The sequence below is a fragment of the Xiphophorus couchianus genome, chromosome 18, assembly GCF_001444195.1.
Source record: "Xiphophorus couchianus chromosome 18, X_couchianus-1.0, whole genome shotgun sequence".
In the NCBI taxonomy this organism is placed as follows: Eukaryota; Metazoa; Chordata; class Actinopteri; order Cyprinodontiformes; family Poeciliidae; genus Xiphophorus; species Xiphophorus couchianus.
In genome coordinates this window covers 21,860,215-22,004,393 of record NC_040245.1, presented here as the reverse complement: position 1 = coordinate 22,004,393, position 144,179 = coordinate 21,860,215, and the positions used below count along the sequence as shown (strand labels likewise).

At 39.6% G+C, this 144,179-nt stretch overlaps 3 protein-coding genes and 3 long non-coding RNA genes across 7 annotated transcripts; 3 read left to right on the top strand and 3 right to left on the bottom strand.

Annotated features, from left to right (window-relative positions):
* The first annotated feature begins 27,493 nt into the window (after positions 1-27,493).
* Positions 27,494-84,400, top strand: npas1 (neuronal PAS domain protein 1). The gene is made up of 13 exons (XM_028044612.1): positions 27,494-28,029; positions 38,877-39,046; positions 42,833-43,071; positions 58,115-58,182; positions 60,779-60,868; positions 72,645-72,804; positions 72,961-73,073; positions 75,174-75,370; positions 75,624-75,730; positions 75,875-76,022; positions 78,400-78,512; positions 79,723-83,809; positions 83,843-84,400. Exons 2-12 carry the CDS (start codon positions 38,952-38,954, stop codon positions 80,784-80,786), a joined length of 2,394 nt encoding a protein of 797 aa, XP_027900413.1. The 5' UTR covers positions 27,494-28,029; positions 38,877-38,951; the 3' UTR covers positions 80,787-83,809; positions 83,843-84,400.
* On the bottom strand, positions 72,030-95,577 carry tmem160 (transmembrane protein 160). 2 transcript variants are annotated; one of them, XM_028044625.1, is made up of 5 exons: positions 95,234-95,577; positions 95,115-95,139; positions 91,830-91,922; positions 90,315-90,672; positions 72,030-72,071 (listed from the first exon to the last, which is right to left on the bottom strand). In XM_028044625.1, the coding sequence occupies exons 1-4, from the start codon at positions 95,462-95,464 to the stop codon at positions 90,347-90,349; spliced, it is 675 nt and encodes a 224-aa protein (XP_027900426.1). In that variant the 5' UTR covers positions 95,465-95,577; the 3' UTR covers positions 72,030-72,071; positions 90,315-90,346. The 2 variants fall into 2 exon arrangements, with proteins under 2 accessions (XP_027900426.1, XP_027900425.1); XM_028044624.1 differs by lacking the exon at positions 72,030-72,071 and having other exon boundaries at positions 89,476-90,672; positions 95,234-95,576.
* On the bottom strand, positions 75,760-100,339 carry LOC114161380 (uncharacterized). The gene is made up of 5 exons (XR_003599004.1): positions 100,136-100,339; positions 96,337-96,343; positions 90,200-90,206; positions 76,744-76,747; positions 75,760-75,770 (listed from the first exon to the last, which is right to left on the bottom strand). It is a non-coding gene; the product is annotated as an uncharacterized LOC114161380 (long non-coding RNA).
* A 4,481-nt stretch (positions 100,340-104,820) lies between these two features.
* On the top strand, positions 104,821-124,835 carry egln2 (egl-9 family hypoxia-inducible factor 2). Its single transcript, XM_028044614.1, has 6 exons — positions 104,821-105,151; positions 107,035-108,435; positions 120,287-120,406; positions 120,603-120,739; positions 122,485-122,552; positions 122,632-124,835. The coding sequence occupies exons 2-6, from the start codon at positions 107,236-107,238 to the stop codon at positions 122,682-122,684; spliced, it is 1,578 nt and encodes a 525-aa protein (XP_027900415.1). The 5' UTR covers positions 104,821-105,151; positions 107,035-107,235; the 3' UTR covers positions 122,685-124,835.
* A 4,949-nt stretch (positions 124,836-129,784) lies between these two features.
* Positions 129,785-130,490, top strand: LOC114161531 (uncharacterized). Its single transcript, XR_003599040.1, has 4 exons — positions 129,785-129,857; positions 129,929-129,991; positions 130,061-130,120; positions 130,208-130,490. It is a non-coding gene; the product is annotated as an uncharacterized LOC114161531 (long non-coding RNA).
* Positions 130,491-137,437: 6,947 nt separating this feature from the next.
* On the bottom strand, positions 137,438-140,789 carry LOC114161518 (uncharacterized). The gene is made up of 2 exons (XR_003599034.1): positions 139,068-140,789; positions 137,438-137,843 (listed from the first exon to the last, which is right to left on the bottom strand). It is a non-coding gene; the product is annotated as an uncharacterized LOC114161518 (long non-coding RNA).
* Positions 140,790-144,179: the final 3,390 nt, after the last annotated feature.

Sequence of the window (144,179 nt, the reverse complement as noted above, 5' to 3'; positions counted from 1 at the left end):
TTCTCAATTAGATTTAAGTCCCAACATTAACAGGGTCACTCGAACACATGAATATGCTTTGATCTAAACCAGCCTATTGTAGCTCTGACTGAGTGTTTAGGGTTGTGTTCTTGCTTGAAGATGAAGCTCTGCCCACATCTCAAGTTTTTTGTGGTGTTAAATAGGTTTTCTTCCAAGATCACTTTGTATTTGGCTCCATCCATCAATCTCTCCGTTAACGCAGACCGTTTTTTCCTGTCCTTGTAAAACACAAATATTCCCGCGGCATGATTCTGCCACCACCATGGTTCACCTTTGCAAGGATTTTGTTTTTTTTTTGTTTTTGTCTCAGTGTATTTTAAATGTAGGCCAAAAGTTTCATTGTGATCTATTTCAATCAGAGCTCAGTTGTCCTTGTTTGCTCTATGGAAGAGACTTCTTATGATTTTTCTTTTCAAAAGTATCTTTCTTCTTGCCATTATTCAGTAAAGTTCTACTACTCTTTCTTGTTTTGGAGCATGAATTGAGCAGTGCCCCATAAGTTTTATTCTTAACCCTGCTATAAATTTCTCCATTACTATATCCCTGACCTATCCGATGTGATTTTTGGTCTCTGTTTTACTGTTTGTTTACTAATGTTCTCTTATAAGCCTCAAAGGCCTTCACAGAACAGATATATTTATATTGAGATTAGATTAAACACAGGTGGGCTCTGTTTACTAACTTAGATTCTTAACGAAGATGGTTGCTGTAGATTTTTTTTAGGGGTGTCAGGGTAAGGCGGACTGAACGCAAGCAAACAACCCACTTTCAAATTATTACTTGTAAACTATTTTAGGAGCCATGTACATCTGAAATTCTCTCGCTGGACATTTCTTTAAATCATCCATAACCCAGCAGCGCAGCAGTACACTGCCTGACTTCATTATATTTTATTCTTTTCTTCTGATTCCTAAACACGTCATTTACATTGTGTCTATATGATTGTCAGGTCGAATTAATAAATGTCAGTTTTTCCTCCACAAAACGTTTGTCAGCTTTCCCCCACACGTCGCTGACAGGCATACGTGTACCGTGTCATTTCTACTGATACCTGCGCCTTCCCTGCACTTGTCGGTACCAGACATATATGAGTTGAACACGCCTCGTGTTTGTGTTTGCATTAGCGATGCGTTTCAGGGCTGTGTCTGAGACGCAGCTCAGGTGTCTGCTGAAACGACCTCGCTGCAGGGAACAGGCTATCAGGCTGAGAGGGAGGCTATCATGTTAATTACTTTACACACACCCTGCCAGCCAAGCGTGCAACACAACCACTGAGCTCACTCACTCACTCACTCATCCTCCTGCACCCACACACACACCCACCCGCATCAACCGTCTTTCTTTCATTTTGTCGTCTCTCTGTCTTCCTGCTCTCTCTGTTTGAAGGCCTTGGACATCAATTCCCCTTTGCTTTCAAGAAAGATTGTTTTATATTCTAATAAATTCAACTCCGTCCCGTGAAATTAATTGACATTCATTCAATGATTTTTAAATTCCTCTGAGGCCATTCTTTTGTTTCGGGCTGTCAGTGAGCTGCAAAGTGAGATCGGACTAAATGTTTTGTCATCTCACACTCCAGGGTAAGCTGCTCCAAAGCGCCGGCGCCTGAGGTCAACTTAACCTCCTCTCTCATTCTCTGTAGAGCACTGGGAGGAAGGGATGGGAGCGGTGGAGGGAAAGAATCATGATCAGAAACTTTGGTAAAGGAAATTCTTCTCCGGCAGCCTTCATATGTTTCATTTGGACCATTCTTTAATGTGTCAGAGTCAGGAGAAGTCCGACACTCTCAGGCCGGAGAGGCAGGGGAGCCGTATTGGCTGGGGCAGACTGCTGCCTTTAGTTAAATGATGCTGGCACGCAGAGGGATTGCTTTGGGAAGTTGTCATCCATCAGGATTTTTAGAATGACTCTAAGCAGCTCTCTGCATTTGGGGTTATGGTCTGGGATCTTTGATTGATGCATGAGGGTTGTTGTGTGTGTTGGGAGGGAGGAGTGAAAAGAAGACAGCGTGTGCGCTTCTTGGCTGAAAATAAGTAATGATCGGCCTGCAGTGAAGACTCATCCTCTGGAGAAGTTTGCTTAATTTTCCCTCTGATCCTTCTTGTGGAAGCTAATGAACAATCTGCAGATTAAAGTCCACTTGGCATTACTGACCAGTGTTTGTGGGTTTTGCATGGGGCTGGATATTTGTACTTGTTTATCTTTAAACCTAGATTTCTCACAAGTGACTGCATGCATCCATTTTGTTTAGTTCAGCTTGCTGTTTCCACTAAGTACTCATGAAAGCTCACGAAGGAGCCATTTACAATCAAGGATTGCTGTTGCAATGAGAAAATTTCTCAGAACTCTAGCTCTTTAGCAAAGCTAGTACTTTACTAAAGAACCCACTACATCAAATCCTATACTTGTCCTCTGCCGTGTGTAGTAGGATCGAAGTACCACATGTAGCCGATGCCAAATTCATTTATCATGAAAGTTGGCCTCATACACCTTCTAAGAAGCAGTATTTTCATAGATTTCCAAGTCCTCCTTTTGATTAGTTACAGGATTTACTAGGTTTAATTTTTATTATATGTTACAAAATAGACTGGAAAACATAAATGCCTGAACTAAGACTTGTCTGTATGAGAAAGAAAAAAAATATTTTGATCAGGATATGTGAGCTCAAGGTCATGAAATGATGGTCCATCTGTCCAGTTGTTTTAAATGAAAATGTGTGACCAGATTGTCCACTCTTATCTCAGTACTTTGAATATTTTTCTTGATGTTGAACCATGAACCTTGACTTCAACTGCAGCAAGTTAGGCCAGGCAATCCGGGGAAGGTTCACCACTGTTCTGTTTGCTCCATCTTGCTGTGGTATGTTAGAAAAACAGCATTAGAAATGACATTGTAACCCTTTCCTCACAGATATGTCTTTGTGTCTTATCTGTTCTGATTTTCTTTTTAAAAAGGGCAGGATGTGTTGCTTTCTGAGCATTCTCAGCCTACTTCATGTTGTCAAACTGGTGCTATTTAGATAGTTCCTTGCTTCTACACATCTGGTGAAATTGAACTCATCTATAAAATGTGTTTAATTCATCATTTAGCAAAACGTTTTGTAACTTTTTCCACAGCAGGCCAGTTTGATTTGATTATCAGTTTTCCTGTTATAAATGAAATCATCATTTAAATATTCCCTGTTGTATTTACCCTCAGTATGATTGATTGCAAAATTAGCTTGACAATTTGAAACATTTAAATGTGACAAAAAACTGAAACACAGGCAATGAAGCAAATATTTTTCACAAGGGTGTATATTCAACACATTCTCTGGAAAAATGTAAATGAAGGTGTAGTCCTAAAAACTGTTCTACTATACAGTTTTTTTTTCTTTTTTTTTTTTTTTTACAATGCCAAATATTTTTGCTCAGCGAAATCTGGCATATGAAATATATCAAAAAGAAAATAGCAGTTTCAAGAATTAGTGTTTTGATTAAAGAATCCATTAAAAAAGTTACATTTTTAAATAACAGAATTGTTGCACCTTTATTTCCTGTATTAAGTGTTAAAGAATTAGAGCAACAGATGGAATCTGAATAACAGAGGTGAAAGATGAAAAGATGGCACCAAGAAAGAAGCCGGGGCCTTGAAGTGGGTGGACGTGAGCAGGGAGTGTCTGGGTCCGAGGAGGTGGGGTGTCGGTGTTACATGCTCAATCAAGCTGTGTGAGGACGGTGTAATTAATCCATTGAAGATGTCTGATTGCAGATGACTTTGGGAATACCATAGTGAGGGCCGGGACCTGAGGGGAAAGCAGGGGGGGGAGGGCAGCCAGGAACAAGATGGATGCAAGGAAGCAAGGAGAAGGAAAAGCAGGAAGGGCGAATGGAGGGAGAAAGTGAGATTAATTGAGACAAGGGAGATGCAGTACCTTTTAAATGAGAAGAATGAATTTCAGTGACAATGTTGGGGGGGGAAAAAAACAAAAAAACGGGGGAAAGCAAAAGAATTGATCATGCCCAGGTTAGGTTGGACCATCCCTCACAGCATTGTGGGGATAAAGACCACCAGCAGAAATTATAACATGATGCTGCTAAGTCATCCTCTGGTTCTTTCTGTTAAAACGCTTCACTGCTAGATAAATGGTTGTCTAAGCTGCTCTAATGCTAACATGCTTTTAAGGCTCTATCAGCTGGCTGAGGTTTGCCTTTATTTAATGGACTATTAATTTGTTTGAATGCATTTGCTTCCTTTGAAGCTACAGTAGAGCTTTGTTGTGGCTCCACCTCAGCTCCGGGACCATGTCTTTTTTCCTTTTATTACAGTTTTGGAGGATAATCATTAACAATCTAATTAAATTTGATAAAGCCAAGCACTCATCAGGGTATTTAGGGATGTACTCATTGGATTGATATGGTGATTTATTTAGATTTTTTTTTTTTTCCTGTTTGTCAACAGTTTTATTCACTTTGTTGCTTTGGTGTGTTTGATAGCAATTCGAGAGTTTGTGTTTTTTCCTGGAAGAAAGTAAACTGCATCAGGCTTTCACAGGATGTCGCATCTCACACATGCAGGTGGAAACTGCTGACAATAGTTTGACTCCTTAAACGTTTCACTTCTTTCATGGTAGAGAAGACAGACGGTAGAGACAAAAAGCGCTTTTCCTCTTTTTATAGCTCAATTCATATGGGTGAGCTCTCCCTTTGAAACGGCACTGTTTTGGCAACTTGCTTTTTTTTTTTTTTTTACACGTTTCTTCCTTGCTTTTAATGTAAAGCACCTTCTGATGTCTGGATTGAGAAGGGCTAAATTGAACATAGGCTACTTGATTGAGCAAAGTGGATTCTAAATAAGAACAATTATGATCTGATTAAAACCTGCTTTCAAGTTTAATTTAAGTGTTTACATTCATAATATATAAACCGTCTGACAATTACAACAATTATTATAAATGCAAGTCTACATACATACATATTGAGAGACAGAAGGAGAAAAAAGATAATTAAAACCACATTTTTGCAGTTTGTTTTTTAATTGAAGAAGTTCAATTATCTTCTTGTAATTACTATAGTTTTTGGTGTTTCCCTTTGGTTTAGAGCGTTGGCGACGGAGAGTGTTTGCAAACAGACACCGACTCTGCTTTTCTCTCTTTCTGTTTACAATTTCAACAGAACATCACAGAAAAGGAAAACTAAACCATGGTAAGTTTTCCTTGTGTGTGTATTTATACACATTTTAAACAAAATGGTTGAACCCAATTTAAATGTTTTTAATTAAGCCACAAAAGGCCCAGTAAATGTTTTTCAGTTAAAATAACCTAACATGTTGATTATTGTGTTGTTATAATAAGGTAATCTAAAAAACATTAATAAAACACATTGATAGTCACTGTTTAACGTTAGAATCACTCATGACAGGTATGATCCTGGTGTTGATTTTCATTTGTGTTTGTTTTGATTATGTCTTGAGTTTATTTTTTTATTATTGCTTTAAAAATCTTACTGTAATCATTTTATTTCTCTATGTTCATTATTGCTAGAAAGATGTGGCCGTATTAGTTAATTCCTTAGTTTATTCTCTTATATCAGTGTTACTCATTTACCCCTTGGATTGTACTTTCCTTTGTGTCTAGTTTAGTTCCCTCTGTGTTTGCTCTCCTCCACAGCTGTTCCTAATCTCCTGATAAGCTCACCTCGAGCCAACGTCCTTCTCCACTTTTCTCTTAATACATAACCTCAGTGGTTTTCATTTCTTCTTCACTGGTTCCTCTGCTGCACTGCCTTTGCTAAACGTCCTGCTCTTCCAACGATTCGCTCTTTAGTCTTTATTGTTAAATAACTGTGACAATGATGAAGAGGTTTATACAAATCAAGAATTAAATTAACTTCATTCAAATTAAATTTGAAATAAGTTTTTAAAAAAAAAACTACTATGCAGTATTAGGGCCATGCTAAGAAAAAAAAGTAAAACAAAATTGTGACAGCAAAGTAATAAAATTATGAGAATAAAGTCAGAAAATTAAGTGAATAAAGTTAAGACATTGTAAGAATAAACTTCTACTAGAATAAAGTTGAAATAATATGAAAATAAAGTCATAATATGACAAGAATAAACTCGTAATATTACAAAAAATAACAAAAATAAAGTCATATTATCTGAATAAAGTTGTATTATTATGTGACGATGTTGTGGTAATCATATGATTTTATTTTCATATTGGTTTCACGTTATTCTCATAGGAGTTTATTCTCGTACGAGATCTACCATGACTTTATTCTCGCAATATTATGACTTTAGTCTCGTAATTTGATTATTGCTTTTTCTTAGCATGGCGTTATACTTTGTTGTAAAAAATAATAGATCTTTTAATCTTTTTTTTTTTTATCAGGGGTTGTAATCTAAAGTAAATTATATAGTATCTGCTGAATTTAGAAAATGTTTTTTAAGTAAATGTGTTTGTTACACAGAACATTATTGCTTTTTGTCACCTTTCTGTTTATGGAGTAGTACTGGGAGCTCAACAAATTAATATAAGCAGGCCATTTTAATATTTAATACGTGATTAAAAAGAACACACTTAGGTATTCCAATAGCAGCGGGGGCCGTGTTCGGTGTTCTGATGGCCTAAGGGTAAAAACTGTGCTTCAGACGGTTAGTTCTGCTTCTCAGAGACTCGAGCCTCTTCCCTGATGGTAATAGGTTCCAAAGCAGCTGGCCAGGGTGGGAGGTGTCTGTGCAGATGTGCAGAGCTCTGGGCAGCTGATGATCTTCTCTGCAGTCCCAGTTACTCTCTGCAGAGTCTTCCTGTCAGCTGCTGAACAAGCAGCAAACCACACGGTGAAACAGTGATTAGTGAAAAGAAGCCCACCAGTTTCTCTCCTAGTTGGTTCCTCCACAGCACCCAGAGGAAGTGGAGTCTCTGCCAGGCCATTTTTCACCAACTCTGTTGTATTGGTCATCCAGGGGAGGTCCTCTGTTATATGTGTCCCCAGGAACTTGAAGGAAGCATTCTCACCTCACATGCCCCACAAATGGTCAGTAAAGCCCGGTTCCCTTCTGAAATCAGTGACCAATCTTCTGGTCTTCGATCTGTCCAGCTCAGGATTGTTCTTGGTGCTCCACTCTGCCAGCTTCTATTTTTCCTATCTCTGTGTCTTCTCATTTTCACATATTACTTTTTTAGCAGTGTCGCTTTGCCAGGTGTGCACCTTGTAGATGGCTTTGGACTTCATAAAACGCCAGTGGACCAATACCAGCAAATGACCTGATCCACCAAATCATCACTGAAAACTCATCACTGAATATCAAACAGTGAAATTCTTTCAGGCTGTCCATACTTCCTCCAGATTCTAAGACCTATATTTTTAAAGGAAGTGCATTGAGTCACTGACTTTGCAGCAATCCCTCTTCCTCTTGAACAAAGTTGGATCCGGCAAAGAGCCGGTATGAGGTATTTAAGAAGGGGCCATCATTACCTAATAAGGAGCAAGTAACTGGCTGTAGCTTAACGTAAAGAACCAGGACACAGAATGACACTAAATTAATACAGGGGTAAAAGGAAAGCTAAGTAGATTGAGCTCAAAATGATCTGCTAAATGTAAAACTCAACCAAACAGAAGGGAAGCACTGGGGGAAACAATTATAGAACACTAAGGTTATCTGAAAACAAAACATTTCTTAAAATTACACCCTGTTTATTTCAAACATCCTTGAAAGCTCAGAGCTGAAGGTCAACACTTGGACCTCATTTAAAATCCAATTTCCAGAACAGATCCAAACCAATGTAGTCACTGTCTGATTACTTATGGACTGCACAGTACATTTGTCCACTCTCTGTCATCTTCCAGTAAAGATAAGGCAGAGAATGAACATCTTTTCTTTCCACTCAGATAAAAGTTAGAGGTTTGCTGTGCGCCTGCATTTCCCTTCCTCTATTCATTTACAGCATGAATTAGGATTAATAATTGATGCAAAAATGCAACCTTTAATAGATTCAATGAATAATTGAGAATGAATATGATACGATTTAGAGAGTTGCCTTTTTATGCATCTGCATGCAGGGAACGGTCAAGGTGTATTGAAATTACCATGAGGAGAGAGTGCAAAAGCTTAACTGTAATATAGACTTGCGTAGCAAAACTTAGGCCCCTGTAACTTACTGCAAAAATCACAGAGGTGCAAGATGATACGATGTGCAAATCACATTCAAATTTTATTGTTTCGCTTAGATTTCCAGTAATATTTATTTGTGAATGTAAATGATTTTGTATGAAATTGAGATTTCAAGATTTATGAATTTCAGCAATATAGAGAAAAAGTAATGCTTTTTATAAAATATTGAGAATTAAATCAATCAGTAAAAAGTTAAGGCAGCAATATTCAACAGGTAATTTTAGGGATTTTATTCAAATGTGTTGAGTAGGGACTTAACCCGCAAAACAAGGACAAGAGTTAACAGCTATGGAGTTGACGTTTGGATGAAATGCAAAGAGACTATTTTGAATCATGGTACCGATTTTAAAAAGAGGAGGAAAAAAGCTTACTTGAAGCAGTCGGCTCTCTTTAGGCTTAAACTATTTGCAGTTCTCATTTCTGCACCAGGAAGTTCCCCACTTTTGCAATTACTAACTTAAGTAATTGACCCGAAGTTGATGAATGTGTAATGTATGTTTCTTTTTGCATGACAAAAATGATTTTAGACGGATCCAATGTTAGGTTCGGCTGTCTCATTGCTTTTTTTTTCGTGTTAAATTAAGCTGGTTAAAGTTAAGTATCGTTTACTTCTCAGACGTATAGAGGAGCACAGAGGTTTAAATTTGTGAGGTCTCTCTGTATGAAGACAACATTTCATTGCATGGATTTTCTGCAGTTACTCTGATTTCCTCCTGCAGCCTAAACATAAGCAAATTATATTATTTGGTCACCCTAAGTTTCTGTAGGGTGTGAAATTGGATGTGAGACACAGATATCCAAAACAATCTGGACCAATGTAAAAAAAAAATAGTTGCTCACTTGTTAGACATAGTTTTTGTTAAATAAACTTTTCTGACAACATGAAGCAGGCTAAAATGTCTCAAAAAGTGACACATTCTGTCCTGATATAACAACATTCAATAACAGATGAGACACAAAGTCCACACAATTAATAGAAATATTGCTTGTTCTTAATTTGGCGTTCTAATTTTCAAAATGGCCCAAATGTGAGGAGATCAATTTGAACATTTTCATTTAGGAAGTCTAAACATGGAAGTTATTCATAGGACAATGGTTCAGTCGATTTCAAATACTAAACAAAAATAACATGTAGAAATTTAAAGGGGTTTTAAAAGGTTACATTTTTGTATTTAAGAGACATAAAAGTAAACAGAATTGTTAGGAAGCAAGTGCAGAACGCTTGTTTACTGTACGACTATAAAAAACACTAAGAGCCAGTTAAGATTATCTGTGTTTACACAGAAACATTTTGTATTAATCTGAGGATTTTGTTTCTATTTAAAGTTATTTCTTGACTCATACAACATTCTTTACTTGCAACTGATTGATTTTGAATCAGGCTTTTGACTCCGTGACTCCAAACTTTCCATCAGTTTAACCGGTGGGCCTGAATTGGCTGTGATAACCTAATTTCTAGACGGGCAGAATTGTAGACACATGGGAAACAAAGGTGAACAGAAAGGGGGCAAAATAGAAATTAGTGGGGAGAGAAAGATAAACAGAAAGATGACAGGCGGGAGACGGAGCGATAGAGAGATACGAGAAGATTGCGGAGGAAATTGTTCAGAAAGGAGAAGAAACAGTGACAGGCGAGGAGCGGCGTGGAGTTAGAAATGTAACAGACAGACTTGGGGAGAGGCGTCGGAGAGAGCGAGACAGGCGGAGACAGACAGAGGGAGAGATAGACAGTGACAGAGGGAGAGATAGACGAGCTGTGTGAGGATGCAGAGAGTGTCCCCCTCTTCTCGGCTGCTGCCAGAGGCAAACAGACAGCCTCTCTGCTGGCGGAATGCTAATGCAACAAGCTGCTCCTCTCTTGTCTTCCCGCCCTTCTGTACCTTTCTTCTTCTTAAATCTCCTCTGTGCAGAAAAGTTTAGAGACTGCATAGACTTTGATAATGGAGACCCCGACTCTTTCATGTTATTTGCACTTTGTACTGTTCTGTAAATTGGGGGTATTCTCGTCGGCCGATTTAAAAAAAAAACAAAAAAAAAACACCCCTACGATTCCGGAGATCAGCTGCGTGCGAATATGAGTGTATGTTTAACAGAATAAGAATTTTATTATCTGGCCTCTCCTCTGCTCCCCTCCAGCCTTTGCCCCGACATTGAGCCTGTTTGTAGCTCAGTTGCATCAGATGCCAACTGCGGGTCAATCAGCCGACCTCACTCTGTCTGTGTCAGAGTGGGCCGACTCCTGACCTCAGACTCAAAGCCTCGGCCAAAGCGAGACAAAAAAAGGCACTTGTTCTGAGTTGATAAATGTCTCCTGACTTTAAAGTCCAGTCAGGCCTCTCCTCCATTATATAGGAGCATCAAATGCAGAAATGCCAGCGGGTAAAGACAACGACTATTCTTCCTGCTTGCCGCAACGCTCATTGCTCCAGAGCTTCAGGTAGCCCTGACACAACCTTGAATGGCAAAAACACGCAATCCAACTGCTTGTTTGTCTGTCTGCGTGCACATGTCAGCCTCTGAGAAATCGCTGCACACTCCTGAGCTGCGATCCATTTAGATAGCAGCAAGGGTTTGCTTCTGCTACACGTTTGTGCGCCCTGAGCCTGACGCAACAAACAGATGCAGACGGGACTCTACGTGCGCTAGCGAAGACACGAAAGCGTGCTCGTCGGCACCAGGAGACAGAAACGGATCACTCTTTCCTCTCCACACGCACACATGAAGCTCCGTCTCTTGGTGCACACTTACTTGGTTGACAAGTCATCTCAGATAAGCCTGAGTGGCAGGTAGGGAGCGTTGACTACTAGTGTGTGGAAGATTCTCCCGGATATCACCACTTTATGATTATTGTGTCATATATTTTTAATCGGATTTGAATTCTTCTTTTTTTTTTTTTTCCAGGAAAAACCCTGAATTGATTTCTAACAGCTTAGGAGAAACTCTGTTTTTCCATGTTGCGCTTTCTTTTAAGATCATTTCTTTTCAGATCTTCTTATAAGACACTTCTATCCTCCATTTTGTCTCAGTTGTTAATTTTCCTGCCACCGTTTTCTATCTCTGCTCAAATATATTGCACCAGCTCTGTCATCGAGTGGGAATCTCATCAGCTTTTTGGCAGCAGATGTATTCTGAAGCTATATTTTTTGGGAGGATTCAGGCCTTGTATACACACTCGTTTACACTCAGCTCCTCTACTTCTATATCCCTAGGCCTCCCCTTGCTCCATTTCTCTATTTTCTTATCTTCTTTCTTCTCCTGCTTGCTCCTCCATGTCATTGCCGAATCTCTCCTGTCTGCTTCTTTTTTTCCCCTGCCTTCTCCCCTATTTCTTTCACGCTTCCTCTTCTCTCTATCAGCCTCTCTATTCTGTTACTGCGCTGACTGCCCCCTCCCCAAGTGGCACACCGTGTCGTGTCCCTAATTTATTTATAATTAGTGCTCTTTGTCAGGATGCGCAGGGAATGTTAAAGTACACGCCACCTCGCTCTGGGTACAAATGGGCTGGTGTTCCTTCATCCTTCCCGCGTGCCCCTGCTGCCCGGACGACACGGCCGCTGGGATGGTCGGACCTTACATCTCGAAATCCAGAAATGAAAAATGATTCGATAAAGAAAGAGCCTGGAAATTGAAAAAAATAATTTCTGTTAAACAATTTGCTTACAGTTCTTTGCAAAGGCATGCATTGTAATTGAACTTGCTTTAGGTATTGTACAGCTACAACCCAACATTACAGTGAATTTTGTTGGGGTTTTATGAGACAGGCCAGCACAATGCGCGGCATAATTATGAAGTGGAAGGAAAAGAACATGTGGATTTAAAATTTTTCATAAAGATCTAAAAAGTGTGGCATGTTTTGTATTTAGCTACATACAATCTTGCATAACCAATCACTCTCATCTATTTAAAAATAATCTACCTGTGTTTTATTTATTCAGAGAAGGAACACAGCTGTAAAGCTCTCAGAAGTTTTGTTAGTGGATACCGTCATTAATGACAAAGAAACACAGCAGGCAGGTCAGATGTAACGTTTCATAGAATGTCTTCGACCTAAACCCCTAGAGCACAGGTGTCAAACTCCCGTCCTCGAGGGCCGCTGTCCTGCAGTTTTTAGATGTGTCACAGGTACAAAACACTGGAATTTAATGGCTTAATTACCTCCTCCTTGTGTAGATCAGTTCTCCAGAGCCTTGCTAATGACCCAATTATTCTATTCAGGTGTGGTGCAGCAGAGGCACATCTAAAAGTTGCAGGACACCGGCCCTTGAGGAATGAAGTTTGACACCCCTGCCATAGAGCGAGGAGAGGAGGGAAGTAATAGAATAGAATAGAATAGAATAGAATAGAATAAATTTATTCATCCCAGCAGGGAAATTATTTCGCAGTTACAGCAGCATAGAGACAAGACACACAACAACCACCACTGAGTAGCAATGTAGACAAAATAAAAATAAAATATAACATGCTGTCAATATAAAAAGCACCTTAGAGCAGTCCTTGCAAAGATTCAAAAAATGCAGATACAGTATGTATATGTAAATATATGTACAGCAGTGTGCCACAGTGCAGTTGTGCAAAATTGGACTGATTAGTGCAGAACAATGATTTGGCTTTTATTGTACAGTGAGCTGGCATGTGGCAGGAAGGATTTCCTGTATCAGGATGTAATCAGAGAAATGGTGAAGGGCTCCTGGTATATGTAGAGAACCAACACTGACCTACAGCTCAGGTGGAAGAATGTGTTTGCAGGACAACTGCACTCCACAAATATTGTCTTTATGCAGAAAAATGTGTGACATGTAACACACAATCCTGAACACATATCTGCAGCGGCGTGCTATGGGGGACACTTTTGATTAACGCGCACAGGGAAGGAAGTCAGAGTGGATGGGAACAAATTAAATACCTGATGATACTGGAAAAACCTGTTGGAGGAAACAAAAGACCTCAAACATATACTGAAGTTCACCCTCCAGCCAGGCGATTACTCTACACACAATCACACTGGAATGGTTTTGATCAAGTGTTAGAATTACCCTATCAAAGGAAACCTTTTTACTAGCTGAGGTTTACTCATTTTACCCACTCACTCATGGTGTAAAGGTCAGCATAACATTATATCTTGTAACCTGTTTTTATGATTTCTACTTGCTTTGTATATTTTTATTCTCTGCTATTCTTTTTGGAAAAAATAACAACAATAAATGGCCCAGACCTGAATCCAATTGAGAATCTGCAGTAAGACTTGAAAACTGATCATTATTTAGCAAAGACGGCGTGGCAACAATTTCAGTCTATCTACCTTATTCCTAGCCCCCATGAGGCTTTGTGTGATTCATGGGCGCGACTTGCGCCGCAAACCGGAACTGCCATTTGTTTACATGTTAGCAACTCGCTAACTGGCTTTCCACAGAGGCTTTAGGCTATAAAATATGTGGGATGACCAGCTGTAAGAGCTTAAACGTGGCAATATTGTTTTACCGCTATTGCGGGAGAGGGATGGCGACTTGGAGAATGGGCCGCAAGTAACCTGCACGACCATATTTAGATACTTCATTGACTCAGTTGCTTCAGATAACAATGCGGGTTTTCTTCCGTTGGCTTTTTATCCACACAATGAAACAAGCACACATAAAGCATTTTGGGTTCTCTCTTCAAGTTTTGAATTTTTAGCCAAATTCTTTTTGTTTCCTTATCTGTCGGAAGGCGATGAAAACTACCCCTTTTATTCCTGAGCACGGTCAAGACACACCTGTTGCTGCCACAAATTAAACTGATTTTCTGATTATTGGAGTACAGCCACGAACAGCACAACAGTTACCCGAGGTCCACAAGGGGAGACGCCTTCCAGTGGCAAGTTGCTCTCTATAACAGGTTAATGTGTGATTCGGTTCGGTTCTAGTTGGGAGATTCTCCATATTGCGGTCTGGAGCGCAACAGCTGCGGTCATTTCTCCGTTGATTTGCAGCGACATTCAGCAACGGAGAACCTCGAGATTCTGATTGTGATGGACTAAATGAATCCATTTATTTATTTTTTGTCTTATAAAAAATTTCCCTGGCCCAAACATAATGATAAAGACTCAGATCACAAACTTTATTATTTTTTAAATACAAACGAAAAATACAATTCATCTCACACCAAGCTAATATTTTGTAGTTCTGGTGTTTTACACTGTCGGCGCAGAACGGCAGCTCAGAACTCTGACCAGCTTCTCTGCTTTTCTCTTCTTTATTACTGTCAACTCTTCAGAGGAACGAGCTGCTAGCAGCGCTGCTAATTCACGGTTACAAAAGTTAACGATCATGTTCCTGACGCTCCCCGTGATTAGACTCCTGTACTGAGCAGCTCTCTGATAGCAGATGGAGTGTCCGTAAACACGTTTTACTAAATATTGTACAATAACTGAAAAGAGAGATGTAACTTCTATCATGAATATAGACCAGCAAAAAACCCTACAAATTACAATGAAATACTGCTACTTCCGGTGGGCGCCGGAAGTAAGACCCATAATCATTTCCCCGGTAAGCCTCCCAGGAATAAGATGTATAGAAGTGTAAAATTGTTTGAGACAATACAGCAGAAGACATGGAGACTCCACACCACACTTTTCAGATTTTTACTTTTAAACATTTTTAAAGCCTTTTTCTGCCTCCCATTTCACAGCCATCATCTACTTTGTGTTTATCTATACATGAACGTCAAAGAAAAAGACATTGTAGTTTTTAGACATTACAGTGTGGAAATAAAATTAAGAGTTAGAAATACTTGGCAAGGCACTGTGAGGTGTGACTAGTTTATAAATAAATTGGGTTTCTAAAAAAAAAAAATTAAAAAACTGTTCAAGTAGAGGTATTTCAACACACTTGTTTGAAGAAAATGCAACTAAACGACCGCATCTGCTGAGACCCAGCGCTCCCACTTTCGGCTGTGCTGGAACACAGCGCCTAAAGTTAACAGGATGGGACAACATGTAATCTAAGGGTGTGATTTATTCAACATACTGCTGAATTTTAATGCCCATCACTTATGACAAAGGCTTGTTTTCCAGTTGCAGGAGAAAATATATTTTATTTCTTATCACGCCACCTTAACGTCAGTTTGGTTGTCACACATATCGTACATGACCGGGAATGACGCCGCTGACAGAACTCGCATCGAGAGAGATCAGCGAGGAAGAGCTTTTGTCCTTGGGCTGAGAGGGCACCTGGCTCCTCTTCCTGTCCTTGTGATCTCTCTGTTCCCCTCTCTCTCATGCCGCTCTATCCTTTCTCTATCCATCTCTTCCTCTCTTCTCTCAGCTCAGATCCCTTCATCCCTCCCCTCCACCCCCACCACCTTCCCGCGCTCTCCCTCTTCTCTGCCCAAGGCGATGCCGTCCTGCAGGCTTTGATCAGGGGGCCAGGGAGGAGAGAGGAAGTGGGTCAGAAAGTTGTGTTGGAGACTGCAGGAGAACAAGGCTGGAATATCGAGTAGGTGAGGCTGGGAGAGGAGAAGGGGGGAGGTAACGGGAGAGAAGGGGGTAATCTAAAGTGATAGAGTGAGGGAGGGTGAAATGGGGCAACGAGAACTAAACGAGTAGAGGGAGATAAAAAGAAAATGAAGAAAGCAACAGGAGGAGATAGAGGAGAAGGACGTGGGAAAGAAGAGGAGTCTTCATTTACCAGGAGGAAAAAAAACAGACAACACATTTGTCTTGGACGTGACGTTCAGCATTTAAACAGCAGGTTGGCGGATAAGGCCCTGTTTTAACTAATCTACACAGTGCAGGACAGATAGTCCAGCTCTGTGGATGTGTGCATTTCTGCAAAAGTATGTGTGTATCAAGGCAGTATAGTCCTGGAGGTGGCTCTTTGTTTTTTTTTCTCTCTCTCTCTCTCTTTTAATACATCATTAAGATGCACAGTTTATTAATATTCAGCCCAAACCATTAATATTCGCGGTGTGTTTTTGCTCTCCTTGTGTCGTCAGCTCACCTGGGACTGAGGAGGGCAGAGGGGGGAAGAATGGGTTTGAAAAAAAAAGGGGAAAAAGAGGAGGTGGGGTAGAGGGGCAGACGTTAGAGGCGAAGGTAAGGGTGAGGGCGAAAAAAAAGTCAAAGGGGTAAATGAAGGAGGGGAACGACAAGATCACTGCAGAGGAGGGACAAAGTGGAAGCGATGGTGATAATTGAGGAGGACGTTTGAAGATGAGGGGAGCAGAAGGAACAGCGGAGGTCCTGGAGAGGGGTCGGGGCGATTGTGATGGACAATCTGGCAGTGCACAGAGCTGCTGGGGAGGCCGGGGAGAGGGGGCTGTTTGTACGGTCCACCGCTGGGACTGTGAGGTGAAAGGGGTGAGGGATTTTAGCAGAGAGATGGAGAGCTGTGGGCTTTTGGTTCTGGAGTAATTGGGCCAAAGGGAGAGAAACCATAAACACACACACGTAAATTAAAAGCACAAAAACACACATGTCCACTTTGTTTCATTTATATTTAAAACAAAAATTCACCTATTTGCATGCACACAGCAAGCTTTTCAGCGCACCATTAATACCTGCAGATACCAGTTTGTGTTTTGGAGCTGCAAATGGTGATTAATTATTCCTTTAATGAGAAAATTAACATTTTTCACATTAGAAATGTCACAAATTATTGTGCTCTAGTTTTGTTGTTGTTTTTTTTTTCTCATCCATACACATTCAGATAAGAACAAAGACATGGAGCAAATAATCACATTCGACATGCAAGAATCCAGGTCTGTATGTTTATTTCTGGTTGATAAATTAGCAATTAGTTAATTAGCCGCAATTAATTATGCGAAGGCGTCCACATTATTATCTCCACTATGCATACAAGGACCCACGCATGTTGCCAGCACTCCAGTCAGATACACTGAGGCACAAAAGCGGACAGCAAATTAAAGTGGTAATTACTTTTAAGCCCAGAAAGGTGAGGGATTGTATGGCAGGGAGCAATGGGTCACTGTTGAATGGAGAATAGCAGCGCAGGCAGACAGTGTGAGAGACAGATATGCATCTCAATGAAATATGGAGGAGCACACTCAACAAAAGGGGAAATGGCTCCATAATAGCAACATGCCCTCAAAGAGTTATTGTCTGATAGATTTTGGAATATTATCTGCCACCCCTGCCAGTTATCTTTAAACAACCTTTTATGCTTATCGTTCATGTGAGCCACTGTAGGGGTGGATGCAGAAAATGCAAGTTGATAATGTCTTGTAGGTCCAACAAATGCTTTTCAACAGCAGTGCTCGGGTCTTCATAAGCAGAACAGACAGAAATTTACTGCAACCAACATGGACTAGTTATCAAAAAAACCCTCCTGATTAAGGCGTCTTACAAAAATATTCATAGCTCGTTACCTTGAGTCACATTACAGCCAAAAAGCTCAATGCATTTTATTGGACGCTTTGGTGGTACACCAACAAAAGCATGTAATTGAGAACAAAAGCGCCTCTTTGGAACTATGGCTGTATGTTCTACTGCATGAAAAGGTTAGAGTTCAAACTCCTGCATTGCTTTGCATTTATCTCCATCCAGCTTCCCATCAGCTTTCCCTGCTCAAGAATTTAAAAAGCTTCGCACATATCTACTTTAGGTAAGAGTCTTTGAATGTTTGGATATTCAGGAGACCATGCTATTTTGAAAAATATTAATCCTTCAATCTGGAGCTGGATAATAACTAGTTACATTTACTTGAGTAACATTTTGAAGAAAAAAAAAGAACTTCAAGGAGTAGTTTTACTGAACCGTACATTTTAATTTTTTACTTATGTAATATTATTGTACTTCAATCGAGTAAAATTTCTGGCGACTCTACTGACTGCAAGTAATTTCACTTATGAAGAAGCAAACATGTTTTAGCTGAAAATACAGCAAACAAACAGAGACACACATACAGTTGACTTTTTTTTTTTTCTACCCCTCCAGGGTTTTGTGGGCTCTAGTGTCCCTTATATGAAAGTAGGCTGACAGGAAAGGGGGAAGAAGAGGGAGGAAGACATGGGGCAAATATCGTCGGGTCCGGGAGTCGAACCTGCGACGAGGACTCAAGGCCTCCAAACGTGGGTCACGCTGTCCCCTACGCCACCATGGCATGCCGTACACTTCTCGTTTTTAAGGAAAGCTTCATTGTTCTTATGTTGTTTCTTAGCCTGCTTTGTCATTCGAAGATCAAGTGTATATAGTGCAGCGTATATATTGTTCCTCAAAGTACTTTACGCTGTTTTAACCTACTGCAAATACCTGATTTGTGTTAAAAAAAAAAAAGTTTATTTTGCCTTGATTTATTTTGTACTCATTATTTATATATATATATATTTTTTAATTAAATCCTTTAAATGCCAGATGTTGCACTGAATTTTATATTTTTATCTATTTAAGTCATTTTTAAATATCAAATTAATTGTCCTGGCAAAAGTTACTCAGTGCTTAAGAAGCTGCTTTTTTCTTGGAAACCATTTTTTTCACTTTTACTTGAGTAAATATGTGTTGAAGTTGTGCTACTTTTAATTGAGGGCGAGCTTTGGCTACTCTGCCCACCTCTGTTTAAATCCCACATTTCTACAACACACCATCATCCCCCAAAGTTAGCTTGTTGTTTTTTAAATCTACTGTTGCAGTATTTTCAGCATTTGGTGCATCTGCATCGTCTTAAACCCTCCCAATGTCGCTTCCCGTTTAATGGTAACTGTGTGTTCGAGCCTGTGGAGAGATTTTTTATGTCCTGCCACCCAGAGGCCTGGAAATCAAGCATCCGGCGCTGGTTTTCAGCATTTCCTTTTGCGTAGCAATTTTGATTATTTCTTTATTTCATTCTTTTAACCTCTTGAACTATTTACCCGTGGAGTCTTTAAGAAAGCTCCATATATGTTGACCAAAGCTGCTTCAAAAATGACGTCCTTATGAAGTTGCAGCCCTTCGCCCTCAGCAATACACACAGGCTGCATAAAGGCGACTCATTACTGCATCGGTGTGTGCTTATACACAGCAACCCTGTGTTGAGAAGGCAATAAAAAGACAACAGCTGTGCTGGTTGGAATTGCTTGGGACCCCACTCCTCTCTGTTCACACACTGATGCCAGTTCGGCTCTGTGTATGCTTGTGTTGCTGGCTCAGAGGCACATCAAACAGAGATCAACTTTAATCTGTAATTTTGCCTCTGGACTCTCAGATGCTCTGTTTTTTTTTTTTTTTTGCTTCTGACTCGTATTCAATTAACCTTCCCAGTTGTGAACTATTTATGTTAATTTGCTGTATTCTCCTACAGTTTTGCTGATGTTTTTCAATGGGTTATAGTCCGGGTAAATACAAAAAGCAGTTTTCAAATGATGCTTTAATTTATTAAGAGAAAATAAGCAATCCATCCCAATTGGGCCCTATGCAAAAAGCAATTACCAGAAAATTCGCACCAGGCATTTGTGATTGCTCTCTGTTGGTCTTTTCCAGGACTGTGGAGGAATTTTGGCCTGCTCTTCCTTTCATCATTGCTGGAATTGAGTCCCATTTGAGGAATTTCTAGCACAAATACCCAGTTTAAGGACATGTCACAGCATCACAACTGGATTTAAGTCCAGACGTGTATATAGCACTTTAAAATAGATTTTTTCAGCAGTGGAGTTACTGCAGTACCTATGTTCATTGTCGTGCTATATAATCCATGTGCATTTGAGCTTAAGATCATAAGCTATTGAAGGATTTTCTCTTTTAGGATTTTCTCGTGTAGAACAAAATTTGTATTTTTCTCACCTCAGGTTTTAGCTTCAGGCTTCATGTAACTTGGTGTGTATTTTCCAAAAAAAATTTCACTATTGTCTTATTGATCCATTGAATATTTCCTGAAAAGTCTTGGGGATCACCTTAATGTTTTATTTTTTCTCTCAAATGTGATATGGGCCTTTGTGTACTTTTTAAAGAGCACTAACCTTAACTAAATAAAGTGAGGCCATCTTGGTTTCAGATGTAGGACTGACTGTGACCATCCAGATGTGTCCTCAATGCACTTTTGGGGTAATTGTAATAGACAGTCATTCTTGGGAAGGTTCACCACTGTTCCATGTTTTCTCCAGTTGTGGATAACATTTAAGACTGACAAAAAATAAATAAATAACTGAAGAAATTTTTCAGGAAGCAAATACTATTTCACAGCACTATGCTTCCCATGTAGACGTGATGTCTTTCTATATTTAACAGAGCAACTTAATTTTCATTCACTGCACAAACACTGTTGGTTTTAACTATAAAAAATCAGGAATTTTCATTGTGTTTACTTCCCACACAAGATGCGGTGGGTCAGAGGACACATTATAAATTGAATCAGTCTTGAACATAAAACTGCCAGATGCTTTCCCCCTTTGTGCAGTGACTTGTGCCTAAACGGCTCCTATAAATTCTCAGCGTTTTTGTCTTTGAGTAAATAGTCGTCCCCTGTGATCTCAGAGTGAACTTAACTTCAAATGCATGCAGGTCCGGCTGTTGATCTCTAGCTCGGCATTTCTGTTGCGACTGGTGCATGAACTGTGAGGTACGCGCCGTCTGTCAGCCATGTGTTTCTCTTTGCCTTGATGCCAAGACTTTGCATAAGACTTGTTTCATATGGTAGGGTTTGGAACAGATAGCACTGTTTTTGGTGGCTAAGAGGCGCACTCTTTCAACTCTCAAACTGTTGTTGCACAGCCATCTCCTATGCTAAAGGCCAATGGATCCTTTAATGTCTTGATGCAGTAAGTAGCTAAGCATCTAGTTTTAGATTTTCTTTTAAGAAAGGCATCAGGCATTTGTGATCACTGTCAATCAGTCTTTAACATAACTAGGGAGGAAATGCGGCCTGCCCTTCCTTGCAGAATTGCTGGAATTCAGACCCATTGGAGCATTTTAGAGCACAAACACCCAGTTTAAGGCTGTCACAACATCACTTACCTCATAACATTAGTCTTAGCTATCATGAGTCGAGTCAAGCCAAACTCCTGGGCATACTCTCTTGAGAGTTTTATTGAATTTACATCTACTTCATTCCTGAACTTGTCTCTTGCTCTCGGTGCTTCTCAGGTTTAATTTTGGTGGTTTCTGCACCTCACTGGGTCCAGTCCTCCAAGCCTTACCTCTCTCTGGATTTCCTCTGGATTCTTTGTGTTCCTCGATTGTTCTCCTCACATTCGCTTCCTTCAGCTATCTTCCACCTGCCTGCTCTCTGACATACACTGTTCAGGAAAGAAAAGAATCACACACCTATCAACCCACTTCAGCCACTTTCCTTCGCTGCACCAAAGTCTCACTGTTGAAGTGTAAGACCATACCACTCATGCAAAGTTCTGCATCCCCTTCATAACATTACCATTTCTAATTGCTTCTGTCTTCCCCTCCAGACAATGCTGAAAGCATTAGAATCCCAGTCTCGTTGTCATTTGGACATTTTTGTTTTGCTCTGTAAATAAACCCTTTTACCTTTTAAGAAATGCTTCCAACTTTTATTCCGCATGCGGGTCAAAAAAAATTCCTGAAATCATGACTCCATCAGGATTTTCTGCTACAGAACAAAATTCATGTTTCCATCAGTTGCTGCAATTTGTCCAGATCCTTAAGCAGCAAAGTCGCCCTGAGTCATCACAAAACAACTCTACCGTATGGCTTTGATGTCTGCGATGTCTTACTGCAGTAAGTAGCGAAACATCTGTTTAAAAATAAAAAAAGTTTTATTACATTCTTGGTATGTTATTATTTACAGGCTTTATTACATGTAAAATGGCTGACATTATGTTACCTGCTGTTATTGGTTGCTACAAGGGGTTTGTGATAAATTGCACAAGATTTCAAATAGTTGTAACGAATATTTCAGGGACGGTGTTCAAATCCAGATAAGCCTTATGTTCCATGACTTATGCAGTCTCAAACTTATTCAACCTTCTGAATAGATTTCTTAAGAGCAGACATTTGCAAATTAGGTGTGGTCTTACGCAAACCTGATGTAACCGATCCAGGGCTTCAGTAACTGCACCAGGTGTCCTTGAGGGTAGAGCACCTTGAATATCTGGACTGTTGACAGTAACGCTATTCTGCAGGTTAGAAATGCCACTAATGTGACTCCTCAGAAGCGCTGCCAGAAGCTTGTGTCTTGCGATGAACCACGTTTCGTAGCAGGCAGCTCATCTGCTTTGACAAACAATGCTAAGGTCAATTATGAGTTATACTTTGAATTTCTATAGGTTTTGCGGCCCTAAAATACGCGTGCTGCTTAAGGATGAGGATATTTCTTCTTCCTCCGGTGTTTGCATCGCTTCTCGAGGAGCACCAGCGTCCTGTCACGACATCGGACTGACCACAGTCGATAGCATGTGTAGACAGGCGGAGAAACAAGGTCAGACATGGGTGTGACTATCCTGCTGACTGCAACAGACAGTTACGAGCAACTTCAGGAGAGTGTGTATGCACACAAACACACACGCGCAGAAATAAACTGACTCATGATTTTATCTAACCATTGGATTTAATTACATTACTTATTCATTAAGCTGGGTGATTTTTTTTTTTTCCAGCTCTGTGGTTTTTTGTTACTTGAGGAGCGCCGTGGCTTGTGAAGGGAACACCTGTAGTACAGCTCCGCGAGGCAAGCCTCGGGTACTGAACTGAGCCTGCAAGAGCTCAAACAATGTCTCACACACACACACACACACGCACACACACACAGAAGCACACACGGAGTCAAATATTCTCCGTAAGTCTCCTTCAAGGATGCCTGGGGAAGACTTGGAGGACAAAATCACACACTCCCTCTCCCAGCGTCTCAGACGTGCTGCACTTCTATTGTAGACAGAAAGCCTCCTCCAAAGAGACTATAGTCACACACACTTACTCACACTTAAATACACAAACAACAAAAAAAAGGCCCTGCCACCTTTCCATCTGTGTGAGGAAAGTGAGGCGTTTTTGCCTGTGTTTCTCTCGTTTCCGCTCACTCCTGCTCTCAAACATTGCAGGGTTTATTCAGTGTGTGTAAAGTAAAGGGGGCTCACTGGGATTCTTTGACAACCTCATTCACTTCCTTCTTACCCCCAACCCCACCCCCGTCCGTGGCAATGGCTAACAATGGGGCGGGAGGGTGGAAATTGGACCAAAAAAAAAAAAGAAAAGGAAAAAAAAAACAGTGACTGTGTCTTCATTTGCCTCCACTTTTCACACATCGTTTCTCTTTTTGTCGCTGGCTGCCAGTTCACCACAGCGCTACAAGCACTTCGGCCAGTTTCCGCTGGCAAGACTTTTTCTCCTCCCTACTCTGTCGCCCCCTCTCCCCCGCCCGCCACATTTTCCACAATGTTAAGCCCATTTTTAGCTTGACATAATCTGAAATGGTACTTAAGTGAATTTATGTCTACCTCAGTGCATTAACTTCTGCTATTTCTTCCTTTATGTTGCTGGGGATTTTTTGTGTGTGTGTGTATAGCGAGTGTAGCGTCACAGGGAGCAAAGAGGGAGGGAGAGATTTGAAACTCAGACCACGAAGTAGACAGCCTATCAGTATTCAGTAGAGAAAGTGAGTGATGGAGGGAGAGAGAGACGGAGACAGGAGAGAGAAAGGAGGAGGGGGTGATGTATCAATATTCTGAGTAGTGTTTGAGGGCAAGGGGAACGAATAGAGGAGAGGGGGGATGGAGGGAGGGAGAGAGTACTTGAGTGAGTCTCTGAGTGTGATTATTTGTTCACGTATAAGCCAGCATGTGTGTGCATCCTTGATCTCGTCCATGCGTTACATTTCATACTTTTGGGTGTGGAAAATACCAAAGCGCATTTATTTAAGTTCATGCACAACCAGAGCGCCTTTAAAACCAATTTAAAGTGGGAAGGCTGCAGCTCCTGAAGGGTCTCCAGCAGAAGTCATTTCATCTTAAAAAGCTGCGCCATAAATTGAATCACCTCGTTAAGAGGAGTAAAACCATTTTGTTGTTTCCAGAAGCCAGAGATACCTAAAAGGAAAACTCAGTATTGCTCACGTTTCACCATACACTAATGGTGTGTTCAGTGTTTTTTCTTTTTAATCAATTTTTTTTTCCCATTATAAATCTGTTTGATTGCAGATTCTTTTTCTAAACCTTCTAATTCAGCATTATACCAGTAAAAAGCGACTGCTGGATTATGTGCCTGAATGGCAGGTGCAGGCCCTCTCAATGAGAGCCTCTCAATTGCAATCCCTCTGGTGGCTGGTGGACAAAATGCACACTTCAGTCACTCCTTTACTCGTGTCAAAGGGAAGGAAAATGTCATCTTGTCCACGATGTAGCAGATATCTGCTACTTTAAATTACTGTTCAAAACTCGATCAGCCTCATAACTTGTCAAAACCATTACTCCATCTATAACCTAAATGACCTTATCTGTCCATTGACGTAACAGCTACATTCACAAACAGGGAGAAATGACTTTTACTGTCTATTAAAACAGATGAATTAAAAGACAAAAAACATGAGACAAAAGTAAAGTGTTTTTTTCCCAAACAAATCTGATTCTCAGCTGCATGCAACCTGTATTGGAAAGCAATCAAAAAAGGAATACCTTTTTGTTTTAAAAAAATTAAGAACTAAAAGACAATCATTTCTTTATGTCTCACAAGTATTCAAACTAATTAATCTAATTCAGACTTTTATGACCTCTTTAAATCATAGAAAAGGGATTAAACCCCCAACTGAGGAGGTAATTTTGCTGTCAGAAACACACAAATCATCAACCAAATAAGGACCAAATTTGCTGATAAGTTTTTATATCTTACCTAATTGAAATGTATGTCTTAATAAAAAAAAAATATATACAGTATATACCGTATATATGTGTGTGTGTGTGTAATGTGCTTCAGTTTAATCAATGGATATCAGAACATCTTCATAGTAGATTAGCAGGGCAATGCTGTTCTTGCTTCAAATTTCACAAAAAAGGATTCTCTTTGACCATGAAAATGTTATTGAATGCCCTTGGTTGCGTCCTATTAGTACATGAGATAACATCAAAATGTGAAACTGCACATCTGCTGAGCTTATCATGCAAACTACTCCAATGCTCCTGAGAACTGTTTTAAACAGCATAGTGGGAAGCATTGTTGTGATGACGTTCTGAAGACGGCGTGTCGGAAACTGTAGGAGTAATTTAACACCAGTACCAAGGCCTTAAATCACAAAATCTAATTTATTTTAAGTCATGTTTAATGTTCAGCATTTTTATAGCAACTGAAGGTAACATAGATACTTGATTGTGCTATAAAGTTGCATTATGTGAAAATGCATAAACAATTTGTTTGCTTCATTGCTTTCTGTACATTTATTCACTAGAAACTTTTCTAGCTGTGTACCATAAGACTGAGATTCGTTTTGGCTAAAGAGATCCCAAATGCTATTTGAATGTAATGAATAATTCAGCTATTTAAAGGACTGATCTTAAGTTGGTTTTTTCCCCCCTACTTGTTAAAGTTGATTACTTTTTGAACGTTTCTGTTAAACTCGCATTCCACCTGGCAATGGTGTGCTCTGCAGGCTGTGCAGGTTCCCTCAGACATGACATTTTATAATTTCTCGTTTCTGGTAACCTAAGTTAGTTCAGCTCTGAACAGTGTTCTTGTCTGACCACATGAATATCCATTTTGGCCACAGTCCCCTGTCTGGGCATGATTGGCTGGTCGCAGACTTTGCGGACACAGATTGCTCAGAGCTATGGGCATTAATGTGATTGGCAGTGGAGGAGCACGGTGAATTACAAACAGCAGAACCAATCAACAGCAGTTAAAAAGTTGGCCACATAATGAAACAGTTTGACAGGGATGCTACCTATCTGTCCCTGAAGATGGTACGTAACAAAATTACTTATACTTTCAATAAATGGGTTTAATACTAAAATAAAATATACAGAGCCCTGCAAAATTCCCATTGAACATTTTCACAGTGATTAGCTGTAAACTCTGAAGTATTTTGTTGGCACTTTATGTGATAGAACAACACAAAGTAGAACATAATTAAGTGTAAGAAAAAATATACATGATTCATTTAACTTCAGTCAGATTGGATGGAAAGTGTACATGTAGTTTCAAGTCTTGCTTCACATTCGACTGCGCCCCTGTAACACATGAAGATATCTTTATATCTTCATGTGTCGCTAATCTCTGTCCCAGTCCTAAGGCTTTTGCAGCCCTGACCAATTTTCTTTTGAGATTTATTTCTATTCATCTTCCCCTCAAGGCATTCCCACATCATGATGCTACCACCACCATGTTTCACAGTGGGGATGTTGTGTTTAGGGTACAGTGCAGTGTCAGTTTTGTTTCATACGTAGCAATTTCCTCTAAAATGTTTAATTTTTGTCTCATAAGCCTGGCATACTTTTTCAGATTTGTATTTGAACCGTTCCCTACCTAAAAAATGCAAATCATTTAGTTTTGGCTGTAGTTTTGTGATAAGATGTGGAAAAATGTGAAGAACCTATGAACATTTTTAAAGTCAGTGTATTTGGATATAATTTACACTGTTATTGGTACTTGTTACTTTGATTGATTTTTTTTTTTTCGTTCACGTAAATTTTGAACTGAAACAGGGATCAAAAATCAGAAAATAAATGAATCATCCTCATGTCTTGAATTTTAAAGTGGTCAAAACCGATAGCAGACCCTAAGAAAAAGTTTTAGATGAGAAGATTTTGACACTGGAAAATGTTGAAATAAAATAAAGTCATTTTAATTCAGAATCTTTTTGATGTTTGATTGAAATGTTGGATACAGATAAGTTTCCAAAGAGAGGGAATCTTAAATTTTCAGAGCAAAATGTCCTCGTAATTCATTTTGATGCTCTAGCAAGTGTCCAGTCAGTGTGGAAGCCCCCCTACAGTGACAAAAACAAGTGTTTACAGAACGCCAGTCACATTGTGCAATCTGTTTGAATGTGATGGAATCTCCCACTTGTTTCAGGCATCCTCTCTCCTTCCTTGTGTGTGTCTCTCTCTCTCTCTTTTTTTGCTGCTAATCAGCATTTGAAAGGCAGCTTTGACAGTGAGAAAGAAACTGAGAAAGGGGAAAAGGAGAGGGGGAGAGCTCGTGGAGGTGGGGGTAAACGAAAGCATGAGACACAGAGAGTTAGGGAGGGAGAGTCAGAGGGAAGCCGAGGCGAGGGGCTGTACAAGCATGCCTTTTATATTTACTAGTGACTGAGAGGGAGGGAGGCAGGGAGCAGCTGAAGGCAGAGACAACTGGTGTGCACGGCTTTCCCAAGAGGAAATGAAAAGAAAGAAGCTCAGCGAGGAGAGTGAATGAGTGAGCGGCGGAGAGGAAGGGTGGGAGGGAGCGCGCCGGCTGGAAGAAGGCAGGGTGGGAGGGAGTTAGACAGAGAGAAAGAGATTCTCACACTGGCTGTGTCCTAATCCGAGTCCATCTCCAAGACGCAGCGGAGCAGAGTGTTAGTGAAGTGATTCCGAGAGCCGGGGAGAGCCGCATCAGCTCGTCACACACACACACACACACACACACACGCCTCCACACAGTCTCCTTCCTCCGCTGTCACAGGCACACACTCTTGCAACGGGATGCGTCCGGCTGCGCGGCCACGGCTTTTGTGAAAGTGAGGGGATTGACGGTGCCCACCCCTTCCTGACTGTCCCAGCCGGCCCCCCTTTGGCTCACACACACCGCGTCTGTTTGCTGTGTCTAAGCTCGGGGCGCTGCTGCTTCTGCTGCTGGAGGAGGAGGAGGAGGTGGTGGTGGTGTCGGAGGTGGGGTGGGCACTGCCAGGGCAGAGAAGGGGGCACCTTAGAGGAAAGGGGGAGGGGGAGGGGGAGGAGAAAGAGGAAGACAACAAAGTGGATCAGATCAACCGCACGCGGACTGGAAATGCCCGTCAGGTGAGTAGATAATGGATCTAACAACTTACAGTCCACACACACACGCATGCAGGCGTGCGGCTGTGCGCACACCGTTGCCGGATGCGCACAGTTGGACACATACTTGCAAAGTTATTCTCATCCTTAAACTTTCAGTTTCAGTCAGAAATGTGTTTTGATCTACTGATTTGTTGTTTTATCCAACTAGATAAAGGTTTGTGAAAACTTTCAGGCATCAACAAAGTTCTTTTTTCTTCTCAAATGAGAAAAACTTGTGAGCACAAAACTTTTTGATGGATTTTGTGAATAAATTGTAGAAATTTTAACAACTATGACCTTAATGTTAAAAAGTTTGACATTCTTTCCATATAACTGAGTGAGAGGATGGGACTTATTATGTACAATTTAACCAAACTGTCGTCCCTTGGAGGCACAACATCCATTTTTCTTTCTTTACTCTCTATTTTTATTTCTATTTTTTTTACATAAACTTCTTTGTGTGTTTCATCAGTTTAAACTAGCAAACCAAATTCAATGCTGTTCAGATAAGCCAAATAATCGCGTACTTTTATATTCGCCGTGCTTGTTTGAATGCGTCTGCTATTTGGAGATAGGAAGGCTCAGAGTGAACGGCATGTGTGCCCGTCTCCACCTGCAGAGGCTGAATTGGTCACAGCTTACTGGCTCGGTAGCATTCGCTGCCTTCGGGGTGTTTTGCAGCAGGTGGTCCAAATTGGCAGAATGACTGTGACAAACAGGCAGCATTTCACTGCTGCTGTAAAGTAAATAACAGCATCAAACCATCACATAGGAAACCCATGTTTTCATTTTTTTCCCCCGCCCCTCTCTATGTCTTTTTAAATATTATTTCTCTTTGATAAGTGAAGCAAAAGTCAAACTCGATTACATTTAGGTAACGTTTTCAATCCGATTCTGTTTAAGCCTATGCGTCGATCTAAATGTAAATATGTGCACGCCCATCCGAAAATTTATGTGGTGGGTTTTGTGTAAATTGTGCTCTGTTTCAAGCACCGCCGACAAGTTCATTTGCATCCACACCTGCTGAGGATGCAGGTGCTTTGCAGATATATTCCCCCACAACATAAACTCGCTCAGATGTATGTGGATGAGGTGTCAAAAATGTTTGGAGACAAAAAGGAATTTCAGAACAAGTATCCTTTTTTTTTTTTTTTTCAGTACCTAACCCCGTTGAAGAAATATGTACTTTAAGATTCATTACACTGTGAATGTTTCCACTTTAAGGATTGTAATTGCTTGAGCACAGATTGGCTCCAAAAGGAGCCAGAGTCCAAAGCGAATCATTGCATGGTACGGTTTATACCCCAGCCTCCTGAGCCGCTGAGCCTCTCCATCCGTTTCAGAAACTGCATGTGCAGGATGTTTTGCTTGCGACCTCTCTTAGGCCCTTTTTATGAGAGCCAGACACAAGTTTATTTCCTTAGTTTTTTTTTTTGTATTTAAGGAGGTGCAGGTTTGTGCCAAAGGCAGAAGAAGTGAACTCGGGTTAAGCTCGCGAAAGATAAAATATATCCTGACTACGCATGGAGTATGAGAATCACATGGGATGATGCCCTTGAATAAAAATACCAAGGCCTGACGGTACAAAATTGGAAAAACCAGGATGTTTGACATGATGCTGCTTTATTTTTGATCATTGGTATAATAATGCTATCCAGGACATTATCCAGAGTGATGGATTGTACTCCTTCAGTTTCAATATCATGACTGTTATTTTTGTAAGCAAGAAAAATGTGTAAAAGTAATCTTTTAGCCAGCTGATCAGCAGTGTGCAGCATCAGGTGAAGGAGGGACAGGACTGTTCTGCACCCACTTTTTCTGGCATTCCATTGAAAGGACTTTAACAAGAAGAAGTGAAGGGGTATGATGGAAGATTGTAGCTGTTTTAGAAAAGTAACTTTTTTTGTTTGTGGTAATTGGTCTTCAACGGTTACCTGCTGCGGCTGTTAGGAGACGAAATGGGATTTAATGCCATTTGTAAGCTTGTTTCTTTCTTTTCTGGCCTAATTTTTCAAATGCTCGCTTTTCGTGACTTATAATCGCCGTCTTCAGCTCGGCAGGTAAACACCCTGTCTCCTGCTCTCCGTCTGTTTCTTTTATCTCTTGATATTTTCTCCTCTCTCTGCTGCTCTCTTAGAAACACACACTCTGAGGTGGTCAGTGTGTTGACAGACAGTCGCTCGCACACTTCTTTGCTCGCACACTTCTTTTCTTCTTGCCGTGCAAGAGATTGTGTGTGTGCGTGTTGGGGTGTGTGTGTGTGTGTGAAGAGCGCTGACAGACAGTGTGTGGGTCTGTGACAGAGGGTGTCAGCGCGGTGTCAGGGAGATGTGTTTAGTGTCACACTCTGCTGACCTGATCTCCGGTTGGACTGTCCACTCCGGCCCCGCTGTGGCTCCTTACATAACCCCCGCTGTCATTCACACAGACGCCTGAAGGGATCTGTGCACGCTCAAACACACGCATGCATTTGGAGATTACAGGAAATGTAAAGGCATGCAGATTCCCCCTTTAAAGTCCAATATCAGTTTTGCGGCTTGTTTGAGTTTTTGACATTTTCATGATTCCGCAGCTTAAAACAGAAATTAAAATATTCAAACAAAGCAACAAGTTTCAAACACTTTTCTTTCAAAGACAGTTTTGCTTTCCAGAAGTGAACACCCACACAACTTGTGCAGCTATCATCAGGCTTTCTGACATGTTTATCACACTCATCAGCATGTTCGCTTAAGCATGTGTGCTTCTTCACAGTGTGTACTTTTACTCCTGAGTTAGTGGCCTTGTGTGGCGTTCTTTGGCCTGTGGTTATTTAGAGGTCAGCGCTGTTATAGTGAAGTCTTGCAAGAGTGGATTTACAATCTACTGCCCTGGATAGAGGGTTGAATCCATTCGGCTGACTCCTCCACAGTCAGAAAGGAGACTTTTCTGTTAACTTTCTTATTTTTTCCATGTTTGTTTGCTTTTATAGAAGCTCTAAAATGTTCTTGACCTCTCTTTATTGTCACTTGTCATGACAAGCTCCACACACTGGGACGTCCATGGATATTTTCTTTTATGGCTGAGTAAGTTCGGCCAGACCTCATAATTTTTGTTGCCCAGACAAAAAAGATTTTGAAAATTAGTTTGTTTTTTTTTATCAGTCATATCCAACAGAGCTCTTGGACGCTACTTGAACTCATGATGAAATATTTAACTGAGCAGCTCCTCATAAAGTTTCACCAGAGTGTGTGCACATCCTTAAAAAAATTCATCTATCTAAAATTAAGCCCCTAAAAAACTTTGCCTTTAATATGTTAATTACAGATCTTAAATTTTATCTTAGCAGAACAATTCAGTCTCATATTTTCTATATGTATTTTTTTTTCTCGCGGGGCTTTTCTGTCATGCAAATGTTTGAATTGCACACATACTGTACATCTTTATTGCTTTCTTTGACTTGAGGTTACTGGTAACTCATTGCTAACATACCTTTGCTAGCTAGTTAGATTTTTTGTGTCTGTAGTGGTTAAGTGCAAATTTATCTCCAGTTGGCTGGATGAAATTTGTACATTTCCTTGGAAATGCAGGTCTTAAATTTCATTCATAGTAGTTTTAAAAAGTCTTAAATTTGAGTTGGTAAAACCTGCAGAATCCCTGTTAACTGTATCAAAACCTTAATCATTAAATATTGACAAACAGCCTAATTCTTTTTTTTGTAAGTTGAATGTTTAGAAGTTTTTGCAGCCAGCTGACTGGCAGTGTATGGCAATAGGTGGGGGGAAAGGCAGCACTCCATCCCTTTATGCCACCAAAGAAAACTTTTGTCACTGTTAGTTTCTCTTTTACCCACTGAAAGGACAGTAAGCAAACAGTATGACTCATGAAATATAGTCATACAATTATTAATAACTGTACAACTCTTATTTCCATAAAACATCCATCGTGAGACAAAGTTCGCCCTCTTTTAGTCCACCTCTTTTTAAGTTTTGAAACACGTGAGGCATTTTTTGAGATTAAGACAAAAAAGCTATTCTGCACACTTATTGTTTCGGCCTCGTAGTTTATGTGTGCAGGTACAGCTGGGGATATCTTATGTGTGTCCTGGGCTGTAGAGGACGATAATTATGACATTCGGTGTTGCCGCACGCCTGTGAGGAGCGAACATCAAAGACGCACACCAAAGCTCTCCGTAATAAAAGAAGAGGCGGGAATAGATATTGATTACAGAAGGTGAACATTAACAAATCTCTTTCTCTCTACTTATTTGCCAGCGTCCTCATCTGTTCATCATTTCCTTTCCTGTGTTTCTTTTTTCTCCTTACGCTTCCCCCATCCCCTGTGTGCTCTCCGTCCACCCCTCTATCCCTCTTTAATCATTTATTTATTTGCTGATCTCTTTATTTTGCGCTCCTTCAGTTTTAGGGATGCTGCTCCTTGTGCTGGCTGTTATCATCATTCCTTCACACCCAGCCCAGAGCAGCTCCTCCTTTGCTCATCACTGCAGAGATACCTGGGGGCGGGCGGGGTCACGCTGGTCAAATCTAACGGCGTATTGATTCCATTAGATAATTAATGACCCAAGCAAGGGCCGCGGAGGAGCAAAAAAGAAGGGGGAGGGGAAGAGGGCGAAGGATGGTGGGGCGGGGATGCGGATTGTAGATGATGGGAGTGTGAGACGTTCTTCTGGGGAGGGGGTGGCGGACGCCGGGGCCCCTGAGAGTTGAAGAGAACCTTGGGTTGGGAATCAACCAGTACTGTCAAGGTCAAGAGCAACCGAAGCTTCACTACGGAAGCGGAATGCCGAGCGAGTCGGAATAGCGGGAGGGAAGGTGGAAGGGGGGTAGATCTTCATGTCCAGCAGCTGTTGATTGATCAGCGGCTGAAAAATTGTACATTAAAAAGTGTTTTGACTTCCAAATCCTCAGGTCCAACCGCGGCCGTAATGCATGATAAGTAGTTTTCAAGCCCTCCAACCAGAATACCAAACTTCATCTCCCCGGACGCTCCAGACACTCATTTACAAGCACTCAACAACATGAAAGGCAAAGATAGAAAACTAAGTACATCAAATATTCTGCTCATGTTACAGCCAACCATGTTTTCAACATCTTCCATGATATTGAGCGCTCTGTATTTGATAAGAAATTATTCAAGGGAATATCTCACACTGCTGTTGCATGTGTGTGCCATTTTCACCTTTTACGTTTGATGTAATTAAAGAGGAATGGGCTACAGAGAACTAGGGGAGAGCTGTCTGCAGATACTTAGCAATGAAATGTTTCTATAATGATGAGAATTTGAACAATGCTTTTTTGTTTATTTATGCTGGTACAGAAACAAAGAAAAAGTACCACTATATCAACCACAATTACCCACTGTTTTGAAAAGAAAATTGAAGTTCATATCACCCATACCTATACAGCATGCGATAAATGGATAAAAAAAAGTTGAATAGAATATTTTTGATGAATAATTCTGCAGAATTTTGACAAAAAATTAAAAGCAGAAACCTTCAGAAACGAAATCCTTGTTATTTTCTGCAAACTATTGGCTTGCTCAGACTTGTTTCTGCTCTTCACCTTCGCATGACTGCAGTGTGCATGTAATCTCTAGTGGGCAATGAGAGCTCCTGTGCCTCTGCATTCGCAGTCTTGGCCAGACTCGGTATTGGGCCCCAGGGGTTGTGGAGATGAGGCATAAAACAACCATGCCCCTACCTAGGGGAGCTGGTGGCAAGGCGGCGGGGCTGTTGTCTGTCGGCGTGCTGTTTGACTTAAATGTGTTCATTTGCCTTAACTCCTGACTCCCTACGGGGAGGGGCAGCTTGGGGAAGAGGAGGGGCGCGCTAACGAACCTCTGACAGCTGGAGGCCCTAATTAAACGTCCCCGCTGAAAATAAACAGAGCCGGAGCCAAGCGGGCAGCAAAGAGCTGCTTGCGAACGAACGTTCGCTCGCGGTGCCCTCCTCTCTGTTGCTGTTGACACATTGCCAAGAGAGCATGACTTTATAGGGTGGGGGTCTCAAAGGCACCCTCACATATATACACATACGCAACACTAACGAGTATATAGTACAGCAGCAACACATTTCGAGCACCTGCGGTCACACTTGATGGTAGTTGATCTCCACAGCTGTGAACACAGTATATTTTTTTTTACTCCTGGTGCTTACAGGAATCGCACCTTGCTTGTCCTATATGTTTCCCGCTGCGCAGCGGCAGCATAAAGCCTGGCTCGATTGGGGGGGTTTCACACTCCGTCTAGCTGAATGACATGTCTGACATTCAGCCTGTTGTGCTGCAACGGCTAGCCCGAGCATTAGCAGTCAATGTGGCGGGGTCCATTTGAGCGAGTGCATTAATGGGCCGCCCAACCTGCGACAAGGTTATGAGGCTGATTGAATAATTACTGTGGAGGCTCCTGTCCATTACGGCCCTGTGTCCGCTCAGATAGAGGCAGACTCAGTGAGAGATGCAGAGATAGTTTGAGACAGAAAGATGGGGAGGGCAGATTAGATAAGCACAGATAGGGTCAATTAAGAGATAAACACACAGGTATGGGCTGGAGGCTGGCTGCGTATGTGTGTGTGAGCGTGAGGCTGTGAAAACGGTTTCCTGTCTGTGTCTCCTTTTGATCCCTCCGTCCAGCCCCACACAGCCTAATTTGGCATGAAGAGCATTTATCCAGGTGAGGCAGAAAAGGTGGCAAAGGTGAAGTTGTTAGACAGAGGTGCACTGCCCTCCGCTTGACCCTGTCTACTCTCCCAGATTCCCAAGGAAGAGATCTGTCGGCTTTCCACTTATGGGATTAAAATATATAGGTCCGCTGTAGGTGAATGAATATGATGGCAGTGGGAATACTTTAAAAGGGGCTTAACATCAGGCTGGAAAATTAACCACGTTTGTCAAACAGTTGTACCAACATGACATAGGCCATTGTGAAATTGTTTCTGTACAATAGCATTGGTTTATAGTACTTTTTATGCCTTAGAACAAACCAAAAATGTAGGATCAAACACCAAATAAATTGAGTAGTTAATTTCCAGTGTTTATTGTGCAGAACATTTAATTTTATTTTCTAAAGCTTTGCAAATATGCCAAAATGTTATTAATTGAGGTATCTGCCTGTATAGCCGAGTTGCTAAAACAGCGTTGTTCTAATAGCAGTGATTGGTTTCACTGCGTTAGTTTCCAGACCATGCCTATCTCTGTTTTATCATTGTCACATTTTTGTCCAGACAGCAAAATTTTGTTTTTCTTGTAAGCAAGGGAATATTGAAGCACTGGCAGGACCCAGCAGCAGATGAGGGAGAGCGCTTCCTCACTGTGAACTACACAAAGTTGTAGAAAACTTCATCTGGTCGGTCTGGCTCTCTTTTTTTCAACTCATTGAAAGGCATTTAAGTCGACTTTTTAAAACCTTAATATACCTCGGTTCTGAACCTGACACGATTAAATTTTATATATTTTTTACAAGATACTAAATGTAATTTCAAAGAGAAACAGCACAAACACCAATCATTTATTATTCAACTTTAAAAATATCTAAAGAATATTGTGATTACTTTGCAGAGCTTTTCATAATTTTCAAAACTTGGATTAATTGCTAAAATTTAAATTACAACCTGGTACGAGCCGTTATGAGACTTTCTCTGGATGCTAATGGTGAAATTAACAGCTTAATATTATTTACAAAAAAAGCAAAAATGTAGAATACTGATCAGCTTAATTTACTCGTCATTTCCATACCTTTTTTGTGATTCTGCTCTTCACAGAGTAACGTAGCTATAATTAGCTGGTTAATTGGTTGAGCTATCTGCTGTGGTAGTCAGCCTGCAGTCACTCCACCAGTCAGTTGGAGTGATTGGTGGTGGAGCCAGAAACATTTGCAAACAACTAATTCTTTTTTTCTTGCGAGGAGCTTAAAGTGTAAGATTGTTGTTCCTGCCAGCTGAGTGCCAGTGCGCAGCAACAAGTGGTGGAGGGGCGTGCCACCCAAATGAACTCCAGAATTTTCTCCGTTATCTCACATGTTGCCATTTCTTTTTTTCTTATATGTAGTCGTGTGCCACAGAGATCCAGGTTTATTATGCAACTTTTTCAGCCAGATTGTAAATGAACAGCAAGTCTCTTCATTGTAAAATAACCAAACTAAAGTCAGGAAAAACTGACTACCTCGCTCAGGTAGTCAACTTCTCTCTGTATTTTGTGGATTAAGCTCTGTTACTGTATGTCGTTCATATGCTGAAGTTTTTAAATATTTATGTGAACGCATACAACATCTGTGCCCACAAAGGCCAGCTTTTACATGGCTGACCTCGGATCATGTTAGAAATAGACATCCTACTTTTCTGCTCTTCGCTTTAGCTGCTTAAAGACAGAATAAAACAATGAAAGATGACCCGATCTCTGTCTTTCTTTGTGAAACTGATTATTGACTTGTCTGCCTTTGAAATCTGTCCAAGAAGATTTCTCGCTTGCATTTAATGTTGGCTGTTTAAGGTCAGATTTGTGAAATGATATCTGCCAAACCTGCCCGGCTTCTGCTGACCCCTCTTAGCCGAGGTCAGCATAGCCATGCTCGAACTCGAGACATAATCCATTTTCCTTTGCCCTGGCAAAGCTCTACTGACGTGATTGTGCTGATCCATCCAGCCTGAAGGAAGAGGGAGATAGATATGGAGAGGCAGAGAGAGAGAAAGGGGGCATGTGAGGCCCAAGGGCATGACACTGAGGTGCTGGGGGCCACAGCAGCCCTTTAAATGTCAACACAGCACAGAGGGGAGGCAAACTGTTGAGGAGCAGAGCGGTGTTTGAAGACCACAGAGAAAACTGGCAGATTCTATGACAGGAGTTTTGAACGTTGGCACAATACAGCAAATAGAGGAAGTGGACAATGTGTTTTGTCCGTAGAGATATTTGGTTGAAACCACAGTCACTAGTTTGCAAACTTTTTTTCTGTGAATGGGGCATTTAGTGAGGTCATTCTATGCATATTTGTGAACGCTTTTGTCACTTTGGAAATGTATACGTATTCTATTTTACTTTAGAGTTGGTAAATCAACACAAAGTAGTGCGTAAATGTGAAGTGGGAGGAAAATCATGCTTTGTTGGCTGGGTTTTTTTTTTACAATTAAAACTCTGGAAAAGGGTTGAAGACAAAATCTATTGTTGAAAGAAAGACAATAAGTCCAATTTTCACTTTGTCATAAGCCAGGAAAAACGGCAAACACATGGAAGAAGGTGCTCTGGTCAGATAAGAGTGTTTTGGCCTACATGCAAAGTGCTATGTGTAGCAGAAAACCAACACTACACTTTACCCTGAACGCACCATAATTATGGGAAACATGGTGGTGGTAGCATCCTAGTGTAGAGATAAGGTTTCTTAACTACAGACAGGAACGTCGTTTATAGTTGATGCAATGTGCAACCATTACACTTCTTTCTCTCTCTTTTTGTCTCTCGTTCTCTCTTTCTTCTCCAAGATTAGCCCCATCTATCATTTCCATCATATGACCATGCCCTTTATCTGATGTTTATGAAATTCAAAACATTCTGCATGAAGATCCAAACACAGACCAAATAAAGTATGGATGAGTTTTCCAATTGCATTTGATGAAAATGTGGAAAATAAATGTTTATTTTATTATTCCACTTCCAGAACAACAGCTAGAACTGATGAGAGTAAAACCCATCTCTAATCACAGATCAATTTATTGATGCATCACAACTGTAATACATTTTGTCGACCAGCTGCCCATAACCTTCAGATGTTTATTAGTTGATAAGTCACAAGCATGCATACATAAAGAATGTATCGCTTCACGTAGATGTAGCCACGGTGCTTTTTGAGAAAAACCGAAAATATGTGTATTTCAATAGAATATTTACAAAAGTAAAGACAAAGTTCTCTTTTTTGTTATGTCATTTGTTGCACAGGCCATCTGACATTGTTTCAACCTTTATGTTTGTTTAAATGTATAGATGTTCAGTCAAGTTCTTGAACATCTTAAAGAAAACTTATTATGTTTCTGTGAACAAATTAAGATAGGTCTATTCACTGTACAGGACATGTTCTTTACCATTGTTTGCTAACATTTCTCAGATCCTGTTTGGTGCTATGACTCTTTCTAGAAGCAGTAAAGACCCAAATGAAAGTACAAGAATATACAAAAATAAAAATTTTGCATAATAGGTCCCCTTTAAAATAATCACTGCAAACATGATGAATCTTGGGAGATCTTGCAATAACGTCCAGGAAAAATAACCAAAAGAAAAGAAAAAGGGAAAAACATCAGGCCTAGAAAAGACTGTCTCCAGCAGACGAACTGTATTTTAAAGAGATTTCCCTAAGGAATAGCAGGGAAAAAATATAGTGAAGACCTGAGACAGGACCTAAGACATGCACCTGGCCCTTCACTTCATCCATCTACTGTATGCCAAGTTTCCAGCAAAGAGTCCTTCGGGAATCACCTTGTAGGTGCAAAAATCCAACCTCCACGTCTGTCAAACTGTTATTTTGGGTATTTTCTATAGACTCAGCAATAAAAATTAGGACAAAATGTATATTTTTGTTATTAGTAACATGCCAAAAGATCCAAGTAAGTGTCAGTTCTTCCCTGAATTGATAATACTTTGGACTACTATACAAAAATATCAGACACATTTTTAGACAAAAACACAAAAGCTTACAGTACGTAATAAATTTCAGATCCTCAAACTCGAATGTGTGCTCTCTGCTCATAAACTTTAAGTAGATCATGAGGATTTTATGGCAAATATTGATGACTGAACCAAGGCCACCTGGTTAATTTACTTCTTACACTTTACCCGTTTCTCTTGAATTTCCAGGTCTGAGTCTGTCGCAATCCGAACCGACCGCAGCCTTCGTTAAGGAGCAGCGCCAGGCGCTGGATTGGTGCAAGCATGGCGAGCATGCCGTTTGTCAGCGAGGGGAAATGTGTGAGTGTGGAGTGGGATTTCCTTCAAGGACTTCTCGCCAAACCTCCTACACTACCCTGGTAAGACCCTCCAACCCACACTCACACACACGTAGTATATCTATTTATATATTTCTATCTTCACTCTCTGCAAAAGCATAAGATCTTACCAAGTGTTTTAGTTTCTAGTGCAGTTATCTTTGTAGATTTTAAATAAGACATAACTAATTTAGAAGTAACTTTTCAGAAGGTTTATGGGTTCTTGTTTTAAGTCAATATTTTTTTAATATAGATGTAAAAGTACTAGTTCAACTGGCAGATTATTTTACTCATTATATGTTCCACTGGCTCATAACTAGTACTTTTTCATCTTCATTAAGAAATTATTGACTAAAAACAAGCTCCTATATTTTGCTGAGAAGATACTTGTAAGTTAGTTTTGTCTTATTTTAAGTGTTTTAAGCTATTTGTCCACCAGAAACTGTACCAAAAGTACTCAGTAAGAGTTTGTGTTTTTGCAGTGAAGGACTTTGCATTGACTTCCACTAATTTTTAATTAATTTCTGTAGCCCAACCCTGGCCCAAGCCCCAAACCTAACAATTACAAGTACATGCCTAACTCTAAAGATCACCTAAACTTAATTTGTCATAGACCTAACCCTCAACCCAAAAACAGCACCTCACAATGTAAGTATTTGTTGGACAAATGGGCTTTGCAAGATGAGAAATGCTAACACACACACACATACGCATACACGCCCACACAGACCAATATAAGCCTGGGAGCATGCCCATGAATTAATCTCCACAAGGTGAAATCCATGGGTTGACACCCTTGCACATACTGACAGCCTGATAAAGAGTTCCCCTTCAGTGAAACACAATACAGAAGACGTAAGTCTGTTCTGCTCAGCGCTACATTTCACCTGCGCCGGTGCTCACCTGCCAGTCCTGTCAGACACGGGACCCCCTGCACCTTCCCCTTAAAGGAGATTAAGTAAATTTGGCAGGAATTATTAATGGGCAGTCATTTACAGGCGGATATAAAAACTAAGCAGAATCAATGTGTGCGTATTGATTGTTCTCGGTGGCTGGGGTCGAGGCAGTATAATAATGAGATGTTACACGGGCTGGCAGCATGAGTCCACACACACTGCAGGGAGACACACCGATTTCACTTGTTATGGGGGCGAAAAATACAGCAGCTGTGCCACCTGATTAAGATATAACCATATCTGCACACACAAATTTAACACACTTTTTATTGCACACGCACGCTGGAAATCTCGGCGCGAAAACCCCATAGACTCAAAAGAGAATATCACACCCGTGTACACACAAACACTTTATTCCAGCGCTGCACTGACACAAATTGTGAAGTGGCTGTGACAACATAATTCCACCACTCAGGCCCCATTGAGGAGAGTCAATACCCAATCACAGAGACAGGGTACCTGAGGCCCAGCTCCCTCCGCCCAACCCCCCGCTCTCTGTCACTCTGCCCCTCCCTCCACTATTGATCCCTCAATCACAGCTACAGCTCACTAGCCCGGGACCAGATGAGGGAGAGGCAGAGGATTTAGACGGAGGGAGGGAGGGAAGGGAAAGGAGCGATAGGCAGGGGAGAAATTGTGTGCACAGGTTCACATATGGATTTTAGAGCAAATAGTATTATTAGGACTCTGGCTGAGTGGATAAAAGAAGAGGAGAGTTTGTAATTATCAGGCTCGTCTTCAGGTGATTGTTTCTCTGCAGCAGCTGGATCCAATAAAACTCTTTGTCTTAATTATATTTTGTTTAGTACAAATGTGGACATTTGTCACACTGATTCATTCATTCATCAAACTTGTGCCAGTACTAAACCGAAACCTTGGAAAACTTTTTAAGATTTTTCAAATCTTTTTTACAACTAATGTTGGTTGATAAGAGTTGACATCAAAATCTGATGTGTTTTGTTAGCTAAAACTTTTATTGCAGGCAACTACAGTATTTCAGGTTTAAAATGAATACTGTACAACCAGGCTGGAAGTGTTGTTGAATGATCCATAACACACATTATGTGCCATGAAAAAACTGCTCTAAATAAACACTGACACAGACTGGAAGACATCAGAAAAAAAAAATCCTGCAAAAAACCAACTTTTTCAGTTTTTGCTATGTTTTGTTACTGAAAACCTACAAAGTTTAAAATAAATTCTGTACAAGGTAACCCACAGCTTCAATAGAAATAGAAATCAAAGACTGACTAAAAAATAGCCGCACAGAGATTAGAATAAAAGCCATTTCACAAAGATGAACAAATCGCTTTCCACCAAATGACTCACTTTTTTAGACTTCAGTAGATTGTATTGAACACTTCATAGACAAGAGAGAGAAGGGTAAGACATGCAGCCAATGGGCCGAGACCAGGAATCAAACAGGACACCCCCGTCCAGGACTACAGCCCCTCAACATGGTGCACACATGCTGTCAGCTGAGCCGCCCAGCACCAAAAGTTAGTCAATCTTTGACAAAGACAGCAAAGTAAAAGTTCATCCATCTTTTGTCAGTTTATCAGTTAAATTGTAGCTTTCACAAATCCAGTTTTGATATCACAATATCTAATCCATAATGACTCTGAACTAAAAGTTCATTTCATACAGTACCTCTTTGTTTTCTGATCATTGTGACTTGATTGTCAATTTATAGCACATCTGACTCAAATGAAATACATTTTCTGCGTTGTTTTAGAATTGTAGTCCTACTGTAGTTTTGCAATAGCAGTGGAAGGTGTGAACAAAGCCGTTCAGTGGATATTGAATTTACATTAGCAGTAAGCTTCTTGGCCTCAAGCGCATTACATACGTCACAGGCAAACATTAGTGACTGGGTAAAATTTAAAACCTCAACACAGTCCACGCCACGAGGAAGCAATCATTTCTCAACAGCCGAGAGCCTAGACCCTCTGGACGAAGCAAAGTGTAGTACAGGAGGGTTGGTCATTACCAGGCTACTGTTAAGTCCATCATCCAAAAATAAAAGCAACTCCCATAATCTTTATATGAATCTGCAAACAGGTGGAAGACGTTTTTAACTTCTCCAGATTACGTGTAAAGCACTATATGTGATGAAAACAATAACATAAAGTCGTCTGAACAACCCACCCTGTTGGTGAAAGATTATCCTGGAGGGATGCTTTTCTTCATCAGGGACACAGAGGCCAGCCAGAGCTAATGGGGAGCTAACTGCAAGACAGTTCTTGAAGAAAGCCTTTGAAAGTGGTCAAACAGATCGAGGTTGAAGTTCATTTTTCTGCTGGAGACCAACCCTAGACGCACGACAGATGAAAGTAAATGTGTGTGTTAGAATGTCTGCCCAAAGTCCTGACCTAAAACCAAGTGGGATTCTGCAGGAAGACTTGTTCACAGATACTCTGCACTCAATTTACTGAGCTTAGGCTATTTTACAAAGAAGAATTGGTAATAATTTCAGTCTCGCTACAGTATGTGCACAGCTGGTGTAGACATATCGCTAAACACTTGCAGCTGTATTTGCAGAAAAAAGGAGCTCTGTAAATTATTGACTTTGAGAGCCTGACAAAATGCATACCACACTTATCAGCTTTTGTGTACAATGAAACCAAACTGTTATACAAAATAATGGACTACAAGTTCAAAAGCCTTATGCTACCAGATCTAAAACTCAAACCATGTGGTTGGAAAACCATATAAATGGCCAAAAAGAGATATTCACGCTAGTTGCTCAGATTTTGAACATCAGTTTATAAATTTTTATGTTTTTTTTCCTCTTGATGCATTTATTTGTCCATTAAGTTTTCTTTAGTCTCTTGCTCAATCTACTTGTAATACACTTGTGTTTATTTCTCAGTCTCCAGAACCTGCGTAAAGAGAAATCTCGCAATGCAGCTCGTTCTCGACGGGGGAAGGAGAACTTTGAGTTCTTTGAGCTGGCTAAGATGCTGCCTTTGCCAGGGGCCATCACGAGTCAGCTCGACAAAGCGTCAGTCATTCGGCTGACTATCAGCTATCTACACATGCGCACCTTTGCAAGTCAAGGAGACCCACCATGGAGCCCTCTGCTGGAGGGAGACAACAACTGCAACAAAGGTAAGTTAGAAACCAAGAAACCTAGATTAATCCCAGACTTAGTCGTGTTACAGTTGCAAGTTTTGAAACTGAAAGGATTTATTAGTTCATCAAGCGCCACTATCCAGCCAATTTTGGATGTGTCTCCAACACAACTGAATCAAATGAATGGTTAATGACCAGGACTTTGCAAAGCTTGCTGACATGCTGCAGTTCAGCCATTTGATTCATGGTTAGAGCAGAAAAAGTTACAGGACACTATGTGTTTCCAGCAATGTTTATTTTATGTGCATTTCAGGAACAGTTGATGGTACTGGCAAAATTTTAAATATCTTCCTCAATTTCGCTAAAATATTTTTATGGCTGCTTGAGGTGGTTTTTGGCTTTTTCATAAAAAGGTAATGTCCAAAAGGGAAAATGGAAACACATATGCTGATTAAGTTCTGATGTAGCAAACTAAACCATCCACTGATGGGTTTGTGCCCCATAGAGACACAAAACTGTGAGAAATGTCATATAGTGTTTTCTAAATGAACACTCCCCATTTTTCTGAGATGTGTGATTCATGCTTACAACTTCTGCATCTTGCTCATTACACCTAACCGTATCTTCAACCTCTGACAAATTTATGGCCTGCTCAACCTGGCTGATTCGCTCCAAACCAAGATGACTTATTCTTATTTTCCTTTTTCCTTTTTTTGTTCTCTTTTGTGACATTTGAAAAGTTTGCATGACAATCTGACGGAAACAAAACTGCCGGCATGCAAAGGCTGGAGTTGCAGACCCCTGACCCAGAAAACTCAAACTCAAGAACAAAACATGCAGTCATATTCCTTTGTTTCAGATTTAATGTATTCTTTGTGTAGGAATAAAGATGAGTCAAAGTTGATGTGTTGGACTTCGCAGCCAAGGCAATAAAAAGGTCAAAGTGGCTTTTGCTTGTGTGTAAGCCAGAGAAGCAGTCCAAAACATGCAGCTCCAACCAGCAACCGTGTTGCTGCAACTCTTGCTGTTAGGAAGGAAACTCCTCTGTTCACAGAAGAGGTCAAAGATTCCTGGTACTGATCATTTAAACATGTTTTGACTGGACCCCCTCAGAAGATGCTTGGGATCGAATCTAGACTTTTACCGTTTCTATTTTACCATACTGAATTAGTGAAAATCTGTTTGTTAATTTGTTTGTGACTGTTGTGAACTCGCTGTAATCAAATCTGATTGCTTATTTTTTGCTAAGTTCCTTGCAAGAACTTTCTCATCAGAATTAAATTAGTAAGAAGCAGCGCAATAATGAAAATAGCAGTCTGGCCTTGCAGATGGGTAACCTGTGGAGACTTTGGACCTTGGATGAATTCTCTTTAGTTCCAACCAAAGAAATTAAATTCATTTGCAAGCATTTTTTAATGAGATGAATAAATTAATTTATCGGTGAGCAGTTGTTAATTTTGCTTCCATAATTGTGAAATTTTGCACAATCTCTTTCCTAAAATAATAAAACAGAGATAATTGTGCTAACAAAGAATGCAAACCCTTTTGAGTATGTTTTCTTTGGCTTGAATCTCTCTCTCTTGGTCAGCTGGTCATTTATTCAGTTTAGTCATTTTAATTACCTTGGATGTATAAAAGCGCACAAACATGCTCCTTCACATGGCTTTAAGAGCGCCACATGTGCAAATGAAAATGCATACTTTTCAAAGCAGTGCACGAGTATCAATCTAATTTATGGGTTGTGTGTTTGAAAGAGGGAAAAAAGAGAGAAGCAGATGACACACAGAAAGGGAGGATACGATTGGTGCAAATTGTAATTACAGAAATTAACTACATAACGAGGACAGTGTAATTATACAGCCCATTTAATTGCTACCATTACTGAGGGGAAACAATGTAGCTACAATACAATTAGAAATGTGTGTTTGTGTGTGTTTGAGTGTGCGTCCTTGCCTGATCAAAATTAATTGGACTATTTGAACAAACGCTATCCATGTTAGTTTAAGACTTTTTTGTAGAGGCATGTAGGATGTCGTACAACAATATGTACTGCAATGTTTTGAGTAAAGTAGGTAGAACAATAACAACCAGCACAGTAGTGCTTCACATCCTGGAGCAGCTTGTAGAAAACACAGATTTTTAACAGAATTCAATTAATTCTTATATTAATCTATGTACAAAACAAGTATGTACAAAATACAAAGCTGATGAATTCACTATATCTGCACTAACGTTTTGAAAAAGAAAACATTTTTCTGCTCAAATGTAAAAGAGTAAATGTTCTTAATTTGTCCTTCTCCTTTGCTCGTCGGATGTTTGACCAGACATGCCTGAGGCAGTTTTCTACATAGTGCAGTTTTCTAGAAAGCACCCCAGATTAGAATTAAGATTAATTAGGTTCTAGGACCGCAGTCCACTTCATCTACACCCAGTTCAATCTGGAGAGACTCAGACAGAAAAGAATAAACGATTAGGAAATTTATTGACAAAAAATGAATAACAGTTCTTTGGCGCTCGGGCCCCGGCTGGAGATTTGAGCAGTGAATTCCGGCGAATTCAGATGAGCCCATCAACGCTGAATAGGGATACTCCCCCCGGGGCCCGACACTGGTGGTGGAGGTTGGGAAAGATGACGTCTTGAAATGCTGGTGGAGAAGGGGAGGAGGTGGGTTGAGCAAAGCTGGAAAGCAACTGGCGGCGTGGGTGTGGAGCCTTTTAACAGAGCTTGATTGAAGATTGGAGAAGGCGGGTCGAGGTCCAGTGATGAAGATGACGCAGTAATTAGATGGAATGGGTGGAGCGGAAGTCTTCCAGCTTGAACTTGCGCCTAGGCTTCATTTAATGGGCAATGGAGCAGAAAGTGGCTGGTGCTACAAACCTCATCTGTTGTGACCATTTTATCTTTAATTTCTTAAGTTAGTTTTTTATTTATCCTATATTTGTACGGCCCTTTATGTAAAGTTACTATTTTTTTAAAAATATGCTTTGCAAACTTTCTGGACTTGTCCTTTCTGAAGGACAAACCAACCCACTGTTGCATTGATATTCTACTTTAAAATAATTATATATATATATATATATATATATGAACATAAACAAATGAGTCTCATAATCTTTCAAAAGTCAGGGATAAATCCTGTCATTGTGCCATTGAACAATCTCTATCATAAGTATTTATGTGACAGAGTCCTAACAAGCTCATTTTATTTTGATGTTAATAATCATCGCTATGCCATAACGGGTATTCTTGTTAACTTTTGCCAGCATTGTAAGTATGTTTTGTGAGTTTGTGGGTTTGTGAGTGTTGTGCCCCCGGTGTCATTTACCTCTTTGACATCTCAAGATATAAATAATAAAATACTGTGGGACTGTGGCTGTGGGAAGAATCGTTGTCTTACAATCACAAAGTTGATGGTCTGATTCCAGCTTCCTCCTCTGCCATATGTCTCTGTACCCCTGGGCAAGGCAATTAGAACCAAGTTGCCCACTGCTCTGCATATCTCTGTGCTGCTATTGTGCATAAAATGGCAATGCAATGAGAGTCGGTTAGAAATAAGTGTGCAAGTCTGTCAGTATTTACTTTGAAGATGATGCACTCTGAATCGAGTCAGAACTGCTTGGGAAAAAAAAATATTTTTCTTGATTTTTTTGTGTGTGTATATTTTCAACATAATCACATGGTAACATCAATAAGTGGCATTAATAACCTGTCCCTGCAAAAAAAGCTTTAAATAAAATGCAACACATATAGATCCATTTAATACATTCAAATACGAGCAAAAATACTATTTATTTTAGGAACTTTATCACTAAGTTGGATGTTTTCAAATCAAGGACAGTACGTCAGACAACGTCACTTGCTAAAGACAAAGCAGCCGTCGCTTTGTATGTAAGCGTTCTAGACACAGGCAAGGTATTTTTTAAAAGCCTTTATTGTTACCAAGAGGGAAATTTACTACTTGTTTATAATATTTTACAGTATGTTTTTCACCTAATGGACATAAAGTGAGACCATATCTATATCTGTTTGCTTTATTTCCATATGCAGCACACTTTAGCTGTAGCCTCAGGACTCTGCACTATGTCTTTGTTCATAAACTGCTGTTCAAAAAAGGAGAAATGAGACAGAAACTCCTTAAACAAAGTTCACATTTTTTTAGAGTAAATAGCTGGTTTTGCATCTACCACATGAAAGTTACTGGTTATAAGAGACCTTCTGCAAACAAGATTCCCACTCGGAGTTTCTCTAACATCCACTGTCTACGCGGCCAGGATCTGATATCTGAAATATGTTTTTTTTATGTTTAAGTAGTATTTCAAGCAGGCTGCCGTGCCATGAGGTCAGCACTAAAAATGGAAAGCTAATTTGGACATCAGTTCCAACAAGTCTACCCAGGATGCATTGGCAGGGTTTTAAGTGTGATGCATGACTTTAATTCCGTTAGTGGAATGTGGTCGGAGATGTGGCTGAAAGGGAAGCGAGGCCGGAGAGGAGGAGAAGGGACAAATGTGGAGGGAATAAAGACAGAAAGAGGCTGGAGGAAGAGGGGCGGAGGGCGGTGGTGGGGATTGTGAGAATGGAGGTGGTGCGGGAGGGGGGTCGCATTCCTCCACATTCCCTTTCGGATGGATTCTGGATGGACGAGGGCCAGCGGAGAGGGAAGTAAGGTGGAAGGCTGGAGGAGAGAAGAGGGATGGAGTGGGCAGGAGAGGAGGGGCCAGAGTGGCTTTTGTCTGCTTCCCACGTTTCAAAGCCAGTCTTGAAAAATGAATAGACAGAGGAAAATCAATTGCATGACCTTCACAGAGAGGAAAGACAGAAGGAGAGATTGAGAGAGCGACGGAGGAAGAAAGATGGAGGAGAAGCAGAGTATGGAAGGAGTAAACAAAAAGGAAAGGCTAAAGGCAGGAAAAGTAAAATGACCCTTGATGTACATTCCTGTTGTGTGTGTGTAGTTGTGACTGTGTGCATGTCTATGTGTGTACATTCAAGGACTTGTTGAAATCATTTATATTTCAATAACACTTTATTGAATAAATTTTGCTTTGGGGGACACTTTTCCTCTATTTCCTGCTTTTTATAAATGTCCCATTCTAACGTAAGCCAGATTTATTTCAACCAAAACCTTTTCTAATATTTCTGGGGTTATTGAGAGCACAGAAAAGCATCAGCATCAATAACCCATTAGTGGTTCCTACAGAGATCTAAGATTAAAATTAAAGTTTCATTTTCATCCATTTCCCCTTTGACTTTATGTTCAGAAAATGTTTTCTAAAAGAGAAACAATCTGGAAAGAAAAATGGTTTATAAGATATTTGTAAATAATTTCTTCAAATTCAGTAAGTTACATGGACTAAGATTACTGTATTTAAACAATTTGATGATATTGTAATGACTTTCTATGGTTATAAGTTAATTTGGTACATTTCGTGGTGTATCTGAAGGAAAGCATCTTCAACATACTGCTTCCCACTGTGATGTCACGGAGAAATCGTAAAAAATCATCCAAGATGTCTGAAAGACGATTAACGATCTCCAGATGTTTTAATCCTGGGACACAATGTCCAGGTACCTGAAGGTGCAAAGTTCATCAGTTCAAACAATAAACAGCGTGAGGATGTCACACCATTATCATGTTCAGGAAGAAAATGGGGATTGAGTCCAAGGGATTAATGTGTTTTGGTTCAAAATATGTTCTTCAGCCCTACAACAAAAACAAACCAGTGCAGAGATTTGCTTGAAGCTGGTAAGAGAGTTTCATTATCCACAGTGAAACTGATGTGAGCTGAATCAGAAAGGGAGATTTCATTACTCCAAAACCAACATAAAAAGCCAGATTGGAGTTTGTAAATGTGCTCAAAGAGCGTAATTTCTGGAGAAGTGTCCTGTGATCTGACGAAATCAAAATTTCTTTGTTTGGCCTTGATGGCCGCTGTTAAATTTGGAGGACTGACTAAGTAATAACTAACAATTAATAATAATTAATTATTGTTGACAAATAACAATAATTCACAATTTATTGTGAGAGATTTATAGAAAGGTTCCCAAAACATTTGAACCACATCAAATGGCTTAAGGGCATTTCTGCCAAATCCTGATGTGAACAATGACGTAGGAGAAAGTGAAGGCAAAATCTCAAGAAAAAAAAAAAACTTCCTTAAAATGGTTTGGAAACCTTTTACCAGTTCTAGTTGAAAAGTGAATATGTCTATGTGACTATACAAATGATAGATTTCAATTTATTAATCAGATCTGTTGGTTCTCAAAAGTGCCTTGAAATTTATTTGTTGTTGACTTTCCCAATATAAGTGTACTGAAGTGAAACTGAATCTACTGCTGTAGAATGGGAACAGAAGTTTTGCATTTTTTTATACAGTAAATGAAACGGATTAAATTTTCCAGCAATTTTAATAGTTTAAAACAGCTTATTAGATAAATGTTGATTTGAATATGACTTAAATATATATAACTGCATAATTTAAAGCAGTTTAGTGTGCATTTGGTGTGTGTTTGTGTGCTTGTGTGCATGATGAAATAATTTGCCGTTGGATTGAAATCTTCAATTAAAAGTAAAAATTCTTTAGAGAAATCAAACTTCAGCTTCAGGCTACATGTTTCCATCTGTGTGACATGTCTCATTAAGAACCTTCCCATGAAAATTAAAAGAAAATAATTATACTTTTAGGACCATTTGTCCCTTTTACTTTACCCACATAACATTTTTAAGAGAATGGATTCATAATAAGTTGCATAATAAGCCCAAATTAGGCTGAAATAAAGAACCACCCACAGAATAAAAAAAGATAGAGATGAATAAAAGTAAAACTGGATAACTTGTTTTGACACCAGATGTACAAGGTGTTGCAACTCATTCAGTTTACTTTTTTCTTCTTTTAAACAATTTATACATTTAAGCATTCAAACATGGTTATAAAAGATGACATGTGAGGTTTAGAAGCTGAATCACATAAAAAAAAACAAGAATTGTGGTGGTTAATTTGTTTGCTCGCTAAATGATTTATACTGAAACTCACAAACAAAAACTCTTTTCTAATGAGTCATAAAAGTGTTACTAACATATAAAAACAGAAATGATGAACTAGAAACAGATGTGATGCAGTGCAAATCACCCAAATGTGGTGATTGAAAAAGATATACTTATGTTAGTCTGCAACTAGTAGTCGATTATTTTAGTAATTGATTATTCTGACGATTAATCGATTTGTAGGATAAAAAAAATTGGCCACTTAAGCCATTTTTTACTAGAAAGGCACTCACAGATGCAAATGAGCAAATAATTTAATTAAAATAAAAAATGTAATAGTATAGCATTCTTGAAGTGTCCTTTAGTGTTTCCTTTAGCAAAGGATGCATCTGGAGGTAACAAAAAACTGCTTACTAATGCGTTGATTATTTTTTGGATTAATTAATGAATAGCAAAAGGTACTTAATAGGACATGTTTTAATTAATAGAATTTAAATCAAGTGAGGATTAAAAAAAGGCCATTTGAGGAGTTTTGGGTTGAACATATTTACAGATAAAGATTTTTTGTTTTAATTGCAAAATCTATGTATTTGTTTTTTATGCAGTTTTGACTTAATTACTGCTCTGATCGTGCCGTCCAAATGGCCTTTTTTGAGTTTGTGCACTCCTGGTAACAATCAATTACTAAATTCCTTGACAATTATTTCTACAATCGATAAATCACGATTGCTTGTATCGTTTTAGCCTTAATATTGTGCAAATTTGTGTGTAAAATAATTTTTACATTATCTGACCCATAAATGCTTATACCGATGCATTGATGCTGGGTAAATAAAGACATTCAGTGATATCCGTAGATGGACAACTTGGTGAAAACTCAAGAGTAAAGCACAGGTTTTCACAGTTTGTACATCTTAAATGAAGCAGAAAAAGAAAACAACAGCGCAGCAGCTGGAGAATCCCCTCGTCTTTACAAGGTACAGTACAGTGACAACTCACTGGCAGCAACAGGGCCGGCTGAAGTGCTTTACTGTCTCCACCAGTGAGGTCAAACACACCTCTCTGTTGCCTACACTGACGACATTGACTTTCATGCTGTCTCCTCTTACCTCCCTGCGTCTCCCCCAACCTCTTCAAGATGTCCCTGCGTCTGCCTCCCCCCTAATTCACAGTGTTTAAAGCAGCCGGGGCTTTTAAGGGAAGTTAATTGCACTCAAATTATGTTCGACCGCAAACGGAGCGAGGGAGTGATTGAGAAGGGACCAAGAGATAGAGGGGAAGGAGGGAGGAATGGATGGCGGAGTGAGAAGATAATTGTGCCAGAGAAATACGCCACGATTAGGGTCACTTTCTCTCACTCACTCTGTCAGTCGGCCTGGAACGTCACATTTGGGTTGTGGTAAACAGCGAGACATGTGATCAGAACTATTCGTCTTGGGAGAAAAAGACGAGTAAGGAGACGGAGAGAAAATGAAAGATTAGATCAGTGTTTGTTATATGCTTTGTTCCAGTAGTAACTTCCTAACCTGGTTGAAAAAGGTTTACGCTACGACAGGAGGGGGAAAAAAAGTGTGTACATATGTTCACGTTCGTCGAGTGTGTGTTCAGGAGCCTGTGCTGCCGATCCTCGTGGACTTAACTGGGACTAAATTATGTATTAGACAGCGATCTAATGAAAATCCTTCAAATTTTTCATTCAGTCATTCAAATCTTCTTCTCGTGGAGCACCGGAGAGACCCCGTGAATTGACCTGCGAGTCAGACTATAATTAACGTGTCCAATCACACCCCGACCCTTTCTGTCTCCTATTCCCACAATGAAATTAAACCTCAGAGCCGAGTCCTGGGGAGCTAATGAAAGGGGAGTGTGACAGAACGATCAAAGATCTCAGCTGTACTCGCCGGTCTACGTCCAGGTCTGCACACAAAGGTGTTTCCTGTAGATTTACATAGCCAGAAGTATAAAACGTATAAAAGGGAGCCACCTTAAGACATTTATTATGATTTACATTCTAATTTCTTAAAGTAATTTGAGCATTATACCAATTCCGTTGATTGCTTGGACAGAGTTGGACAATAGCTGTTCTTAAGACATCAGGTGAACCCTGAATAAAAGTGGGAGCTTCGCTGTGGGAGAATGTCTAACCTTTGTCATTGGTTGATAAGATTCTCATCCAGTACCCAAAGAGAACCCACATATACACATATGCAAAACTCCTTGGAGCATTAAAAGTACCCATCAAAAATAACAAACTTTAAATGTGGGCTTTTATTAAGCCCACCTTTTGGTATTGAATATATTTTTCTGTGATCTTATGTAGTAGAGTATAATCTTAAATAATGTGTTTTCATCTGCTGTAAGCGGAAATTATCATAGTTAACAAAATAGAGTCTTGAAAGAATCAGTCTGTATGTACTTAATCTACAATATATAACATGTTTCACTTATTGAATGGGTTACTGAAATTATTGAACATTTCCTCTACGGTAAATGACAGTAGAGGCCTGAACAGTATCCACATAACAAACTTCCAAAAAGATTGTTTAGTTTAGTAGTTTTACTGGTAAATTCAACTTATCTGTTTGAGTTTGGGCTAATTTTGTTCCTAGACAATGATAAACGTGGCTATAACCTTTCACAAAAAAGTCTGAATGAAGTCACATTTAATTTGTAGTATAAGTGGCTATGCCAAAAATCAAATCTCAGCAAAAAATTTAAGTTGAGTATCATGACCTGCTTAGATTGTTTAGTTTAGTAGTTTTACTGGTAAATTCAACTTATCTGTTTGAGTTTGGGCTAATTTTGTTCCTAGACAATGATAAACGTGGCTATAACTTTTCACAAAAAAGTCTGAATGAAGTCACATTTAATTTGTAGTATAAGTGGCTATGCCAAAAATCAAATCTCAGCAAAAAATTTAAGTTGATTATCATGACCTGCTTAATGAAAGTAGGCTAAGGTTGTTTCCACACCTGATAACTTGGTAGACTTGTTTTGATAGGGGGCCAAAATTGCAACATTTGCTATATTTCCAGCTGGTACGGTTCGCTTTCACACTGCACTCAAACAGACCAAACCCTTTGAAGCACACCCCCTCGTCTGAGGTGGCGCTGGATCAAGGACCACTGAAGGAAACGGCAAGAAAACATCTGAAGAAGACACTGAGCGCAACTTCCTTCTTCACAAAATGTAAACAAAAATGAAGTGGCGTGAGATTTCAGTGGTTGTAGGATTTTTCTTTTGGCTTTGATATTAGACCAGGAGCCATTTCTCCCGCTAGTGCTGAACTCATGCATTTCTTGGTTGCATTTACGCAGTATATCCGGCGTTATAGTCCGCTTCTTGGTTTTGGAGCGGTCTCTGGTCCGCTTAGCGTTCACGTATGCGTTCAAACTGCACCAGAGACCCAGGTTTTTAGGAGGAACAGAGCTAGCTTGTTTGGTCTGCATCAGAGTTTGATTGCTTGTTCACAGCTGTGCTCTAAGACTACATTTTAGAGTTCAAGAATAAAAAATCAGCTTATTCAAACTTCTCATGAAAAGGATCCCATAACTCAGTAATACATCCGTTCGAATGGGTTCATGTTCAAGGGTTCTACTCTACATGTTGGTGGCATGCAAACGATAAAGAAAAGTTTAACTTCCTAAAGACTTAGAGTACATATTTTCTTCATGTATTGGGTTTTTCTCAATTTTACTTTCTGCTGTTTTGATATTTGAGTTCAAGGTCAGACATTTTTCATTGACGTTTAGCTATGATAAAATACAGTGTAAACAACCAAGCATGTCTTTGCTCCTGACCTAATGCGAGGAGATAAGAAAACGGATCAATAAATACTATAAGTACTATCTATACATTAATTGAGAATACAAACAGGTGGAAAACATAACAAAAAATATAATTATAAAAAAACAAGCTGGATTTGGTCTTTTACCGTTTGACCATTTTATACTTTTTCACATTTGTATCTGGCTTTTCGGGAATGAAAAGAATATGTCTGCTGAGGAATATTTTGTATGAAACATGGATCAGTTCATACCCGCCTGCAGCTCTGTTCACCTGGCAACTGAACTCCGCTGATTTTCAGCTTGAACCGACCTGAGTGATGACAGTCAGAACCTCAAAGTGCAAATATTTTTTAAATCAGTGAACGCACCATAATTTAGCACTATCAGGTTGCGCTAACGACAGCCAACACTCTTTAGTGCGGAAGTTTTTATTGGGGGAAGGAGACTCTATCAGCAAGGGGTTTATATGTAAGAATACACAGAGTCTCGTACAAATCCCCTGCGCACAGACGTATAGGTTCACAGCACCACTACAGAAGGATCTTTGTTCTCGGGGTGAGATACCAACACTGCTGTGAGTTCACACATGTGTGCAAGAACACACACACCAGGTCCAGTGTTTTGGTTTCCTGGCCAGCCCTATTGTGCCATGGCAGTCTGTAATAAATGGTCCTCTGTGTATTTGTCCGCAGGCGTGCGTGTGTGTGTGTGTGTGTATGGGTGTAACTCATCTGTCAGCCCTGCCGGCCTCTTGTCACTTCCAACGTTTCCTTCTCCCCGCTGATGCTACTCAGCGCAACTGATCACCCAGCATCACCTTCACCCCTTCAGGGATCTGTGGCCTCAAAGTCTACACACTCGCTCATTCCAAGTATTTTATGCACCAACTCAGATCAGGAAGTGTGCGTCTGTGTGATGCATTGTTTTGAATCTATTCTTATATAGTCACGAGTAACCCAGCGCTGCAGCTCCAGCTCGGCCCCAGATGGGAGCCGGACAGGAGGGGAGGAGAGGCTCGATGGGCTCCTCCAAACACCCCCTCTCTGTCCGTGAAGCAACTGACTAGGCTAAAGGGTCCCAGCACCCAGACCCCCTTTCACAGGCCTGAATGGACTTGCCTTATTTATATTCACACTCTGTTACACAGAGGGGACCCCAATCTCACAATGCCACAGTGGCTTTGTCCAGCAACTCTGTATTTATGTGTGTGAGAGAGAGTTGGCGTGTGTGTGAGTGTAGGGGACTATTTGTGTTGTTTAATCGCAGATCGTGCTGTGTGTATTCCTGAAATGTGTGTGTGTGGTTGTGTGTTTCTCCTGCATATCTGTGTGTGTTTATGTGTTCTGAGTCTCCCTCTGTGTTCAGTTGTAACCCAGAGCAGTGCTTTCATTTTCCTGTCATAACGCTTATTGATTTCTCTCAGCCTTGCAGCAACACACAAACCCACACACACACACACACGCATAGTTATCCGATGATCCTTAAAGCCATGCATACATACACCAACACACACACACGCCGACTCACGCCTACACAATCATATGCACTCTCACATTCACAGTTTGTCTCTGCTACGTAGGGAATGTTGTGTTCTAAAGCATCCCTGTTGGAGTGAGATTAGTTTTCACATATGGTTCCCACCATCTGAGTGTGTGAGTGTGTGTGTGCACCCCCGCAGGTGCTCACACACACGATCCTCCTGCCACACACTCTTTCTGACATAAAACAATAAAGATGCCTGATTGCTAAATTAATCTTCCACGTCACCACAGCCTTCCCTGCTTTGGAGAAAGTGATCACTCTCGCCTTATTTAGTGTTTTCTCATTTTCCCTCCCCTCTCACTGCTCTTTTTGCACCTATCCCCCCAACTCCTCCACCTAACCACCTCCAACTCTATTTGTATTGTAATTGCCTTGGTAAACAGCACCACTTTGGCACTGAAGCAGCTCTGATAGCTTGTATTTGGGATGCATTAAGAGTTGTGATGCAGACACTATATATGTGTGTGTGTGTCTGGCAGAGATCGAGTGATGTGCCTCACATACCACTTTTGGCACATTTTTTCCAGGGTTGATTCCTCTCTAATCAGATGGAAATTATTTTTTACAAATTGCAGGTTTTTACAATTACAGGTGAACCAATTCTTACATTCATCTGTAAGAGAAAACTTTAAGTTAAGATTTATCTGCTTGGACATAAAAATAAATGCATGTTTGTTTTTTATTTGCTTTTACACATACATCATGTGTAACGTCTAGCGAATTCACAAGGATTTCATGCGTTCTGACAGAAGACCAACTAGAGATTATGCTGGGAAATTTTAAAAATATCACTATTCAGATTTCCAGAAAACAACTAAGAAAATAAACCAAGTCTGACTTGAGAGTTATTTATGAAATATTCAGTTAGGTTAAGGCATTAAATCACAGTTCTAGTCTTTTTGGTTTTACTGATATTTTAACAGAATACATGAAACAGTCTCTGCAGTGGAATCATGTGGTTTGAACTTGGTTTTATTCACAGCTTTTCAGACGCTTAGACTAAATTTGTGATCATAACAGCTAATGGATCTCTGGCAAAAGACAGGGAATGAAAGTAGTTGTTGGATTTTCTGCTGTTTGATCAGAAGTTCACAAGAGTTTGTGACGATTATAAAAGAAGTTTAGAAATTGCGTAGCTTTATTGACTCAATAAAGTTTATTGACTCAATAAAGTTACCCATCACTTGCTTTATGCGATAGAACAGAAATTTGCCAATGTTTTTATCTTTCAGCAACAAGTTTTAAAATACTGTTTACAATAGTCCCGACATGACAAAATGATTCTCAGGCATTTGTGAACCAATTCTTATCATTAACATGTATTTTGTACATGATATTTATACACTGACTGGTCACATATTCAGTTGCTTGAATGCAACCCGATCCACAATCTACGTGGTGAAGACGACTTTGCTGAAGTTCAAAGTGAGCATAAAAATAAGGACAAAAGGAGATTTAAGTGACTTTGAATATAAGGTGGTTGTTGGTGCTTGACAGCCTGGACAGAGTATTTTTAAATACTGCTGATTGTCCAGGATTTTCACACAGCATCATCTCTGCAGATGAGCTGGTGTCTAAGAAGGAATGGTTGGAAAAGAGAACATATCCAGTGGGCAGCTGTTATGTAGATGGTCATGCCAGAGTTCAGAGGTGCAGTGTAGGTAGCTAGCTTCACACTAACTAATCACACTAGAGCCACATTCACCCGGTTACACTGACTACTGCACACACATTCATGCACCAACCTGTGTATCGGTGTATAAGTGTTTGCCACTTCAAGCGTCAAGCATGCAGGTGTGAGTGAATCTCCATCAGCGCAGAGAGAGGGTTTTTATTGTGTAGCAAATTGCTGCAATATTTTTGCACTTTTAAAGCAGTGCTGCACAGTTGTTATATGTTGACATGTACAAAAACTTTCAGGAAGGTTAACTTTGTTAGAGACCACAATCCATATGCTTCAGGATCAAATGGTGATGCCGATGAAGTGATTTGCTCAAAGCTGTGCATCTCCATATACTACAAAAAGCAAGACAGATGTAAAACGGTCATCATTAAAAAAAAATCATTTTCCAGCCCTGGTTCATTAAACAACATGATGTGTACAAGCATATTCAGCCAACTTACCTCTTTGATATTGCTCTATGTCTGTGTTTCACATTTTTAAACCAGCAATGTTTGGGGCACAAAATACATGGGGTTTTGTTTGTGTTTCATCTTGCTATCAGACAATTTGCAAATCTCTCTGGTTTTCTAATTTACAACAGAATAAACATTAAAGTGAGTATGAAGTTATTCCTATAGCTAAATCCAGACTTTGAAGTAAATATATCCAAGTATTAAAGTCTTTGAAGCCTTTGGACTTCCTGTAGTCACATAGGTTACTTTGTGTTCCCAGGATCAAAACTGAACAGGCTGAAATGACTCAAGAGTCGGGAGGTTTCTGGATTGTAGGACAAACACTATAGTGCAGCTACAGCTGTCAGCTCATTAAAGGCAGCACTCTGAACATCCCTGTTTATTTTACTACAGTGTAATAGTTCATGTTAAGAATGCAAACGATATCCAAATGACAATGTGGTAGAATTTGTCATTGTAATTTAAATCTAGATTATTTTTTTTACTTTATTAAGTAAAGCTGGGATTTGTTTCATCTCGCACAACAGTGAAAACGCAGTTGAACATAGAATATTAACAAAAAATCTCTTCTTCATAGTCAAAATGTCAACATTTACATTGATACATGTTTGTCTTTTTCTTTTGCAGTTAGACGATCATCCCATTCTCTGGCCACTGATATGTTTGAGCAGCACCTTGGGGCTCACCTCCTGCAGGTAACAAGCAAAACAAAGTCAAATCATTTTTGTTTCAACTGTAGACATCAAAATGTCACGATACATAAAATAAAAAAGAAAAACAGAAATCACTTAGTCCATATTTTAAAAAATATTTATCTTAGAGTCCCTATATTGCACAATTTACAGTACCTAAAGTACAGTATTTGAACCTTCCTAAGTTTTATTTTGGTGCTACATTCACAGATTTATTAAATTTATTGAAATTGTTTGAGACAAACAAACATAAACCATCACATATGTTTGTGAAGTGGAGGGATAAATAAATACATATGGTTAAACATAACAATCTGTAAAGATTTCCCCATTACTGTGATGCTGTTATAGATCTTCCAGCGTAATCCACTGCCTGTGGCCTAGTTAATAAACAGTAAGGACTTGTGTGATTTAGTGCCAGTATAAATACAAAGCCTCTAAAAGACTGAATGAGTGAACAATGGGAATAAAGCTCAAGGAAGACAGCAGACATGTAATAGAGAGGTTTAAAACAGGGCTGGGTTGTTATAACAATAACAATATTTTAAACGTCTCACAGGGAACTGAAAACAGAAAACATGGCACAGAGGCAAACCTACAAATAAATAAACCTAAACAAAACAACAGCCTGGGCAAAGAGAAAAATTATTGGTGAATCAGCCACTCTGTTCATCCAGTCCAACTGAGCTTCAGCTGTTTTGGTAACTCTGGAGGAGTTGTAGCGGTCTACAGCTCAGTTGGTGGCAGCATCATGCTGTGGGGATGCTTGGTGGAAGCTGGTCAGAGTTGATGGAAGATGAATGGAGCTAAATTCAAGAAAATCCCTGAAGGAAACCTGTTAGAGGTCTTGAAAAATACAAAAACACACATCCACATGTGAAAATGCGTGTTTTAGATCAAAGCAGTTTTATGCTAGCATGACCCATTCAAAGGTCAGAGTAGAATTCACAGATCATCCGTGTCAAAACTCGAAATGTAATGTTGAATGATACTCTCCATCCATAAGGACTGAGCTTAACCCACCTGCAAAGATGAATAAGCAAAAGTTTCATTCTTCAGATGTGCAAAGCTGGTGGAGACAAACTCCAGAAGAAATGCTGGTGTAACAGCAGAGAACGGTGGTTCTATTTATCTATTTTATAATACATGCTACACTTTTCTGATTTTTCTTTTTTTTCACCATGAAATATGTCTTTACAGTTCTGCATTACGTTTTGTTGGTTTCTCACCTAAAATCCCACTAAAATACATGCAGGTTTGTAGTTGAAACGTGACAAAAATTTGCAAGGCACCGAAGTGGAGTTTATTTAAATGGCAGGTCTTAGTGTGTTCCTCAATTTAATATTTCCAGGCAGACTCCCAAGTGAATTTGTATACACAGACGCAAACATCTGATAAAGCTCAGGCACTCGGACACTGTTGTTGTCTGCCTCTCTATTGGATCGACTGATGAATGGAGCCTGAGGGGCATTTTGGGGCAGGGGGAGTTGCAGGAGTGATGAAATGCAGAATGTACAAAGACTCAGAGGAAGTGCAAAGAAGGTGGTCCTGCAGCTTTTTGCTTTGGACTCGGAGGGCGTTTGGGGGAAGGAGGGGTAGAGGAAATAAGTGGGAACAGATAAAGAACTGAAATTGGGAATTTAGAAGTGAGGAGGCCGTGTTAAAACAAAGAAAGATCGCATGTGTCTCCCCTCCTCTGGCATTTTAAAGAGGCTCAGGGAACGGTGCTGATAGAAATCAAATTAACGCTCCAGAAAAACTGTATGATTTTTTTTCCCCTCTTCTCTCTTTCCTCCTCCCTGCCGTCCTCCCTCCCATAATAGCTTGATAATTGCACTTTAGTTCTCCGACATTCAGACGGCTGGTTTCCCCTCGCTGCGACACATGACGCCCCACACCCTGGCCAGTCATTTGCATACTGGATGTGTCAGTTGTGCATAAATTACCACTGCCACTTTAAGCACTTGGGCCGCCAAAACAAGCAATCTTTTTTTTTTTTCTCCCATCTCCAAGTGGCCCAGGTCTGTTGTGTGCGTCTGTGAGGCTGCGTCTGCTCATTCCTGGATGCCTGTTATGACGATTAATATTATTCTCTGAAGCAGTAACCTCTAATGGGCTGGCTGTATACCTTTCACTTCACATTAGAGTCACGACAGCCTATAATGACTCTGGTTCTGTCTGTGTCTGCTTTGGGCTTAGGTGTGTGTGCGGGCGTGTGCGTGGGTGTGTGTGTGTTTGTGGCTGGAGATCAAGGATGAAGCTTTGTCTCTGACTTTATTACAGCTGATTGAAACAGCCCTGGCCTATAAGCTCAGTTTCTCTGTTCTAAATTTGTTTATATATGTGTGTGTGGGCGTGCGTGTAACTGTGTTTGATAATGCAGGTCTTGCTCGCAGCTGTTGTGTGCAGTTGCATAAAGGGGTGTGTGTGTGTGTGCAATTGTAAATTGAGAGAAGAGGCCGAAGGGTGACGTGTTGTTTGTTCTCTAGCTCCTTGCAATTTGTTCGATACATGCTAATTGCTCTAATTTGTCTGTCTTGTTTCTGTTTACCTTTTTATGTCTGTGTGTGTGTGGATGCGTGTGTGTTTCTGTGTGCAGTCTCTGGATGGCTTTGTGTTTGTGGTCAGTCAGGAGGGACGCTTCCTCTACATCTCAGAGACAGTTTCCATCTACCTGGGGCTCTCACAGGTAAGGTTACCTCATCCTCCTCTCACACACACACACACACCCAGCCCCCACGCATGCACACCCCACACGCGGCCTTGTACCACAGATGTACCTATCAAAATATCAGTTTTCCAACCTCAATTTTTGTCAATCTTCACCTCCCAATAGTGATGTTAGTTATTTTCCTTATTCTTCAAGAACTACGGTATAAGAAAAGAGATTTTCAGAGAGAGCTCACCCAACTTGAGAGAACAAATATACGACCCCTCGACCTCTACCTATGTTATTGCTTACATTTCTGTAAACATTTTGCTGTTGCTATTGATGTTTCATTCACACATGTGCTGAATGCATGAGCTACTTTCTGCTGTGACTGCAGTTCATTTAGCCTCATGTAAAAAAAAAAAAAATTGAAGATAGCACTGTGGTCCAACCCATGAAAATCACAACTTTAAATGACAATGATCATACGTCCTTCTTCTTTTTTTTATTATAGTTACTTTATCTGTTTTTTTTTCTTTTAAAATATCTCTTTCAAGCCTCCCTGCAATAAATAACTGTTAATCATTTACATTAGAGCATCGGCATCGTCACACTGTGTGTAAGAGAGGTGTTCATATTTAAAAACAGACAAAAACAACAATGATTAGTGCAGTTCATGCAGCTAGCGTCACGGAAATCTCACTCTGCATGCAAGCGTGCTGCCAAGAGAACGTTACTGGACCTCGTTCTGTGGGTCACTTCGGTGCCCTTCAGATGTCCTTCACTGACCTGCATAAAAACTGCACATCAAACACGCATTATGTGTTAATTCTTCATGCGAATTACCAGCTTTAATTCAGAATTCAGAAAAATTTTAATTCAGAAAACCCTGGTTTTATTTTGAAGGTGAGACTTTTGTCTCCTGGATTCAGCAGCTGCACCACTACCGTTGTCCGTAACACATTAACTGAGAGCAATGGGATTTATCTAAGAATGTTAGCTTGTGATTAAAAAAAGAGAAAAGTGACTCAAAATGTAGAGTTTTTAAAAATACATTTACATATTTATTTACTGAAGTAAAAGTGGCGTGCTCAAAGGCATTCAAGCTTGTTCTCCGGGATTACATGTTTGATTTAAATTATCAAAAAAAGCTGTTCAATATAACATCTCTGTTATCAATATGGTGGGCACTACAATAGTCAGAAGTTTGTTTTTCAAAACATGCTTTGCAAATATATTGTTCAGCGAGCGGTTTTCCACCTAACTTGTTTATGCAACACCAAACTTATACTGAAAGTATCTTTTTTTTTTTTACTCCATTGTTAATATTGAGATGTCACCTTTAAGAGTGTTGTTTTAGTGTGACCTGTTCGTGTTAGCATGGTGCGCTAGGTGATATGAAAAAGATTGTTTTAGGTTCTGACCGTCTGGTCATAAGTCAGGGCCAATCAAGCTGTTTACCTTCTCTTTTCTCTGTACGTACCTGTACTGCATATTTTATTTAATTTTCACACCTTTCCCTATATTCTACCTCTTTTGCTTTTATGTTGCGTCCCCAGGAGTGGGTGTGTGTGTGTGTGTGGGTGTTTGTGTGAGCACCTCTGACTCGAGCTCATTCCCGGGGTGGCGCTCCTTCTTTTACTCCCTCCCAACTGCTCCAGGTGTTCACCTCTGTTGATTGCCTGTGGCCTCTTGTACTGTGAATGTTAAGTCCTGCCATTTTGCCCAGATGCATAAATAATAACAGTAATTACTGGCCCAGCAATCAAAGTGTCGCCCCAGTGCGCTGGGCCTGTCTAGGGGAACAAATCGATAGGCATCTTAAAAGCCACATTGATTGTAGGGAGGGGGGGAAAAACACCAAGGGGGATGGGAAGATAGATAGAGACAGCAAGCGAGAGAAAGAGAGTGGTAGGAAAGGAGAGGAGGTGTGATAAGAGGAAGATGAAGAGGGATGGGTACAGCACAAGAAAGGAGGGGAAAGAAAAGTACAATTACAAGAGTAATTGAGTGTATTTTTACATGAAAACTTGCAGTGATTTAGTGTTATTGATGGCAATAAAAAGAATAATGTTGGAGTCTAAACCCTAACGCTGTCCTATTCCAGAGTTTAACATTCACATGGCAACTACACAATGAAAAGCAATTGATCAGCGTTAATCTTTCTTTTGTCTGTTGTGACTCTACAGTAAAGCCTTTATGACCTACAGGAGATGCAGGCAAAACTTACTTAATACTTAAGCCAAGGCAGACAGTTCAAGTGTTTTCTGGGATGGGGCTAACTTTGTATTGCAATAATTTGGTTTTAGAAGACAGGCCTCTATGCACTAATGTGCATCCTGGTCCAAGGCAGTTGTATGAATGCTTCCCTCACCAAATCCCAGGTTCACTGTTCAAATATGTGTTTCAGAAAAACTGCAATACCTTTATATTTAGGTTTTCAAGCCTGCTTTAGATCCTCTTGGTGCTAAACAAAGAAAATAAATGCTTTCTGTGTTTCACAATTTGATTTAAACTTTTCATATATCTCAGAATGAATCCATTTTAGGGCTGTTTTAAACATCAACAAAACATTTAATTGTGATACTATTATCACAATAGTGATAATAGTATCACACGCTGACGTTTTTAATGAATATATAGATTGGAGGTAATTCTTGGACTTTTCACAATTTAAATTTGTTTAACGAAACCCAAATCGCATTTTGTGAGCTTCAGCTGTTCGGCCTCTGAAAACATAAATCAAGTTTGAGCCATGAGGTCACTGACTGTCTTTCTGACAGGCCGAATATGTTACTAGCAAGCAGAAGTTTTACAAATGGTTAAAATATGTCAAATAACAAATATTTACTGCAGACAGTCCTTTGTAAGTGCAATATGGCACACAATATTGCCATGATATTGTGATTCAATATATTGTGTAAATCTAATCTAGTTAACGTTTGGCCTGCCTGAATATTTATGCTTTATACTAAAAGTCATCAAATGTCAACGTGATCTCCTAAAAACAGTGAATCAGTCCTTTAATTTTGCTCAGAATAGAAATCTGGGGTTTTTGCTCAAATGTTGGACACTATCTCAGTGCGTTGTTTGGCCAAATATTCTTGACTGGACAAGTATGAAATACAATTAATCAATAAAATAAATCATTTTAAGTTAAGACTAACAGGTATTTTTTTTGTGCTTTTTTTACTCTGTGCTTATGCCATATTGCCAATATTATAAACGTTTCACACATTGAAACATATAGCCATCTTTAAAAGATCTTTAGTTTTTGTTTTGGGTTGTTGCTCACATTTTAGATCTGAAAACACTTTCATCCCTCTTATACAGAGCCTGTCTGGACAAACAGCCTGATGGACAAACATTTTCATGCTGTTTATACTTTGATGTAATAATTTGATGAATAATACGATGAATGTAAAAGAAAATTGTACTGAAGTATGACAAGACTCCTTTTATCTCCTTATAAGTGCCTTAAAATAAATCAAATAAATTCAAATATAAAAAATTCAATAAACTAACCTCTTAGAAGCCTACAAAGCCATAATATCATCATCATCTGAGCTTATAGGAATACTAATCACGGTTTAGGTAAGCCTCTACATTTGAGTACAGGCATAAAAAAGTCTTTCTGTATTTACTCTGAAATCCTAACAAACTTTTAGTCAGATTTAAAGTGAGGAAAGGATGGTTACACTGTGCGTTCTTTTAAACAATGTCTAGGTTATTTAAACCTGCTGCGGAACCTTTTTAACCTTTTCAAACAGATGTTAAAACAAACATCTGCATGCTCTCTTGTAAAAACATTAACAATGTAAGACCAGAAAGATGACGGGCTAACAGGTGGTGACAGGAGGGAAGAAAGAAAGAAAGAAAGAAAGAAAGAAAGAAAGAAAGAAAGAAAAAGTGAGAGCCAGACAGACAATTAACAGACAGAGAGAAAATAAAGCGAGGGAATAAGGGAGGAAAAGAGTGAGACAGTGAGTGTGTAAATAGAGCTTAAACGTGCAGTAGGAATGAAATTCGCCCTGGGATTGCCTAGGTAAACAAGGCAGCCGAGACTTCTGTGGAGACGCTAATAAAACAGAGCTGTTCTTATCAGCTGAGCAGATGGTCTAACCCATCACATCTACTCAAACAGGGCCTAAGCCATCAGCATTCTAATGAAATTATTTATGATCGAAGATTACATTCGAAACCTTGAACACACAACGCCACAAATACCTGCCTAAAAAGACGTGAGCGGGCGGAGATAGCAGGAGGTTTATGATCGGAGAAAGAGGGAGCGAGGGAACGCGCCAGAGGGTGCGTGTCGAGTGTTAACGGGCGCGAACAACGAAGACGGAAAAAAAAACCCATATATACAGGAAAGAAAGGGAGAAAGAATTGAGGGTAGGAGGGAAAGGACAAAACCATTTTGGTATGCTTTGTTGGCGAGTGGAAGGCGGTCGCCGGGGAAAGGGGAAGGACAGACAAACAAACGAGGCTCTGAGTGGATAAGTAGAACTGGTGGTTTGTTTTAGAGGACATGTAGCCCCCGTGGATCGACCCTCCTGCTCTGCGTCTCGCGTCCCCCTTTTCCCTCCCCACCCCTTCCGCCTGACCCCTCTGCCCCGGCTTACACCCCGGGCCGCTCCCCTGACAGTGGGGTTGCTTAGCCGACTTAGCTTAGGTCAGGCACCTTGACCAAGGGCACAGCCCCGTCTCACCACCCCCCTCCTCCACCACCACCCCGGCGCCTCTACAGGTATTTATTTATTTGTTTTATTCCCCAGCAATCCTCATATAACATCTCACAGTGGGACAAAGAATAGGGATGAAACAGGAGGAGGAGACAGGAGGCAAAAAAAGGATGGAGAAGTAAGAATACTGTCCAGTGGAAGGGGGAAAAAAGGATAAATAGGCTAAAGAGAAAGGAGGAAGAATGGGAGATGGAGGGAGGAGAGAATTGATCTGCGAATGGTTAGTATGCAGCCCCCCCTCCCCCAACAACCCCCTCCCTCCTTCTTCCCTCTCCCATCAGTCAGTGAAGGCTTCTAGTGTGTTGTGGACCACTGCCCGGATGCCTCATACATATTAAAGCCCCCTGCTATTATTTATATCATGTCTCTCCCCCCCCCCCCCCCCCCCACCTTGCTCCGTGCCCCTCCACACCACCATACATACATGCACGTGGATCTCAGTCTGCACACACACACACACACACAGATGTTCTGACAGACACACACACACAATGACAGAAAAAAACAGACAGTCTGGTCACATACGCAGCGAAACAGAGGCGTATGCGTGCTGTGGGCTCGCATACACGTCCCACCCGCGTGCTTGCACACACACACACACACACTCAGAAAAATTTGAATGATCTCGGCGTCTCCTCGTGTCTCTCTCACTCTCCATCCCATACCTGTTTTCGTGTCTGAGCCCGACTCATCCTCTCGATTGCACCGTCTTTTTCTCATCTTCTAATTTCTGCTTGATCGTTTTTCAATCCCTCCCTCCTGCCTGTGATGGAGTGATATTATTCGGATAGGTCTTAAGCCCCGGTAAAGCCCATAAGGACCTGTTTGTCTCGCTACCTTGTTTTCCAATGCCACAAGGCGGGGAAACTCTGCCTCTTTCATATTGTTTGTCCATTCGGACTCAGGGTTTGTTAAATTTGTGTTTGAATCGGAATAGATCTTGATTTAATTAAAAGAAAAATGTAAAAAAGCTCAACCTGAGCTTAATCCAAGGAGAGACCACACAATAATTGTTTTAAAGCATTAATGCTGATATAAAAGCATTAAATGGAGATGAAACAGGAGAACAAATAAACTTAATCTCAGAACAAAAAAGAGTTGTCACAGAAAAATAATTAAAGTTTGTATACACACAGAGGAGAAAAGGAATCAAAAAAAATAAACACTTTATTGTAACGATGTTAACATGTAGAAAATATTTATTTCATTTACATTTTTAGCATGTAGAATATTATCTACATTTTGAATACAGCAGAGCCTGGAACCAAACTCACTTCAAACTTTCTCTTATTTAGATAATCTAAATTCTCTAATGAAGGAGCAAAATGAATACATTCAATTTAGACAGCAATGTCTGAACAATGAAATGCAGAATTTTGTCCACTAAAGACCCAAAAATGCACATTTTACAGCTAAATGTGAAGGCAACTTACTTAATTCACTGATACGCAAAAAAAGAAAGTCAGCCAAATGTTTTTAGTTTTAGAGTTATTTCCTTAAGATGTTTTTCCACTCACCATTAGCGTGATTGTCCTAAAAACGACTCATTAGTCTGAAACTTTCAAACCATAATCAGAGCTGCAGAAGCCTCTTCTGAAGAAAGGAGAAATCTTTAGAGTAAAGTCATAGAACAGAATAGAACTTTTCATTGTACAAATGAAAAGGGGAGGCAGACCTAGAAGGACATCTATTGCCTACAAAAGCTGTCTTCTTTCTGTTTATCACAGTAAATTAAATCAATCTTTTGTGACAGTACAGGTACATCTAAAATAAGGTTAAACATTTTTTCTTGCTCATTTCAAAAGGTGAAACTTGTAAAAAAAAATTATTTTGTGTAAAATGCAACATTTCTCTCCTCTGGACAGATATCCAGATGTCAGTCATCGACTCCATTCACTAACAAGAGGGTAAGCCACAAAAGGTCATTGCTGAAGAAGCTGGTTGTTCACAGAGTCCTGTATCCAAGTGTATTAACAGAAATGCGATTAACCCTGGTAATCTGGTGCACTTTTTCCTTCCACTGAACTTCCTATGAAAATGCTTGGATTTATCACTGTCTGGATAGATAGCTTCTTTAGCAGTGATATTTTGTGGCTTAACCTTCAATCAATCAACCAATCAAGTTTATTTGTATAGCACAATTCAGCAACAACGCAGTTTGAAGTTTTTTTATATCATAACAATGTAAAAAAAAAATGTCAATGACTTGATATCTGTCAATTCTGCAACCCTCCTCATGATTGTGCTGCTTACTGATCCAGACTGTGAGACCCTTGCATATTTATTCAGTTGATTAGTTAATTTGGTTGTGACACCATTAGCTTCCAATATTTAACTTTTTAACAATCTACATGATGTATAAGTTTCACTATCTAAAATGTAACAAAAATGTTATTTTTTTTTACAATAACTATATTTTTTTTAGATGTATTTTTATTCCAAGTCCTGCGACATTTATTACTCTGTCTGTAAACAAATGTGAACTTAAAGCCTTTTTTTTTTAATTCATGAAGGCGGACATAACTAGCATTTTTTTCTCAATCAATGCTCAGAGGGTTGTAGTGGTATTTCAAACTGCTTTTTCCTAATGTGCATGACTCTGCATATTCTGTTTTTGCTTACACTGAATGTTTTGCCATTTGCAAAATGGACAAGACTCATCATCTTTTTCTGGGGGATTTCAAAACTGCAATGAATTTTAGAAGAACATCTATTTTCAAAGAAGCTAAAGTTTTTTTTAAAAACACTAATCAAATAGTTTAACATTACATGCATAGTGTTGAAAATAAAGTGCTAACTTTACGGCATAGGAACTACAATATGAAAGTAAAAAAGAAGGAAAAAACCCATCCTTTTTGTTAAATGAGATAAAATAGGATTACTACATTGATAATCCTGTTTCTTGAACCACCCTTAAATGTCTGTTGAAACTCTCTGGAATATTAAAAGCGGTTTTGTCTGTCACAGTAAAAACAATATTCTCCCTGTGAGATGCACAATCACAGCTGGAAATACTTGAGGGGTGCCAGAGAATAGCGTGCAGAAGGACCAACATGATGCAAACAGTATGCTGAGGAAATAGGAGTGTTTTATTTAAAGCCCTGTGAGGATGTGACTACCCAGACAGTCATAATGATTTATGCTAATATCTGTACTACATGTGTGAAAGTAGCATGCATGCCAGCAGGAAGGAACAAGTTATCAGTTGGGTTTGTTGAAATGTTCATGTGCAGAGTTTACACTAAGGTACTGATGTGATGCTAATCTCAAAAAGGCTACTACAGTACCTTGTACAGAAACATTTTCACATTTTGTTCTGCTAGAACCACAAAGTCCAGTGTGTTCTATTTGTACCCTAAATAAATGCAATCATGTTGCTTTCAGAAGTCACCTAGTTAGTAATTAAAACACACCAGTGTGTAATTTAACCCCTGTGTAGATAAGAAGAGCCTTGTGAAGGTCAAGGAGCACACTAGAAAGGTCAGAGAGTTGTGGAGAAGTTTAACCAGCATTGGTTTATAAAGAAAAGTCTTTGAGCATCTTCCGCGAACTTACATACAAACTAATATTAAAAAACTAGATAACAAGGCCATTAACCAGAGAAGTAGCCAAATGGGCCGTGGTAACCCTGTAGATACTACAGAGATCCATTGAATCAAGTGGAGGAATCTGACGACAAGACATACTTTAGTCACGCACTCTACAAATCTAACGTTTAGAATAAAGCTGCAAGAAAAATCTTTTTCTTGCAGCTTGTAAGCTTATAGGGGACATCAAAACATGTGGAAGAAGGTGCTTTGGCAGTAGAAGATCAACTGATAATTTGACCAGTTGGCAAAATGGGAAATTAACACCGCTCATCATTCTGAACACATCATCTCCACAGTGACACACGGTGGTAGCAGCATCATGATGTGGAATGGCTTTTCTTCAAGTGGGACAGAGTTGGAGTTGAGGGGAAATAAATACAGAGCAATCCTGGGGGGAAAAGTCCTTTTTGAGGCTCTACAAGATTTTATACTATAGGTACAGCTAAAGATCAACATATTCATGTTTTAGATTGACCTAGTCAAAGTCCACATAAGATCACTGTGTGAGGTATGTCTCCTTCACTCCCACTTTCTTACTAGCTCTCTCAATATTTGTGACCATACAGCTTAATTGACACACCATACGGTTCAATAAATGTATATCCACTGAATAGTTCACTTAAGCAATAAATAACCAGCGAATCTGCTTTGATTAAAACATTTTCATGTAAACTGAGGCTAAAAGTCTGAAATGACTCATTTTTGCAGTAAAAAAAAAAAAACAGAAATAAAAAAACCTATAAAACAAGATCACAGAAACAGATGAAACCTCTGAGAAACAAATATTTTGTGCTTTTGTCTGTTAGACAGTAAAAAAGAAAATATTCTCCATGTTGTATGCATGTCTTGTCACTAGTGGAAATGCCAGAGGAGAACATGTTGAAGATGCAGCATGATGCCATCAGTGTGCTAAGGGAAAGTGAGTGTTTTATTTAAAGTCTGCTGAGGATGTCGGATAAGACTACCCAGGTAGCCATAATGATTTATGCTAATATCTGTTCTACATGTGTAAGCATAGACAGTGGAAATAAACAAATTGAAATCAGTATGCAGTCCAACAGCAACAAATATAAACAGGTAATCTTATCACTTTGAGTTATTAAATTACATCCTGTTTTTATTACGTCTTCCAGAAAAATCAAGGTGTGGATGTTCAGTGGCTTGCAGAAGTATTAATGTTTCATGAACATTTTAACATTTTGTTGATTGCAACCACAGTTTTCCCTCCACCGGTGTGTAATTTATTATTGATCTCTGTAGAAATCCTGCGGTTTCGCGACGATCTCAGAGATCTGTCACAGCATTATAGAACAAACAGAATCGTAAAGACAGAGGAACACAGGGGGAAAAGGTATGCGTGCATTTAAGGAGATGTATGAGGGGAAAACATCATACATGACCATCATGCTGAGGGAATGGTTTTCCTTCAGCGTGGGAAACTATGCAGGGAAACTAGTTGGAGTTGATTGGAAGACGGATAAATTGAAGGCAATCCTGGAAAGAAAACCTTTTAGAGGCAACAACAGACTTCAGACCAACATAGATTTTCACCCTTCCTCGTGGACGCTCTGTCACAATGTAACATGACTATCTAAAGTCCAGACTTAAATCTCATTATGAGATTTCCAACTTGACAAAGTTTTCAACCTTTATCAGGTTGAAAACTGACAAAAACTTTCATTCCTTTTGTTTCTCTCCCTGTCTGTCCAAATACTGCAAATAAAGGCTAATAGTACCATGGAAACTTTTAAAAATAAAAATCTGCCAAGACTTCAAAAAGCATGTTCTCAGACCTCATCAATCCAATCTGACTGATCTAAGGATATTTTGCCCAGAGGAATGGGGAAGGTTCAACCAAAAGACTTGCAGCAGTAAATGAAGGAATGGAGTGAAGGGTGGCACTTGAAGCTACAGAATCTGGAGACGAGAAAACAAGCTGCACGCATTCAGATGTCATTTGTTAAAGTTCTTAAAACCCATGAGTATATTTTCTTCCCCTTTGTATTGGTCTGTTAGGAAGTTTGTAGTTGCAATAGGATAAAATATGAACGCCTTTGCAAGGTTCCATACATGGAGCTTCTCCATAAAGAAGTCCTATTGGCAACAGTTTTAGACCAATTTATGTTCTCTATCTCCACATCTGTGACAGGGAACTGAACTTATTCTTTTGATTTTATAAAAGATTCTGGTCGTCTCGTCTACCAGAGACTTCTCTTCCTTCTTGCGGAAGTTAGACCCAGTTACTCTTAGTCTAAACAGTGTGTGATTGCAGATGTTTCTTTAGAGAGAAAAGAAGCAGAATCTGTGTTGATGCTCTTGTAGTCATGCAGGTGATAAATTTCCCCTAATGAAAACATATGTTTTGACCAACTTCAGCATTGTCACCCTTTTAGCCTCTATTAGATTTAGACACAGTCGCACCATTTTCCACAAAAACACAAATTCATAGAGTGGGTTCTGTGAAGTTCCATGGGACCTTTGGCAGCTCTTCTATTTGTTTTTTGTTTTTTTATCCAGCCCTTTTCTTCCATCCCCGCTCTCTCTGCTGGGGTTTCCTTCTCGGCCTCCTTCGCCCTCATTGCTCCACTCCCTCCTTCTTTACTCTTCTTCCGCTCTTCCCTGGCTGTGATGTCCTTGAGGACCAGCTGAAGCTCCCATAAAGCCTGCAGTAAATGGCTCTAATCCGGTAATAAATGGTTGTGTCCTACAGACAAGGGTGTGAGGCTGCTGTGGCCGTGGGTTTTATCAGATGGAATGGTTTTGCCACACAGACACACACGTTGCGGAAACACACAAGCGTTCACAGATGTAACAGAAGCTGCATACCATAATAGAAGGCCTTTACACCCCGATATTGTTTCCGTCTCTCTCTCTCTTCCTCTCTCTCTCACACACACACACACACCCCTGCACACTCATTTATACACCTTCAGATGGAATCACAGCGTCTTAGATTGTGCAGCTTTTATGGATGCCATGCAACAGCAGCACCATTATTACCTTTAAATGATTAGAGATGCGACTGTGATGTATTATGATGATAGCATCGTATGGAGCTGTTGCACCACTCTTTATGCCGGCTGGGGAAGACTGTAACTGAAAGAAAGAGCAGGGAGAGACACAATAGGAAGAATAGTAATGTGACCTTTTGAGATAGTTGGAGTTCACCTGTATTTAATCAACAAATACAATTGATTTTTATCTCTCCAGGTTTTATTTGTGTACCACTGTAGTGACATAGCCCTCTGAGGCTGGATTGTGTTATGTGGGTGTGTGTGTGTGTAAGATGGGTGGGGGAATGTCTTACAACCTCCTCATTCCTTGTTGAGTAGTAACCCAGAGCGGTGCTTTCATTTTCCTGTCATAACATATATTGATTTTTTTTTTTGCCCTACCCATGTGTGTGAGCTGTACCTGCACACGCTTTGCTGTTTGTGCTCTAAGCGTTGGACTCTGATGGGTGGCTGTGCCTCCGTTCAGGTGGAGCTGACCGGCAGCAGCGTGTTCGACTACATCCACCCAGCGGACCACGTGGAGATGGCCGAGCGGCTGGGGATCAAACCGCATCTGCGGGCCGAAGCCGGCTGCCACATTGCCCCCGACAGCGCCTCCAGCACCGCCTCCACCTCTTCACTAGCCGGTACCCCTGAGCCTGGTACTTTTTGTCCTGTAATAAGCAGCTAAATTTTGATTGTTGCGATTTCCCTAGGCAAAGTCTCTCGCCACATAATATAGAAGTGGTATTTTTTACTTTGCTTATCAGTCATTAAAATGGTATTTTGATCTTTGACGGCAGGTCCCTCCAGTCCTCATTCTGCTGCTGACGATCCTCCAGAACGTGGCTTTTTCATCCGAATGAAGTCCACACTCACCAAAAGAGGCCTACATGTCAAATCCTCCGGATACAAGGTGAGGAGTTCACCATAATCTCAAAATATTCATTCAGTAACATTAGGTAGAGATTACAGTTTCATACCGATCATGTCTGAAATAGAGGAAGTGCTGTTATTACCAGAGTTTTTGAACAATCTGGATTTTCTTGACTGGTTACAGATTCCCAGTTTTATTTTTTATTTTGTTTGATTTGCCGTCTGCCAATGCCAGTTTTTTCTTTTTTTTTTTTTTTTTTACAATTCTGATGTTTTCAAGGATTATAACAAGTAAAAAACAAAAGCAAATGCTGCAGGTTATTTGATAGATGTATTATTATTGTATTCAAGATTAAATTACAAGTAGCCACATTTTTGCATAAACTTTATCTCTTTTCTTAACAAACTTGATGTGCATCAAAGTACATTCTGTTGGTCAACGTGGTTAAATTTAGACTGAAAATAGTAGGAAATCATAGTTTTTATGCTTTCTATAACTCGGGAAATGAATTTTGATTTTTCATTGTTCAACCTGCAGATCAGAGCCAATCTCTGGCACTGTTTTTTTTGGGGGGTTTTTTCAGCACCCGTAGCATTTTCATCAGCTATATGGAGCATAAAGGCCTCTGGGTGATTTTGCCCCCTCACCAATGTGTGCTCTCATTTATACCCATGAGTTGCCATTTTGTCCCTTCCTAATTGCGTTTTGTACCTACAATAATTTCACACCCAGCTTACTCAAAGCATTGTGAAAAAATGCATTGACAGTCATAAAATGCTCACACAGTACGCATAATTTAACATAATAGTTTACTATTTTTAGCTTAGTTGCATTTATTTTGTTTGGGTGAGAAAATAACCCAGGAAAAATATTCTACGGATAAAATGTGGAACACACTAGTTCCATTTATTTGGTTCTCATCTTCATTTGACCTTTTGAGTATTATGAAATATGACAGATTTTTGTCCCCTGATTAAGAAAAAGCTGACTTCCTGATGAAATTTTTTGTCCTACCGTTTTATAACTACGAGATAATTACAGAAGGCTGGTGCCCAAACTTGGTGCCAAACATCCTTTCAAAAGTAAAATCAGCTATGACACAATAAAAATTAATGCTAAACAATAGCCTTAGGGTGAAATGAGTAGCACACACCATATAATACAGATTCTTCTGTCCTACCTGTTGCTGCACACAACTGGTCAGCTGGCTAAAAGAAGGCAACTACAGGTTTCCCTCCCTTTGAAATTCAAATTTGTCTTCTTGGAAATATTTCTTTGTGGAAAAAACAGCCAAGTTGTAAAAAATTCCAAAAAGCATTGCCCATCATGCTTTTTAGTTTACACTGTCATAAGCATCATTTCTGTTTAGTTGTCGACCACACGGTCCTTATTCAACTAATTAATATTCAAACAAATGATATGGACAACTTTTCTTATAACTATAATTATCATTAAGTCACTTTGTCTTAACAAAATTAGGAAAACATTTTTCTGTTTTAAATCGAAACAGTAAGATAATCCTGTACATCATCACAAAAGATTTTTTGATACTCTGACGTTCTAAAATCTATGAACATTTTACCTCAGGCAATCTCATTATATCCAGAGAATAAACAGCAGAGATGGAAAGAGTATAAAAATAGTGTTGTCAAGTAAAAGTACAGTTACTTTGGTACAATTTTACCTTGTAAAAGTTTAATTTAAATAAAAGGTACCTTTAGTCAATACAAATTATAATCACAAGCAGCAGATAAAACTGGTACTGTTGATGTTTGATGTTTAAATATTGTACAGAATGTTTATTTGGTCATAGCACAGATTAATTTCCACCACTGCTAAACAGGAACATTATGTTTACCTATATTTGGTTGGACCTCTAGGTTTTGTTTCTTGCTGCCCAGAGTTTCACAGCAGTCTTGTTTCCTGGCTCTGACCTTATCACACACTAAACCAACCCATCTCACAGAGTACACCGCTCCCGAAGCTGTAATGTCAGACCAGCTCCATTTTTGTTTTGGTATTTTGTTTACAGCATTCACCCTGTCCAATTATTCAGTTCGATCTCCACTTGGATGTATCGATGCATTAGTTTGTGCTCCCACTTGACTTTGTTTTTAAGGACCACGCTCTGCTTGTCAGGTCATCCATGTGACCGGTCGGATCCGCTGCCGCCCCGCGCTCGTCCCGGGTTTCACGCGCTCAGTCTATCGCCCGATGGGCTTGGTGGCTCTCGCACACACGCTCCCGCCCTCCACGCTCAACGAGGTCCGCATGGAGAGCAACATGTTTGTCTTCCGAGTGAACATGGACTTGCAGGTCACATATTGTGAAAACAGGTAGCTTATTTTATTATCATAATATTTGTGCGGACAATAAGTGCCACTGCACATTTGTCCAATGTGTGAATTTTTGTTTAGTGTAGTTTTTTTTTTCTTTCTTTCTGGAGTGTGCCCACATTCATGTTTTTTCATGAGCGGCTGGCAGAATCCCCAGCCAGCTGGTGGTTTTTAGAAAATACATCTGCTTCTGTTTAGTTGACAAATTTGTTTTTCTTTTTGTTTGTTTCTTTTTTTATCCATTGCTCCACAGGATCTCAGAGTATATGGATCTGACCCCAGCGGAAGTGGTGGGACATACCTGTTATCATTTCGTCCATGTGGAGGATCTGGAAAATATCCGGCAGAGCCACGAGGACCGTGAGTCACACACACATTTTCACATGCAGACAGCTTCTCACTAGTGATATTGGGATGCTATAGGTGTGCATTGTCTGGTTGTGCAAGGCGCCCTCTGCTGCCACATTTCTGAACTAACCAACTACTCTGCTTTCTCACCGTTAGTGCTGAGGAAAGGCCAGGTGGTGACGGGCTACTACCGCTGGCTTCAGAGGAGAGGAGGTTACCTGTGGATCCAGTCCACTGCCACTGTCTCCATCAATCACAAAGCCCCCCATGAGCGCAATGTCATCTGGGTGAACTACGTCCTGAGGTCGGTCCAGCAGCTGCACATTCTCAGGCTCTTGTCAAATAAAGCTGTTGTTATATGCTGACAATATTATGCCTGTGTGCAGAAATCCTTCCGGGGGGGGAATAGGTGATGAAACATGCAGGGATTATTGGTGGAGATTTGGAGGTTACTGAGAAAGTACTGACTTCAAAGCGTATTATTTTTGAGCTTGTTAATTCTGACAGCCTTAACACAAACTGCTGAAATAAAGCACGACTTAGAAATATAAGTGCTTTCATTATTTTTAAGGATACCTGGAGAGAGAGAGAGAAAGGGCAAAGTGTTGGAAAAACCAGAAATTTATGGGGTTTTTTTTTTCCAAGTTCTCCCTTTTGTTTCTTCAGTCCACAGAATATTTTCCCAAAAGTCTTGTTAATTATGAAGATGTTTTCTAGCAAATGTGAGATAGCCCTTTACATCAATCTTTTTATTATTGTTTAATTGTGCGCACAAGCCAGTGTAGAGTTTAGATTTAAACTCTGCACTGTGATGCAATACATCCATCTCAGAGAAAATTAAACGAGAATGCACAGTATGAAATTTTGTTTATCTACTTGTTGTATTCTATATAGAGGAGTAGGCAGCTTATCATGTTGAATAAACAAAGATCATTAGACTGTAACAAGCGCAGGGCATTGTGTAATGCACATGCAGCTCCGCCCTGCTCTGCTCCTATCAATCACACATCTCAGATGATTTGCACTTGACTCACCCTGTGGCTACAACAAGTAGCAAAATGGAGCAGGAAGGTTTTAAGCAAATCTAAAAACAGGAGAAGTTATACTGCTTACTAAGACTATGCTCTAAAAACTAAAATGTAATTAAAATAATATGTCATGTCTACTTGGGGCTCTGGCCTATAATTAAATTTATGGGATCAGGTTCCGACACAATGCCTACAGGCTCAGGCCAAGTCAGGCTGGATTTTTTTTTGTCCCAGTCTAAACTCTACTCTTTATATGTTGTTTTTTTTGTCACGGTTTTGCTACTATTTTTGGTGATTTCTGTCCAGAGAAGATTCATCACTGTTTCATGTTTTCTCCATGTATGGATAAAGGCTTTTACTGTGGGCTACTGAATTCTCAAAACCTTGGGAAAGGTTTTGCAGCACTTCCTAAAACAAATACACGTCATCGGCACTGTTCTTCATCGTTCCATCTTCTTTAGATTGGTGCATGTTGCATTGCATTTTGAGAGCTTTTAGCCAACTTTATGCTGTCAGACTGGGGTTTTTTTTATGTAATTTGTGGATTCTTCACGTCTGATTGTAATCAGGCAAAAAGCTAATTTGGCATTTAATAAGGGGGGCATTTTAACTTTCACACGGGGCCGGGTGGCTTTAGAATCCACCTAATGAATTAATCAAATCATCGTTTGAAAACTGTGTTTACTTCATTCTTGTCTGAATGACAAAAGCAATGTATATTACTTTGGAGGATGTTTAGAGTTAAGGTATGGGGGATTGTCACAAAGGAACCGCAGATCAGAATCTCATTTTCTCTTCATTGTCACAATTGTTTTTTCTTTTAAAAGTTACATTTTTAAAAAATACAGAAAAGATTATTTTAAAAGTTACTTTGAATCAGTTAGTAAGCTGTTTGAAAGTCCTCATAGTTTCTGTGGTGTGATCCAACATTATTAGTATGCAGCAATATAACAATGCCTTCTTGTTATTCAGCTCTGTTGCTCTGAATTAGCAGATATGATCCTATTGAAAAGCTTTTAGGCTGAAACGCAACATTTCAAATGTCTTCACCTTGTTTTTAAATATAAATTACCTTTTAAATGTTGTATTACTCTTGGTTATGTCTTAATGTATTTTATACATACACACAAACGCATGCAGAGTAGCTAAATGCTGGCTCTACAACTAAGCAGTCAGACAAAAACAAGAGGAGGAGGCTGAATTTCAATGCTAATTAGACTAAAGCTATATAATTAGTACAAATGGATGTCAGAATTTTAGGTCTGAATGGTGTTTTAGTTAATTAGTGTTGTAATTACAAGAGCTCATTAACTTCTCGAACAGCCTCCCCTCCTTGTCGGAGCTTAACTTTGTATAGGTGGGCTGCTAAATGGGGCCCAGTGTGCATGTGTGTGTGTGTGTGTGTGTGTGTGTGTGTGTGTGTGGTAATGCGTATGTTTGTTTATTAAGGACTGTTTAAGGGGCCAGAGGTGTGTTAGGCAGAGGTTAGAAGCAGCTGAGGTAGTTTGGCTATTGGGGGCTGTTATTTTCCTGATTATATGTTGTTTCTGTCTCTAAGTATTCACTCAAACTAGTGCTGCTGCTTTTTTTTTTTACGTAAGTGGATTTAAGTGGTTGATCATTTGTTTATCTCTCTCCTCTCTTTCCATCCAGTCGAACTGAGATGCCCGACACTCCCTTGGATCTGCTGCAGCTACCGGAGAGCATAAGAGCCGAGAGACTTCGAGTCAGCTCGTCCCCCACCGACGGCTCCCCGCAGGCCCGAGGTAGTACTCATTACTTGACATGCATGTAGAAAATACCAGTTCCCTTCCAAAGCATTCACACTTTTCAGCCTTTTAGCTATTTGTCACGTTACAGCCATGAATGTCAAGGAGTTTTAACGGAATTTTATGTGATAGAGAAGCAAAAGTAGTACAAATTTGTGACGTGGGAAGGAAATAAGTCTGAAAAGACGGCATGCATTTGTATTCAGCCTCCGTCTTATACCACTAAAAATCAAATCCAGAATCCAGGAATTGCTCAAATCTGATGCCACACCTTGTTTGTTTACATAATGTGAAGAAGAAAATTGTGCTCGGTGTCTTCTACAAAGGTATTATGTATTTTCCAGACACATTGTGCTATTCTATAGGTCATTTTATTTATTCATTTAAGGTAATTTTATTTATATAGTACATTTTCAGCAACAAGGCATTTCAAAGCACACAATCAATTAACTATCTTATCTTCAGTTGTTATAAAAATGCTGCCAAACATTTGACTTCGCAATTTAGCATTTTTGAATTCGGCCTCTGTCTCTTTAAGAAGTTCCTGCTCTTTCTGACACTCCGCCTTCAGCATGATAGCATTTCTTAAGTTAGCCTTTGGCAGCATTCTCAGGAGCGTTGTACGCAAAAGTAGTTTGAACGATGAGCTCAACACTTTAATAAGCAAGGAACACTTGGCACATGGAAGTGGCAGCGTCATGATGTGGGGATCTATTTCTTCAGCAGGGACAGGAATGATTTGTGCAGGGAAATTCTGGACATATCTGATGGAAGGTTCAACCCACTTAACTCTGTGGGGAAGGTTCGCTTTCCAGCAGGACAATGATCCCAAAGCCACACATAAAAGTACAGAAAGTGGATTAATTTGTTAGAAGAGCCCAGTTAAAGTCTGTACCTAAATCTGACTGTGAATCTGTGGCAGGATTTGATTCTCCATCAAATCTGAATGAGCTTGGGTTATTTTGCAATAAAGAACAGAAGAAATATTTTTCTAGATATCTGATATCAGATGAATACTTTGCAAATATATAAAAACTATGTGTCTTTTTTCTTCAGTCTTTGCTGTTATGCACTACTTTACATTTTGGTTTGTCGCATAAAATCCTGAAAACATACACAGTTGCTGTTGCCTGACAGATGCGGGATGTGAGTACTTTAGCGAGGAACAGTGCCTACTCTCTTCATCGAAATTTATTTTCCTGCTCAGGTCAACCACCGGGGAAGACAGTCGGAAAGAGTGACCCTGACAGCAAAGGTAGAGAAAAATTTGCTGCCCCCGCCGTCCAATCAGAGGAGAGAAGGAAGCGCCTGCTAAGGTCCGACCACGAGGGAGCGCCTCCTGAGAGCCGGCGTCGCCTGGAGGAACTTCGACACACGGAGGAAGTGGTGTCAGCCTCCTCAGACCTCGAAAGTGAAGGCGATGAGGAGGAAGAGCCGGAGTGGGAGCAGGGGGGCGACAGCGACAGACTGAAGCAGGAAGACAGCGGGGGAGGGGGCAAACAGGGCAGAGGAGGGGACGCCACAACGGGAGGGGACAGAGCGGGCCGGGTGCACAACGGCCGGGCCGTCATCCAGCAGCTGAAAAGCGTGGTGGCACCGTCCACCCTGCCGCAAAGTCCCACCATCAAGACTGAACACGAAGTCCTGTCCACCGGAGGGCGCTGGGGGTCCCACACGCACGCCTCACAGCCCCAGCCGACGCACGCGCACACACCGTCCAGCAGCCTAAACGGCGACAGCCCCACCACCCCAATCCCAGATTCCTCGTCCAGCAGCGAGGCGCCGCCGAAGGGCCTGTTCACCCCTCCGTCTCCTGCCCTATCTCCTGCCATGTCCGTGTCCTCCCCACAGCCCCGCGAGGACAGGGTCGTCTCCGGGATAGTGAGCCGTGGCGCCGCGGGCGGCGGCACCGGAAACGGCCCCGACTTCGAGCTGCTCCAAAGACTAGCGGGTGGCGCGGCCGGACGGGTCCTCTTCCACCCCCTCGCCCTCGGTCCTCAGGGCCCTCAGAGCCTCTACGCTCCCAGCACCATCCGCTACGCTCCGCCGGAGCTGCCGCCCTCCCACCACCACGGTGGGGGCCATGGCGACAGCCTGCAGCTACGCTCGGACCACCACAAGGGACCCCCGCCGACCTTCTTCCCGCACTTGCAGCGGCTGGCCGGGCTGCCACCCTTCAGCGGTTTCTCACCGTCTGACAGCCCTTTCTCCTCCAGCCTGCCTTTCTGTATGAACGGACTGAGGGGGGCCGCGGGCACGGAGGAGGACTGAACCTCACCAGGGGAGAAGGAGAGAGGAGAAAATCAAAAATGAAGTGACATGACAGACCGAGAGACACTGCAAAAGGGCATGAAAGACAGAAATGGCCTCTAAGGACGTTACTAATTGGACAATGAGCTGAGTAACTGCAGTCTTGAAGAATGCGATACAAAAATCTACGGTGAACCAGTGACAGCAGCTCTCAGAGAAAACAGAACACGGACACTTTTGATTGGCTGTCCCTAAAGACGTCTCATCTCCGCAACAATACAGAACTCTGCTCTGTCCTTCTCTAGACGACCGCGTTGCTTTCTGTGTCTCTTCCACTTGGAGAAGCCATACTGTACATAGCTACGAACGAAACCACGAAGACCCTCAGCTTACATCCATGTCACTTTTACTCCAGTTAAACCAGTAGGAGGACTCTTGCCAATGGGGGGATGAAAGGAGACATTTGGAGTAAAATGTTTTTATCATTGCAGTATTATAAAAGTATCTCTTCCACTGGGTTTCCCTTAATATAGGTAGAGATGACCTTTTGATGTTTTATATCGGATCTCTGAAAGATATTACAGGAGTGTTCATCAGTCAGCCATACTTAAAGCACAGTGTTGGGACAAAACCATGAGTAACGTGGTCCCAGACATTCCAGTATTATATAAAGAGTGAAAAATTGCATCGCAGACAGTTGTTGTTTGAATATAAGATGGTAATTTGTTTGACTAAGTGTTAATTATAGTATATTCTTTATGAAGCTGAGGGTGTGTTTGTGTATGAAAGCCATACCGTTTTTTTCTTTTCTTTTCTTATCATTATTAATATTTTTTTTAAAACATTAATTCATTGATGTAGGATCTTTGTTTCCAAACATACAAATTAACGTAGTTTTATTGGATGTGAAATGTCATCCATTTTTCTTTTTCTTTTTTTTTTTTAAAAGTATATTTCTGAGAATGTTTAGAGGAGGACATGGTGCAGGACAGAAATGTTTTTGTCACCTGGACCTCTTGTGTTTTTTTATGAGCACTTACTGAAATTTGTTCCGGTGTGAACTCAATGCACTTGGTGACTCGGATGTTTGATCCTGTTAAAACAGAAAAACAACAGAAGTGGTCGTTAATAATATAGACTGACTGCAGAGCACTGAAGGGGGAGGGGCGGCGGTATTTGTGTTAAAAAAAAATCATTAAAAAAAAAAAGACAGGTCGATAAATAGACCCTTGTGGTCATTAAAATATGACAATTTGGGGTCGATATAACAAAGCTGTCAACTCGGTATAGGGTTTTAAATTAAAGTAGAGAAACGGGGCTCTCAGCGTTAATTAGCATCTCCGGTAAAGATGTGCATGTGAAGTCATCTTTTATTGCAGCAGCATAATGCCACAATAAATACCTACTTTTAATTTGAATGCTAATATTCAGAGAGTATTAAAAGCAAAACGCCTGACGTTATGAAGGAATCATTTCCCACAATTAGTGATCCCCTGAAATAAATGTAACAAAAGCAGCAAACAAAAATGTGTTCTCCCCTTTTCGAAATTTATAAGATCACAAAGTGACTGATGGGTTTGATACACTCAATAGAAGAACGCTCCTGTTGCCGCACACTGCTGTTCAGCTGGCTGAAAGTAGGCTGCTACACTTTACTCACCATTACAGGGATGACAAATTCAGCTGTTCACAATTATTCATAACGTAAGGAAAGATGTACTTACTGTTATTATCGCTCAGATGGAATGACAAGAAAGTTGCAGTATAAAATATAATAATACACAAGAGTATTTACACATGTAAGTGGAGAAAAATGGACAATCATCATTCTGTGTAAACTAAACGATCGTCACTCATGACTAATATTAAAACAAAACTACTGAAATTGGAGTCACAAAAAGGTTGAATAAATGCTTCGTAGTGAGAAAAAAATGGTTAAAATAGCACTTGAATACTAATATTAAATTTAGTTGATGTTTATTCTATCAATTTGCTTTAGTTTACGTATCAAAATTGGAGTAAAAAATTTATTTTGCAGATACCATTGCTAGATTTTAAGTATCAGTGGATTGCATAAAATTAAAAGGGTTGGGCATAATTGTTGCTTTTCTGTTTCATATAAAAGCTCTGAAATTAATCAGTGTTTAATGTATTCTCATACCAACCCACGTGTAAAAGGGATTTATGTAAATTATTAAGTAAATTATGACGCCGTAGTGTTAGTTTTCTTCTTTTACTGAAAGGGATCTGGAGATTTAAATAAAACTCCAGGGAGAAGAGCTAATCAGGTAGATATGCTATAAAAAGACGTGTAAATGCTGCATCATCAAGATAGAAAAAGAAAGTTTAAAAAAGAACAAAGTGATTTAAAAACTATTAGAATTACATACTGGCCCATGCTGAGTAAGTCATTTTAAATAATAATCTATTCCTGAGGTATACGTACAATGCGACATTGAGACCCAATTTTTCTGTGCTACTTTCTAAAAGGGAAAAGACAGGAGAATGTTCAGTAAAGCAGGAAATGGGGGGGGGGGGAAGCTTCTCACCTAAACCTTTCCACAGTCAGAGCAAGGATTAAAAAGTTTACTTGAAACAAAACTAAGCTGGAAAAGTCCCTAAGCTCATCTTGCCACCATGTACAGTTAGCAGGATGAATCAGTTTCCAAAGTTTTTCATTTCTGCAATGAAAGATGAATTCATTTTAAGCCTCTTTACACATCTTTATCAAGGAGGCCAATAAATGTTGTGGGCGACTCAAAGTGCAAAAAAAAAGTTGGATTTATACTAATTAAAATGCTTTTCAAGGTCGAGAAAAAGGCATTTTCTACTTTTCAATTTGTGCTCGTACCGGACGAGACACTTGAGATCGAAGGGTATGTAATTTGAAAACGTTAAAATCCTAAAGTTTGACATTTTTCACAAAAAGATCTCTGCAATAATGCAGCCAGTACTTAATGCATTAAGTACTCCATAAATTATATTAAAAAAAAAAAAAAAAGAACTAAAAATTGTTTCTTAGCACTTTGGAATGAGGTCTTTTGGTGCAAAAGACCTCATTTTTTCACGTGTTTTAGCACCTAAAACACGTGAAAAAATGTCAAAAGCTTATAATATTGGGGGCTTTTTTTTTTTTTGCCTTCACAACGAGATTACAGTTTAGTCTCCGCTGAGGATTTAGTTCACACACAAACCTGATGTTCCCAGTCCAATGTTTGGGAAGGGAGAAACCGTCCAATCTGCTGTGTGCAATACGCGCATATGTTGTAGCCGTCACAAATGTCGAGTGTGGGAGCGCACTTGTTCTCGGATGTTTACCGGTGTAAAACTGCAGGTGTGGATGCGGTTCTGAGTGTGTGTTTGTTGGGGTGCATGTGCGTGTGTGAGTGGGTGTCTTTTTGTTTCGGTCTTTTGTTCTCGTTGCCGAATTAAAAAAAAAAACAAAAAAACAAAAGAAAGAAGAAAAAAAAAGCTAACCCCTATGTCCATCACTGTGAATCTAACATTATCCTCCTCACATGTTTGTGAATATGTCGGCCGCCACCCATCGAAGAAAATGAACAAATGTAAAGAGCAAAAAATTTTAAAAAATGATGCAGATGACGATAACAATAAAATATTCCAGTAGAGGAGCACAAGTATAGATTTTGTCGTATTTTCTTCACTCCTCCGCATATTTCAACCTAACTAGAGTCTGAAATATATTAAAGCCCGGCAGACACTTTAAAGATAAGCATGCTTGTTCCTCATTCATATTTGCATTTTGCAAATTTGTCATTTTTCAACACACATCTTTATGAAGTATTTCACAGAATATAAGATGCTGCTCTTAAGCACATTGACACTCCCTTAAAATATTTATTTTCTTTCAAATTTTTTACATTTTAAGTAACAACCTTGACCATATTATATTTTTATTTGATATTGGCAGGCAAACAAAAACACATGATGCACATTTTATAATTATGAAGAGCAGAAAAAATTTTTCCCATGGTTTTTAAATTGTTTATTTTTTCTATTACAAATCAAAAATAAATTAGTGTGCACTGACATAAACCATGTTTTCACTATATTTTGTAGAACAACTATTCTCAAAATTACAGCTGCAAGTATTTTAGGGTGCTTTTCTTATTGCTTTCAGCATCTAGAGACTTTTTTTTTTTACCACATCTTCCTCTTATAGCAGTTCAAACTTGGAGCGTTTATGAAGTTTGGTTTCCAAGTCTTGCCAATAATTCTTAATTTGATTAAGGTCTAAGACATCTTGTTTCTGCTACAGAATAACATCCCCAAAGCATGAAAGCATCCATCTTTTATAATTTAGTAAAGCTTACCAATTTCAATTTAGACCAGAAAGTTTAATTTTAGCCTTTTAGTTCACCTGCTTGCTGTATCTCCTACATAGTTTGTGAGAAACTGATGACGTTGGCTTTCAATTCACAGAAAAGCAACCATTAGTTGTTGCTTTTCAACATCAGAGTAACGTTTATCATAAAGGCCTTCACAGAACAACAGTTTTTATAGGGATTATAATGGCACACCAACTGTCTTTACTAAGTAACTGACATCTGAAGGTGATTATTTAATAGATTTTATTTTAAGGTACCAGAGTAAAGGGGGGTTGAACATAAATCCACCCCAAACTTTTCTCATTGCTATTTATAAAAAGCCATGTATCATTTTCCTGACATTTCCAGGTATGCTTGACGTTGAGTTGATAAAATCCCCTTTGAGGTTTTTTAGTTATTTAACAAAATGTGAGAAACAACATATGCTAACCAAACAGGAGGGGCGGGGGAAAGACAAGTATATACGAAAAATATTTGTGTTACTGAATATGCATGTCCGTGTATTATCAAAAGACCAAGTGGACAATCTTTTTATTTCCCTAAAGTGGACAAAACAATATAAATCCTTAATAAAAGGGCAGCATGTGGAGAAGGTGGGATCAACCCCCTGGCGGGGCATCACCCGAGAGCTCCGGGTTCAGGATACACTCGGCCATAAATTGGTTTGAAATGAACACAAAGGCGTCTCACTTATGAGAAACTATATATGCAGGCACGCGTCGCAATGTATGCAGGGGTGCGCGTGCGGCTGTGCGCACGCTTTGCATGCGTCTTGCTGAATGCGTATGTGTGTGTTGTCTGAAGCAGCCCCAGGGAGGGGCTCTGACATTGAAGACGGGTTAAATCCTGTTTTACATTCAAGTGGCAGGCCCTAGTTCATTAGAGTGAGGATCATTCCTCCTCAAGACCAAAGGAAGCGCATACTAAACAAGAGCAGTTGTTGGGGAGAAAATGCCATTGTACGTGCAGAAGTGTATGCACTGTATGTGTGTGTGGGTGTGTGTGTGTGTGTGTGTGGGGGGGGGGTTGCAAAACAACTTTTCCTCTTTGTCTTATAGCGCCTTTATAAAGTGAGGAAAAGGTGTGGTTTGTGCAACTGAAACCAGCGCGTGTGTGGGTGCGCGCGCTCCAACGTAAGTCATGACAGCCTTCCCCCGACTCGCCTTCAGCTCAGGCTGTCATTGAGTCACCCGTATGCCCTCTCTGTCACTAACTTTGATGGCTTATCTTACCCCCTGAATTAGAGTCGTGCTCCCGGGGGAAATACCTCAGCACATGTAAATGCATTTGAAAAAGTAAAAATATGAGAGGGAATAATAAAGCGAGGCATTGCGGGGAGACAGTTTCTGCCTTGCATGGGAGTTACACTTCTTGTCCTTCATTCTTCCTCTTTATATATATATATATATATATATATATATATATTACTCGTAAGGTTTTCATCTTTGTCACCGTTTCCCCCAACCAGCCTCTCCTCAGATGAGTTTAAACTTCACTCCATCTAAAGCCAGATCCTTTGATCCGTGTGTATGATATTTAACACCTGAGAGCGGATGAGCCGGCTGCTTTTTTGAAACAAAGCAAAGGTAGTGAACCCAACTTTTCAGGGCTGAGGGGCCGTTAATGTGAAATTGAGGGTTTTGGAAATTGCATGAGGCCGGGACTCACGGCCGGCTGTGTTTGGCTGTTCAGGGTCTCGGATAGATGGTGTTTGTCAGTGAGGCCGCGTCTCCTGCCTCTGGGCACCCTGCCCTTTAGACGCGCCAGGCCTCAGGAGCCTCCTGCATGCCAAACAGACCTGTGCAGTCAGATGCAGCCGCAGAAGGGAGAGGAGGAGGAGGAGGAGGAGGGGTGGACGATCGGACGTGAGGAGAGACAAGTCCAGGGCGAAAAGGGTATGGAGGAGGGATCTGAGGAGGAGAGGCCAGCAGAGGAATCGGGGTGGTGGTCACACTACAGCAGAGCCTTCAGTCGGACCTCGAATGTGAAATCCAGCAACACTGAAAACACTTGGCAGAGGTGGGAATAGGTGAGGGAAAGGAGAGGAAGATGGGGAGCTTGCGGGGTGAGTCTAAACAGCAACGCTGTGTGTCGATGGCTGGGAGATTTCACAAACCTTTGCCCTAACCCAGTCAGAGATAGTTATCACAGACAAAGCCCACCCTGCCCAACTCCAGTACTCTCCCACACACACACACACACAGGCGCGCACGCCTACGTACAGCCACACTCTGCTCATTTCGTCTCATATACATGCGCGCAGATGAGGAGCTCATTATAAGAATTATGCATGTACAGAAAACACAGTTTGTACATCTTTTGACTCCCACTGCAGCAGGAGCATCTACTGACTCTGCATTTACCCATTATCTTCAGCCTCATTTGCAAAATTAAAAAAAAACAAAAAGAAAGAAAAAAAAACACGACAACCCCTTATGATGCATTGATTTTAAGCAGTGTGTGCAATTCAAAATGTTTTATTTCTAGTGATTTAAAGAACTTTTTAGAACCGCATCTTTCAGCGTTTCTCGAGACGTTTAAGCGTCTTTGGCGAAGCTTTCATTTTCAGTGAAAATTAATATAATATAAATATGATGAAAACACTGTTTCTGCTGAGGAATATATCAGGATATTCCAACATTTATTCTCACTTAAAATGGTTTAAATTACACAGTCACGTCGTATGACATCGGATTGTAGTGAGACATGATCTCACATGATCAGATGATTGTTATGGATTTTTTAAGGTTTGGCAGGAATCACTAATGTTGTAATTGTAACAATAATTCCCTGTTGTATTGTTTTCTTTTAGGGGGAGTTTCTCTTCCAAATAAAAAAATACATATACCTATTTGAACATGGCGACGGCAGGATCATGCTTCGGATTATCAATGCTTCATCGAAGGAAAATGAAAGTTTTGCAATGGCCCATTCAAAGTCTAAACCTAAATATTGTCACTTTAGTAAGGATGTGCATAATATTTAGATCCATCGCATCATGTGCCTGCTGTTCCCAAATGGTAAAGCTGACTTTAACCTTTCTTAAATTGCAATTGCCTAAGCATGCTAAGGTTGTAGACTTTTTAGAAGTTTGATTTAGAGTCACTGTGGACAACTACAAAGAAAAGCGATTAAATCAAGAAAAAAGAAAGAAAGAAAAGCTGGAATTTTAGCAGCAATCTTCAACTGGCTGTGAGACGGGGGGTTTCAGACAGCCCTTAATACCTTGGGAAATACCTATTTTTAAGGATGAGAAAAGCAGTTACCTGAATAAACAGAAGATGAAATGACGGAATGCTTGAGACTCTTAGGCTTAGAGGAGTTTGTTGGTGGAGTTAATGGCTGGATTAAGCTGGTGCTGGGGAGGAGGGCCACGCTAATGCATTCACTCCGCTTCCCTGCAGCAAACTGTAAGTGCAGTGATCAAGAAGGTTAATTAAATAATTATTCTAATTAAATATAAAGCAGTATAATTGTTTTGATAATAGACTAATCTGCCATCAGTTTTGTCAGCCTGTTTTCTGGATTGGAAAAAAAAAAAAAAAAAAATCAGGAGGAATATCAATTTAGAAGATGTGGAGGGAAAGAAACAACATATCAAAGTGTAATCCAAAAAAACATTTGGTCAATTGGATATCTGTTCTTTAATATTTCAGATATATGATTAGATGAATTTGACACAAAATACGTCACTGTAATTAATTTAGATAATTTTCTTATTTGACAATGTAGCAGTTAAGCTAGCTATGTCTTTTCATCATTTCTGCTCATCTTTAACTCCACTGACTAAAGTAACAGTGTAAAATTTAAAGCGTTTGTGTCACTGGTTCTTATTTCAGCAGCAATATACAGTTTTACAGTCTACTCAGAAGCTAACTTATTAGACACTTCAAGTAAAACCAAAGTTTGCTGCTGCTACTGCTAAGCTAACAGTAATTCAACAAAGTTTTCCACTTGTGAAAAGTTATTTTTTACTGTTTTGAGTAGCGAATAGAGCATGGATTGGTATAAAGCTTTACACCAATCTTTATCTTTTTCTTTTTTAGAGCAGCTGTACAAATTATTTCATAGTATTATGAATAAGATAAAAAAGTTATGTATTTGCTAGAGCAATATCTCCAGCTGCAAGACAGAGAAGTTTAAGTAGCTGGGGTCAAGAGAGGTGAATAAAAGACCAGGCTGGACATACTAACATCAGGGTTTATATTTGACAACTTAGATTTTAAGGTTTACAAAATGTGAGATCCGCTATAGTGTGTGGTTTTGATCACCTAAGAAATCAACCATCGTTCAAAAGCAGATACCTCAAATGTGAATATCCCACTGGGGATTTATTATCAGAAAAAAAAATCAAACAATGATGCTGGGTCTCACTACAGAGTTCCTCTGGTTTTATTATTGCATGCACTGTGGTGCACAAAAGTAAACAATAGTAAACACCCGCTTTTCACAAACAAATTCAATATAATTACCAGCATCAACGCCTTGCATCCATTAAAACAGAACTTACAGAGATAACCTGAAAACAGAAGATTCACTGTAAAGAGTTTTTGGATATAGTTTGGTACTGTACATGATTTAAAAAAAAGAAAACAGAACAAAATATATAAACACAGAGAGAACTGTGAAAAATATCCTGTTTCCAAACAGTTTTAAGGAAGTATAGTGACAAAAAACAAAGCTTGACAAAAGTGCTGTTGCAGTGGTAAAGTAATAATAAAAAAAAAACTTGAGCCCTCAGTGTCATTTTCTCTGATTATTTAAAAAAAAAACAAAAAAAAACTTTTGAGACAAAACAACTGACTTAAGGTGAAAGGTCAGCCTTGATTCTACCGATCATGTTGATAAAACAAACAGTCTCCAAGGAAGACTGACGGTGGCACAAAAAGTAAATCATAAGCATCGAATAAAAAATAAAAAACAGAAGAACATTTTCAGATGAACTAAAAGAGTTTTTTAGAAAAAACATGTTTATTCAGGAAATAAACAGATTTTCCACAATTTCCAGCGTCTTTAAACTGTTTTTAAAAAAAAAAGTTAAAAGTTTTTCTTCACCTGAATAATTTTTTTACAACAATAGATGACAGGTTTGCTGTTTTTTTAAGCTCACAGTCTGCACATGAACACATATGCATTTTGCACAAACATACAAATAACAGAAACCCTGAATCAGAGCATCAAGAAAAAAACAACAAAAAACACACACACACACTGAGCATTCCTGGAAGATCGCTATTTGTTTTGGCCCTTGCTGCCACTGTCCTCACTGTCCCGGGAGCCTCTGTGACCTCGCTGCTCCCGCCTCTCGCGGCACTTCCGGCACTCTCCCTCGTCCTCCCCGCCGTCCCCCTCCTCGTCGTCGTGGATGATCTCCACCTCCAGGCGGCCGATGTACAGCGATACGGCGCAGAGCCAGAAGAGGGCGACGGTGCCCACCACGGTGCCCTGGAGCAGCAGAGCTGGCACCGACAGCAGCATCAGCCTCCGCAAGGCGAACAGGCTGCCAACGTAGGACGCGCCGCCAAACGACACGCAGACGCCTCCCAGGATGAAGAAGGCTGCGTGGAAACACATCGGCATGCTGTTACTGCAGTCAGGCAGGAAGTGTCTGCAAAGGCAGAGACAGAAAAGCTCTTTTTTTCTCATTAACAACAATTTTCAAAGGGAATTATTTATTTTTAATACACCACAGCCCAGTTAGATCTATTAGTTTTGAAGAATTTATTACTACAGCAACCTTCCATTTCTACACACATGATTTAGAGACTGTTTGATATATTAGATAGAAATTAATGTAATGACAAGTAAATCAATTTTAAAGCCAGATTTATATGCTATGTATTTTAACTTAAGACAAAGTACAATAAATACACAATTATTGCCACTCCTGGAATAGATATGAAGGTTTCCACACAATCTGGAAAAGTCAAGGATTTGATTCAGGTCTGGATGAATGTATTCAAAGCCTTCTCATCGTCTAAATATGTGTTCTTTAGATCCTTTCTTCTCTCCTATCTTACTTTCTTTCCCTGATTTCTTTCTGCTTTGTTTCCTTCTGTCCTTCTTTGTGTGCTTCCTACTTTTCCTTCCTTAGCTCCCTTCACTTCTCCAAACAGTTTTCACCTTACATTAACATTTTACGGCCTTACAGAATACTGTCATGAAATTCAAACAAAAGCACCACACAGCCAAAATGGCGGATGTATAAGCTACAACCAGAGCTTGTGGTGCGATTTCATCATATACAAAGCATATCAGAAGCACTTTGCCGCTGTCTTGTGGTCACAGTTATACCTAATTTCGGTCATTTAGAGGGTTAAATATGTCACCTTTGGCTACACATACGTTTTACCAACCATTTTTAAATCTCTGACAGATTTGTTGGTCTTTTAAAAACACTTTGTCAAGTTTGTGGTAAGGCTCTACTTGATGTCTCCTGTTTTTTGGGACGGTGAGCAGAATCGGGACAAAATGCCTCCAAACAACACGTTAGCTTTTGCATTTTCCTCTAATTAGGGTCACAAAGTCTCTTCTCTGGATGTCCTCCTGTTACGGGAGTTTAAAACATCCAGCACCATCTCACTGTTTGGACGGTCGGCCATGATGGTTCAGTTTAGCCGCTGTAGGGGGGGAGAGAGGCTTTTCTTTTTTTTCTTTTTATTCTCTTTACTACTCCCTCAATACTCTGCGATTTAAGCTTGAGTAAAACTCGTACCGTATCCTGCTTCCCGTCCCACTTCGCTCTGGACAAAAGCAATGACTCCAATCCCAGTCGCCAGCAAGCCGTTCCTGAACCACGACAGGAACCCTGCGAAACCATGAGGAGACGTTACAGACGGACAGTTCATCACACAGTCTGCTCTTTTCACACACCCAGGACTAAGTAGGTCTGGCTGTTCTAAGACCACCATTTAAACACGTTAGTGAAAAGCTGAAGAACGTTGAAGTTTTACACAGAGAGTTCCTACACACACACAAATTTTTGATTTTAATTAATTAATTTTTTTTTACAGATTTAAATTTAATCATTTGTAGGTTCAATAAATCATACATGAAACTCTGATCAGTCCAGTCTAGTAGTGGGGTTGTTGTTATTAGAATTTCTTGGCAAGGTAAAAACGCCCTAGATTAATGCATATAACACAGAATTATTCTACAATAAATAGATTTAAATGTTCATAGGTCTAGATGTCAAATAACACAGAAATTGTCCTATTTGTTTTAACTGGTGTCGATTTATGAGTTCTTTCACTTAGTGGCTCCAAAACGATGGGCCTGCTCAATCTATATTATTGTTTTTAAAACTATTTTATTGTTCAGTCCAAGTATTTCTACCTAAATATTTTTTCTTCATTTTGTTAATGAATCTGGTTACCTAAAAAATATTGAATTTTACGGGGGGTGGAGAACTAAAAATAAGTCTTTTTTTTGTTGTTTTTTTTAGAACCAAACTGGTCAATATCTTTGTTAAAATCGTTGAAAATAAAGGGTCCACATTTAATACATATTAATGCATTCTTTGGAAATTTCAGATTTTTTTTTAATCAAACAGAAAACAGAATAAAGACTGGAAGCTTCTCCCCCCCGCTACTTATTCAGCTCTTCCTGAGCTTGTCAGACTGCATAGAAACCCGACACATACGAACCCTGATAGCCAGTCCCACATCAAGTTAAGGTGAATTTCTGACTAAACTGCAGTTGCTCAGCAACCAATGTAAGAGACAAATAAAGAAAAAGACTCCGATCTTACTGATCCTTCCAGAAAAATAAATGGAAAGTGACACAGTTATGAAGAAGAAGAAGAAGAAAAAATCAAGATAGAAATAAATATATTGAAAGATTCTGAGGATTGTTGAAACGATATACATTTCCAGAGGTCATGTCCTCCTGAGAATCGCCATCCTTGCAAGACCAAACAGTCAATAAGATTACTGAGCCTCAACAAACTTACATTTGCACACAACTCTATTTTTGACTATCTGTGACTTATTTCTCTATTTTCTAAAACTCACAAGATAAAAAAGAGTTATCTGTTATTAGGTTAATGATAGGTTTGGGATTGGGAAACCAAAGTGTTTTTATGTGTCATAAATGCACGTAAAAACACAAGATGATATAAACAATACAGTCAGAAAAGAAATCATGAATTATTTTTTCATGATTCAACTAATCATGGTATTAAAATATGGTTTCAATGTTTTAAATACATTCAACAGATCAGATGATATCATGCTCATTGACACTTAATTTATGTTTTAATTGTGCATTTGAAACACTCTTTATACATTTAGCAATAATCATATGACATAAACTGCAAGGAATTCCAAAAACGAGATTTGTAGACACTAGTTTTAATTTATTGTGAAATTTCCATAATTATTATGTTTAAAATGAAACACATACACTCCCGCAAATATTGGATAAATGGCAAAGATGCAAAGGAACCAAGAGATCAGATGCTCGTGTGATTCCTGTGGAATATCTGAACTTTATGATGAGCTATTAAACACTTTCTATATAATTTCAACAGTATTGGCGTCAGCAGTTTAAGTGAGGCCGAAACACTGGTCTTGTCGTGAATTTTGCGAAATTGTTTTGTTTAAACACCCAAAGGTGTCTACGTTTTAAACACCTGAGCAACACTGCCGTCCTGAGATGGAGGAAAAACGCGCCGACACACCGAACGCTTTCTGGTGAACTTTTTCATGATCAAAGCACACAGAGATCAGACTACTTGGACACAATGACAAGATGTACGTTTAGAGGGGTCAAGGTGAGGCTTTCAAACGTAGGAGTACGTTTTCGATTATCAAGCAAGGTGGTGGTGGCATCATGCTGAAGGTACATTTGGCCTCCAGTGGCAGTTTTCCAATTCACTAAAGTGGGTGAAGTAACGAGTACCTCCACATTATTCGGTTTCACCTAAAAAGAAAACAAAAAACAGCTAGCTGGGGGGAATTCTGCCACAGTAGGGTGTTCCAACAGGACAACACGCACTTCAACATGGGTTTTGGACAAATACTGTACAATCTCAGTCATATTAAACATGGGTAGACTTCGCTCAGAAACCCATCAGCTTGAACAAACCCTAACAATTCTGTCAAGAAGCGTGCTCAGATATCAGAATATTTAGCCAGAATTACACCTCAGACCTCATTCTTGACAACAAAACAAAAAACATGTTTCAGTAACTTTGCTAAAGGAGTTCCATACAAATAATCGTGGTACAAGAACTGATAAATCAGAAAATTAAAAGGCCTAAATTAAAGTAATATGTGTGTACCCGGTAAGTGTAAGTGAACTTCTAACTGGAACTGCGTCGTTAAAAGCTATAACCTGAAAAATGCTTCACAGATTTATCTGTTTTAGGCTGTGTGAGGGATTTATCCTCCTATATTCTAATTTATCTGGTAAATGTATTGCTTTTGTTTGGAGGAAGTAACTTGCTTTATTTAACATTTTGTTTTAATCATTCTCTCTTCTCTCTGAGGTCACCTGGTCATGTGTTGCCATGGAAGCGCGCCCATGAGCAGTGCTGACGAGGACCTGGTGTTTTCAATCAGCCTCACTGGGAAAATCCATTGTTTGAGAGGGAGGGGAGATGTTTTTTTGGATTTTGTTTGGGCCCAGCTTGTTGTTGTTTTAGTTGTTGTGAAGTGCTTAGTGGTAATTCTGTAAATATCTTTTTAGGAATATAGTTTAGCACAAATGTTTTTTTTTTCTATCTGGAAATGTAAATGTTGTCTCCGCCCCTTAATTAGTCCTGGTAGGAGCCAATGCTTTAAAAGCCTGGTGGTTTAGATCAGAGGGAGACGGGACCTCCTGTTGTTTGAATGCGAGTCACACTGTGAACTGGAATGAAATGTTTTGAAGAACTGCAAAAAGAAAAAAAAAATTCAGAGCTCTGCCATTTCTGGATTCTGTCCGATTATTTTTCCTACAGGCTGCTTCTGGGAAAAACTCAAGTTCTGCAACAGCGTGTGGGTGTAGAACGAGATACCTGTTTCATGTGACTTCCTTAGCATCTGCAAAACATAAACACAACATGTCGACACAATGAAGTTTGTCTTCAGCAGCAAAAGAATCTAAATGTAAGATTTAAAACTCAGCATTTCCTACCAAAGCGTCCGCCTTGTCGAGGTCTGTGAGGTGGTACTGCTGCAGTGGCTGCTCCGGACCCCGCTGGCTCTTGCCCCACGGCCCCTTCTCCCCGACCCGCTGCCGCGCCGAGCCGTGCAGCCTCCGCAGCGGGGCTCCGCCGCAGCCGGGCCGGCCCAGCTCCACTGCGCGGGCGAAGTAGCTGACGGCCTGCGGCAGCTGCCTTCTCACGAAGAGAGTCAGGAAAGCCATCGCATCACCAGAACCGGCTGGCTTAAAAACACACAAACGTGTAAGAAAGAAGGAGAAGCACAACACGACCTCTGCATGCCCTTTGAACTGTCACGTGGTCACACTCAACCCCGGAATCACTTCTGGTGAGAGTGGTGAGGAATCACCACAGCGCCATCTGCTGACATGTTAGAGAAAAACTTGAATGTATCGCATGAAGGTCGGATTTAAGTGCTATTTTTGACCAAACATATTTCAAATTAATATTTTACCTTAATTTGAGCTGATGTTTATCTTCATGGTCTCAGAATTGAGGGAACTCGATGTCTGGACAAATTGCAATAACACGGTTAAGCCACACGAGGGCACCAGAATACAGGATAATGAAACATCATAATCTAGCAAGGGTCTCAGCCTGCGTCAGCCTCCATAGTCCTAACCCCTGATCTAGTCAAATGTAACCATCTATTTATATCTACCTCCACATTTTCAGCTCCACTGTGACGTCCAACATTATTTATATGTAGTGTCATATTTATGTAACTTGGATGTTAGCATGAGGCCTTTTTGCCGCCCAGATCACACAGAGGAAAACATTAGTAGTTTCATTGAGTTAATGGTTATACCTTAAAACTAGTTCAGTCATTTCTGTTGCTTGTGCCTGTGATAAAAGTCAAATTTAACGGTCATGAAACTGCAACTAATTAATAAACAAATGACAACAAATGACATCCCTCACAGCTCTTTGCTGAGATTGCAGTGAACACGGCTGCCAAACAGAATGAACAACTCAAAGAAACAAACTTCCCTTTTCCAATTTACATACTGCGATTTGTTTTGTTAATAGTGTGAGCGGGAATTGTGGCCCTCCACAGGCCTTTAAAACAAGTCACAAATGAACTTATCATGCAAGAATATTGCTCTGTTTAATAACAAAATAACTTTATGAACTGCAGAAACATTTACTGCCATTAAGCTATTAATAAAAACACAAGTGGTAAAACATGCCAGTCAATATAAAGTCTGTTATACATTCATTTTTAATGGATAGATTATAAATAGCAATTTCCTCTCTGCATAAAATGAAATCATAAAAATTGTAAACACTTTATAAATACTTGGTTGTTATCTGACAGCAATTTTACTTACTTGCAAAAATGTCTAGCTATAACAACTTTTTAAAAATTCATTTTTTTGCTGTAAATATTCCACAGATATTAAATAAAATGGGTGTGATTTTTTTTATATCTACCTACTTACTCGGGTTAATGTTTAGTTAAGTGAGTTACAAACTGAACCCAGTAAACGTCACTTATAAATAAATCAAATTTACCATAGTATCACTTACGCCCAGGGATAACATCTGCTATGTATTTAATGTCACACGTCATGGTACACTGATACGCTGCCGTAAATTCAACGATCTTTAATGACTCGTTAAAGATTTTCAGAAAATTAAAGTATACATATATATAGAAACTTAATTCAGATCATGAAGAAGCTTCACTGAGTAGTTTCTCCACACTCTGTGAAAATGTGCCTTTGTGTGTATTTGTGTGTGTGTTGTTTGCGGAAGGATCAGTGCTTCGACATGCACTCGCCAAGGATGAGCGAGCAGCCTCTTCCGGACCCTCTTTTGTCTTCTGGGTCCACTGGGACTCAGAAACACTCCACCTATCATCACATCAGATTGTTTCAGGGTGAGGAGCAAAGTGAGCCGCACAGCTGGGAGATTGTATTTGTGTTCCTGTATGCTTTTTTTTACAATCTGTGTGCTGTATTGTCTTTAAAGACAAATGTTTGATGTAATATTGCAGCAGACCCACTGTCCACTCTCACGCTACAGTTCCCAACACAATGGGAGACTAGTGTAGGTGTACGGCCATACTTAGGAAAAAAAACAAAACACATTCACACAGGGTAACACTTAGAATGGTTTTCACTGGAACTGCTCAGCTTAAAGTTGAAACTAGACATTTGCGCACACTGTTCAAAGAGAAACATAGTCTTCCTTATTCAATAAAGGCCATTTAGAATCGGTACTAAAAAAAAAAATTCACTTCTTTGCTGCAGTATAAAAAATAGTAATTTCATAAAAATCCAACATTTAGCAAATAGACATAATTTGTTAATCCTATTTGACCTAAAAGAAAAAAAAAGTTTGCTCTGATTTGATATCAAAAGTTATGTGTTGTTAAATATCGGGTATTCAAAAGTATTTGAACAAACCCTTGACAAAATGCCAAGGTGGGTTTACAATCTATACCAACTCATTCCTGACACATGTGGTTCTGGGACAGCAGTTCATAGGACCCCGGCTTAGAACATCACTTTGATTCAATTCGATTCAAAAACACTTTATCTCAAAGTGAAGCTGGATATTATTGTACCTCATATCACCCAAGTATCTTGAAAGAGTCATTGTGGATGTTGATGCTATAGGCAGGACGGCTGTCCAGTAGCAGTCTTGCAACAAATCTGAAGAAGCCTCTGACTGAAGAGATTTTTGCTGCCATGACATGCTAACAGCTCAAAATCCAGGCAGTAGAGACACTATTTCATAATAAGTCTTGAACGACAACATCAGTCGTTGGCAAGCATGGCTAATCCACCCCATTTGCTTTTGCTTTTAAATCTTTGTCTGGCCATTTGGTTAAAAAGCAGGGCAGAGTGATGTTGGAGTCACCCAATATGATCAGTGGAAGGGATGGTTTGAACTTCCTCCTGCTCTTTGATCCTGCTTTGCATCCAGGAAGCCCTCTTTTCAAGAACTCTGGGGTAGGGGAGGCATAGGTCAGGCACTATTTGAGTATTGCTAAATACTCCTGGTTGTTGCAAATATGCATCACAACCACTGTCTGAAATTAAAAACATAACAGCAAAAATTGTTCCAGCTACTCAGCTTCCAAAAACCGGGAGTAATTGTCCAAAAAAAGCAATGTCCCAACCAAAAGATTATGACAAAAGTCATACAAAAAGAGCAAATCAGAATTAAGAGAGCAACTCCAACTTGCATGAGTGGCATGATTCCAGAATGGACTGATGGAAACACAGTGGCTCATTTTAAAATAAGCCTAATCAAGGTAAGACCAGTCTTCTGGCTACGAATACTCTGCCACTCGATTTTGCACCGGATTATAAGAAAATCTGAAATTCTGTAACTTTCGTTCCATGAAAAGGGCACAAATCTTTTAGATTCATCCGGCAAGATGTTTTCTCTTGTGTCCCCCACGTCCGCATGTAGGTTTTCCACGCACTCAGTGCTGTGGAAAACCATGCAAAGCATAGGCATGGTCAGCATATGTTTTCAGGATGTGTCATCCAGTTCGATGTCATTTTCCTAAGCACACTGTCTCATTAGTATCTCTGATGTCAGGTTTTCCTTGCTTCCTCGCTATCTAAATAAAAACAAACTCTCCGTGACACCCGAGTGCTTCCATCTATTTTTAAAGTGGGGCCCTTCTGAATTGACCTTCATCATCTGCGCACTAAGTAGGATGGTTTTTAAGTTTTGCCAATTGCCATAAATAGAAGACAAAGCTAAAAGTTGCATGGAGTAATAAACAATAAGTCACCTAGATGTGTTGATTTAATTGACGTATTTTAAACATTAATTAGAAAAAAGATTGGCATTTGATGTTTTAGCCAAATTTCGATTAACAACGCGTGCTGCTAACCTATGGAGAAAAATCAGCGAAAAAAATAAAGTAAGCAAAGCAGCTGTAGGCCTCTACCTTATGTTAACTCTTTGTTATCTGTGCTCAAGTCTTGTTGCATCAACAAAAAGGAGGAAGTAGCAGGAGAGACAGATAGGGAGAGGGACAGAGGAGGAGATGTGTATACGTGCAGGGCTGCACTAATCTGTGATACACAGTCTGGGGGATTCCAGCCAGCTGCACAGGGAGCGCTGACCTTGGCAAAGAGCATGCAATTTATCTGCCCCTGGAACAAACAAGTGTTAGATTCAAGTGTCGACCAGTCAGCAGATAAATGATTGACTCACGTTAATGAAGCCAGAAAGATTACACTTTAACAAGAAAGCATGTTGCTCTGCAAATGCACAATAATACAAATTACACGTTGCACATCGTGGAAAGATGGCATTTTGATCGTTTTCAGGCGAAAGCGTTTACTTTCAAACTCATTATATTCATGTGACTTTGGGTCTCAGAAAGATTTATTGGATTCATTGTGTAACTGTCTCTTTCTGCAGGAATGAAATCAAGACTAAATTCTGGTTAAGGCGGTGTGTGCTGTTTCAGCACGTCGGGCAGGAGAGGAAGAAACTCGCTTCTCTTCCTTGCAATCAAATCCGAACAATAACTGATTATCCATCTCTCACTGCTATTGAGATAAATGCATCTTGCTAAGAGTAATAGCCAGAGGCTGGGGTTGTTTTGCTCCCACAAGACCCGGGACTTAAAAACAAACTTACTATCTGCGCTCACTCCTCTGCCCATAATGAAAGTTACCTTTAGCCAGCGTCGTGAAATGTTTCCAGAGTCTAACATTCCTGTCATATCTGGCTTTTTAAGTGTATACTCATTACATGCATCACATGTTAGCGTCAGCAAACTTTCAATAAGATTTTACAGTCACACATTTTGCACTCTGCACCTTTGCCCACATTTTTTAGTGGATCTAAATCGATTTCTGTAATGACCTCGCAGAAATCGAGGTCATCAAGAAAACAACAACAACAATAATAATAATAGTAATAATAATAATAATAATACAGACCTTTGGGCACTTAAATAACTTAAAAACAACATAATATGTAGGAGAAAACATAAGATACAGAAACCCTTCAGCTGTGAGCTTGACAATGAGGAACAGCAAAAACAAGTCTATGATTTAAACTAAAATGTGCAGATTCATCATACTGTGATGATTTAAATGTTATCCTTTGTAGCCAATTTTGGTAAGATTAGAGTCATTGCGCACCTGAGGAGAAATACTCTAATTACCTTTCTTGCAAAGAGTTGAAGTCAACTCTGTTTCTTTGTTTTCATGGTAAGCGTGAAACCTTTTGTATGGTTTACTTCAAACTGAAAAGGAGGAACAAGGAGAAATCAGCCCCAGTCACCTAAAATGTATTCTATTTTATGGTATATTACCAAAAATGTTCAATTTAGTTTTCAGATCTCAAGCCAGTAGAGCTGCTTTGGGATGCAATGGACCTGGATATGAAATTGACAGATCTGCAGCATGATGTTAGTTTGTCAATGTGGATCAAAATCTTCGAGGATTGTTTTTGAAAGCATGCCGGATTGTTGAATCCGGCATGCTTTGAACAACACCTGAGCGCAATAGCAGAGTCCTTTTCACAGATACACCTGAATATCTCCATCTTGCTCAACGCAAGAGTCAACAGCAGGATATGCTTCTTCTCCACATTCTCAACTCTGCTGCTAAATTCACAAATGTACTTTTCTTAAAAATGTGGCACCATCTGGGAGTTCTGTCCTGTGAAGAAGCATTGTCAAAACAAATAACTGACCAAGTACAAATTTTCTTACTTTCTGTTAGAACGTTGGTCTAAAAACACCTTTTTATATACAAAGATATGTGACATGAGGGGACTAGAAGTAGATATGCATTTGTTTATGGTACATATACCATCCTGCTACATTGTGTAGATTTTGAATGAAGTTTTCATTCCACTATACATGCAACATATGTAACAGGTGTTGATCATAACCATCATAGATGTGGTAGTGTGATGTTTCACAACTTGTGCTTAATTTCTTCACATTCATACCTATGTTTGGGTTTATTTTAGATACACTAATACATGTGGTAAGATAAAAAAAAAAATTGTTTGACAAATGTTTTGAAATGATGGATAAAGCAAAACTGCAATAGTCAGAAGGCATCATTTTCTTTTTAAATCAGGTTTATGTCAATAACTATTTTAATTGAAACATTCATGTGGCACATCCTTTGCATTTCCTCCTAGGGATTTCACATGCAATCATGACCATCAGTAAACTGAAGTCTAGTTGATCAGGTCAAAAGACCGTGAGGAAATGACTTTACTGACACATCCAATCAGGGTTAAAGGTCATATGGGAATAAATGACCAGGACAGATAAAGGGGAAAAGATGTAATATTTTAGAGTCATAAACATTTCTGTACTGTAGGATATTTACATATTAAAGTTATGTGTTTCCATACTTGCATGTGTTCCTATTGTAGGACCCACAACAGAACCTTGAATAAGCTTTTAGCCTAAGGTTACATTGAAATGAGAGATGTGCGATGTGGGCTTGCTAGTTCTGTGTCATCACCCTGTGTCCCTAATCCTCCAGGGTGAGGCATTAATCCCAGGCTCTAACCCCTGGCCTGGCTGCATAGCAGCACATTACCTCATTTCCTCCAGCAAAGCAAATTTAGAAGTGAACAAGAAAATGGCCAGTCTATAGGCAAAGATTTATAGCCCTGAGGTCAGAGAAGGTTCAGCTTTGTGGGTGAAACAACAAAACGTGGAGTTGTTTGGCTATTTAGGATAGAAGCGATTTGTATTTGCTATTTAGATAATCTATTGCTATTTGGTTCTTTAAATTTACAGATATTCACAACAATAGAAATTACACAAAGTTAACAAAATAGTTTAAAAAATAACTTTCAGATTAGACTGTTTGGATTCAATGTCCTAAACAGGCTCTGCCAAAACATAGGCTTAGATGAAAACAAATTGTCATGGCACTTGTGGTAACATTTTTATTTTATTTTAAGATTATTGTCTAAAATCACTATATTATTACAGTGTCAAAAATTAAAATGCAGGAAACTTATGTTGCAGAGCGCACCATTTAAAATTATTTAAATCATAATTTTAGTTTCATTCGAAATTCAGAATTTGCTATTTTAGCTACTTAAAAAATAATAATTCCCATTTTTCTTCAAGCACAAATCCGTTTTGATGTTTGCTAACAATTCTTTCCCAACTATTTTCACATTTTCTTATTTCATGTCTTAGTTTTCATATCTGAAAAGTGACTACATATCTAACTATCACGTTATTATATAACCGTACGGGTATGATGTTTAAAATTTAGTCTAAATAATCGTTTGCCCCTATCATGGAACAGATTTTTAAAATATCTGACTGTGACTTAGGCCTATTATTTTCACAGCCGATGCAAGAAAAGAAAAAGAAAAGGAGTGGAAGTTGAATAACGGGTTAAAAATAGTACTTATTGGTTAAATTTATTTGTAAATGTTTAGTATGCATAGGTGATAGAGAAGGAGGCAGTATAAGGCACATTCCAAATGATACTCAAGCCTTCATCTTGTTAGCAATGGGGTTTTTTTTTCTGTTTTGGACACTTCCACCGCTGCCATTGCTAAAACTACAGCAGATTACAATTCTTAAATAGCGCAGAAAATGTATGTCATCTTTCACAACTTCTTCTTCTGTTCCCTGATTGGCCCAATTGAAAAATCTACTGAAAAAATCCACTTCAATGGGAGAAAACCCTGACAGATTGGAACTGAGTTGAGTTGTAGGAATGAAAGGTGAAAGCCAGGCTTTATGTCTAGCTTTTGCTAGACAAGAAACTACCTCCAGTGGCGCAAAAGGTGGCTATGCAGTTATGCAACGCATAGGGGCGCTGCACTAGAGGGGGCGCAAAAACAATGTGGGGAATTTTTTTTTTCTAGTCAGCATTTTATGTACTTAACAGCTGTTTGTGTATGAAAGGATCAATAACAGAGGAACAGCACTGACTAGCCGCTCTCCTCTCCCATACAGGCAGCTTGGGCAGCGGCCCTTCGAGAAACCGCTGAGGCGCGTTTTTTTATTTTAATTTGTAGTAATGCCTCGACAACAGGGAGCTAAAGATGGGGCGCAGAAAAAACTCCGGGGCACAAAACAGAAAACGGAAGAGGGGGAAGGATAAAGATGTTGGAGAGACGAAGAAAAGCTTTTCAAAGTGGTTGAAAGACAGAAGGTAAGAAATGTCAGTGTATCAACAAGAGAGTTGTAAATATTCAGGTTAGCTTAAGCTAGGCTAAAATGACAGGCGGTTGTTGTCCAATACGGGACTCGATTTATTCCGAATTGCTATAATGTCTGATAGACACACCTATCACACACATCCCAACAATAAGTGTAATAATAATAATGACCAAAACAAAACAGGGAAATATTAGGGTCAGCTAAATTGTCGTTGCGGGACCTAAATAGGACCCCACGAACTGTTGTCATGGTTACCTAGAGCCGGACACTACGCAGCCACAGTGTGCTGCTATCAACCAGTGTCTTTTTAAAATGTCCACCCGATAAAACACCGTCCTTAGAAATAAAACCTCTGGCAAAAATACAGACGGTGGTGGGAAGACTGGCTAAACAATCACAGTGAAGTTTAATAGGGGCATTAAAATAAATGTGTCGGTGACATTCAGTGGGTTGTTTGATATCAGACAGAATGGACCCGTCAGAACCTAAAGAACCAGACATCAGTCTCTTCATCCCTCAATCATTTCCTGAGACCGAAAAATAATATAGATGGCAATTTAAAGAACAAATCATGCAAATAGATTAATAGTAAATAAATATTGTGAAGAGATCATTAAAAACGTTTGTTAGGAGGAAAAACGTTGATATCTTTTATAAATACAGTGTTTTGTGGTCAATATTATGTCACCATGTTATTAATGTGGGTTGCCAGTTTGGATCAGGCTTCCTACCAAGCTATAAGAATGATAGAAAACATGCTAACAAAAAGCCTCAGACCTGCAGACACAGGCTAACAGAAGCGACTCTTTGGCTCACTTGTACAAGTTTATGTGATGGGGTGAGATGTTCGCATCCACCTCAAAAATATATAGTTGCTCCCCTGACTAGCTCTCTCCAAGAGCAACAAGCATAAAGAAACATTATGGCCTCTGAAATGTTTCTCCTAAGTAATACTGTTACTTATGTCTAACCTGGCCTTGTGGGAAATATCTATTTGGTGGCAAGAGGCAGATGGGGTAAATGTATGATCTTGCCCGGGGAACCCAATCATGAAACAACCGCCACTGACTTTACAGTTCTACATCTGGACTTTTTATTTATTTATTTATTCCCCAATCAACATAAAGCCTACTCTGTTTTTTTCACTCTAGGGATGAGTTTATTATTTAACACTATTATTTCAGAAAATGCTCCAATGCATCATTTCAAGTTGTTGCAAAGTGTCATTATTTTATTTTAATTTTATTTTTTTTTACAACCGCAGCTTACTTTTTACATTCTACAACAATAGCGGATGACGCCTGTGCGACTGAGCGTCTGCCGTAGATGCAGGTCACGTGGTTTGTATGCATGCAAATGGCAGGCGGGAGTAGACACAGAGAGCCGCGGTAGGAGGGGGGGGGAAGAGTACGAGGAGGACGGGGGAGGGAGGCAGACAGAAACTCGGGGAGCTCCTCCACACAACGGGGAGCGCTGGTTGTGCTTGTCGAAGGGAAGCTTGTCCAGCACGGAGCATCCCCCTCCGTCTCCCGGTCACGGTTTAGCGTGTCAGAGCGGCGTTTGACTCCCGTCGCCACCTGGTCTTATTTATAACCGACGCAAAAAAAAAAAAAAAAGAAGAAAAAAATCGGATGGGACGTACCGCCGAGCAGAGCAGAGACACTCCCGGAAATAGCATGCGTACTCTCAGCCTGTCACGTAGGCTCGCTGAGGATTTGCATTGCTGTATGGCTGCCGTAGGTAGGTAAGTGTACTGTGCTTTCTCCCAGCGAGAGATTTCACATGTTTGTTTTTTTTTTTCACGTTATTACCTCTCTGTTTAAAAATTTAAAATATACTTCTTTAATAAAAAACCCCAATATTTTTAATATTCATTTGATATTCTGTGAAATTTACTACTATCATGTATGGAGCTGTTAAGTTGGTGATTACAACCAGACAAAGACGAAATAAATTATTTTTATGGTTGCGTAATCGAAAATCGTTTTAAATTTTATTCGTAAACGCGTACTTTTTGAAAACAGCAATAGTGCCAGTTGTTGTCGTTTTTATTCTGATATTGTATATTCAAAGTATAATTGCTAGTCCATATTTTTTATGATTAATATACAAAATAAGACTTGTACAGGTACGTTTGTAATGGTAATGCACCACTACCGCGCTTGGCATTTTGTTTTTAAACTGTTAAGATAAAATCCAAGAAGACGGGCCTTTTTGTGGCACCAGTAAAGGTTCGAGGTTTCTCACCATGGCTCACTGTCAGAGCCGAATCAAGAATGTTTGGGGTCCCGAGCAGATGTCGATCTGGGCTCCTACTGAGACCACATCCACCAGCCACCATCCCTAACCCCATATAAGTTATTTTTCTCTCGTCCTCTGCTCTCCACTTGCTGTTGTCTGCACTGTCCCCTCAAATCTTTCCTATATTCCATTTAAAAAATGCCTCCTTGTTTCAAGGCATAAAATTTGTTTTTTTGCACTTTTTAATGGTGAAAATATGACATTTTACATTATAGAACAAAGGAATAAAGGGGATATTATAAGTGAGCTAACTTAATTTCACCCTAACATCAACAAATGTAGAACAATCTCCTAAGATTTTTGAAAGTTTTATTGCAGTATCTTTAAAAAATTTAAACATTTCTGTTATTTTGTTGTATTTCTGAATTTTGGTATTGTTAAGTTATTTTATTTCTTTTGCATGAAAATCTATTTTGATGTACAACTGTAATAATTTGCTTACTTACCTTCCTATGCAGGTGATGATTGAAATAAATTATTAACAAATATTTGAAAAACCTAAATAAGACAATTCGACTCAAATAGTTGCAATTGTGTTACATTTTGCAAATGATGTATTACAATTAATAACAATAGCAGCAATTCCCTGCTTTCTTACTTTAATATATCAAACAGATGACAAATCCATATTATAAACCATAAAAGATAAATAACGAAATACAATAATACTTAATTATGATAGCTTATAATTATAGCAAATTATTTATGCTTACAGATGTATTAAGTAATTGAAATGATGAGTATGTTTATTTGTTTAATGTATGAATTTACAGATTTGTGTAAATTTAATATATAATAGGTATTTAACTTACGGATGTACTGAATTTTTAATCTAAAATAAAGCCTAATATAAGCCTTTATGAATTTTAAATTTAAATAAAATTGAAGTTATGAGAAACACAAGTTAATTGAAATAATTGTCAAACTTTGTTTCAGTATGTATTTAGAATCCCTTATTTTACACTTTATGTGATTCTGTCCATCATGAAATAATTTAAGGTGTCAATAATTCTCATTTGACAGACCCCAACATCAATTTAAAAAAAAGCTAACCTTTTTAGTTGAATGTTTTTAATTAGTTAATGTAATTAAATCTTTATTTAAATTAAAATTAAGGTCCTAAATAGATATTATGTAAACATTTATAAATCTGAAATTAAATCCTTATTGATGTCTTGAACTGTGGCACCTTAAACAGTTCATAGCACACAACAACATGTTGCATCACAGAAACTTGGAGTTTTATTTTACTAGTGCTCTCCATAGCAGATGGTCTGCACTACGCCTATTTATAGACCTAAAAACGTATCATTTTACTCTCCACAGATTTCCGACGCTGCCTGAATATGTTTAAAAGGCGCACTGAACCAAACGCAGAGCTGCAGAGTGACTGCTGAAGTCAGAGCGGACCAAGTATTGGGGACATGATACTTGCAGTGCTCCTCTCCGAAAGAGGAAGCAGCGGCTCAGTTGGAAAATGAAGGGAGGACGTGAGGTACGTGTGCACCCAGCAGACGACGAGATCAAATGGAGAGTTTGGGGCTGAAGGAGCTCTTGAAGACAAACTCTCGCCTTGGACCAACAGTCTTGTCAGAGTCGCAGGAGAGAAGAAGCCAGCAGACAGAGATCTACAGCTCATACCAGGCAGACATGGGTCTGAACGGTTTCTGCGCAGGGCCCACTGGGACTCAGACGGCTGCTGAGCTCCTCGCCGACATGGCCTCACAGACAAACTCCCCGGGCATCACCAGCCCAACAAAGCAGTCCAAAAGCGGCGTTCCGCTCTACAACGGTGGGGTGGTGTCTCCGTCTGCCACCGTGGAGGCCAGCCAGGCTGAAGCTTTGGCCCACACGCCCCATAGTTACCCGGGTCAAGTGAATGGGATGGGCGCAAAGACGGGTGGCTCCGTCTGCACTTTTAACAGTAGAGGCCTCACGATAGAGGATGGGGACAGAACTGCTCATGACATATGCTCTTTAGGAACGAGGAAAATCAACGAGGACCTGAAAGTCAGGCAGGCACAGCAACAGCAGAAGAGGAGGAATGGAGAGAATTGGGACGGTGGATCAGAAATCCTCAATGGCCATGTCATGGGGTCGCCAGGGTTAGGATGCTCAGCAGACCTGGATTGTGGAGCAGGGGAGTCAGATTTAAAGCGGCGGAAGTTGGCTGATGGAACTGTTGCTAACAAATCATCCGAACCACGCAGAGTGGCCCGAGCAGTCGCCCCGCTTAGAGACACCGTCAACAGCAGCAGCTCTCACAACCATCCAAACTGCTCTCCTGAAAATGCTAACTTGCGAAATGGACATTACACTGCATCCCCAGATCCTGCAGCTGTACCAAGCCTACACTCCATCCCTGGCCTGCTGCCTCCTGCAGGGACCGGCTGGTCAGCGGAGCGCATCGCCAAGCAGTACATCATCCCCTGCATGAAGTACTACGGTATTTGTGTGAAGGATAACTTCCTCGGCGTGCAACTGGGAGACAGTGTCCTGAAGGAGGTGGAGGCTCTGAACCAGAGTGGGAAGTTCCGGGGCGGACAGCTGGTGAGCCAGGCGGACATTCCCTCCCGGAACATCCGAGGCGACCAGATCGCCTGGGTGAAGGGGCAGGAGCGAGAGTGCCAAAGCATCGGGACGCTGATGGCTCACATTGACGAGGCCATCTTGTACAGCGCTGCCAATGGACAGCTGGGGAACTGTGTCATCAATGGACGCACTAAGGTGAGAGACGGGTTTAGGAGGGTGTGGACTCTGGAGCAAGTTTAATAATCACAGGATTTCTAAAAGAAAAAGAATAAATAAATAAAGGATTTCTAAAAACAAATCTTGGAAGAAAACTGGGTGGGGGTATTACCCAATACTGCTGATTACATATCATAATCATCAGGGAGCCTTCAAAATGTATCTGGAACATTATGCATGAAGGCCAAACTATATTAATTAACAACATTACTGTCAATCAAATGCAGCATACAGACTAAAAATGCATTTAATTTAACCTTCTTTAGGTACCTTTCTTTTGCCTTTTCTCTCCCTCTACGTTGGACTGCCATCTCTAGTTTTCCTTCACTCCTGAGAGCAGAACGGCACATAGTAGCCAACTTCACAGAAAAAAACAAAGTATCAGGCGGTGTTGGTTTTTCAAAATAAAGTAAATTTGAACGTAAATACATTTGTTCAAATATACAGTACAGACCAAAAGTTTGGACACCTTTTAATTCAATGAGTTTCCTTTATTTTCATGACTATTGACATTGTAGATTCACACTGAAGGCATCAAAACTATGAATAACACATGTGGAAATATGCACTAAACTAAAAAGTGTAAAACAACTGAAAATACCCCTTATATTCTAGTTTCTTCAAAGTAGCAACCTTTTGCTGTGATTACTGCTTTGCACACACTCTGCATTTTCTTGATGAGCTTCAAGAGGTCGTCACCTGAAATGGTTTTCACTTCATAGGTGTTGCCCTGTCAGGTTAATAAGTGGGATTTCTTGCCTTATAAATAGTCATGAAAATAAAGAAAACCCATTGAATTAGAAAGGTGTGTCCAAACTTTTGGTCTGTACTGTATGTGTACAGAACCTTCATTCTGAAAGTATGGAGACTTTCATTTTGTCTTGGCATTGCGCTGCAATCAATTACATTTAGAGCAATCTCTGATTTATCTTCTTCCTGATGTTGGTCAGACTATGGTCTTTTCTTTAGTTTTTCATAACTAACTATGGTCTGGCATGTTTTTCATGGCCAGAAATGTTTCAGCTTGCTGAGGTTGCGCAAACCCTCAAGTCTGGCCTGGACAAGGGCAGTTCCAGAGACATCCAGGGTGAATATTATTCCCCTGCATCTCAGGATAAATACTGGCAACAAAATAACCCCCAGTGTTTGCGTGACGTCTTTTGACGCTGTTGTTTATTGGTTGGACGCCTTTTCTGCTCCGCGTTATCTCTGCATTTGTAACACCGACATGTGGGCTTACGCACACAAACGAACACACTTACTCCACAGGTAGCGTGTCAGGGTGAGCCATGTGATTTTCCAGCACATGGAGATGGATAAGTCACTGCCCTTGTTTTTGTCTTCATTCTGCAGCTACCTAGAAGAAGAAAGTAAAAAAAAAAATTGTCTATCTCCTCTGCCATCACTTTATCTCTGACAGCATTTTCTACCATCACTTTGACCACACAAACGTGATGCTTGCATGGTAGAAGGGAGACGTTCTTGTTTATTTTCCTTCCCCTTATCTGATCTCCTTTTCCATGTGAGCTGCACAAAAAAGCTCGAGTGAAAACCCCCTTTAGAAATATCTCAGTCAGTCTTTCTTCTCACGCATCAGCCTCTCTTGTAACTTTAGTTTTTAGTGCCGACTGTTTTCCAGGATCTACTGTCGTGCTGTAAGTGAGAGACTTGCCTGCTCCCAGCTGCGCGGCGCTCGCAGTCTCGGCAGGATTCACATTGTAACACCTCCAGACAATGCGAATCAAAATTGTTTTCGTAAAAGCCTGGCAGAAAGATCAAAACCTGCTGATGTCAAGTCTTGGCCTTAGATTATTCTGCTGGCAGTGAACCATGTAAACTGTTATGTCCCATTAGGAAATGGATCCAGAAGACGTACTGGCACATGCGATCTGGCAAGTAGGCACACTACTGCTCCCTGGGGAGGAATTAGGAAAAGGTGACACCTGAATGCATGCAGCCAAAGGCCTATTCCCACAGCTTTTTCCTAATCAACAGGGCTATAAATGAGATGTTTAAGATAATGAAGTGAAATGGGTATGGAGCAAAGTAATTTCTTCACCTATCTACAGTACAGTGATAAGTATGTTTTCTTTCTGGCCTTCCTGTCCTACGCTTGTCTGTACTTCTAAAGTATTTGATCTACAGTATAACCTTGTTCATCCCATGTTTACCAAGACTTTGCCCTCAGTACATGCACACTGCTATTTACATAAGCATGAGAGAAGGGCAAGTTGGCGGCCTTTACTTCCTTGGAAGTGCAGTGACTTTGCTGTTTTCGGACCTGAGTCATAGCTATAGTTGCTAAATGGTGGGTAACCTTTTGAGGAAGATTACTCAAAAGCACAAGATCTTATTGCTTTTTCTTAAAACAGAAAATTAGCATTTATTCCTGCTTCTGCTATAATAATATATATTTCAGTTATATTTAGCAACATTTATTTTTTACTTTAGTTTTTTTCTTGCAATTTTTTATTTGTCCCTTAATTCTAATTGGCTGCTTCGATCAACCAATTAGACTTAAAACTAACGACTCCCTCGGTTTCCAATATTTAAGTTTATCATCAAAACTTCTTACATTTTTTTGGTTCAATACAATCAAATAAATTGAAATAATCTTAAAATTTTTCCTTTTGATTCAAAACTTTATCAAATAACTATGACACATTTTTTTATGTATCACATTCCTTTATGGTGGGGAAAAATTGGGGTTAGAATCGTTTCTGGTTCTGGTCTGTATAGGGAAACACTGAGGGTGCAGTGGGTTGAAATGAGGAGGTTGACTTGTTGAGACATTAACTTTGGTAGCCAGCATGCAGTTGGCAGCTATACAGACATATTTAATAGAGAAAAGCTGAATTTTGGTCTCTTGTTTTCACTAAATATATCCGACACTGAAGCGAAAGCTCGTCTTTCAGCGCCGTTTTATTTCTGTGCCCCATAAAGCTGAAAAAAACTCTGATGGTCGCGATGCCATTTTCTCTCGCACCTCATTAGAAAGCCTTAAAACTGCAGCAACAGCATGACCTAAAATGTTTTTGTGACTTTGAAGCTGTAACTTTATAGATCTTTGGTATGGCTTAATATCAGTAAGTTTTGTTATGACTAAGGAGAGGAAAAATGTCTTACATTTTCTTCACCGTTTGATAGTTTAAGCACTTAAATTCTTTCCTGACTGAAATGGACGTACTCGGCAAAACTGTGTTTACTATGCAGATGATGGAGATTCATACGGCTTCATTAGCCTCTGGCTTCGTTAATTTGGATTACAAATTTCCACTGTACGTTATGTTGTTTATGTACACATAGCTGCTTTCTACATAATGTATTCCTTCTGTCTTGTTTGGCAGAAATAACAAAGGATTCCCTTGATAAAAACGTTAGTCTTTTAATAAGGTTACGGGGTGTGTGTGGTACAAACTGTTCCAGCTTGGCGCTTCAGACGAGTACGCAACACAACACAACGCAGAGATAGGTGCAGCGGTGGCGTGTACACGACAGGAAGTTGTTGGAAAGGAGAGGAGGAGGATCTGGCTGCAGTAAAAGGTCACCGCAGCTTTTCCATCGAGCAAGCCGTCTTCTTCTTTTCTTTTTTTTATTCAGGACATCCCATTTCCTTCACTCTGCCATTTACTTTACTCTCTTCCTCCCCTATCTTATCAACCCCGCTCGCTTCACGCACTAAATATTTGCCTGCCATTGCCTTGGTAACAGGCCCATAAAGAGTAGAGTGGAGCGGTATGTTGTGTATGAAAGAGAGACGGAGGGAAAAATGGACTGGCTAGCGGTGGCCTGAATACGGCCTTGCCAGGGAGCGAGTTGCGTTTCCCTTTCCTTTCATCTGTTAGTCGGCAGGACCGTGGGATGTAAACATATACGTGTAGCTGACTTTAAGGTCAGTCTACCGATAAGGCAGTGACACAACTCAAACTCTTGTGTTATGATGGAGTAGAAAACCGTGGCACATTGAGTCGTTTTCCAAGCAGTGGGTGGGGATGGACTAGAAGTGAGAGGCAAAGGGGAAATAGTGAGCCAAGAGTTTAGCAAGGAGACCAGGGATTGGGGGGAGGCGATGCAGTGGAAGCTTCGGCATTATGTCAGCTACTGCAGTGCGCACATAGATGGCCCCCCTCTAACGCTTAACCGGTTCGCTAGAAGTCGTGCTGCACAGGGCAGCCACACAGCTGCAAGCTAGCTGGAGCTTGGGTGGGTAGACCGATTATTTGTAGAGTAGAAGGACAGAGCTTTAAGAAAATGCTATAATCATGGCTAGCTTTGTCAGCCACAGTTTCTCTGGATGTGCGGACGGCGATAGGCTTCTTTTCTGAATTGGACAGATACGCTCCCCCATGTTGAACTCTGTAAAACACGGTTGTGCCAGAAGTGCTTCTAGAGTTCAATTCATATAATGAAATCTAAAATCAGATCAAACCAATTATAAATAAAAAAATCTAATTTAATTTAACATTAAAATTTTATTTGAAATATGATGCAGGGCAGTCAAATTCAGTTTATAATGCCAGTTGGTAAAAGGTTTTACATCAGTTGCTTGTCCTGAGCTACGATGTTGTAACAGTGAAGGTTGATTGCATGATAACTTACTGTATATGTTATACATATATTAGCTTTTTATATATATTGCTCTCTGCTGGGTTGAAGTCAGGCCTGTCACAATGACAAATTTTGCTGGGCAATAAACTGTCCCACTAATTATTGTGATAAACTATATGATGTTTTGAGGCCATTTTCAAGTAATATATTGATTGTGGTGGAATAATGACGCAATTTCGCCCTCTATAATACCAATGAACATTTTTTTTGTAAAGAGCACTTAGCACTGAAACCGGAAGGTATTTTAAATATCCAAAATAAAACATATTTAATGAGCGCCGCTGTGGCCATAGTGACACTGACTCATGGGCAGACAGCATTTTCTCACCTCTTTGTGCTAAGATAACCACAGAGCGGTGTCAATGTTGATTGAAATCCGGTTCCTGTTTATCTCTTGATAAATATGCAGACAAAGTCAAAATATGATGGCACGTGTGACTGGTGATGTGTTTGTGAGGCCTGATCCCCTTAGAGACGAAGCTGGCAGGTGTTAGTTCAGCTGATGTAAACCTGAGAATTGGAGGGGAGGGGACTTTGAACTGATTAAACTTGAGTAATTTCAGACGTTCTCCAGCAGTGACTCTAAGGCTTCAATTCTGTATTTTTGGAGCAGGTTATGACTCCAAATTTCACATTTTAGGGCATATGTTTTGTTTGTGTCACATCACAGCTATAGTAGTTTGCTACTTTGTAAAATTTCTCTTTGATTTGTGACAGTTGTGTTCAACGTTTTACCACCCGACTTTGTCAGACATCATTTCTCAATAGAGACCTCCCAACAATCGGAAAATGATTGGAATCGGATTTTTCTTTCTTTTAATTGGCCCTGTTCAAAAGTCAGAAATCTGATTTTGTTCTTCTCATATTTATTGAATTCACCCAAACATTTTTAATCCTCTTTTGTGTCTAATTCCAAAGGAAAGAGAAAAAGAAAAGGTCAAAATCAGAAGTCAAACGGCGCGTTTTCACCAAAATACGTCGTTCTTGAGCTGGGTCGGTTCGGCTGCCTTCAAACTTTGGTGTTTTGTTGACGACACCGACGGCCGTTCCCACCGGTTTGGGGAACCAAGCATTTGTTATCAACTGCGAGTGTAACACAGCGTGGCAAGGGAGAATATTACCAAGATGGCGGAGGTGGCTCAGATGTCCACGTTCTCTGTTTGCGTATCTTCCTCTAATTTACCAATCTTCAGACTTTTTAACTGAGAATTTCTGAAAACACCAGTACACTGTTCACCCTTACTGCACATAACAGAGAGACTAATGTCAGGCACTGCCCATTCTTCGCTGCCATGCTTGTTTATTGTCTCTTTGTTCAGTGGACTGGCTTTTTTCTCCAGCTGTTGACCGGTCCACGGGGGACGTTACGGCTCACGCAGAAAAACCGGCTAAACAGTGGCTTGAAAACATCTTTGGGAGCTGGCGCAGGCTCGGAACCGTGTTGGTAGAAAACGCCTATAAGGGAACCAGAAATTGGTACCAGCCCTGCAAAGGCCTGATTGGTGCTTCTCCAGTTCTCAGTGACAAATCCCTCTGCCTTCATATTTTGTCTCACTGCTTTCACAACACAGTTCACAGAAAATATCCCGTGACGTACCGTGATCACACTGATATTTTCCGACTTTCCTAAATTAGCATAACTCAACAATTATGGAACCCTGTGAGCCAAGACCCTTGTTTTAGAGGAGTCACTGTCTTGTTGATTATAATTGAAAGGACAATTTAAAACAGACTCTGAGCTTCATAGGCATGCTGTTTAATTCATATCTTACTTCCTTTTCATCTAAATTAAGTAATTAAATACAAATAAGGCAACATTTATGAGTTTTCCCTGGAGAAAGCCTTTGTCATGCTGATATATGCGGAGTATTATAACCATCAAGGTTTTGCAGCTCCAGATGAATTCAGTTTAGTTTGAACAAAAGAGGAAGGGCTCTTTAGATTGTAAAAAATGTTTACCTTTGCTCCAGCTGGAGAAAAATCTGGTCACTCGGGCATTTCACATAAATGGGCTTTGAAGTTTTGGAACAGTGTGCAAAAACATGTATTTTATTTTTTAATAAGTTTCCTACTAAAACCGTGATATCCCTTCATACTGCTGACTGACTCGTGCCCAATTCTGCTGATGAAGGACGTTACTTCTTCTAAGATGTAGAACACACAGCTGTTATTCTGCCAGGATTTTGCTTTAGCTCAGGTAAAGTTTCTTTAGAGGCAATAGTACATAGTTGCACCTATGACACATTTTTTTTGCTTCATTGCGCTGTGTACGTAGCGTACAGTAAATGATAACGATGCACTTGAAAGGTCAGATACAGGAGATTTAAAGCGACTTGGTGCTGTACAGTACGGCAACAGAGGCGATTGTAAAGATAACGAGTCACCATGTGGTGCAACGCATTCAGCCCTAATGCATTGACGTGTCGCAACCTTTTCACAGTAGCATTTGTGGACCATCAGACGCAGCGTGATTCAGGTTAAAAATGCCAAACGGACGGCTGCCTGCAGTCACCCTGAAATGTATTAAGCTTCCAGTTATCCCAATCGGTGCTCAGCCTCTCTCACACAATCGTAGTTCAGGCCTGTATTTGTTCAGCCTCATCAAGCCCCTCACGGCTCTCTCCACCGTCATTCCTCTTATCTGGATAAGCACTCACCCCTGGCCACTCTCTTCCAGAACAGCAGGTTCTGCCTGCTTTGCCGTCACTACATTTAGTGTTGTTTTTTTTTTTTTTCTTTTCCTTTTTCTGTCGTGCGAACGGACGGGAGGTCTGGTGTTGCCGTTAAAAGGTTGTACCTGCCAGACAGGTGGTAATGTATGCTCAAACTTGACGTGGGCACACTTCTCAGCAGACATAAGTCAGAAAGGAAGCAGCAAAAGGCAGACAGGATGCACTAGTTCAGGCTCTGTGAATGGTTATTTGACAGAAAAGATGAGATAAGAAACGAAATGCGTAAAGCTTCCCTTTTTAATGCTTACGGTGTTTTAGATTCAGTAAAGGGCTTGGTTGAGTTGTCTGTGGTATATTTATTGTTAAGCAGAACTGCAGCTTTTCCATTTGCAATTAAATATTTGTTGGCAGAAATAGACTGACTTAAATGTACATGTTCCCCAAAAATACACACTTATTTTGTTGTTTGCTAAACAAAACATAGATTGTAGTCATTCTCAGTATATGTTTGGTAAAAAAAAAAGGAAACTGAGAGAATCTCAATTGTGCCAACATATCTACCACAGAACAAAACACACTCTAAGTATTTGTATTCTTTTTTATGTAGTTGGAATAAAACCTAACTTTTTAAAAAATGTTCATCAGTCATTAGTTTTGGCAGATTTTAGAAATGCACCAATCAGAATTTTCTGGCTGATATTTGAGGCACATATTATCAGAAGATAAAGGAAGACGTTCCAAATTCTTTCTTGCCTTCCTGCCGTAAGTGGTCATTAATTATTTATATTAGGCGTGAAACCATTTACTATTTTTAAACAAAGGCAACATGGCTGCAACCTTGACTCTGTTTTTAGCATCTTATAATCAGTGATTAGTGCAGCTAGCAGTACTAAAACACTGTTACTAAATGTAGCTCTGCACCTTAACGCCAAGATTTTAGAAAAAGATCAAGCGTCAACAGGTAGAGAGTGTTACAATGTACAATTATCAGACAATTCATAACTATTACAACAGATCATTTATTCCTTCTTTTAACAGTCGGAGATTGAGAGCTGAAAGGATAAACCACAAGCTTCCTGGTATCTGATAAAACTCTTGCTCTCTCTCGCTCTTTCACAGCCTGTATAAGAGAATAAAGTTTTCTTATATGAAATAGCTTCTTACTTCTCTGTGCTTCCCCTGACTTGGTTTTTAAACACCCCACTGTCTCCTTCACTCAGTTACGACCTACAACACGTACGGTAGTTTAAAATCCAAGTCAGTCTCTACTCAGTTAAGTCTGTCAAGCTAAAACACAAAATCCTCCAATTCTGGACACCAACTGGTTTCTGAGCACATCTTCAGTAGATTTTGATTATCTCTGTGAAGCACACAAACTGAACGGGTTCATGTTTGCACAGAAGGGCATGTTTCCCTACTTGATAGCGGCTCCGTATCAGTTTTGTATGTTGATCGGAGGCAAAAAGTGATATCTGAACTTGAAAGTGGCAGCACTGTCTAAAGTCAAACCCCTTAATTTTCTTGCCACTACTTGTCTTTCTGTTGCAATGCCAGTATGAGGGTGTGCTGACAGATTTCTTCTGTATTTGCTGCAATAAGTAATTTTTTTTAAAAAGACAACTTCTGATGATGTCTGCATTTTTAATCTATAAGCACCAGTGGTTTGATTACAAATGCTGCAACATACACAATCTGTAGAGAAAATGCATTTAAAACCATTTTCCAGTGACTGTTGTGTAAGCTGCCAGCAAAAACAGGAACAGCCATTTCTAAACATCTCTTCATAATGTCATTATCATTAGCCAAAAGTCCCAAAGGGTCACTCTAAGATGGCCATAATTGACATAATTTACAAAAGCAACACAAGTGCTGCCCTCCATCTTTGAATTCAAAGTTCTTGGATTCCTCGCTGATGTAACGTAGGTCATTTAGATTATTTTTAAGTAAACTGCTTTAAAAAAATAATAAACTGGAAGTTGACAAATGCAGCAACTAACTGACACTGTAAGTCCAAATAGGCGGCGAAATTACATTAGTTACAGAGTTTCCTAAAGAGAGGAAGGAGGCTGAAAAGAGACAAAAGGTTAGAATGATTTACATTTTAGGGAAATGTGACATACGCACAAGAACGATGTGAGGTTTCCTGTCGCAGATAAATAGATTTAGACAAGAGCTGCACAATACACTGAATTGAAACAGTCATTGCAAAATAAGTGTAAAGTATTCCTGGAATGCAATATTTTCTATTATATAATTTTGGTGTTATTATTTAATTTCCCTTTGGGATCAGTGAAATATTTTTGTATTTTAATTGAATTGAATTTGGTATGCTGATACAAGTACATTTCAAATCTATTCAAATTTATTGAGAAGTTGTTTTTTAATTTCACAAAGTGAAGCATATTATGTATTCAAGCCTATATTGCTGTTACTTATGACAATTTTCTGCTTACAGCTAATTTCCTAACAAAGAAACGGGGGGTAAATTAATCATATATTTCATATCTGCTTAAAGGTTATTTTCACAACCTCAGAAGAAGACAAACGAGCCTCATCAGAACACGTCTTCAATTTACTGAGATGTTCATGTGTATTTCAGATGCCATGAATCCATACTCTGGATGGCAATAATCTGCTCCTCGCACGAATAAGCAGTGGTTATAAAGAATCAGCTTCAAAATTCTGATCCGTCCATCTCTCCTTATTATAAGTCGCTACAAATGAGCAAATACAAACCATTGCCCATCAGAGAAAGCATGAAAATAAAAACAAAAACACCTGCTCGCCACTGGTGCTCTCGTATGCTGTCTTTCCCGAATGGTATTTTTGCAAGATGAGAAATATGTCAGGGTTCATTCAGCCGTTTTCCCAGCTCAGAAACGATCTACAGAAACAGTATGCGTTCTCTCAAACAATGGCCTCACGCTGGTATTTCCCCCGCTTGACGTCTCGGCGTTGGGAGGCCGTCGCACCGCTTTCTCTTGGGACCCGGAGGGAACCGAGACTTGCGTGAAAAGCTGTTTGGAGTCGATGCGCATTCCAGACAAGCGTCACCGCGAGACTTGAGTCTGTAAATGTACTCTAAGTTAAGTGACGGCGGTGTGTGTGCCACGGCTGTGTGATCTAATGGAACATGGTCGTGTTTCAGGCCCTCAGTAAATACTTTGCAAGCTGTTTCCTCAGACTGAAACAAGCCTCTGGGTTCTTGAAACAACTAGAGTGAGACTGAAATATTATGTTCCCCATGAAAGCGTGGAGTCAGTGCATCACCTCAGCTTGACTGAGACGCCATCAGTCATGACTAGCCGGTTCTGCACCGCTGCGGTATTGATTTAACCTTTAGGTAAGACAGTTGCACTTGTCCCCGTTGTTTTGCCGCCGCTCAAATAAAAGTGATGGCTTCTGAGGCGTTTTAGTGAGGGTGTGTGTGTGTGTCGCCTTTCTCTCATTCACAGCCAAGCGAGTTTGGCTTGTGCTCTACTTAGCCATCCATTGTTGGCCCTCATTAGCAACTCATGCCCGCAGCCAGAGCTCATTAAACTCTGCAGGTTTTCACTGCTTCAACCAGCAAGAGGAACGTCGGTGTCAGGCCGAAAATAAACGTCCAAACCTTTGAAGAGGCGACGACCTCTTATCGCTGACTGATGTGTCGAGTGTCGCCTTTATGTCAGGAAGCTGCATCATTTAATTCAAGTGAAGTTAATTGGTGATACCTGTTCGTCTACGCCGCCTGTCCTTCAGTATTTGACTCAGGCTTTAGTTCAAATATTCACCCGGGATATTGAGCACTCCTTCAGGAATAAAAAGCAAATGAAAACACAGTTAATATTCATTGTGTGAGCAAGCTATCTTTTTATATTTAAAAAAATGTAATGGCACAATTAACTCAACACACATAGACCTAGACCTTATGATGTGTTTTGAGTCTCTGTTCTTGCAGTAAAATGCATGGTTGCTTAAACTTGATCTGACACTGACATTGAACAAGAACAATCATATGTACAAAAAGGGAGATTATGATTGTTTTTGAGGTTGTCAAATATTCACAATTGAGGAATATGTTTTTTTTAATATAATTCTTTTTTGCTGCAAGTATAGATTTTTATTTATTTTTCAATTTGAAAAATAAATCTCACTCGCTCTCGCAGCCTAAATGAACTTCAGAAATGTATTGGCATTTCAAAGAAAACTGTTTGAACGGCCACTCGGATCCCGTGTTTTCTCAGTCCTCACAATCTTACTGACTCTGAAAATAGCTAACTACCAAATCCTTTTTCCTCGGTACCAACTCCCACACCGAAGAGTGATGTTGTCAGTTTAAACATGTTGTACATGTTGTTACATGTACAACATATCCTGAAGGAATATGAAGGATTGTTGATTTTTCTGGTCAACCTGTCATGTCCAGCATTGATTAATAAGGGCTTTTTCTTTTGCATATTTTGGCATGATTCTCTTGGCATGTTTGTATGTGATGATAAAGCTGTTGTTATTGTACTAAAATGCATAAGATTTTATTATTAATTTTGTTGATTTTTTTTTTGTCTTAGGCCATGGTTGCTTGTTATCCAGGGAATGGGGCTGGATACGTCCGCCATGTTGACAACCCAAACGGCGATGGACGCTGCCTCACATGCATCTACTATCTTAACAAGAACTGGGATGTTAAGGTGCTTTGATTATTATCTTTTTAAAATTGAAAAACTCTCAGTCGCTAGCTGTTAATTCCCTCTTTGCTCGGGTTTCCTAGCTAAAATGTGATCAATTCTAAAAAAAAATGTTCTCACTTAATTGAAATCTTATATTCTTGACTTGCACATGTCCCCTGCAGACATGTGACTAATCTGTGCACATTCGTCTTTGTAGACACACGGAGGTTTGTTGCAGATCTACCCCGAGGGCAAAAACGTGGTGGCCAATATCGAGCCTGTGTTTGACCGGCTGCTCATCTTCTGGTCTGACCGCAGAAACCCACATGAAGTGAAGCCATCTTACGTCACTCGGTTAGTAACAGCCACTGGAATACGCGGTGCATCCTCACAAATAATAAAAAAAAAAAAAAGTTAATTTATTTTTTTATATCGATCCTGCTGTGTAAATACTAATTTCAATTTAAAAATGAATAGAAACGTAATTTTTAGCTCCGTTTTCTGTCGTTGACCCTCTGAGCTCCTCGGTTTTGCCAGTCACCCTTCAATTGTTGTAGTTTCAATCTGTCAAAATGTGACAGATGTAAAATAAACCTGATAATTGTGTTGTGAGATTAGGATTGGCAACCGTTTGCTTTGCGCTGATGCTGATATGCGATAGACCCGCTCTGCGCATAAACACGCCAGTGTCAACAGGGGGTTTATTTACATCGTTGCATAAATTAGTTTTGTCCTTGGAGATCACGTGAAACCTCCCCTTCCCTTTTTTCTGCCGGTTCGACTGCTGGGGGGGGGGAGGCGAGGCGAGGTGGGGCCAGAGGCAGGAAGTATATGTTTCCTGAGGAGGTCAGTGGGAGGGAGAGGAGAGGAAGGTTCGATGGCAGGACTCGTGCTGAAGAGGCACACACATGAGAGACAGGAATAAACAACAAAGCCCCACAGGAGAGATGAGAAACCGTAGAAATGAACCTTGCGTTGCCTGAGACATCCTTTTCCCAGGATGGTGGCTCCAAAGTGGTTTGAGTTTGTTGTCCTTGTGATAATTAATAAACTTTTTAGCGATGTTCACAATGGGTTTTTTCCTGTTTTTATCATGTTTTTTGTTGTTTAAGTGGATTTTGCCTGTAGAAGACAGCTTTGAGATAAAGTTCATGTAAAGGGAAATGGACAGAAACATTTTCAACGTGCTGAACGTAAACTGTTTCTTCACATCATATTTGTGAGTTGGACCAGATTGTTTATCAAACACATCCTGTCTGGAGGTTTTTCAAAACTTAATTTCACTAATATTTGAAACAAAAAGAAAATGATTAGAGTTGGTATTTCAGACTGTTTGTTCCGTCTTTCGTTGGCGATTAGCATGACTGGCAATACAAAGACAGCCATCTCCCAATGTACTTATATTCTAGATAATATAGCTCTGTGTCTTAACTCTGAGGTTTACAAAAAGCAGCTAACATTTTTAGAATTGGCAGAGATTGACAGATGAAAAGGATAAAGCAGCCCTGATGATGTCTGATGAAAATTTTGCTCTTCCTCTTTGAATGAATGAATCCTAATCATGTTGAAGAAAATAGTTCCTGGAAATACATTTTGCATGCATTAAAAAAGAAAAAGAAATCTACAATACTAGATGTCATTTTGACTTTCTATGAAGTTATGTAGCACTTCACTGCCCAATATTTCAATAACTCAAATTCTAAATTTCAAATGAAAGGTCAAAGGGAAATTAAGTATTGATTAGGTCTTCATTTGGCTTATGTAAAACTTTCTACCGGTAAAATTTCCAATGCTGTTAGATGGTAATAATTTGCTTTAAATGGGTCGTGCTCTGCGTCATGGTAGTATTAGCTCTTTTATTAAAATTTTGGTTTGATTTTACACACAAATGATGCTGTGATTGCTCTCTATTAATGTAGGGTTGGATACTAACTCCAGAACACTACTCCACACAACCCTCTTAAAACAAACTATGATTTTTAATATAATTGTCTCAAAATATACAATAATGAATTAGGCAAAATAAACCAATATGACGTTTTAATGTGAACTCGATGTGTTTTAGCATTTATTTGTACATAAATTTATTTCATAACCAGGTATGCCATCACAGTCTGGTACTTTGACGCCAAAGAGAGGTCGGAGGCTAAAGAGAAGTACAAACTGGGTAAGCTTCCTCATATCAGTTTGGTGAGATATAATGTTGCTAGCTTCTAACATTTCACTTTTTTAATATTTATTCACAGCAACAGGACAGAAGGGCATTCAAGTGCCTGTCACTCAGAACAGCAGGTCATAAAAAAATCTCTCCCAAGTGTCCAGAGAGTACCCTCAAAGTATTATGTGCCTTCCTCTACCGCTGACGGACACTACGATCACAATGGGAGGCGCGGTGAAACCTCCAGCAAGCGTCCAGCTGCTTGATTCACACGGCGAGCCGCAGGGTGAGGATCCGGCTGCTGATCAAACACCTGGCAGGAATAACAGGAGCACAGCGGACTGGCTCGGACGGCAACGGTGGGCTCAGAAGATATGAGACTGGATGGAAAAAAAAAAAACAGAACAAAGACTTTGACATCTCGAAGGCGCCCCCACTACAAAACAAAATGACTGACTGTTGTTTTTTCGTTGCAGTTCTTCTTCTTCAGTTTTCAGCGATTTTGTGATGTTTTAACACATCAATGAAAGAGCATTGAAATCTAAGTCCTAAGTTCCTTTATCTCACTTGTATGTGACGGTGGCCTCGTCTCTCGGCGGTGTGTGTGTGTGTGTGTGTGCGTGGGCGTGTGACAAGAAACAAGGGCCGAATATTGGCTTCAGGCTCAACATTTCAGATGAGGACAGCAGTTTTATTCTCGACAAGTGCATCTCAATCAATTAAAATAATTTGATTCAGATTCCTTAATGTATTTATTTCAGTTTTGATGATTACGCTCATTAAATCATCCATTGTTACACGTTCTGCTGAAAAAATGAATGTGAATCTTTGTAGGGTTTTCAGCAGATGGAAGCATGAAGTCCTCTGGAAAATTTTTGGAAGACACAATCATGCTTTAAATTTGAAGGGTTTTGCTTCAGAGCCCTCTCCAGGCTAACCTTATCCCTGTTGCTTGTGAAACCTTTTCCTTCCACTCAACTTTTCAGTAATATGGTTGGATACTGCATACAGACTTCTAAATGGCCTTAGCATCACATTACTCTCAAGTCTACAGTTCTTCCTGATGCTTGTTCAAAATTGCTTCCACTCAACTTTATATGATTTGAAACAGCACAGTATGAACAGCCAACTTCTTTAGCAGTGACGTTAAATAAAAAGTTACTGCTAAAGTGACTTTTTATTTAAAGTGCTGCTGAATAACGTCTGTCAAGTCAGCAGTTTGTCTTTTGTGCACCTAATTCCACCAAAGTTTTGCCTTCCACTCAACCTTCCAGAAATATGCTTTGAAAAGTGATGTTATATTTAAATTTTCTGAGAAGCTGAATTACAAGTTGTCTTTCGCCACAATCATCGAAATGAACCGAAATACAGTAAATACTTAAAAAATTCACCATCGTGTGCAAGGAATCTGTATAAAATGAATATTGCTTCTTGAATTGAATTACTGAAAGAAAGCTTTTCATGATTTTTCTAATTAATTGAGATGCACCTGCAGAACACATCAAGTGGACAAACTTTTACAGGACGTTTTGCTTTTCGTAGCTTAGAATAATTTTTTTCATCCAGACTCAAAACTGCAGCTCGACATAACGCCCAGGAATCCACAGTGAATATATATCTTGGGGATTTGTTCATTAGCGTGTTGATCTCTGCGCACAGCTCACACCTGAGACAAGAGGCAGGCGGTTCTGCTAAGGGCAAACGAGATGGCGGGGGGTTGAACAAGTTCCCTGTGTGTGTTAATGTTGCTTTTCTGTGTGTTCATACCAAGATGGACCAGAGTGGAACAAATCCGGCCGAGAAATTCCCCCACAGAAAAAGGACAACGTGACAGCAGCTTAAGCAAAGTTTTTTTTTCATAATCTTATGACTGAAAATCTGTTGGTCTCTAAACTTAAGACAATTGGAGTGTAAAGCACAGATTTTTTTTTTTTTACAACTAAACACCGTGGGTGAAATATTTGCCTGCTCACATGTGGGATTGAGTATTTCAGAGTGTACATGTTGGTGTGTCGATTTCCACTGACCCCGGAGAGGAGTCGCAGGTATTGTCTCAGTGTTTTTTTTGTTTGTTTGTTTTGTTTGCTTGATTGGTTGAACAGAAGGTTATTTGACAAAAAAAATTAAAAGCACTTTATTGTTTAAACACAGTCAGCCATGTGTGAATGATAGAAATAGTGTAAAGATTTAGGTTAATGCCTTTTAATGCTGTGGATGATTTGGTATTCGAATGCAATACAAACTTAAACAGTGAGTTTAAATAAATGTTATGCCTTGTTTTGAAGTATTTAATCGAAAGCGTGATTATTTTTTTTCTACCTAAACTGCTGTTATTGGTTTACTAGAAGAGGGAAATCGGACAAGTTTAAAAGTTTGATGTGCCTGTTTTGTAGACAATAAAATAAGTTAATTTATTTTAGATTAAATACTCAATCATCTAATATTGTCATAGCTACTAATACAGGTTGCTATGACACTGGCATGGTATACCGATACTTCATCTATAGTTAGAATACAAGTGAAATTTATCTGGAAACATGAACATTTTTAGTTTGTAAAAATAATCTTTTAGAATAAATAATAGACTGACCAACAATTGACTATGTATTGTAGGGTTTTTGTACATAAAATAAGTTTTACGAATACATTTTTAACCATAATGCTCTTGTTGCATTGAGATACACCTCAAAAATGGGCCTTATAAAGATGCAGCAGTACTTACTTTTTCATGTGGATTTATTGTCATAACTCCTGGTTCTGCATTTTTTTGTGTTTTCGGCCTGTACTTGGAGGCGGGGAAGTTAGATTTTGTTTTATTATTATTATTATTTTTTAGATTTGTTCATTTTCAGTCAGCAAATAAACAAGGACGCTCTCTGAAGTCTGAGATTATGGACAAACGCCCTTTTCTACCTTCTCAATTCACCTCCAAAATGTAAAGGACACAACAGCAGTTGACTTAAATATTTTACATTTGTGCCATCATCACATTTGCTGGTATTCAGTCTAAAAGCAATGGCTGGTACTTCACCTGCGATCCTTTTGTATAGCATATGCTGAGAAACGAAGATGTAAAACATGTCTGAGCCTTACTGATGTAAAGGTAAAACGGTGTAAAAAAAAAAAAAAAAAAGTGGGTTTGTAGCGTATGCTATTTTATAGATTTTCTTTTTTCTATTGTTGATCAATTTAGCACAGACTTAGAGGGAACAGTTGGGTTAGCTGAGTCGTCATTAGCTACAGCCTCCATGACTAAATTAAGCGACTGAGAGTTTCTGTTGCAGGTAAGATGTTTGTTACTTTGTCACTTAGTAAATCCTAAACAGTATAAATCACAACTGACCAGGAAAAGCTAGAACTAGCAAATCAGATGTCTTTTTAATAAATAAAAAAAACAACTAAATGTATTAAGATTTCAACTTTTTTTTTCTTCATTCAAACTGAAATAATTAAAAGGATTGGATACTTATAACACTAACCTCATGTCAAAACATGAACAACTAAAGACGATGCTCAAATTTATAATATAAAATCTTCGTGTCTATTTTCCCATTTCCCTAAAATGAAGTCATTTTTCTTGTTTTCTTGAGAACTCAGTCTCTGGTAACAGCACATCAATACGTGGAGGTTATATTTAGCAGCTGATAAAACATCCACCCCGATGACTCATAGGGTAAATGGTTACTAATAGCTTGCCAGGAATAGAGTCCGTGGCGTGATATTTTCGAGGTGGGTGCACCTGATGCAACATCGCCTATGAAAGCTGACTATATGTGGTCAAAAATGTGCTTTTCCATTAGATTTCATCGGGAATATTTGATGGCACAATGTGAGAAAATATTCTGAACTCAAAGAAACTCCCTGCTCTCCTTTTCTCATGTTTCCTTAACGCCATTCGCTGAAGCATTTTACACATTTTCATATGTTACAACCCAAAACCTTAAGCTATTTTTATTGAAAGGATTGATGGTTTTAAATTTTGCTTTTTACAAATATAAATTGGAAATGGGGCATGCTTTTGTGTTTGGCCCCATTTGCTTTTGAAATTCAAAGCAAGGGTTATTTTTAAAAAAAACCATCCAATTTACACTCATAGTCGGTTCAATCCAATCAAATTCAAAGACAATCAATTCAAATTCTACATGTGAAAGACCATGCTTTGATTAGATCTGTTTTTGTAAGAAGATGTTAAACCTTTGACTTTAAATTCTGCACTACCTTATGTCGCTTTAGGACATAAAACCTCAATAAAAGATTTAATGTCTGTGAGTTAAAGAGTGCCGAAATGTAGAAAGGTGAAATGATCTGAACACTCTTGCAACAGACCTTACCTCCAGTATGACTGGAATTTGCCCAAAAACTAGATAATCTGAACATTGCCAATACATTCCTTGCATAGCTTCGGATTCCAGTTGGTGTGCTTCAGAAAATGACTGCGGAAGTCCAATATCCTGCTGGACAACTGTGACCATACATTTTGCTTCAGTGATGCTCCTATCTGAAAAATGCATGTGTTTGTTAACATTTCAAGAAAGCTAATTTGACATAATGCGTAAAGTGTAGTCAGAGCTGACCCAAGGCTGGAAAGGTTTGGTCCGATTGATGTCAGTCAGTGAAAAAGAAATAGTTGCTTCTCTTTCATGCAGTGTATCCAAATACATGGTGTCATCTGTAGATGCTAGTTAACAGGATGATCTTTTATGATCGCTACTTTGTGTTAAAAAAAAAAACAACACGAAAGTTTTTTAGTGACTTTAATGCTGCCGACTGAATTATTTTTTTTTCTTTCCAATCATGACCTAAAAGGAAATTTTAATGGTTGTTTTTCTTTTCATCTACCTAAATTGATCATCTCTGCACTCTGCACTGTCCCCCAGACACAACGAATCAATACAATTTTACCATCTCAGTTTCTGACTAACTTTGGGCATTTAACTGTCTAGTGTTACTGTCTACTTCCCTTCATGATTTTTTAAATATTTAACACATTCTCCTTGTTTATTTCTCTTCATGCAGACTGAGGTTAACAGAAAAAACAAACAAAAAAAAAAAACAAAACTGGAATTTAGGATCCCAAAATGCCCAGCTCACTTTGTTTGGTGCAGACACAAAACAAATGCAGGCCACATGTAGTGATTAGTTTTCACATGCATCACTCTGACCCTCTCTGTTATCACCGTCATATCATCGCGGCGGTATCTGCCAAGACATGACTCATCAAAACAAACAGAAAACAATGTTCATGAACACTCAGCAACAAACACAACGTCTGGCCCTATATTGACTGTTAAGCATGCATTAACAAACCGAACTGGGTGGAGGAAATCACAGAAATATTTCTAATTCATTGAGTAAAAAAAAAACAAATGATAAACATACACTAAGGCAAAGCATGTTGACAGACTGGATTGCTGTTTTTCAGCTTGTTTCCTCAGTCCTGAAGCTTGGCCCAAAGCATAACCATGCACCTTTCATTGGGGACCTCAGATCTGGTCTGCTGCTATTTACTTTGAGGTTTTAGATTCTGTACAGGGTTGCATTTAGAAAGGTTAAGTTAAACAAACAAATAAACAAACAAAAAAAAAAACGTTAAAAGAGTAAAGCTCAAAAAGAAAGACGTGTTCAACATTGTAACCTTGGTCGCATGTGATAAAAAGTTTTGTAGGAGCTATTTATCTACTTTCAGTTAAATCTTGGAATTTACATTATTTAGTTCCTTTTTATTTGCTTATTTTCTAGTTGATTTATAATTAGAATGTTTGTTTAATTTGTTATTTTCAAATAGGTTCTTTGGTTAGTAATTCACTTAATTAGTTGATTAATTCCAGTTTGGCACGTGGGTGTGTCACAGTATAAATAGGTAGGTTTTAGTTAGGTCAATATGCACGTGGGTGGTCATATGGTTTTTTTTTACCAGTGCCAGTATCAGTCAGTCCCAGTTATGTCAGTTGTCAGTCAGTCATCAGTCAATCAATGAGAGAACAGGTGCAGAAATCAGAACAGGAGAACTAGTAGGATCCTGTGAAGCCTGCAACTTGTTTTTATCTGGAAATTGGAATAAACTAACCAAAGAGCTGCATTTTGACTGTTTCGATCCCTTTTTTGAACTGCGTAAGCCAGAAACCCCCGGTGCATCAGGTGACTATTTGAGTTTAATTCACTTTGCTTTGATCACTTTTAAGTCTTGAGTTTTTTGATTTTGGAATTTTGAGTTTGAGACAAATAGTCACTACAAGTTTCAAATAAAATCAATTCCTGCAAAAGAAATGTAACAGACCATTGGTTTTTTTTTATTGCACTTTACTTTTGAAATTGATCAAAGCATTTACAAACTTTAAATCAATATTCCATGACCTCTTATTTTACTTGAACATATTATATAGCAGGGCAGGGAGGTGAGTTTCTGCTGGTCGAGATCAGAACATAAGTTGTGCTGGTCTTTACAAGTAGAAAACCGGTCAAAAGAAATCAAATACTCTGAAAGATTGACTTCTGCCTACAGTTAGAAAAATAACTAACACGTTTAACCCAACCGGACAAACCATGACAAACAAGGACCCCAGGTCTATGCTGCTATCATGTGCAGTGAGGAGTCAAGTTAAAAAGTAAAAAAAAAAAACAAACCTAGAAATCTGTACTTAAAAATACAAAAGAAATATGGAGGGAGTTGCATATGGCGATGTTTACTTTTTAAATATATGTAACTTTATGATATTTTGCTTTGAGAGTACATGTTCTGCAATTTTTTTGTCATTCCTTAATGAAACGGACAGGTTTTGTTAACATTTGTTGAGACGATGAAATGTTCAGTAAGTGCAAAACATCCCAGTTACTCCTAGTATACCCTCAGAAAGATTAGCTTTCTGATATTTTGATATCATAAAGAAACTTCTGATATGAAAGAGTCACGGTATTCCTACATCACGGAAAAATATGTATTTACTGTAAAGACAAACTGAACGGGACATTTTATGAAATGCACTTCAGTTTTTACAGCTGAAAGCAATTTAAACAACTCTGTGTGAAACACAAGCTTATGGTGTTCATATACCGCCATCTAGTGGAGCTATGTGTGTATTTTGATTGCAATATTCACCTTTAGTTTTACTATCCAGTTGTATTCAGCTACCTACAAGATTTTTTTAAACAACAGAATGAGACCTATAAGAGAAAAAAAAAAAACACGTAGTGTAACCAGGTGGTACCATTAGGTGTTGCACTCTCTCCAGCCTGTGCCTCCATAAAAGGTTAAGCTGGAAGGGTGGTGACCAGACCAGCTGTGTGTTCCTGGGCCCACGCTGTTTGCTGGCTGTGGTAGGTTGGGGGGAAATAGTTTTAAAGTGATTCTTTTAAGTAAGTTGTGCTGATGTGGTGTTTTTATACAGGACTGCATCGTTGATGGTGTTCGGCTGGTAGCGTTACCTGGGCGTGGGTGTTCGTCGCCGCAGGTAGGTTTTTATACATTGGTCTTTTTAATCCGAATGAATTGTGTGTTTATATATTGTTTTATTTGCTAGGGTTGCACCACATTGGATACACCAAGATTTGATTTGGAAGTGTTGATTTATGCAATGCAGGTAGGCAAGTGTTTTAATGTGTTTTAGGTTGGTTTGATTAAAATGATTTAATACGCATTTAGTCATTTTTGTGTTTTAGTTTCACAGTTTTTGCACTGCCTCCTGCTGTCCCTTTTAGCGTTTGGGTTTTTTTTTTTTTCTTTTTTGTTAGTTCGCCTAGTTAGGATCATTTTTCTGCTTGTAGTACTTGTGAGGGCGGGCTGACAACTTTTTCATTCATTTTGTTTGCTGTGTTTTTTGTTTATTTTGTGGCACTTCCCTGAATTCTTCTATCCTGTTTGGCGTGATCTCCATGTTGGGCTGACAACGAACGGATAAAGCTAGCGGGGAATCCTTCATGTATTCAACAATAAATATCAATAATTAACTTAATTCCTGTTGTTGATTATTACGCTTTGGCTGGTCTCGGCTATAACAGTAGTTTTTCTTTTCAAAATCAATGCATAATTGTAAAGTTAGATGGACAAAAGTGATAATAAATAACAGTGACAATAAGACATTGCTTTTGTATTGTCCCTCAACAGAGTCGTTTTAAAAAAAAACACACGGGCCTGGACAAAAAGGTTGCTACCTGTAACTAAATATTAAGTTGTGCAACCTTAGAGGAAATCCCTGCAATCAAACGATTTCTGTAACTGAGACTTCTGCTCCTCCCAGAAGGGCATTCTTGCCCACTCCTCAAGGGCAAACTGCTCCAGTTGTTTCGGGCTTGAAAGGTGCTTTCTCCAGATGTTTCAGCTCCGTCCACGGGATTCAGGGCTCAGAGTAATCCAATGTTTTGCTCGTACTTTTCCTGAATGTTTTCAGTTGTCATTATCTTGTTGGAAGAGCCGCCGTAGAACAAAATCCTGCTCTAAGCTGAAATCAGTTCTCTACAGGTGGGAACTGATCACATGACTTCTGATCGTTTTCTAATTAGCTGCACTAGACTTTATTCAGGTGTTTCAAAGCAAAAGGTAGTTGAGTAAAAACACACTCATCACCTTCCCATTCATAAAAAAAATATAGAGAAAAACATTATTTTCATTCCACTTTACAATCTTGAGCTCTTACGTGTTGTCTGTCATATAAAATCATAACAAAAAACAATTTCTTGTAACGTCGCGAAATGTGAAAAAGTTCTGTCAGTCTTACTATTAAGTTAATATTTGATTAATCTGAAAATGCATACTTTTCTTTAGAAATATTCTTATCTGTGAAGGGAAATAAGGTCTTCTCTTAACCAAAACATACTGTCATAGTTAAATACACGTTGATTCAATATCAGCCCGTCACATTCCTGATCTGCTTGAGTTATAAATGCATAAATAAAAATCAATTTAAACATTTTGCATCTCCTCACAAATTTTCTAGACGGCGTAAACACAACATGTTCCCATTTTGCCGTCGAGGTTGGAGATCTTCTAGTGTTTTACGTCCTTAACAACAATGTATTTATTTATTTTTGTCCTCTATTAAAACTAGTGACAACTAGAGGGCAGCACACAACATCAAATAAGCAGGAAAACAGCAGCTTTCTCAAAGGCCATCTGCCTGCTTCATCCGGGTAGCAGGCAGCCTGCAGCTGAGGGTCTGCATGTATTTTGACAAACTGGTGTCACAATAACTCCCAGTCTAATCTGACTTCAAATGAAAACATGTCTGTCCATAAAATCCTCTGTATCCTCACAATGAATATAAACAGAACAAAGTCCCAGAGACATAAGAAAGACAAACCTGTTCAGTACAAAAATAACCCCCCCACACACACACACACACATGATATGTAAACATATCACCAAAACTATGTGCACTCATGTAATAGCAGGACAGTCTGTACTTTCCTAACCTCCTGTAGCTCCACCACATCCATAACATCATTTTTTTACCCATCCTAATATCGTTATTTAACCTGATTTTAACGCGTTTACTTACAGTTTCCATGTTTCCATATGTGGTTGAAAAAAGAATGTAACTTGTCATCTGGGGTTTGGATTTTATTTTTGGTATCCGGACAAAATGATGCAATTTATCACAGCCATTACGGTTACCATAAATAGTTTTGTTACCTACAGTTCATTCGGCAGGGCGTGCAAAGAGAGGCTGTTTGTTTAGTCAGTGTGTGTCCTTCACATGCTCCTCGGTCCTGTTTAGAAGGTTTTATGTAATGGTTCCTCTGTGCCCGACAGTGTTTTCTTCAACCCACTCTTTCCTTGTTCAAAAATTAAAAAAAAAAATCTCACCTCTTAAATCTCCAAAATGTGCTCAGAGCACCACCACCAAACATCTAAATTAAAACGTAGGGAGGTTTAAGTGACTTTGTTTTATTTAGAGCGTATCAATGCTAAAACCAATCAACCTCTTAACTTTTTTTTACAAAGTTTCCTGCGTCAAATTCACAGCCAGGAAATGGTCAGTATATTCTGCTCATATATCAATGTCAAATGTTTTTTTTTCTACTTCATTGTTGCGTGTATTTAAGAAATGAAACAAGGCCAGGCTGTTGCATCAGAACATGTGAAGCGGACGACATGATGCCTTTAAGTCACAAAGTCTGAACATACCAAAGCCAATTAGCTAAAAATGAAAGTAGCTCCTTGCTTTCTAACATAGAGACGAAGGATTGCTGCAAAGCGTGTTTTCGTTAGGTGTTGACCTGTTTCATCTCTTGGTCTCAATAAGTTACCTTTTGGTTTTGACTTTTGGTTGTTTCTAAGGTCTCAGATGTTGCTACTTTGACTTGTACTGAGTGATCAAACACACGATTATCATGAAAGAATCCCCTTACTCAGGAAAATTGATATCTGGCTGTAAAATCATTTGAACCTTTACCATATTCTGCCCATTCCGGATTCTGAATGACTTCAGAAGGTAAGGAAATGACCTAAAGCAGCAAATTATGAGATTACGGAACTATTGTAGCTTCAGTGATGAGAACAGAAGAGAAAGTGAGCCCTCATGAATATTCTAACCTATTGTTTGTCGTGTACCACACTCAGGCCTTAGTTGGATAACAATTGGCTTAGTTGCTGATTAAGACATAATTAAATTTATATCTATCTATCTTTTTATTGGTGTACAACTGGAAGGATTTGAAGTAAACTCTTCATTGTGAATGAAGACCACTTTGCACAAAGAGGGCAGGTAGGCAGAAAGAAAAGACAGATGCAACAAATATGCATTGAACTGCGGTAAAACTGAAAACAAAAATCTAAATGCCGAGAAGATAAACATCAACCACCAGAGATGCAGGAAGCTGTAAAACTGGGAGTGAGACCAAACAGGAAGTACAGCTAAAAGGAAGATTAAAAAAGAAGTGTATGTCCTGGCAGGAGTGATTACTGGAATGGGAATTGTGAAATTTCCTTTCCACCCTCAATTGCTACTGGTATTAAAACAAAGTGGAATTTCAGCTGCCACAAAATCCAAGGCTATATAAATTGCAGCCAGGTTCAGAGGATGCTGAATCATGATCAGCGGCCATTAGCTCGAGAACTCCAAATGTTTGAAGTTTGGTACTGTGACGATAATGGTGTGGGACTACTTTTTTTAAAAATTGGGTATGGCTCTTTAGTTCCAGTGAAAGAAACTCTTTTTTTTTTTTTTTAACATTATCGTATCAAGACAACTTGGAGAATTTTATATCTCAAACTTTTTGGGATCAGTTTGTGCACCATTTGGCAAATCAAATGTGCACTAAATCCACATTTGGATTTAGTGCACAACCTTGCACTAAAGGTTGCACCTTGCACAACCTTGGATAAAGGTTGGATTTATTGACACTATAAATCCAAGGTTGAGCAGGTTTAGTGTGAAAGACCTAGCCTGCACCGAGTCCTGAGCTCAACCTGATGTAACACCTTTAGAATGAATCAGTGTTTGACCTCATAAATGAGCCTCAGGAAGAATGGTAAAAATTCCTGTAAATACGCTCATAAATCTTGTGAAAAAAAAATAATAACAAAGGAAGATGAAATACAAACAAATCTAATTTCAGTTGTGCTATGCTGGATGAGTTAAAAATGTTACATAAACTACATTATCTTGAGAGGAGATGGTGGTCCCATATCTTCCTTACCAGCAGCAGCTTGTTGCAATACTTAAACAGAACAAAACCTAGAACAGGTGTTTGGTTGTGAATTTAAGAAACAACCAAATGCTAAAATGACTTAAAACTTAAAGTAGGTCTTTGCCATAATGATTTTCAAACTTTAATTCTAAAAAAAAAACATAGAAATGTATTATTAATATTTTTTTCACTTCCAGTGTGCCAAGTTTGAGCGATTGAGTGTCTTCTTCTGTATAAAGATGCAGCTGGTTGTCTCAAAATGATTTTCTCACAGTCCTTTAGTCTTGAGTTGTTTTTTTTGCTTTAATGTGTTGTCAAAAGTGGCAATTAGCAGAAAAGGTCTCTTTTCTGGTCTGCAGAGACACTATGTACTGCATCTTTCAGAAAAAAACATGTCATTATGGGTTATTGTTTTCCTTCAACCCAGCCAAGCATTGTTAGCATTTCACCTTTCTCTAGATAACTGAGCTATTGTAGTTCCAAAGGAGGGTGGAAAACTTAAACACTGCAACAGAGCTTCTTCAACGCAAAGGAAATAATGAAGATGTGACTAAAAATATCAAATCTATTCATCTTTGTCACAATAAACACTGAAAACATCTTTTGCTTCCCAGGTCAAATCTCCACCTGGTCTCCTGACCAGCCCTCACCAGAATGGGTCGTTAATGTTTAGCTAATGTGGTCAACTGTAATTCAGTCTCTTATTAAGACAGCAAACCTACCCCACAAAGTAAACTATTTCTGTACAGAATAAGCATATTAGCCATTTACTTGAGTGTATAAATTTCTTAAAAGAAAATTTGTGCAATATGTGTCTTTACTGTATTTCTTGTGCATGTCTACACTGAGGATTCCCTGTTCATAGGTGTGTGTGTGTATATTGACTTGGGCCAACATGTACACCTAATTCCCCATTCCAGAGAGCTATGCAGAAGGGCTGTTCTCACGGGATGGGGTGTGTCTGAGCACCTACCCCAGAGCCATCTCCGACACAGAGGGAGCTTTAGACTGTCTGACCTCTCGTTCTGACCTCTTGCTGATGCTGCCCCGGGCTCCGAGAACCTCCATTCTCCTGGCCACTGTTTGCTTAGGGCCCCCACGGCAAGATTCTTTCAGGTCTGGCTTTTAAAGAAACAGTGGGACAATCATGCCACATCAAAAAGAGCGCTTTTGAAGCCGAGCAATAAAGTCGAGCTTTCGCGGAAGACTCGTTCTAAACAAAAATGGGCGCCGTCTCAGAGAGATGTATAACTGCATGCTAAAACCTGCAAAAGTGGTATTTGAGGCATATCCAAATCATAAGTGTCTGGCAAAACTAAAAACATTGAAGCTTTTTCATTATATTTTTAATCCAACCGAAGCTTATATGTACAGGTACTGCTCTGCATAAAGATGTTTGCAATGTTCAAAAGTCAATTGCTTCCAGTTCACATCAGGTCAATTTAGTCTGTTTATATAATTTGCTACAAATGTCATCTAAAGGCACTTTACAAAAACAAACAGAATCAAATGTTATCCATACAGTAGCCAATTTGATGTTGTCTTTTAGGCACAGTCAATCTGATTACACACATTCCAAATCAAGTGTCGTTATAATAATGCAGTCAAGTTCAGTTTATTACGCCAATTGTTAAAACAAGGATTCTGTTTAAGAGCTGATCGAATCAAGCCTCTCATTGTCCAGCAATCTCTCATTCTGACCATGCATGTGGTGACAGTGGAAAGCAACAACCCTGAATGCCAAAACACTGCCTCAGAAAAAGAGTGAGAAACTCTAGAAAAAGGAGTGGATGAGAAAATGGCAGCAGCAGCTGCAGAACATTTATAACACGAGAGTTGCACGAGAAAGTAACAATTGTAAACTAATATTGATTGTCCAAGTTTCAACCATCTCACTCTTTACTTCAAGTAAGGTTGAAGAGTTCAGAAATGGTTTTCTGTTGTTTCAACCACTTTTTGCAATACTACAGTACAACTGACATTTGGCTTGTTAATGTGAATGAAAGTACAGGGCATGAATTTTCTCAGTCCATGTCAATGTATAACGGTTTTCATTGTGGTCACTAGTGCTGCAGTGGCCTAACTTTCATGAAGGAGTTTTTTTGGTTCCCAGGTTGTTGGTGAACATCCTAATTCATTGTTTTTCACATGGTGATAGATTGGATCAGCTGATGCTTTGACCTAAATTGGTCTTCCTGCAGATAACTGAATCCAAACACATCAGAACTGAGTTTGATCTGGACAAAGGTAAAGACACCAAACTTCCGGAATAAGGCAAGAAACTATAGCAAGTATCACTCACACTGCAGACAGTGAGATCTGCAAGAAGTCCGTTTTCAGGACACAGTTGGGCTGTGGAGGGTGTCAGTGAGTGCAGGAACAGTTTTGCCAACCATCCCATGCTTTAATCTGCTGCAACACGCAGCTCAGGACAGCGGGCATTATCGGCTACTGTAAGGGGATTATAGGCAGGCATGTGATCCGCACACCGCGGGGGAGTAAGAGGGACAGGGAGAGAGGTGCATCGCAAATCTGGACGTGTAGACAGATGAGATTAAGACGCATGTCTTTCACAATCTCCGTTTAGTCCTTCTGAACTCTAAATTCATTATTTCAGATCAAACACACAGAACTTTGCCCGTGTTTTAATTTTCTCAAAACCTTCAGCTACTGAGATCACATTAAACCGACTAATCCAGCGGAGTCCATGGACTTCTAATGTTAATATTGAAGGCCTGGGACCCTGGAGATTTTCATGAAGAAAAATATTTGTAGATTACGAAGGTAATGAACGAGAATGAGAAAGTATTCCAGTTATTAAAAGTCCAGGGGGAGGAAGGAAGGAGATATTTGTACGTAAAGCCTGTCTCATCTGACCTCCTGTTCCTACAGAACAGAGTCAAACGCATTTTCAAAAGGAATGTAATCGACACACCTAAAGAATTTATGATTGTTGTATCAACACAGACCATCATAGCGCATCCTCCATGCTAACAAAAGATCGCCCGGTGGATGGGGATTATATAATAGTTGCCATGGCAGCAATAAGTTTCAGCCTGAACCAGTGAGATCTGAACCACAGTAGTCCCAGTTCAGAGGTGTCATGTCATGAAAGGAAGTTTTAAATGTAGGGAATTTATTTCTCAGCTCTTCACTGCTTTTGCTAGTCACCTACAGACAATAAAATTGTGAAAGGGACACGACAAGACTTTTGTGTCTGTTAGAAAGGCAATTAGCGGCTGGATTAAGTAGGAGTCTTGAGGCAGAGAAACGGTGCAGACCCACTGGGTGTTTATTCACCAACATTTAACAGGTTCACACAGACAACCCTGCTTACAATGGCCTTGGGGTCTCAGCAGCATCCACCCAACATGCAGCCTTTTATAGTCTCTGGCGGCTCCAATTAACAAACCCACCAAGACAAAGGGGAATACAAAATACATACACACAAACAAACTTGACAAAAACAACCAAATATTCAGAATAATATTAGCAAATACTATTCATTTTTAAACAGACATTAAATTTCTAAAAGGACATTTCTATAAATAAAAATCCAACATTAAACGTGTAAAGTGCATCGTTCTATTGCTCCCCCTCTTCCATCTGCATTGGTCTCTTCCGGAACCTTTATAAGGTGCTCGGGCCCCTGGGGACTCTTTGAGCCTGAACACCCTGCAGAGGAAGAGACAGAGGTAAGCCACATCTACACAAACATTTCAGTGTATTTCAAACAGTTACAATACTTGTATCTAGTGATGTTACGTGATGTGCCGAGGCTTCGAGGCGTGTGTCGAGTAATGGAGGGGGCGTTTCCGTAAAGCGCGTATCGAGGCGTGCTTCATTTAGGGGAGGAGCCGAAAACGATGACGTCCGAAGCCTCGCTGCACCACGTGACTGCTTCGGGAAGTGGCTCAGAGTTTGGCGCGGGGTTTGCCAGCTTTAGAAACCCCACAGGCTCCATTCAAAATGTGGGTTGTTGTAGGCGAGTTGCGGTCAGTTGAGAGAGTGGATAGAGTTTTGATAGTTTGGATAGCAGAGTTTGGATAGTGGTTATTTAGTTTGAGCCGGCGAGAAAGAGGAGGATTTCTCCTATGTGGGAACATTTTGATTTGATAAGCCCTAACAAGGTAAGGTGAACTGAACATTTGCAGATGCATTACGTTTGCTTATGAGGAACTGTATTTTTCGTTGTTTCTTATTTTCTGTAAAGGTGAGGTGTTTATTGTGCTCCAAGGAGTTGGGGTACAATAATAACACCTCATCCATGTAGTGTCAAAAAAGAGAAATCGTTTGAAATCAAAAACTGTGGAGAAATTGTTGTTTCTTAATAAAAATGCACACAATCATCCAAGTTACACAAGCAATAGCCTATTCACTACCCCCTCCCTAGTTCCACAAGCACTTTCACTGTCCTCTGCCTGATTAAGCCCAGGCCACTTTTCTAGAGTCACAGAAAAACTTTATTACACAACATGCCATATCACATGACACTACTATTTTGGGAATAATTACACACAGAGAATACATTCAAACAATATTTTATTATACACACATGTGTATACATAATTTATGTAGACAAATGATTTCGTCCTACACCTTTTGTGAAGTCATTCCCAAGAGCCATAATAGACAAAAATTCAATGCATCACACGTGTTAAGATACAGCTGGCTGTGATTATACACCTGGCCAGTAGGTGGTTTCGTGTGCACATGAAGCTTCAAGAAATGAACCCTTTCTCGAACCAGTTGGCTCAAGTGGTTCAATGCCTCATGAGGCTTCATTTCACCATCACTACTTGTATCCATTGGTTTGTTTTATTTTAACAGGACACCATCAGCTCCAGATGCCACTGCATAAAAACACACAATCAATAAAATACTTCAATCTGTTTGTACCTGTTTCTTTTATCATTCAACCCACATTTTAAGTGTTTCCAGCTAAGTAATGAAGACCTTCATTACAGTGTCCAAACGCAGACGCAGCATGGCATCGCAGAAGAACAGCAAACGGACAAAACCTTGTCAGAGGCAGCAAAAGTCCTGACAAGAAGAATATGATAAAAAAAACAACAAAAAACAATCCCAACCTCCAAGTGTGCAAAGCTTGTTGCGACATATCCCAAAAAGAGTTGCAGGTGTAATCACTGAAAAGGTTTGTTCAGCAAGTTACAGTAGCTCAATTCAAATGTACGCCTCATTTTTAGATGTTTATTTCTTAAAATGGTAAAAACAATGTATTCCTTTCCTTCCATTGGATGCACAACATTGTGTTGGTATGCCACACTGAGGCTTTTGGTCGTAATGCAACAAAATGTCAAAAGCTTATGACATGATTCCCTTTGCAAACAAGAAAAAGAAGCAGAAAATGTAGATCCACGTGGTTCTACGGTCATTAAATGGAAATGCCACTCCCTGACACGCAGATGTGTGGCTGTGCAAACTGCGTAAGGCAAGTTCGAAGAGCAAATATTCAAGTTATGATGACTCAGCAACATAGGTGGTCAGTGTTAATAAATGAAAAGCTTAATCCCTTCAGATCGACTCATTGGCATCATACCAAATGGTGATTCTATGCCTTTCTCTTTTCACTTTTTCAAAAAAACACAGTAAAAGGAGCTTTATGGTCATAACGTTTCCCTTTTAGTCCTTTGTTCAACTGACCGAGCCTCAAACTAAGACATCTACTGTACGAGAGTAGAGCGGGATGTCGAAATCAAGACAGGGCGAGGGCGGACCACTGAAAAGAGGAGATTCTGATCGCCTTCATGCAGTACGGTATCGCATGACTGCCAAAACAGGAGCGCGGGCAAAGGAGCAGGGGAAGAGAGTGGGCTGGGAGCCTAGCAAGAAGGGTGTGTTGATCTCAGCAAACCAGAGTCCTTACTTGTTCAGGCTGGTTTATACTGCCTCTGCCTCAAATGTTCCCTGCAAATGTCCTGTGGGGAGATTGTGTTCTGGCTTGCAATTTTAGTCTACATGCTGCCTGCTCTCCCAGATGCTTACTTGGCTACTTTTACCTCAGCTGCTAGTGAACCTTTTGGTACAAGATCACGTATCTCAAATTCAACAGGCCAGGTCAAAGGTCTATCTAGCTAGAAGAGCTTTCCCTTGAAAAACGAGCGAGAAATAAAAGACATAAAGACATGCAGCTCAGACATGAATCTGGGCTCTTGAGACGACTTGCTGTACCGATCTAATATGACTGCCCGATGACTTTGCATAACCATTCATGCTCTGAGGTGTGGCAGGACCACTGCAACAAAGCGGCCTGACTGGACTGGATAAATGTACTGGGAGATCTGGCTCATTTACTGAGGATAAACACATGTATTAAATGACGACACACAGCTGAAGCACATTTTCATCCTCGAGCCTGAAGCAAGCATTCACAAAGCTAATGAATGTCGCACAATGTTAGACCTTTGAGACCTTGAAGGCTAAAGTCCACGCACTGGTCAAATACTGTAGATGTTTGGTGGCAGGTACATTTTTATTTGACTGCTCAGCTAAAATAAAGCCAACTAGCCAACTGCGTTGCCTCCTGCTTACTTATCCCACTCTTTACTATTTTTGCATCATTAATTAGCACAATTAGAATGACTAGAAGACATATTAGGATTTGCTTGATAATTGCATTCACATTACTTATGAAGAAATTGCATTTTGAATAAAGTTAAGATACTAAATATTTTTAGAATTTTTTTTTTACACTAATTCAGGCTGCATAGTCCAAAAACAATTAATTAGTCATGACAGACTAAGTTAAGCATTCAAAGCTTAACTTTATCTCAGTTGAGAAGAACAGTGTGCAAAGAGAAAATGTGATAACGTTTAGAGGCTTAAACTCGTTTCAGATTCTGAAATCTTTCTGGAAACACATTTTGAACCTTGTGGAAATATGCACTGACATTATCTTTGAAAAGATCATTTCCCTTTTAAAATTTAAAACTAAAACACAAAAATCATGTTTGCTTGAGAGGCTAGCCACGAGGGAACATGAGTGAAACTGACTATTACCAGCCGAGTCATTCACAACCAGCTGCAGGGCGTGTAACATGTTTCCCCAGATAAAGTACAGCCTGCTCATACTATTAAATTAGCTTATAATGTTGAATATTTTAAGGTTCAAGCTACGATGGCCTCCCCCACCATCTATTCGACTAACAAATCTTATCAATTATTCTTTATGGAAATTCTCTCTGGGTCCGCAAGGCCACTATAATCAGCTGCACATGTAAAGTCCTGCTAGAGATGATGTAGTGGTGCAAGACACGCAACCACACTCTGCCCATTGTGTGCTTTTCTGGGTCTGACTATAAATCAAATGAAGAAGAAGGAAAAAATACAGTGGGTGAAAGAGCAAAAGGACTTTCATCAGTGCTCAACAAAAAGAGCGTCAAAAGGTGAATAAGAAGCATTAAAAAAAATGTTTTTCCAAAGATTATTTGGGAAAACAATGCCTCATATCCTGCTGTGATTAGCACCATATGAATAAGGATGAGTAATGTAAGACATTCCAGTTGAACTGAGCTCTATGGAGCACAGAGAAAAGAAAGAAAAAAAAACAACCATCCAGCAGATTGTTTTCCTCTCTGCATCGATTGACCTCGGCCTCGTGTGGGTTGTTTATTCAGATCCACACAGTGACACAAACTTTCACGTACTGTACAACTCACACAACGCCGCGACACGCGCACGTCATCAATGTGGTGTTTGTGGACCGTTTCTGTTCCATAATGCAGCAGGGCGAAGGTCTCGGCGCTTCTGTGAATGTGTTTTCAGCTTTGACCTCTAGCAGGTAACTGACTCTCTGCCCACTGCAGAGACAGCATGCAGGGGGGATCTGGTTACGAAAACCCCTCCGGAGAGGCGGAGGAGGAGAAATGATTTCCATTTGCTGAGCTCCTTCGCTGCTCTCTGTTAACGTTAGTCGACTGAAAGACAAAAAAGGAGCAATAACAGAATATGAACGTTCCAGTGCTGACACAATCTGCAGATTAATTGCTAACTCAATGAAACATACAAATACATCACTTATGTGTCAGCATTCCCAGGTACAATTACTCTTTCAGCAAGGAGAGGAGAAAACTGAGGGGGGATGCAGGGTTTGTCAAACTGCTTTCTGACACATGGTGCATCGTAAACACGCTTTCCCTATAAATAAATTCCTTATGTGGATGTGCAGAGTGTGTCCTTAACTAAGTTAGACAGCTGCCTTATGAGCAGCAAATGGAAAAAAGGGCCCTTAACGATGCACGGCTATCCAAAGGAAGTTGCAAAAAGAGTTTGTCTTTCAGCTTTTGAGTAAAGAATAGATGACTGTTAAATGGCAAAGGGACGCAACACATTTTGTAGTTACACATTACAAAAGGTTTTCTGCTCTCACTAAAGTTTGTTCATTTGCTTTCAAATCGAACAATAAAGTGCCTTGCAGAAGCGTTCGTACCCCTTCGTCTTTTCTCACATTAGTCCCCTGCTTGTATACATTTTATAGGGCTCTTACGTGGCAGACCAACACAATTTTGAATACAAATTACAATTAAAATCTGAAATTGTTATTTTTTTGTAAGGTTTTGGTTTTTTTCTCTGTGTTAATTTAGGTTTTTGTGTCGTTTTCAGTTAATTAAGTCTCCCTGTTGTCCTGTCCACCCCTTGATTGTCTCCAGCTGTCCCTTGTTTCTCCTGATTGTCTCCCTGCGTATTTAATCCCACCTGTATTCATTGTTCCTCGTTGGGTCCTTGTCTTATCTGTCTGGCTGTCTAGTCTGACGGTTTGTCTGCTGGATATTTTGTAACCAGTTGCTTCCAGTATTTGAGCTTTAAGTCTCCTGCTCAATCTGTGCTGCCTGGACTTTTTGTATTTGTGTTTTCATTATTAAATCATCACTTCTTCATTCCAACCTGGGTCCTCAGCATCTTCCTCACCACCACTCACTGCATTTTATTACATTATTTTTTTGTGTGTGGACTGTTCGCCCCATGGGATGTGTGTACCAGCTTTGCACATCTAAAACCTGTTTTTCATTCAAAATAGCTTGGTCACTTTAGAAGCAAAGGGTCTGTGAACAACAGATTCTCTGCTGGAAAATGAGTCTTTGCCCATTTCTCAAGTCTTTTGAACTCTAAGAGTTTTTTTCATGTGACACATGTCTCACCTGTCAGGCCTTGACCTTGATGTTTACTCATTGAAGCTCTTTAACAAAATGTCTGAAACCTTCACAGGAAATATATTCTATATTTGGGTTAAAATGCACTCGGATGAGTCTGTTCACGAATTAAGTGAACGTTGAAGTAAATAAATTGCACTGGATTTTGTTTACAGCTATCAGAGTATCAGGGTTAAATACACTTTGTCACACATTGCAGATTTTTCTTTGTGAAAAGCTTAAAAATCATTTAACATCCTGATATCAACGTGCTACTGTGATGGTTAAACACAGAGTTCCAACAAAATATGTTAAAGCTTGTCTTAATGTGGCATAAAAAAGAGGGAAAAGGTTCAGGGGCTATCAAAACTTTGGAAATTTCTAAAATAATGTATGGAACTGTTGAAAAAAAATTAGTATTCATGAGAAATAAATACAAAATTAACTGATAATTCTTAATATAAAGACCTACTGACCTGTTCGTAGGATGGGAGAGAAAGAACTATAACCTAAATCGTATACCTATTATGAGATTATATATAAAAATGCAATTTAGTTTGCAAAACCATGGATGAAGTGTTGAATGTCATCCAAGTTTCTTGACCATGAAGCAACACCATAAGCTAGGCTGGATTTAAGTGTAAGCGTATGGTCAAAAATAATTACATATTTGATCTCTGAGCATTTAGTAAAAACTGAGCTGTTTTTACAAGAAAGCTTACAGTAGCCTGACCAAGTGGCTTAGGGACTATGGCACATACCCCAAGGACATAAATGCTCTTAGCAGCTTAGTGTTGTTTATTGCCATTGTTACTAAACGAGAAATAAATCAGCAGTCCACTAGTAACTGTTATGAAACGGC

Coding starts and splice junctions, on each gene's coding strand:
- npas1 (XM_028044612.1), top strand. CDS start 38,952: ATGGCGAGCATGCCGTTTGTCAGCGAGGGGAAATGTGTGAGTGTGGAG. Junction 58,183..60,778: donor TTGGGGCTCACCTCCTGCAG/GTAACAAGCAAA, acceptor TTCTGTGTGCAG/TCTCTGGATGGCTTTGTGTT. Junction 75,731..75,874: donor CCGGCAGAGCCACGAGGACC/GTGAGTCACACA, acceptor TCTCACCGTTAG/TGCTGAGGAAAGGCCAGGTG.
- tmem160 (XM_028044625.1), bottom strand. CDS start 95,464: ATGGCTTTCCTGACTCTCTTCGTGAGAAGGCAGCTGCCGCAGGCCGTC. Junction 95,140..95,233: donor TCGACAAGGCGGACGCTTTG/GTAGGAAATGCT, acceptor TATGTTTTGCAG/ATGCTAAGGAAGTCACATGA. Junction 91,923..95,114: donor AAGGAAGTCACATGAAACAG/GTATCTCGTTCT, acceptor ATGGTTTCGCAG/GGTTCCTGTCGTGGTTCAGG.
- egln2 (XM_028044614.1), top strand. CDS start 107,236: ATGGAGAGTTTGGGGCTGAAGGAGCTCTTGAAGACAAACTCTCGCCTT. Junction 120,407..120,602: donor ACAAGAACTGGGATGTTAAG/GTGCTTTGATTA, acceptor TCGTCTTTGTAG/ACACACGGAGGTTTGTTGCA. Junction 120,740..122,484: donor AAGCCATCTTACGTCACTCG/GTTAGTAACAGC, acceptor TTTCATAACCAG/GTATGCCATCACAGTCTGGT.